At 48.9% G+C, this 138,543-nt stretch overlaps 6 protein-coding genes, 1 long non-coding RNA gene and 1 pseudogene across 31 annotated transcripts; 5 read left to right on the top strand and 3 right to left on the bottom strand.

Annotated features, from left to right (window-relative positions):
* The first annotated feature begins 899 nt into the window (after positions 1 to 899).
* SELENON (selenoprotein N) lies at positions 900 to 19,631 on the top strand. Of its 3 annotated transcripts, XM_071098285.1 has the most exons (13): positions 900 to 1,097; positions 1,727 to 1,844; positions 2,701 to 2,802; positions 6,569 to 6,702; positions 9,922 to 10,131; positions 10,367 to 10,491; positions 11,025 to 11,162; positions 12,760 to 12,841; positions 12,996 to 13,184; positions 13,978 to 14,083; positions 15,309 to 15,421; positions 15,506 to 15,607; positions 16,942 to 19,631. In XM_071098285.1, the coding sequence occupies exons 1-13, from the start codon at positions 915 to 917 to the stop codon at positions 17,110 to 17,112; spliced, it is 1,773 nt and encodes a 590-aa protein (XP_070954386.1). In that variant the 5' UTR covers positions 900 to 914; the 3' UTR covers positions 17,113 to 19,631. The 3 variants fall into 3 exon arrangements, with proteins under 3 accessions (XP_070954386.1, XP_070954382.1, XP_070954379.1); XM_071098281.1 differs by lacking the exon at positions 2,701 to 2,802; XM_071098278.1 differs by lacking the exon at positions 2,701 to 2,802 and having other exon boundaries at positions 16,930 to 19,631.
* A 1,683-nt stretch (positions 19,632 to 21,314) lies between these two features.
* LOC105494475 (mitochondrial fission regulator 1 like) lies at positions 21,315 to 34,913 on the top strand. Of its 7 annotated transcripts, none has more exons than XM_071098326.1 (7): positions 21,315 to 21,452; positions 23,982 to 24,091; positions 24,605 to 24,709; positions 27,593 to 27,702; positions 27,908 to 28,119; positions 31,267 to 31,479; positions 33,886 to 34,913. In XM_071098326.1, exons 2-6 carry the CDS (start codon positions 24,077 to 24,079, stop codon positions 31,431 to 31,433), a joined length of 609 nt encoding a protein of 202 aa, XP_070954427.1. In that variant the 5' UTR covers positions 21,315 to 21,452; positions 23,982 to 24,076; the 3' UTR covers positions 31,434 to 31,479; positions 33,886 to 34,913. The 7 variants fall into 7 exon arrangements, with proteins under 7 accessions (XP_070954427.1, XP_011761220.1, XP_011761212.1 ...); XM_011762918.2 differs by having other exon boundaries at positions 31,194 to 31,479; XM_011762910.2 differs by having other exon boundaries at positions 31,158 to 31,479.
* A 346-nt stretch (positions 34,914 to 35,259) lies between these two features.
* AUNI (aurora kinase A and ninein interacting protein) lies at positions 35,260 to 62,604 on the bottom strand. Of its 6 annotated transcripts, none has more exons than XM_024796781.2 (5): positions 62,421 to 62,567; positions 53,058 to 53,150; positions 39,695 to 39,836; positions 36,989 to 37,795; positions 35,260 to 36,576 (listed from the first exon to the last, which is right to left on the bottom strand). In XM_024796781.2, exons 3-5 carry the CDS (start codon positions 39,807 to 39,809, stop codon positions 36,494 to 36,496), a joined length of 1,005 nt encoding a protein of 334 aa, XP_024652549.2. In that variant the 5' UTR covers positions 39,810 to 39,836; positions 53,058 to 53,150; positions 62,421 to 62,567; the 3' UTR covers positions 35,260 to 36,493. The 6 variants fall into 6 exon arrangements, with proteins under 6 accessions (XP_024652549.2, XP_070954404.1, XP_070954397.1 ...); XM_071098303.1 differs by lacking the exon at positions 62,421 to 62,567 and adding an exon at positions 57,164 to 57,457; XM_071098296.1 differs by lacking the exon at positions 53,058 to 53,150 and having other exon boundaries at positions 62,421 to 62,604.
* Positions 62,605 to 64,688: 2,084 nt separating this feature from the next.
* Positions 64,689 to 79,233, bottom strand: LOC105494478 (progestin and adipoQ receptor family member 7). Of its 5 annotated transcripts, XM_071098265.1 has the most exons (4): positions 78,884 to 79,233; positions 75,192 to 75,281; positions 73,730 to 73,846; positions 64,689 to 67,062 (listed from the first exon to the last, which is right to left on the bottom strand). In XM_071098265.1, exon 4 carries the CDS (start codon positions 67,038 to 67,040, stop codon positions 66,000 to 66,002), a length of 1,041 nt encoding a protein of 346 aa, XP_070954366.1. In that variant the 5' UTR covers positions 67,041 to 67,062; positions 73,730 to 73,846; positions 75,192 to 75,281; positions 78,884 to 79,233; the 3' UTR covers positions 64,689 to 65,999. The 5 variants fall into 5 exon arrangements, with proteins under 5 accessions (XP_070954366.1, XP_011761223.2, XP_011761225.2 ...); XM_011762921.3 differs by lacking the exon at positions 75,192 to 75,281; XM_011762923.3 differs by lacking the exons at positions 75,192 to 75,281; positions 78,884 to 79,233 and adding an exon at positions 74,407 to 74,635.
* An 11,692-nt stretch (positions 79,234 to 90,925) lies between these two features.
* LOC105494481 (small nuclear ribonucleoprotein F pseudogene) lies at positions 90,926 to 91,294 on the top strand (annotated as a pseudogene).
* A 1,307-nt stretch (positions 91,295 to 92,601) lies between these two features.
* On the top strand, positions 92,602 to 92,757 carry LOC139363742 (large ribosomal subunit protein eL39-like). Its single transcript, XM_071098255.1, has one exon. The coding sequence runs from the start codon at positions 92,602 to 92,604 to the stop codon at positions 92,755 to 92,757; it is 156 nt and encodes a 51-aa protein (XP_070954356.1).
* A 10,129-nt stretch (positions 92,758 to 102,886) lies between these two features.
* On the bottom strand, positions 102,887 to 109,811 carry LOC105494483 (stathmin 1). Of its 6 annotated transcripts, none has more exons than XM_011762930.2 (5): positions 109,721 to 109,811; positions 107,602 to 107,676; positions 106,583 to 106,755; positions 103,792 to 103,983; positions 102,887 to 103,400 (listed from the first exon to the last, which is right to left on the bottom strand). In XM_011762930.2, the coding sequence occupies exons 2-5, from the start codon at positions 107,612 to 107,614 to the stop codon at positions 103,329 to 103,331; spliced, it is 450 nt and encodes a 149-aa protein (XP_011761232.1). In that variant the 5' UTR covers positions 107,615 to 107,676; positions 109,721 to 109,811; the 3' UTR covers positions 102,887 to 103,328. The 6 variants fall into 6 exon arrangements, with proteins under 6 accessions (XP_011761232.1, XP_011761230.1, XP_070954338.1 ...); XM_011762928.2 differs by lacking the exon at positions 109,721 to 109,811 and adding an exon at positions 109,324 to 109,437; XM_071098237.1 differs by lacking the exon at positions 109,721 to 109,811 and adding an exon at positions 108,671 to 108,695.
* LOC112428987 (uncharacterized) lies at positions 108,885 to 124,056 on the top strand. 3 transcript variants are annotated; one of them, XR_011624608.1, is made up of 7 exons: positions 108,885 to 109,024; positions 109,966 to 110,198; positions 115,418 to 115,535; positions 116,067 to 116,173; positions 117,443 to 117,599; positions 122,945 to 123,117; positions 123,919 to 124,056. It is a non-coding gene; the product is annotated as an uncharacterized lncRNA (long non-coding RNA). The 3 variants fall into 3 exon arrangements; XR_011624605.1 differs by having other exon boundaries at positions 122,940 to 123,117; XR_011624606.1 differs by lacking the exon at positions 116,067 to 116,173 and having other exon boundaries at positions 122,940 to 123,117.
* Positions 124,057 to 138,543: the final 14,487 nt, after the last annotated feature.

Raw genomic sequence — 138,543 nt, 5'->3', positions numbered from 1 at the left:
CCAAGGCTCCTGGGGATTGACAGGCATTAAAATATGTCCTCAACTCCACCCACCTCTATTTCCAAGGCTCTCCTCCAAGCATGCCACGTGCTGTTCTCCAGAAAAGCCAGGGCCTCTGGTAGCTCCAGCTGCTGAGGGGCTACAGCCTCGCCTTCCCCTCACCAGGCCAGAGCTCGGAGGGTGGCGGTCGGGGAGCTCTTTTACCTCCTTGCTGGAGATGAGGAAATTTGGGCCCAGGGAAGTGCAGGTTCAGAGCAGCACCTGCTATGCCTGGAACAAGGCCAATCCCCATAACCCATGCATCTGCGGAGGTGGCCCCCCAACTGCACATGAGGGGAACACGGGCTGGGCTTGCTTTTTAATTTGTCTTGCTGTAGATGACAGAGGAACTTTTAGAAAACTTGTAGGTAAGGATGGACGGATGCCCCTCAGCAGTCTCTGGCCTCGTACACGGCTGCCAGCAGAGGTGGACACGAGGCCTCAGTGGCCCTCGACGCCCCTTCTCCAGGAGAGCACAGGGTGTGTGACTTCTCCCCAGCCTCTGGCCCCAGTCCCTTCTTTGTCCCAGTCCCCAGCCTGCAATCGCTCTCCGGGTTGGGCCAGGCAAGTGGGCCGCAGAGGCCTGGCTTAGCTTTGGGAACGGAAGCATAGGAAGGGGCGTGGAGAGGCAGGAAGCGGCCTGGGGAGGCTGGGGTGGTCGCGACTACAGACCCTACCGCATAGACGCGCTCAGCCCCTCTGGGCGCTCCGGTGTAGCCAACCCCGCCCTGGGTGCGGACCGTGCCGCGAAGCCGGGACCCAGTGACCCCCGCACGGTCCCTGCCACCGCCCCGCCCCGCCCCGGCCGCCCCGCCCCCGGCCCCGCCCCGCTCCTTCGCGTCGGGGGCCGCCCGCAGCTGCCGCCAGCCGCAGCCATGGGCCGGGCCCGGCCGGGCCAACCCGGGTCGCCCAGCCCCGGCCCCGCCGCGCAGCCTCCCGCGCCACCGCGCCGCCGCGCCCGCTCCCTGGCGCTGCTCGGAGCCCTGCTGGCCGCCGCCGCCGCCGCCGCCGTCCGAGTCTGCGCCCGCCACGCCGAGGCCCAGGCGGCCGCGCGGCAGGTCCGGGCCCGAGCAGGCCGGGGCGGGGGCGCGGGAGCGGGGACTGAAGGGCCGAGCCTCGGCAGCAAGGGGAACATGGGCAGGGACGAGTCGGGGGAGGCGGGTGGCGGAGGGGGACCGGATGGGGGGAGCACGAGAAGGAGGGGACACGGGAGGCGGGTGGGGGAGCCTGGGGCCGGACTGATGGGGAGGAGGCGAACGGAGGTCACTGTAGAGCTGGGACAGACTGGAGGGGTCTGTCCAGAGGGGTGACCTGGACACAGTGAAGCTGGGACCCACAGAGTCTGCAAGGGGCACTGGGGAGCCCTGGGACAGTGAGGAGGGGACACAGGAGAGGACAGAAGGTGCAGGAGGAACAGGGCCAAGCAGCCAGGACCAGGCCTAAGGCGGGCTGGGGACAAATTGGGAGGGGCAGTCGGACCAAACAGTGGATAAGCAGGGATCAGGAGGGACTGGAGGCTCTGGGGGCAGTTCAGAGGCGACATTTGCACAGATGGACCGGGAGGCCCTGGGAGGACTCAGGAAGATGGTGGGAGGAGGGGCTCCCACCATCCGGAAGCAACTGCTTGTTGGGGACCAGGAGACGAGGCCACCAACTGGTGCCCAGCCCAGTCTCTCCTCCCAAGCAGGAATCAGCGCTGAAGACCCTGGGGACAGATGGCCTTTTTCTCTTTTCCTCCTTGGACACTGACGGGGATATGTACATCAGCCCTGAGGAGTTCAAACCCATTGCTGAGAAGCTAACAGGTACCAGGAGAGGCTGGCGGCTGGGGAGGAGGGCGCCTTGGCCACGGTGTCTTCACTGAGCAGGAGGGGCTGTCTGGAGTGGAGGGAAGCCCCTGGGGTCTCAGAGGTCCTGGACTCCTCACAGCTCTGACACTTTGTAGGTGGAGGCTTGGACTAGCTGCTCCGGCAACCCCTGAGCCTGTTTTTCTCAGACTTGTGAACAATAATACCAGTTAACATTCTTTGGTCTGCGAGGTGGCTTACACCTATAATCCCAACACTTTGGGAGACAGAAGGATTGCTTGAGCCCAGGAGTTCAAGACCAGCCTGGCCAACATGGCAAAACCCCATCCCTACAAAAATACAGAAATTAGCCGGGTGTGGTGGCGCATGCCTGTAGTCCCAGCTACTTGGGAGGCTGAGGTGGGAGGATCACTTGAGGCCATGAGGCAGAGGTTGCAGTGAGTTGACATCACACCACTACACTCCAGCTTGGGTGACAGAGTGAGACCCTGTCTCAAAACAAACAAAGCAAAACCAAAAAAACAAAAAAACATTCCTTGGCCACCTCCTCCGTGCCAGGCATTTAAGTGCTTCATGTGGGTTCTCTCTTTACACCTCACCGTAGCCCTGGGAGATGGACACTGTCATGATCCCCATGTTTAATAGTTTGAGAGACTAAGACACAGGCAGGCTCCCCAGTTTCCCAAGCTAGAAAGGTGGGGAGCCAGGGCTAGAACTGGGGCCATCTGGCTCCAGGGTCCTGTACCAGCTCACAGGTTTCAGGAGTAGAGAAAAGAAATGCACAGTGACGAATATGCAGATTTCCAATAGACGACAGCTACAACTTTTTTTTTTTTTTTTTTTTTTAAGACAGGGTCTTGTTCTATCACCCAGACTGGAGTGCAGTGGTGCAATCACGGCTCAGTGCAGCCTCAACTTCCCTGGCTCAGTTGATCCTCCTGCCTCAGTCTCCTGAGTAACGGACACAGGCATGTGCTGTCATGCTCAGCTGATTTTTCTATTTTTGTAGAGATATAGTCTCACTACGTTGCCTAGGCTGGTCTCAAACTCCTGGGCTCAAACGATCCTTCTACCTTGGCCTCCTAAAGTGCTGGAATTACAGGTGTGAACCACCGCGCCCAGCCAGGAGCTGTAACTATTATTACTAAATCTGAAACTCTGCTTAGGTGTTTTCAGATTCCTATTCCATTCTTTTTGTTGTTGTTGTTGAGCTGGAGTCTTGCTGTGTCTCCCAGGCTGGAATGCAGTGGCGCGATCTCAGCTCACTGCAACCTCTGCCTCCCTGGTTCAAGCAATTCTCCTGCCTCAGCCGCCCCAGGAGCTGGGATTACAGGCGCCTACCACCACACCGGGCTAATTTTGTATTTTCAGTAGAGATGGGGTTTTGCCATGTTAGCCAGGCTAGTCTCGAACTCCTGACCTCAAGTGATCTGCCTGTCTCAGCCTCCCAAAGTGCTGGGATTATAGGCATGAGCCACTATGTCCGGTCTCCTATTCCATTCTTGCTATCATTTTTGCCTAGTGCAGTCAGTGATTATTTATTTATTTATTTGGTTAAAGATGAGGGGCTGAAGGCTGAGGCAGGAGAATGGCATGAACCCAGGAGGCGGAGCTTGCAGTGAGCCAAGATCACGCCACTGCACTCCAGCCTGGGTGACAGAGCGAGACTACGTCTCAAAAAAAAAAAAAGATGAGGGGCTGAAACATTCTAATGAATTATAAAATGCTTTTCTCGCTGCCCCCACCATCACCTCAACCTCTGTGTCCATTTTCTTCCAACTTCTTTTTTTTTTTTTTTTTTTTTTTTTTGAGACGGAGTCTCGCTCTGTCACCCAGGCTGGAGTGCAGTGGCTGGATCTCAGCTCACTGCAAGCTCCGCCTCCTGGGTTCACGCCATTCTCCTGCCTCAGCCTCCCGAGTAGCTGGGACTACAGGCGCCTGCCACCTCGCCCGGCTAAGTTTTTGTATTTTTAGTAGAGACGGGGTTTCACTGTGTTAGCCAGGATGGTCTCGATCTCCTGACCTCGTGATCCGCCCGTCTCGGCCTCCCAAAGTGCTGGGATTACAGGCTTGAGCCACCGCGCCCGGCCTCTTCCAACTTCTTGTGACATTTCTTGAACTTAGGATCTTCGGCACCTACTTGTTACCCAGATTGCCTGGTGTAAATCAGTCATCGATGGGAAAGGCAAAAGAGACATGCTGGCTGTTTCAGGTGCATAAGCTCCAAAGCACTGTCACGGGCCTGCTGTTTTTCAGGGGTGTATTGGGTAGGTTGGCTCCGTGCTGGCCCGGTGACCTGTGATCGCTGCTAGAGGAGAAAGGTTGGATGGAAAATGCTAATGAGCTGGAGTGGATGTGTATCGATGTCTCGGTGGCAGGCAGTTCTGTCATGAAAGCAGATGGGCAGATAAGCAGGTCGTCTCCTTGTGGCCTTACCTGTACCTCTTATTTTGCATACACTTCTGAGCATTTGCACAGCCACCTCTTTGTCCTTTTATGTGGCCAGAGTGAGAGTTCTCTCATAATGACATGTTAGCAAAGCTTGCTGGGCTTGAGGCGCACTTTTAATTTTTTGCACAGAAATCTTTTTCTCCAGCAGGGTGAAAGAATTCCCCCCATTACCTCTAGGCTGTGAATGCAAAAACGGACCAAGTTTTGAGAAATCAAAAGGGGGAAATCAAATCCAAGCAGGAAATGGAGCCAACTAGTTCTATTTGGTAGAGTTATGAGTGTGTTTAATTTTCTGCCTTATCCCTTAAAATTTTTACAAATTGCCTATAATGGGCAAATGTTACTCTTAAGTCAGGAAATAAAAGTTTTCATTAAAAAGCCAAAGGGCTGTAAAATGCTGAGTATTATTATTATAACATTATTACCAACTCCATTTGACAAATGAGAAAGTAAAGGCTCAGAGAGGTGAAGTCCCTTCCCCAGATCATACAGCTAGGTGGTGGGGGAATCATTATTATTATTGTGTTGTTTTTGTTTTTTGTTTTTTTTCTGAGACGGAGTCTTATTCTGTCTCCCAGGCTGGAGTGCTCGGCTCACTCTCACTGCAACCTCTGCCTCCTGGGTTCAAGCGATTCTCCTGTCTCAGCCCCCAGAGTAAGCTGGGATGACAGGTGTGCACCACCATGCCCAGCTAATTTTGGTATTTTTAGTAGAGATGGGGTTTCTTTTTTTTTTTTTTTTTTGAGATGGAGTCTCGCTGTGTCGCCCAGGCTGGAGTGCAGTGGCACGATCTCGGCTCACTGCAAGCTCCGCCTCCCGGGTTCACACCATTCTCCCACCTCAGCCTCCGAGTAGCTGGGACTACAGGCGCCCGCCACCACGCCCGGCTAGTTTTTTGTATTTTTAGTAGAGACGGGGTTTCACCATGTTAGCCAGGATGGTCTTGATCTCCTGACCTCGTGATCCACCCGCCTCGGCCACCCAAAGTGCTGGGATTACAGGCGTGAGCCACTGCGCCCGGCCTGGGATGGGGTTTCATCATGTTGGTCATGAACTGGTCTTGAACTCCTAACCTCAGGTGATCCGCCAGCTTCGGCTTCCCAAAGTGCTGGGATTACAGGCATGAGCTGCCTTGGGAATCATTATTATTAATATTTATCTGTGATATCAGTAAAATAATTGAATAAGCAAGGCCGACTAATAACCCTGCATATTCCTGTTGCTCCTTTCTTCTTGGGTTTCTAGATTGTGTTTTGGAAAGTTTTATTGCATTGACTTACAAATATAGAAATAAGTGATGCTTCAGAATAGGGATTTGCATCAGGAGCAGCAGGGAGCGCTTGTTAAAAGGGCAGTTTCCAGACTCCCACCCCTGCAGATTCTGATTCAGTAGGTCTGAGGTGGGTTGTGAGCATCTGTAGTTTAAAGGCATCCTGGGTGATTTTGAGGACTTCTGGTTGAGAACGGCTTTAATGCATCGTTCAGCCTGCTAGCCATTCAGTCAGCAAATGCCAGGCATCATCTCTGTACCACTACCCTGCCCTGAGAGGGCAGACAGGACAAGACCCACCCCCAACTCCCACCGGCTTCATTTTGTTACTGGTGACTATTACTCACCCCTTTTGAAATAGGCGTCATTTCTCCCTTAGCCCTTCAAAATGAATCCTTCCACACTGGGAAGGTTACAGACTTGCCAGATCTCTGAGCCGGAAAAGATCCAAGAAATAAAATCTAGCCACTGCCAGTCCAGCCCCTCCTGCAGCCGGGGCAGTTCCCCTTCCTTCCAAAACAGTAGGGGAAAGTGGGTCTCCTCACTCCCAAACCAGTGCTCTCCCTATGACACCAAAGAGCCTGTTTCTGTTTCTTGCTTCATTCATTACTCTGGTTCCCTTGACTGAGTTCCTCTCAGTCCCAGAAGACCCAGAAAAGGGTCGTGGTTGGTCATGGGTTTCAAGTAAAACAAGCCTGGGTTTCAATCTCGATTCCTCCACCATCTAGCTATGTAACCTGGGAAAGTGACTTTACCTCTCTGAACCTTCACTTTCTTATTTGTCAAATGGAGTTGGTAATGTCATTATCTGCCTCCCTGGGCTATCCTGAAACTAAAATGTGATACACTGGTCGTTACTCTGGTGATTGTTAACTGTTAACACCCCAGCTACCCCCACCCCGTGCCTGGCTGAGTTAATCACCAGCTAGTGTGGATGACCAGGGAGAATTGAGCTCTGCAGCGTAAGGGCAGTACTCCTCCGATGATCTGTGTCTCATAGGGTCAACTCCTGGGGCCAGCTACGAGGAGGAGGAGTTGCCCCCTGACCCTAGCGAGGAGACACTCACCATAGAAGCCCGATTCCAGCCTCTGCTCCCGGAGACCATGACCAAAAGCAAAGATGGCTTCCTAGGGGTGAGTAGGGGACCACAGGCAGTGGGATCATCTGTGTGCATCCGTCTCCTGAGGATGAGTTTCTGCTCCATTCATCTTTCTTTCCTCTGCCCTCTGTGTGCCCACTGGAGCCAGGCCCCATGCCAGGCCCTGGAGGTCCATGTGGCTGTGATGTTGTCCCTGCTGTCCAGGCATATAGCCTGCTGGGGGAGCAGGAGAGAGAAGCATTAGTCTTCACCCCAGATGGGGGAATCTGGGATGACTTCCTAGAGGAAGTGACATCTGGTAGACTGCAGGAAGAGGATGAGGAGGGCTCAGCAGGGTGACTGAGCGCAGGTGGGGGGTCTCGGAGGAAGCAGCAGTGCAGTAGAGACCCTGTTAGTGCAGCTGTCCCACATACTATGGTGATTACTTCCCGCACATCCATCTCTTCCCCCTAGGGTATAGCCTGATGCCTGCCTCCTGATAGGTACTCTGTTGAACTCTGACGATCTAGACCTGAGGTTTGGTCCCCAGCAGAGGGCTATGGGGTGGGGAGGGCACCTGAGAAGGTGGAGGTAGGAGGTGGATAGATGTTCTCCTTGCCAGCCCCTCCCCAGCCCGAGGCCCTTTGGACAGGGTCCTGAGCGCATTGCAGGATGGAGCTGCCTCAGCCCCTGCCTGCCCTTTTGCACTGTCTCCCACTCCCCTCCCCTCTGTGGGCTTCCTCTGTTCCAACCACACCAGACTTCCTTCCTTCTAAATCCCCAGGCTTTCTTCCAACTAGGAGCCTTCTCACACGTGGTTCCCCGTGCCAGGAACACTGCCTCTCTGTGCCCAGCCCACACCGACCCAGCCTTTTCATCTCAGCCAACGCCCCTTCAGTACGAACAGAGTCCTGAAGGCAGGAGTGCCAGGCTGGTCACCGAGGCCAGGCGGCTGGTGTGGCTGGGCCCAGGAGGAATGCAGGACCCACGCAGGGGCATCCTGGTCAGTGTGGCCAGGAGAGAAGGTGCCAGACCCCACCAAGGGCCTTGTTGCCTGCCTTTGGCCTTCATTCTGTGGCGGCTGAACACCAAGCAGATTTTAAATAAGACAACCTCCTCATGAGACCTGGGCTTTCCAGGCCAGGGATGGGGCATGGGAAGAATGGGGAGAAATGGAGGCAAGAAGACCAGTTCTGGACGGGCGAGGGAGAGGAGATGGAGAGTAAGAGCAGCCTGGAGGATGCTGGGGAAGGAAGAAAGGGCAGGGAGCAGCTCCTCATGGACAATGGGTGGGCAGGAGTTGGATGACTCAAGCTTCTGGCCGGTGACCAGGGGCATGGTGGGCTGCTCGCCCAGATGGGAACTGTAGCGGGGGAGGGAGAAGGGGGCAGAGAATGAGGTCAGTCTGCACATGTTGAAGTTGAGTTCCCCAGGGGATGTTGGATGTCCGCCACCCAGCAGCAGCCCCTTGGCAGTGCCCAACTCTAGAGCCTGGCGGCCACATGGCAAAAGAAACTCGGGAATGACCGTGAGGCTGGTGCCTGTGGCGGAATTGCCACCTGGCCCAGCCCAGGCAAGCAGTGCTGGGGAGCCCCTTTCTTCCTTTCTTTTTTTTTTTGGAGACGGAGTGTCACTCTGTCGCCCAGGCTAGAGTGCAGTGGCACGATCTCAGCTTACTGCAAGCTCCACCTCCCGGGTTCAAGCAATTCTGCCTCAGCCTCCCAAGTAGCTGGGACTACAGGTGTCCGCCACCACGCCTGGCTAATTTCTTTGTATTTTTAGTAGAGACGGGATTTCACCATGTTGACCAGGATGGTCTCGATCTCCTGATTGATCCTCCCACCTCGGCCTCCCAAAGTGCTGGGATTATAGGCGTGAGCCACCGTGCCCTGCTGGGAGCCGCTTTCTTAACCTCATCGCTGGAGGTTCAGGCAGGGACGGGAATTCCAAGGAGGAGCTCACAGGGAAGGGCACTGCCCATTTTGGTTCCTGTTTACTTGCCATCTCCCACTATAAGTTCCAAGAAGACAGGCTGCACGGTGTACTCCGAGAGAAACTTCCTATACATTAGGTGCAGAAAACATTTTGTGGAATGAACAAATGAATAAACGTGTTCTTCTCAGCCAAGGAGAGAGAGTGCAGCAGATAGGCAGGAGTCCAGGAAGTGGTCGAAACGGCTTGACCTTCCACAGAAGGAGGTGGGGAACCCATCTCTACGGGTTTGGCAGTGATGGGCTGATCTGAGCAGATGAGTCCCCACAGACAGCAAGAACTGGGGTGAGGCAGGAACAGCACCCCCAGCCCTGGCCCCCGAGCAGAGCCCCACCGAGCCCAGCACCCATCTCTGGCAGGTCCCCTGCAGGGGGTGGCCAGCCTACAAGCAGGACCCAGCAGGGCGGGCTCGGCCTGGCCCCTCATAGCCAGCTCTGCCTTGAGAACTGCCTGTTCAATCTCTCTCCACGGGAGCTCCCTGCACTGCTTTCCTCCCACCTCCCACCAAGCCTGAGCTCCTGCTGCCAGGGAGGTGGGGACAGGAGAGGGAACCTGCTGTTCCTCAAATGCTGGTTGATGTGTAGACAGCTCTGTGGTCTCTGAGCGTCCTCTTCAAGCCATCAGCTTGTCAGAGGCGAGGCAGGTCACTGATGAGGACTCGGGCTTAGGGAAGGCCTTTTGCCCAAGGTGGGGCAGTCTGTACTTAAGGCAGGGCCCTTCTGGGGGAGGCCTTCCTTCCCACTCCCTGTGGTCTCATCCTGCTCTTGACCCTAGAGATCTCACCTCAAACATGATTGGCCACCACCCTCATCGGACTTAGCTCCAAACCGAAATCCTGAGCTGGCCAGTGGGACATTAGTCCCTGGGAGGAGACTTGGAGCAGAGACTGGGGAGGGAGAGCAGAGCTGCTGGAAGGCCGGGGAAGCCAGGCAGGGTGGTGGCTCCCAAGGCTGGCCCATGGGCTTATGCATAGGAGGGAGGCGGGATGGTGTGAGGCACGGACCCCCACCACCCCCATTCCAACCCTGCCTTTGAGCGAGCGGCTCTGGCCTGGGCTGCGCCTGGGTGAGCTACAGAGGCACTGGAGCGGGGAGAGGAGCCTCTCTCTGGTGGGATATTGCTAAGCTTGTGGCCATCACTGGGGCAGGAAACTGCCTGGGATCCATCTGCTCCCTTGGTGTGGGCTGGCTCAGGGCTTGAGGGAGACCTCCACCCATGTGGGACACGAGGCCCCGGAGTCATGGTTCTTAGATATCTGGAGCTTCGCTTTCCCCTGCCCCAGGTTTCCCGCCTCGCCCTGTCCGGCCTCCGAAACTGGACAGCCGCAGCCTCGCCAAGTGCAGTGTTTTCCGCCCGCCACTTCCAGCCCTTCCTTCCCCCGCCAGGCCAGGAGCTGGGCGAGCCCTGGTGGATCATCCCCAGTGAGCTGAGCATGTTCACTGGCTACCTATCCAACAACCGCTTCTATCCGCCGCCGCCCAAGGGCAAGGAGGTGAGGACAGCCGGGGTGCGACCTGAGGCCCTCTGCCCCAGCCCAGGAGTGGCCACCCCTCTGTTTGCGCCTGGACCCCAGTGCCAGGCCTGCCCCACCTGCTCTCCTGCCTCCCTCTGGACCTGCCTCCTCCCCATGGGGACCCTGGGCCTTTGGGTCTGGGCTGACCCCCACCCCAGTGGATCCAGGCTCAGCGGAACCCAGCAAGCCAACACATGCCTCCCACTGCCCCCAGGTCATCATCCACCGGCTCCTGAGCATGTTCCACCCTCGGCCCTTTGTGAAGACCCGCTTTGCCCCTCAGGGGGCCGTGGCCTGCCTGACTGCCATCAGTGACTTCTACTACACCGTGATGTTCCGGTGAGTGGGCCACACAGGCCAGCCTGGAGCTTCCGGGAGGCACAGCCGGTTTAGCGCCCAGAGGGGAGGGCCTGGCTTGAGCCCCCCAACTCTGTCTCTCCTCCCCCTGCCATCTCGGGGAAGCAGCTTTGGCTCTCTGAGCCTCAGTGTTCTCACCTGTGGATCGGGGTGCTGATGACTTCCTTGTAGGGCATGTAAGGGTTCCGAAAGAAAAAGCTGTGGAACTTGCTTGGCACGGGGCTAGTAGCCATGGCTGTGCCATCCACACAGAAGTGGGAAGGACATCCAGTCACACATGCCCTCCAGAAGCTGTGGGGGCTCAGGGAGGGGGTCCAGGCAGGGCTTCTGGAGGAGGGACATGTGACCTGGGCCTCGAAGGACAAGCAGCATTTGGAGGGCCTCGCTGCTGCCCCCTGGCCCATCCACCTCCAGCCACACACTCAGCCTCCTCTCCCTGATGAGTCTGGCTAAGGCTTCCTGGGCTCCTGGGGAGAAGGTGGGCAGCTCTGGTGCAGGAGATTCCCTTCACACAGGATCCACGCCGAGTTCCAGCTCAGCGAGCCGCCTGACTTCCCCTTCTGGTTCTCCCCGGGTCAGTTCACCGGCCACATCATCCTCTCCAAAGACGCCACCCACGTGCGCGACTTCCGGCTCTTCGTGCCCAACCACAGGTGGGAGCTTGACCTCGGCCCAGCCTTGGCTCCCTCCTACAGCTTGTCCTGCTCCCCAGCTCCAGGAGCCTAGGGGCCGCTTCTGCCTCTGCCCCTTCCTTTGCTCCCCAGAGCCCATCTCGTGGGGCTGGCTTGGAGGCGGCAGCATGAGGCAGGCAAGAGGATGAGCTGATCACCCACCAGCTCTTCCCAGGCACCCCGTGGCCTGGCCCTCCACCTCTGTGCCTGGGACCCAGTGCAGCAGCCCATAGACTCTTCCTGAAGCTGGGCCTCCCCGCCCTCACACTGCTGACAGGCCCTAGTCAGAGCTGTAATCGCAGCCTGTGCGTGCCACCAAGGGGAAGGCCGGCAGCTAGGCAGGGACCCAGCTGTGGGGTCCAGGAGGGCTTCTCAGAAGAAGAGGGTCATCTCAGTAGAGGCAAGGGGCTCTGAGGGTTTCGCTAGGCAGAGGAACAGCACATGCAAAAGCTGAGGGCAGCCTCCACTGCTGCAGAGCCCCGGAGAGGCTTCCGGACAGTGCTGCACCAGCTACCCGCCTGCCTCACCTCCTCAGGGCTGGCCACCCGTCAGCAGAGTAGAGGACCCAGGAGGCCCTGGCTTCAAGTCTGTCCAGATTCCTAACTGATAGCAAGTGGCCACCTAGTGGGCCTGAGTGACCGCTCTACAGGGATAAGGCCTGGCTGGGAGCCAGGAGGTCTGCAGTTACGTCTCAACTGTGGCACCCACTGGCCGTGTGGCTGTGGGCAAGGCCCTGGCCCTCTGTAAGCCTGTTTCCTCATCTGCCAGATGGGAGACTGACTCCTGGCCTATTTCACCCACAGGGCAGGCGTGAGAGGATGGTTGGGATGACATGGGAGGAGAAAATTGCCCCTAGGAGTGGGGATGGCTTCCCTCCCTCCCCAGGGTGGGCAGAGCAGGGGCTTCCCAGTCAAAGTACCAGCCCTCCGGCTGTGCACACCTGCCTCCAACCCGGGGTTATTGAGGAGGGGGCCTGGACTGTATGGGACAGAAGGAGAGAGGCAGTGACCAGCTCCAGGACCAGCTGCTCCTGGGCTCATGTCTGAGGACCAGGCATCAGGGACTGCTGACCCCCGGGGGGTACCTAGCTCTGCCCTCTGCACCACCTGCTGCGGAGGTGGTGGTTTGTCAGTGCTGGGGCTCCCCCGTGCGGCGGACCTGCAGATTGCACTGCTCGGCTCAGATTTCCTGCTGCCCACCAGAGGCCTGTGCAGGGACCACGGTGCTCACTTTCATTCCTGCCCCACCCTGTGACCCACCGTGAGGCACTGGCCATCTCTCTGCCTCGAAGGGTCCTGGAGAATACACGGGCCATGGCTGTGCAGGCCCTTTGTGGATTGTGAGGGGCAGGGCCGGCGGACAGTGAAGTGGCTCCAGTGCCTTAGGAAGGGGCAGCCTGGTGGAGAGAGGGCCAGGACTCTGCAGCCAGAATCCCAGTGGCTCTGAGAGCAGGTGTTCACCTTGAGAAGCCTGTGTCTTCATCTGGAAAATGGAGACAGTTGCAGGTATTATGTGAGATAAAGTGTGACACAGATAATGGCCTTTGATGATGGTGTCACTCTGCCCTGGCCATCCCCAGGTCTCTGAATGTGGACATGGAGTGGCTTTATGGGGCCAGTGAAAGCAGCAACATGGAGGTGGACATCGGCTACATACCCCAGGTGAGCGCACAGTAGGCTCCCATCCAGGTGGGCTCGCTGCAGGGCCCCGCCCTTCCTCTGCAATGAGTGGAGCATCTTGGAGGGTCTCTCAGGGAGCCCCTGAGGATTCTTGCCCATCTCTGAGCCTTCCCCCCACCACTGACCTCTGGCCCAGATGGAGCTGGAGGCCATGGGCCCCTCAGTGCCCTCGGTGATCCTGGATGAGGATGGCAGCGTGATCAACAGCCACCTGCCCTCGGGGGAGTCCCTGCAGTTTGTGTTTGAGGAGATCAAGTGGCAGCAGGAGCTGAGCTGGGAGGAGGCTGCCCGGCGCCTGGAGGTGGCCATGTACCCCTTCAAGAAGGTGAGGCTGGGCAGGGTGAAGGCCAGGGTCAGGCTGCACGGGCAGAGGCTGGGAGCTGTGGAGCAGCACCTGGGCACAGGTGCTGGTGTGTGTTCAGGGCTTGCTACTGAGGCTGTCTCACTGTTGTGCCCAGCGTGTGCCAGTGGGGCTTCCCTGCTGCCATTTGGAAGTTAGAGGAAGAGGCCAGGTGCAATGGCTCATGCCTATAATCCAAAACTTTGGGAGGCTGAGGTGGAGAATCACTTGTGGCCAGGAGTTCAAGAGCAGTCTGGGCAACATAGCGAGACCCCATATCTACAAAAAATTTTTTTAATTACCTAGGGGTGGTGTTAGCACGCACCTGTAGTACTAAACCTTTCGGGAGGCCGAGGCAGGAGGACTGCTTGAGCCCAGGAGTTCAAGGCTGCAATGAGCTATAATTGCGCCACTGCACTACAGCCTGGGCAACAGAGTGAGACTCCATCTCAAAGAAAAAATAAATGAAAATAATAATAATAAATAGAACTTGGAGGAGACATCCATCCCCTGGCTCAGCAGCACCCCCTTCACACACACATACAAACACACTAACATATATACACACACACATATACACACATATATACAAACATACACAAACATATACATACACATACAAATGTACATATACACAAACATGTACACACACAGATATGCCTACACACAAACTCACATGTATACACACACACATACTTGCACACACTACAGACTCACAGCCCGAGTGGGACCCTGGCCGCTTTGATGATGGCTTCTCTCTGTCTCGGCGTGGCCCCAGGTCTCCTACTTGCCGTTCACTGAGGCCTTCGACCGAGCCAAGGCTGAGAACAAGCTGGTGCACTCGATCCTGCTGTGGGGGGCCCTGGACGACCAGTCCTGCTGAGGTGAGGGGCCCGGCTGAATCTAAGGGGAGCAGGGGGGAAAGTCTACACCTTGTTGGGTACCGGAGACTCTGAAACCAATGGGACTCTCCTGTTGAGTCATGAGGGCCCTGGGGACTGCCCAGGGTAGGGGTGTGGGGTGGGGGACTGCCCAGGGTAGGGGTGTGGGGTGGGGGACTGCCCAGGGTAGGGGTGTGGGGTGGGGGACTGCCCAGGGTAGGGGTGTGGGGTGGGGGACTGCCCAGGGTAGGGGCGTGGGGTGAGGGCCTGGGAGTTTCTGTGCTGAGCCCAGTGGGAGCTACCAGATGCTGAAGAAAGGGCCCTGGCAGGCTGGGTTCAAACTCAGCCATTGTCAGCTCGGTAACCTTGACCAAGTGTCTTCCCCTCCCCGAGCCTCAGTTTTCTCAATAGTAAGAAGGGATAATACACTTACCTCTCAGAGCTGTGGACATGGGGGTGAAAGTGCTGCATACACTGTGAAGTCTAAGTGTATATACACTTATATACATGTAAGAGGGAAAATCAGGCCAGAGGCTGGTCTTGCGTTAATTTATTCAGAAAATTCACCAGAGACCTAGATGCAAAGTTCTTTGGATGGGCACAAAGATGAATGAAACAGTGCCCCGCCCTCACCCTGTCAGCCATCAGTGTAGCAGTGGACTGGGTGCTGGCGTCCCACAGTGAGGAAGTCAGAAAGGGTCCCTGCCCTCAAAGGGGGAGACACAGTGCAAAGGCAGACACCGAATGAGTCAGTACAAGCACGGTGAGTGTTCTACAGGGGACAGTCCAGAGTGGCACCAGAGTGTATAACGGGGGGTCAAGGAAGGCTTTGTGAAGACAGTGATATTTACGCTGAGACTATGAAGGATGAGTAGGAGTTTGTCACATGACCAGATGGAGTGTTCCAGGTAGAGGAACAGCCTGTGCAAAGGCCCTGGGACACAGAATGTTCACTGGATTTAAGAAGCTGTCACTGTCTGCAAGTCCCCGGGGCCAGGTAGAACCCCTAACCCTAATCTCAGCCCAGGATGCGGGTGTATTATGGATGTTAATTCCAACTACCATTTATTCAGTACCTACTCTGCCTCAGGCTCTTTGAATCTGTTATTTCACCTGGGTGCAGAGACTTCTGCAGCCCGTAAGGTCTCCCCAAAGCAAAACTGCACCCCAGCAAGATGTGGGGGTGCCTCACACTTCTGTCTTCCAGCTTTTTCCTCTTCCTGCACAGGTTCAGGGCGGACTCTCCGGGAGACTGTCCTGGAAAGTTCGCCCATCCTCACCCTGCTCAACGAGAGCTTCATCAGCACCTGGTCCCTGGTGAAGGAGCTGGAGGAGCTGCAGGTGAGCCGGCAGGTGGGCAGGAACAGGAGCCTCCCGAACAGTGGTGGGGGCCACGGCATCAGGAGTATGCAACTGTCCCCACAGAACAACCAGGAGAACCCGTCCCATCAGAAGCTGGCTGGCCTGCACCTGGAGAAGTACAGCTTCCCGGTGGAGATGATGATCTGCCTGCCCAATGGCACCGTGGTAGGCACCCTCACCCAGACCCCACGGGGCCCAGGGAGCAACCAGCAGGGGGCCTGGATGTGCAGGCTTCATCGGGTTTCGGGTCTGGCCCTGCCACTTCCTGGCTGCAAAGCCTCAAGCTGGTCTCTTACCCAGTCTAAGCCTCAGTTGTCCCCATGTAGAAACAGGAATCGTGATGCAGGTGTTGGTCATCGGGGGCTGTACGGCAGCGAGCATAGTCCCGAGGCAGAGTCAGCACCTGGCTAGAAACACGGCCTGGAAGGGAAGGCTTGCCTTGGACCATGGCAGCCAGTCCTGGGATGGAAGGAGAGGGAGTAGCCGGACCTTGTGACAGAGAAGACCAGGAGAGGGCCCTGAGCCAAGGTTCAAGACCCCACCTCTCCCTAAGGGCCCTTAGCACTCAGCAAGTCTTCTCACGGGGGCCTCACAGCAGCTTTGGGAGACGGATAATCATGAATGCCCATTTTATAAACAAGGAAAGAGGCCTAGAAAACTTCAGAGACTGGACAAATGTTGCAGTTAATTAACTGCAGCTGGCTTTGAACCAAGGCCTGCCCTCGAGCCTCAGATCTCCAGCTCTTCTGATCAAAGCGACCCCTTATCCTTTAAGTCCCAAGGCATGGTTAGTGTGGGACCCAGGGCCATAGGAGGAGGTCAGCTTCCTCAGGATCTTAGGACGGGAGCAGGTCAGGAGCAGGGGCTGGCACGGGCGAGGTGTCCAGTGAGGGCTCGGTGCAAAGGAAGGGGCACCAGGCAGAAGGCATCGGCTGTTCCAGGCACAGGGTGATGAGATGGTGTCGGGGAACTGCTTGGGAGAACCAGGCCTCCCACTCATATGAATGTTGGTTGAATGCTGATTCATTCGTCTGTTCATCTGCTGGGCACCTACTCTGTGCCAGGCACAAAGATAAAGACATGGCCCTGTGCTGAAAGAGCTCACTGTCTGGAGCGAGAAGCCAAAGGAGAGGCCCGTGGTGCGTGAGGCCCCAGTGAGAGAAGTGAGCACGGAGTTCAGGATGGAGTCCGGGGCCACAGGAACAGAGGAGAGAGGTCATTTCGGGGGGCGGAGGCAGAGGGCTAGTGAAGAGGTGATGTTGGAAAGTGTTGGGTTTTCACCTGGTAGGCAAGGCAGGGAGGTGCCCCTCGTCAGACACAGGGTGATGAGGTGGTGTCGGGTGCTGGCGAGGGCTTACGGCAGCACTGCCTGCCCACCATCACCTCAGACAAGGACAGTCAAGGCCTGATAGCGTCCCTGCTTCTCCCCACAGAGCAGAGGGCACGGGGAGCCTGGGGGCCCCCTCCATCCCACTCTCCTCACCCAGCCCTTCTCCCAGGTCCACCACATCAATGCCAACTACTTCTTGGACATCACCTCCATGAAGCCCGAGGAAGTCGAGAGCCATCTCTTCAGCTTCTCATCCACCTTTGAAGACCCATCCACGGCCACCTACATGCAGTTCCTGAAGGAGGGACTCCGGCGTGGCCTGCCCCTCCTCCAGCCCTAGAGTGCCTGCGGGGCCAGGCGGGATCTGATGCACAGGCCCCCGCGCCCCAGAGCCAGAGTGTTCCTCAGCCTGTTTCAGACTGCAGATGCCGCCCACTCCCACCCCACTCCTAGGCTGCCTTGGGGGGTACAAGCTCCACTGAGGGTGGCCATCACAGCCTTGGCTCCATGGTGGCGGGTAGACAAGGGGTGCCTGGGCTGGCTGGGCAGAGGAACCTCTAGCTCTGACTGTCACTCTCCGCTCTCCCTACCCATTTGGCTCTGGAAAGCTGCTTGGCACCCCCAGATCAGGGCCTGGGTGAACTCTCTGGACCTCTTCCAGTGAGCCGCACAGTCTAGGCCCTTGTTGGGTGAAGAATGGAAGGAGGAGCAGGCTAGGAAGACAGGGCCACCACCCTCTCCTTGCTTTCAGCCCTTCCCACAGGAAACATCCAGAAGCCCCAGCCAGGAGGGGCCAGGCTTCCAAGGTGGCTCTCCTGTTTATCTAGAGCCTTCGTTCCTGGCCACACCCTGGGCTGCCCTCCTGTGCCTGATGTCCCCAGCTGGGGTCGGTCTCAGCAGGAGCCAGTCTTCTGGAGCCTCTGGGCAGAACCCTCCATTGAAGCGGAAATCAGACTGGACCCCCTGCGGCTTCCCTGACCACGCCACTGACCAGATGTCTGGGGAAGTTTACTGTGAAGGGGCTCCTGCCTTTAGCAATGGGGCGCACTAAGGGGGTTCCTGAGGCCTAGAGCCAAAGCACTCCCACCACCTACCTTAGCACAGGGTCTCCGCAGGACTGCGGGAGCCAGCGCTTCTGCCGCCCCTCCTGCCCCTCAGACCTCGCATCCACAGAAGCACAGCCCGGCCAAAGACCACAGCCTTCTCCAGAGCCGGCGCTGTCCGGCAACCAGGGGTGCCCCAGGCTAGCTCTTCTACCACTGGGGCACCACGGACTCCCCTTGGCCACTCTTGGGACTTTGGTCCACGTCCTGAGCCACTGACCACGGCCAGTCTTTCTTTTTATATGTGCAGAAAAGTGTTTTTATACAAACTTTCTCGTGGTTTGTAGGTATTTTTTTATAACCCCAGTGCTGAGGAGAAAGGAGGGGCAGTGGCTTCCCCAGCAGCAGCCCCATGATGGCTGAATCCGAAATCCTCGATGGGTCCAGCTTGATGTCTTTGCAGCTGCACCTATGGGAAGAAATAGTTCTCTCTTCCTTCTCCTCTTCAGCTTTTTAAAAACAGTCCTCAGAGGATCCACCACCCCCCAGCACTGTCCCATCCTCTCCACGCAGGCCCACAGGCGCACCTACACTCTTTCATTAAGGCCTTGAAGTCAGGCTGCCCCCTCCCCAGCCCCCAGTTCTCTCCCCACCCCCTCACCCCACCCGGGGCTCACTCTTAAACCTGGCAGCGGAGGAAGGAAGGCAGACATCTCTGCAGCCACTCCTGGGCCTTCTATTCACCGAGTTACCCCGCTTGCCTTGGGCGTGTTCACTGAGCCTTCCCCAGCCAGTCTTGTTCTGAGTTTTGTTTTGTATTGTTTTGAGATGCAGTCTTGTTCTGTCACTCAGGCTGGAGTGCTACAGCGTGATCTTGGCTCACTGCAACCCCCCCCAACCCTGGTTCAAGCAATTCTGCCTCAGCCTACCTAGTAGCTGGGATTACAGGTGCATGCCACCACACCCGGCTAATTTTTGTATTTTTAGTAGAGATGGGGTTTCACCATATTGGTCAGGCTGGTCTGGAACTCCTGAACTCAGGTGATCCACCCGCCTCAGCCTCCCAAATTGCTGGGATTACAGGCGTGAGCCACACGCCCAACCTTGTTCTTAATTTTGTATTATCCAATCGTTGCTAATATTACATGCACTTTCTCACTTAATCCTCATGACAAGCTTGTGAGGCAGATGCTCCTTGTTCCCATCTTGATGAAACTTGAGTCTCAGGGAGGTGAAGTGACTTGCCCAGGGTCACTCAGCCAGGTAGAGTTCAGATTCAAACCCACATGTGGCTCCAAAGCCTGCGTCTGGATTTGGGGGTGTTTTTTGGCACAGCACCATCACCTCTCTCCCTGCCTGTTTTCCCCAAAATGGAAAGGAAGGCCTTTTAAACTAGAGTGTCTCACTCCCCTCTGACCTCCAGGCCAGGCATGAGCCAGCCAGCTCAGCCAGGCTCCCTGTGTCCTGAGAGGAAGTGCCCCCATCCCCCATGCCCTTTACGGGGAGGGAGGGCACCTGATGTTCTCTGCGCCTCCCCCATCCTGTCAGGGACTGGTGGGAGGGCAGGGGAGCCCACGCGAACCCTTCTCCCGCTGCTCTGGGAGAGTCAGTTCCGCATGGAGCCAGCCTGGTCCCATGGAAAATGCTGGTGGCCTGCGCTTTCTGAGGCCTCATCTGATGCCTCTGTAGTTCCTGTCCCCCACGAGGCCTTGAGGCTCAGGGTAGGAGAGGGCCCCTGGCTGCCCTCCTGTCACTCCTCTGCCACTTCCCTCCCCTGTCCTCAACCTGCCCTGTAATAAAATCAGAGAAGACTGACTAGAGTGGTTCTAAGTGCTTTTCCTTTGAGTGGCATGTTCAGCTCTGTCCTTCCATGCGGCGGCTCCCTCCTGGGGTGGACTTGGCTGGAATGCTTTCAGGGACTATCTTACCTATCGAGGGCTTGAGTGACTTGCCCAAAATAAGTTTGTGATAGAACAAGTGGTAGGACTTACTGTTTTGAGAATCTGGTGCTCTCTGTTGAGAAAGATCTGGAAGTTGTCTTAGAAGCGGAACCTGAGACAGGCATGAAGTGATTTTTTTTTTTTTTTTTTTGGTGGGGTGGGGAGTGTACTTCCAGAAAAACCTGTAAAAGAAGGAGGGAAGCAGAAGAGGAAAAGGAAAAATGCTGAGCAGGAACAGTCTCAGCCCAGCCTTGGCCTGACCCACAGTGGAAGAGCTGTGAGGCATAAACCACACTGCAGAGTTGAACTGGCCTTTTGGGCCTTGCATCAGTCATTGGCTTGGGAGGTGAAGGAAATTCCCAGGTAGGGGGCTCCATTCTTCCTGCAAGGGGATCTGAGTGGGACAGCAAATCAGCATCTACACCCAGGACAGACAGCCAGCGTGAACTTGCATGATCCGCCATCGCACAAGAGGGGAAAGTAATGATTAAAACACAATGTGCCATCCTGGAAAGAGGGCTGGACCTGGGAGTCAGTCTTCAGCATTTGAGATATGGTGGAGATAGGGTGGATGACCTCTGAGGTCTCTTGCCAGGACCAGTTACATAATTTTGCAGAGCCCAGTGCAAAATGAAAACACAAGACCCCCTGTTAGAAAATTAATCATTTCAAGATGGCAACAGCAGAGTACTAAACCAGGTACAGCAGAGTACTAAACCAGGTACAGGGTTCTGAGCATGGGGCCCTTTGTGACTGCATGGGCTGGTCACCCATGAAACCAACTCTGTCTCTGGCAGAGGGGATTGCAGGCTTTGGGACCAAGGAACTCCAGCCTGGGAGCCAGGCACAGCCTGAGGCTGTGCTGAAAGCAGAGGAGGAAAATGTCACCCAGGAACTGCATGCCACAGACCCGGACAGTGAGGGCTGGAGCACAAAGAGGGAATGGGTTAGTGAGCCTGGAAGGAATGTGGCTCTTCCCACAGTGCCTCTGGGGTCTTGTGCATCAAGTACCCATCTAATGAGCAAACTCACTGAATATACCGTGTGTGTGTGTGTGTGAGAGAGAGAGAGGAGAGAGAGGAGAGAGAGAGAGTGAGAGAGAGAGACAGAGACAGAGAGACAGAGACTAAAATAGAAGAAAGCTGCAAAGTGCTGGAGGGCAGGAGTCAGAGGAGAAAGAGGCCCATTCTGCCCATTCTTGCTGGAAAGAGGCTTTGCAGAGGGGCTTGCCTGGGAACCATGAACTGCAAAGGGGGCCAGGGTGAGGATTCTGAAGTTTGCCCTAGGGGTAGGAGCATACTTTAGGGGATGAGCGACACATCCCTCGGCTTCCAGAAGTCGTATGGGGCTAAACGTGGAGAGTAACAAGCAGGGAGACGCGACGAATATCAGGCTCAGGGATCTCCAAACGCAGCCAACTCCTCCCGGGGACACAGACCCCGCGGGGACACAGTCTCGACAGAGGGGGAGTGTGCTCCGCGGGATCTGAGCGAGCCCCCGCCAGCGCCCCGCCCACTCGGGGGCCGCCCTCCTCTTGCCACCCGGCTGGACCCGCCTCCCGACGGTGCGCGGAGGTGCGGCTCGGTGCGCAGCTGCGGAGGATCGCTTCCGGGGGGCGGGTCAGCGGAAGTGAGGGCGGTAGCCCACGGTGGAAGGAGGGGCCGTGAGGTGAGAGAGTCCCGGAGCCCGAGACTGAGGTGAGAAAGGTTCTAGGGCGGCGTGGAGACGGGACCGCGGCCTTCCAGCCCGTTAGTAGACTGGGTCTAGGTGCCAGGCGCTGTGCGGAGCTCGCGGCTCCTGTTCCCGCGCGAGTTCTCGCGGGAGCCGCTGGTGTCCGTTTCACTTGGCCCGGGGGAAACTGAGTCCCCGAAGGGTAGTTGCTCGTCGGAGTCCCCCAGCAAACAGTGACCAAGCCAGACCTGAGACTTCTAGTTTCGGCTTCGCTGCTTGACGGGCCGGGCTGCCCCGCCGCGCATTCTGAGACCTGGCCGTGGCTCGGAGGCTTCCGCGCACTCTGGTCCAGGCCTGTGGGTCCAAGGGCCGCTGGGCAGGCGGCGAGGACTTGGCCGACCTTGGCCCAGGTCGGGGCGGCTGCCGCGGGGGAGGGGCGGCGCGCCCTGACCGGTCCCCGCAGGGAGAGGGTCCACGCGGGTCTCCGGGCGCTGCTGCGAGCGGCGAAGTTTCACTGAGCGCGGCGGCCTCCGTGGGGTCCCCCGGGACCAGGGGTGCTGAGCGGGGCCCTGCGCTGGAGGAGCTCCCGGTCTCCTGAGGGGGACGCCTGTCAATAGACAGCAACGGCAGCCTCAGTGACAAGACCCACCGGTGCTGCCAGAGAACGGGGGAAGATCTTCTAGCCAGTGACACTTGGGGGCGGGGGTGACAGCTGAGTTGGTGTTCTCCTTCATTCGGTTAGTTAGTTCGGCGCGTTGAAGCGCTTACTGTGTCCTAGGCAGACACCGTGCTGTGCGCGGGGATCACAGTTATCTAGTTCCTCTCGCGAGGACTCCGAGGGACAGGCAGGGTGCTGCGGAGCGCACAGGAAAGGACCTGACCCTGTCGCAGGGAAGGAAGGTGATGCTTGAGCTGAGCTCTGAGGAATGAAGAAGAATGAGCTCGGCGAAGGGGGTGCTGGTGTTTGATGCAGGGCTCAGAGGTGGGCCCAGTGTTGGGGGTTGAGGGCCAGTGTGACTGGAGGGCAAGGGGGAGAGCAGGAGGGCTGGCTGCGAAATGTGCAGGCCTTGGTACTCGGTGTGGTCTAGAGAGGGCAGAGAAAGATGGGTTTGGGACTGATTGTGGATTTTATCCTGTGTTGGCTTTAGTAAGCCAGTTTTAAACGGAAGAGCGATGTGATTAACAGTGTGTTTGGGAAGGATTCCTCTGGCTGTGTGTGAGGGTTAGGCCCAGCTGGGTCTTTGGAGGTAAGGTCGGAGAGAAAGTGGCAGTAAGCACTGTTAGTGCAATTCGTGGCCGACACGGACATTCAGCACAGAGCCTGGCACACAGAGGGACTCTGATAATAAAGGCTTGAACTGAGCCGAGAAGATGGAGCCCAGGCAGGAGGTGGCAGGACCTGGACCAGGCTTTGGGTGCTTTCCACTGGCATGACCATTGAGTGACCTTAGACAAGTGCCTTCCCCTCTCCAACTTCCTTTCCCCATGTGTATCGTAAAGTGAGTGACACCTCCTCTCCTATGGGTAGAAGAGGGGACCCTCCATGGGAGGTCTCCAGAAAGAGCTGCTTTGTCAGTCTAGTCTGTCCCCCGTTCAGAGCCTGTCCAGGGCTCCCCCAGTGACCTCTCACCCGGACCTCATGACTTGACCCCTACTTTAGTAGCTTTATCATGCTCTGCTCCTCTTTCCACATCCTTCACCCTCCTGTGCTGGACCTGTGCTCTTGCTGTTTTGTCTTCATTTCCTACTCCCTTGAAACTCACTACAGGGCACTAGGGCCAGAGCTCTGACCTCATCTGGCCACCTGCCTAGTGATTTTCGGCCTTTGCTAGAAGTACGTATTCATGTCCTATCACTCTGCTGGACAGCGAGTTCCTCGAGAGCATGACTGTGTCTTACTCCCCCCATAGCCCCTACAGTGCCCAGCACAAGGCCTGGCACAAGTGGGTACTGTTGGTGTTTGATGAACAAGTGAATGAACGAGCACACTGCATCTGCTCACCATGCAAGAACTGCTATGAAGAGCAGTCAGATGTCACCTCACCCATCTGTGTCATGTTTTAATAGTTCATTAAGCACTCAACCCCATTTCACTCATTGACCCTTAAGGTAGCCTCCAGTGGCAGCTTTTCCTGTCCCCTTTTCCCAGATGGAAAAACCAATGTTCAGCAAAGTTAAATAACTTGCCTGTAGCTACACAGCCAGGAGGTGGCTGAGCCAGGATAAACTTTTTTGGCTCTTTTCCTCTATAGCTCGGGAGACTGAGATTGGCAAGAGCTGGTGTTTGTTCTCCTATTTTCTCTGATCTCTCTCCTTGCAAGGGCCCAGGAGTGCTTTTACATCTCATCTTCAAGAATGAATCCTGGGCTTGGATAGTACCTATAACTTGGCTCGATGAGCTTTCTAGCTACCAAAGGGTTCTATTTGCATCTTCAGAGAAGTCTTGGTGTTAGTCATGGCTCTGCAGGGCCTGGTTTTGTGGGGCTTGTGTGGTGACCATTGAATCCCCACTGTGGGGGGTTGTTTCACAAGAGGGAAATCTGGTGCTCCTCCAGATGGCCTGATATGAAGGAGTCACGCCTCCCACCTCCCGGAGCTGCCCTGTGGCTGCCTTGTCCTTCAAGTGCAGGAGCTGGTTCACGTGTCGGGAATGGAAGCCAGTGTGGTAAGGGGCATTCCTACGGCAGGGGTATGGTGGGGGAAGGTTGGGTGCTGGGCCTGCTGAGGTACAGTATAAGGTTCTGAGACTCTCCAATTGAGCACTCCTTTCTCCAGAGGCCTGGAATTGGAGCAAGGCCACCATTTCACTCCCCCGCCCTAAGAAGAACCAACTATGATCCTGGGGCACTTCAGAAGTCAGTGTATGTCTGCCTTTCTGTACAGAGGGCTGGAAGGAAAGCCTGGATAATCTCTACACTTAGCTACTTCCTCTTCCCTTCACTGACCCTCCCAACATTGACTGCCTTAGCAGCAGCAGGTATTCCCTTGGGTGGCTGGCCAGGGTGTAGGCTGGCAACTGGGGAACCTGCCCTCACTATAATTGAGAGTTGACTTGCCCCTAGAGTGTGCCCTGTCCCTAGGTTTGTGGAATTCAGTCTCCCTGCTAGAGAGGAGAGGACAGGGACGGTAGTTGGATTCAGTCTCTGAGGTTGTGACTGTCTCTCTTTCTTTGCTCCAGACCATACCAATCTGGCAAAACAAGCCGCATGGGGCTGCTCGAAGTGTAGTAAGAAGAATTGGGACCAACCTACCCTTGAAGCCGTGTCCCCGGGCATCCTTCGAGGTGAGTATGTTGGAAGGGCAGGAGGGTAGAGGCTCAGAGTGCTGCTTCTGTGCCCCAAACCCCTTGGTACTGCCCAAGTAGGTTGTTTCCTGGTCACTTTTCATTCTGTTATGAAATATTTGTTAAATGCTTATAATAGATCCTGGTCACTGTGCCTTCCTGAGTGCATACAAACCTGTGACCACAAGGAACCTGATAGGTCTCCACATGGGACAGTGAGTGTTGTGATTTTTGAGTTGAACTCTGCTTTTCTTCACCAGCCCTAAGAATTGGCCATGTCGCCAGTCTTTTTATTTATTTTATTAATTTTTTAGATGAGGTCTCCCTATGTTGCCCAGGCTAAGTCTTAAACTCCTGGGCTCAAGCAGTCCTCCTGCCTCAGCTTCCCATGTAGCTGGGATTACAGGCACAAGCCAAGCTCCACTATTTTTTTTTTTTTTTTTGAGACGGAGCCTCGCTCTGCCGCCCAGGCTGGAGTGCAGTGGCCGGATCTCAGCTCACTGCAAGCTCCGCCTCCTGGGTTCACGCCATTCTCCGGCCTCAGCCTCCCGAGTAGCTGGGACTACAGGTGCTGCCACCTCGCCCGGCTATTTTTTGTATTTCTTAGTAGAGACGGGGTTTCACCGTGTCAGCCAGGATGGTCTCGATCTCCTGACCTCGTGATCCGCCCGTCTCGGCCTCCCAAAGTGCTGGGATTACAGGCTTGAGCCACCGCGCCTGGCCACCAAGCTCCACTATTTTTAGTGTTTCTCTGAGGCCATAATTCCTCAGCCTGCTCTTTTTGGCCAATCTGGGCCTCCTTTACTGGGGTGCTTCGGTCTTACCTCTGTGTCTAGGGATCCTTTAGCACCCACTCTGCAGCAGAGATTCCTGCCTGGCCCAGGTTTCTTGAGACCCCTTCTGTGGTAGAAAGCTAAGTAGCATTTATTAGTCCCAGCTGCCTCCCTCTGGGAACTAATGGTTAAGCACCAGCCCCAAACTATGTGGTTCAGATGTGTGCATTTGGGGAGCTGGGACACAAAATAAATACTTCTGCTTTCTACCCACACAGAGGAGATAGAAATATGTGCATAAAAGGATGTGGCCCAGGTAGAAACAGAAAGGAGGGAGCCAAATCTGTATAAAAGATGCTAAGCAGCAGTCTGTAGGAACTGGATCTGGAATTAGATGAGGTGTCAGGGTTGATATTAGGTCAGGAATGGTGTTGGAAGTATACATGTTGCAGGGGTGGGCGGCAGGAAAAGCTGTCCCAATATTCAGATTGCCAGCTATCCAGAATTGCCTAAAGGTCCTGGGCAGGAACTGGTCCTAACTGCCTCAGAAGCATCAGGAAAAAAAAAAGGGAGACAGCTAGGGAGTGTGGCTCACTCCATGGAGGCTGCCCCCACACTTGGCTGTACCCTTTGGCCAGATGCTGGCAGAGACGGTCAAGGGCACAGGCTCTCACAGAGCAGGAATATATGTGAGTAGTATTAGTAATACTAGATAACATTTACTGAGCACATACTATGTGTCAGGCACTGTGCTGAGTACTTTGTGTTTACTCATTTAATTGCCAAGAGCAAAGGAGCATTCAGCGCTAATCAGGAAAACAAATGGAGGCTTCCCCAAATGGCCTGTTTTAGCACTAGTTCCTGGGTCAGTGGAAGTTCTCTGTGTGACCTTGGAGTATCACTTCACTCCTGGGAGTCCCAGGTTTCCTATCTGAATGCAGGAGCTATCAATCCTGGATCCATCCACCATACCAAATAATTTGTAGCAGAAACAGCTGAATTTTACTTGTATGTAGATATGCATTTATTACTATTATTAAATTACCTTAAATATTAAGGGACTCTTACCAATTTATTTTGAAAATTTAAGCACATGAAATTTAAGCACATGAAAATATTAAAATTTTGAAGAGTAAAAGGAAAATAAATTACCTATAATTACACAGTAATAATACAGTAACTATTAATGTCTTAGTGTAGTCCTCTCTTTTTCTAGATAGATGTTTTTTACTTTGTTGTAATCATAGTCAACATGATTGAATCCTAATTTTTCACTTTACTCATCTCTAGGTTGTTGCTCATTTGGGTTGAGGAGCTATTTTAAGAAATCCTATTATGGTTCCTTTTGTATAATTAATTTCTTTTTATTTAAATCTAAATATATTCAAATTATCAGGTTTGTTTAAAACACCATTGCTGTGACATTGTCAATCTCAATTAGCTATACAGGATTATAAAGAGCTAGTCAGGAAAAATTTCCTATTGCTGTAACAGGTTGTTGATGACCTTGTACTTGTATTTTCACCAGAGGGCACAGTGGTTTTAGACAGTAGCCATCTCTATTAAAAAGTGACTCAGGCCTGTCCCACTGAAGACACAGAACTGTTTGTAATCACATGGACTCTCATGCATCTGGCCTCTTTTTGTTTTTATTTTAAGACAGAGTCTGGCTCTGTTGTCCAGACTAGAGTGCAGTGGCGCAATCTCGGCTCACTGCAACCTCTGCCTCCCAGGTTCAAGCCATCCTCCCACCTCAGCCTCCTGAATAGCTGGGACTACAGGCATATACCACCATACCCAGATAATTTTTGTATTTTTCTTTTTGGTAGAGCAGGGTTTTGCCATGTTGCCCAGACTGATCTCAAACTCTTGGTCTCAAGCATTCTGCCTGCCTTGGCCTCCCAAATGCTGAGATTACAGGTGTGAGCCACCATGCCTGACTATCATCTGGCCTCTGTTCAATGTTTTCGACCAGGAACCTTCTTCTGCCCCCTCTAGGAAGCCTTCCTGACTCCCAGTGCCAGATTAGGTACCCCTCCTGTGTATTCTGCAGTTTCTGATTGGCTTATCATGGCGCCTGTAAATGTTGATGAATTTTGCTTCTCCATAGACCCTGCCCAACATCTCTGACCTGTGTTTGAGAGACGTGCCCCCAGTCCCTACCCTGGCTGACATCGCCTGGATTGCTGCAGATGAAGAGGAGACATACGCCCGGGTCAGGTAGTTGAGGCAGTAGCTGGTCTGCTGAGGAATGGAGAACTTCCCAGAAGAGGTGGCAGGCAGCAAGGAGAGAGGAATGAGAACTGTGGGGGCTCAGAGAGGAGCAGAACCTTACTGTGCTACTCTTACAGGAGTGGGGGAAGGAACTTAGGGAGCACAGTGGCCTGCCATTCCTAACTGACCTACTTGGTTTTCCCTGGTCCAGGAGTGATACGCGCCCCCTGAGGCACACCTGGAAACCCAGCCCTCTGATTGTCATGCAGCGCAATGCCTCCGTTCCCAACCTGCGTGGGTCCGAGGAGAGGCTTCTGGCCCTGAAGAAGCCAGCCCTGCCAGCCCTAAGCCGCACCACTGAGCTGCAGGATGAGCTGAGCCACTTGCGCAGCCAGATTGCAAAGATAGTGGCAGCTGATGCAGGTAGGAGCCCCTGTGCCAGGGCCAGAACATAACAGGCTGTTCCTTTCCCCTGGCTCTTGGGCAGGATGGGGGTAAAGAAAATGGTAGTCCTTGGTTTGGAGGTACTTAGGTTCCGGGCCCTGGAGTTGTCTTGAAACCTGGCTAGCCTATAGTGCCTCTTAGATGGTTTCTACCAGCCATTTTGGGCTGAATGGTTTGGTTAGGAACAAAATCTTCACTTAACCTGTGACCCCAGGCAGAGTTCCTCCCTTAGCCCCAAAACTGACACCCTCTTCCAAGTGTCTTTAAGATCACATCTTACATAAGCCCACAGTAGCTTTTTTTTTTTCTCCCTCAGTCTTGCTCTGTCGCCCAGGCTGGAGTGCAGTGACACGATCTCGGCTCACTGCAACCTCTGTCTCCCAGGGTGCAAGCGATTCTCCTGCCTCAGCCTCCTGAGTAGCTGGGACTACAGGGATGGGCCACCAGGCCTGGCTTTTTTTTTTTTTTTTGAGGCGGAGTCTCGCTCTGTTGCCCAGGCTGGAGTGCAGTGGCACGATCTCGGCTCATGGCAACCTCTGCCCCCCGGGTTCAAGCGACTTTCCTGCCTCAGCCTCCCCAGTAGCTGGGACTACAGGCGCCTGCCACCACGCCCGGCTAATTTTTTTGTATTTTTAGTAGAGACGGGGTTTCACCATGTTAGCCAGGATGGTCTCGATCTCCTGACCTCGTGATCCGCCCGCCTTGGCCTCCCAAAGTGCTGGGATTAGAGGCATGAGCCACCGCACCGGCCATAATTTTTATATTTTTAGTAGAGACAGAGTTTCACCATGTTGGCCAGGCTGGTCTTGTATTCCTGACCTCAGATGACACCCGCCTCAGTCTCTCAAAGTGCTGGGATTATAGGCGTGAGCCACCAAGCCTGGCCAGCTTTCCTTTTTTTGGAGACAGGATCCTGGGACTTGGTCTGTTGCCCAGGCTGGAGTGCAGTGGCACAATCTTGGCTCACTGCAACCTCTGCCTCCCAGGCTCAAGCGATTCTGATGCCTCAGCCTCCTGAATAGCTGGAATTACAGGTGTGCACCACCACGCCTGGCTAATTTTTGTATTTTTAGTAGAGACGGGGTTTTGCCATATTAATTAGGCTGGTCTCGAACTCCTGACCTCAAGTAATCCACCCAGCTCGGCCTTCTGAAGTGCTAAGATTACGGGCATGAGCCACCATGCCCGCTGGCTTTCCTTTTCTTTTTGTTTTTGAAACAGTCTCACTCTGTCACCCAGGTTGGAGTGCGGTGGCATAGTCTTGGCTCACTGCAACCTCCACCTCCCGGGTTCAAGCAATTCTCGTGCCTCTGCCTCCTGAGTAGCTGGGATTATAGGTGCACACTACCATGCTCAGCTAATTTTTTGTATTTTTAGTAGAGATAGGGTTTCGCCATTGCCCAGGCTGGTCTCAAACTCCTGAGCTCAAGCAATCTGCCTGCCTCAGCCTCCCAAAACGCTAGGATTACAGCCATGAGCCACCGCACCCTGCTTTCCTTTTCAATACAAGTAAACATATCCCCCACCACTGCTGAGACTTACCCTTTTTAAGCACCTATCTTCCCTCGCCTTGTCGTTTCTACCAGGGATCACAAGTGGCTTCACCACTTCAGTTCTCATACTGCTAGTGACATTGTCCCCATGCCCCACCCTTCAAAGTGGGGAGTTGCATGACATTATGTTACGTTTTCTTATCTCAAATTAGTGGACTTTTTTGGTGGAAGGAGAATTTCATAAAGTTGGAGATTTTGGCCTTAAAAATACAGTGGCCGGGCACTGTGGCTCACGCTTGTAATCCCAACACTTTGGAAGGCTGAGGCGGGTGGATCACCTGAGGTCAGGAGTTCGAGACCAGCCTGGCCAACATGGTGAAACCCTGTCTCTACAAAAAATACAAAAATTAGCCGGGCGTGGCAGTGTGTGCCTGTAATCCCAGCTACTTGGGAGGCTGAGGCACAAGACTCACTTGAACCTGGGAGGCGGAGGCAGAGGCAGAGGTGGAGCTTGCAGTGAGCTTAAGTTGCACCACTGCACTCCAGCATGGGCAACAGAGTGAGACTTTGTCTCAAAAAAAAAAAAAAAAAAAAAAAAAAAAGGTCCATTATGCAAACAAGCCTTGTAACCCATCCCTCCAGCTTTCTGTCTACAGTTAAGGCAGAACCACTGGAAATGGATGGGAAGTCTGCCTTGACCAGAGGCATGGGCAACCAACAGGTGGATCTCTCCCAAGATGCTCAGGGCTTATCTTCATATTCCTCCCATCCTCATTTTTTCACTCTGCATTGACTCAGAGTCATAGCTCCTAAATTTATCAGTTGGTAGGATGCATGAAAATCATGGTATTCTTTGAAATCTTCATGTATTTAATTTCTTCACATGGAAGTTTTATGAAGAATTGCACTGAAACTCCATTTATATTTCTTGGCTACTTTTTTGTCATCCAAGAGACAAACTGAAGTAACACGTTTTTTAGAAACATAGTTTTTAGTGTATTTAGTGTTTTCAAAGTATTTTTAGAAATGTAGAAATTAAGGAAATTCTCTCCACTGAAATTTGGGAAGGTTGGGAGGTCTGTCACCATTCTCGTTTTGCTCGGAACATGTCTTTTAGTTCACAGATAGCAAGATACAAAGGAGCACAGTCAAAAGCACTAGCCTAGTTAGAGAAAAGGACAAATTCAGGCCTTAGCTGTCACTGCTGCTTTGGCCTATGACAAGGCTATCACTCCACAGCCTATTGTGGAATGGCAGTTTTAAATGCCAAGGCCTTTATGGGCTGGGTTTTCCTGCCCTCCTGGAACACTGGAAAAGCCCAGTGCTTCTACAGCTTTCTGAGCCCCTGAGTGAGAAGCATAGTGGAATGACCCTCCAGTGGCTACAGATACCATCCTGGCTCTCCCAGACTGTCATGGCGTCAGCCCAGGAAATGAATGTTCAGTAGGCAGGGCTGTGGGGAGAAGATATTCCTACTGTGTTCTAGCCCCAATGTCCATCCATGCCTATTGTTTTCTCTTTCAGCTTCGGCTTCATTAACGCCAGATTTCTTATCTCCAGGAAGTTCAAATGTCTCTTCTCCCTTACCTTGTTTTGGATCCTCATTCCACTCTACAACTTCCTTTGTCATTAGTGACATCACCGAGGAGACAGAGGTGGAGGTCCCTGAGCTTCCATCAGTCCCCCTGCTTTGTTCTGCCAGCCCTGAATGTTGCAAACCAGAACACAAAGCTACCTGCAGTTCGTCTGAAGAGGATGACTGCATCTCTTTGTCCAAGGCCAGCAGCTTTGCAGATATGATGGGTATCCTGAAGGACTTTCACCGAATGAAACAGAGCCAAGATCTGTAAGTATCTGATGAGGAGCTCTAGTATCTGTTTACTCTGAGTTGCCCATGGCCAATGATCTAATGCAACATAGTAAGTTCTTAGTAGTACCATATGTTATGTCATTCATAAAGCTTGCTGACTACCTGCTTGCCAGTGCCTGGGGCCCCAATTTGAGGAAAGAGCAACACTTTACATTTATTGGGTTAGGTCACCCCAACCAAATATGAGGCTAGTAGGACTTTTATAAGGCAGCTCATCTAATCCAACTTCTGTCCTCAGGTGGCTTTATCACTTCAGTTCTCATACTGCTAGTGACAGTGTCTTCATGCCCCACCCTTCAAAGTGAGGGGTTGCATGACATTATGTTTTGTTATGTTTTCTTATCTCAAATTGGTAGGCTTTTTTGGTGGGAGGAGAATTTCATAAAGTTGGAGATTTCTACTTTAAAATACAGTGGTCCATTGTGCAAACCAACCCTGCATATTCAGTGATTTGAAAACAAGGCTTTTGAGACTCGCCAGTAGTTCCGAAACCTAGCTGCCCATCAGAATTGCTCAGATTTGTTAAAAATACACCTTTAACTTAATAAAGTAGAACCCCAAGGAGTGGAGCTCTAGGTTTTTCCGATGGAGTATGAGGGACTTTGGGGAATACCTACCTTGAAAAACTTTATCTGGCAAAGAAGCCTCAGGAAGTCACCCCATTGCATAGTGTTTCTCCAGTTGTGGGTTGTGATTTCAACAGCTGCACAGGACTCACCAGAGGAGCTTGGTTTGAATGTAGGTTCCTGGGCATTGGAGAGCCAGACCTTGATGGCCAGCGCCCAGCTTGTGCAGCTCTGTTTGTTAATGCAGATGAAAAACTGTTTTGCGGACGGGGAAGTGAGGTCTCCTGAGTTGATGTTAAGTTCCTGTTAAAGGGAAAGTTACTTGCCCTGGATCCCTTTTTGTCTCCTGGGATCCATTTCCCTCTGAAAAGTAGACCAAGCTAAGTGACTCCCTCATTGCTTCCTGGCAGTTGACCCATTTAGGGAAGTCACTCTTAACCTTCCTTCACTGGCCCTAGTCAGGTTGGTCATACTCACCCATATCTCTTTGGTCTTCCACGTTCCCAAATTCAGTTGCTGCTGCTTTTGGTCTTCTCTGAGCTGTTTTCTTCTGAACACAATGTTTTTTAGGTTGACTCTCAAACTTTCTCTTACTTGCCTTTTGGACCAAATTAGATTCAAGACCCTTATTGCCAGCCCCCTCCTCCCACTTGTGTCTTTGGATCAGAAGAAGCTGGGTCAGTGAATAAGACTGGGAAAGTACCCCAGTCAGCAAAGGTTCAGATACGTCACCAACCAAACGCAGTCCCTCTTGTTGTTGCTTTGAAGGTTGAATAATCAGTCTTGGCTCTTATATTTAGCTTACTCCCCAGTAAAACACCTTCTTGAGGATGAATGTATATAAGTTCACTAGGATTTCTTTTTTTTTTTTTTTTTTGAGATGGAGTCTCTGCCGCCCGGGCTGGAGTGCAGTGGCTGGATCTCAGCTCACTGCAAGCTCCGCCTCCTGGGTTCACGCCATTCTCCTGCCTCAGCCTCCCAAGTAGTTGGGACTACAGGCGCCCGCCACCTCGCCCGGCTAGTTTTTTGTATTTTTTAGTAGAGACGGGGTTTCACTGTGTTAGCCAGGATGGTCTCGATCTCCTGACCTCGTGATCCGCCCGTCTCGGCCTCCCAAAGTGCTGGGATTACAGGCTTGAGCCACCGCGCCCGGCCAAGTTCACTAGGATTTCAAGCAACTATTTTCCGGGTATCTAGGACCCTCTTATATGATGTATCAGATAATTTGGGCCTACTTCAGTCTGGAGTTGGTTTTGTTCCAATGCGTTTCTTGTGTGAATGTTTTGCTCTAATTCTGGCTCTCGTAAAAAATCATCTACCCTGAAGGGGAGACCGGGAAGTAGGAAATCCCAAGCACACCTTTTCCCTAGAACTATTAAGGGTTAGAATAGCCAAGAGTCATCAGTCATTTCCCCTGCTGACCCTCTGGGGAAATGCTACTAAGAAAACATAGGGCCAGAAGGCAGAAGCAGAAGCTTAGCCACCAGAGGGCAACTCTAACCGATTGATGGTCCTTTACTTTGCCCACACTTCATAGCTATTTCAGGAAATAGTAAAGCATTCTAGTTAATAGAAGAGATCTGGAACCAGCTAGTTTGGTTTTGAACTCTGGATTCACCGCTTACTTGCTGAGTGACTAGTGACCTTGGGCAACTTGTATAACCTTTCTGTGCTTCAATTTCCTTATCTGTGAAAGGGAATTGTAATAGCACCTACCTAGTAAGATTGTTGTGAGGATTCCATGAGATAATGTATTCAAATATATACAACACTACCCAGGAAAGAGTAAGTACTCAAGCTATTATTGTGTCTCTAGGAACCGGAGTTCATTGAAGGAGGAGGACCCTGCTGTGCTTATCTCTGAGGTCTTACGAAGGAAGTTTGCTCTAAAGGAAGAAGATATCAGTAGAAAAGGAAACTGACAACCCTCAGCTCTGCAAACTCAGTCTCATGCTCCTGGAATACCTTCAATAGCTGCCTTCCTCACCACAGATGTTTCTGCCTCTAAAGGAGAAATCTTCTGCAACAGTCTTGCTAACAAGCTAGAGCTTGGACTGAAAGAGAAGAGCTGGATTATATGTTTCCCAGACTTCAAACCCTGGCAGAAGCTAAGGCTTGTGATTTGACCTGAGACATTTGTTTCAGGTAATCGTATAGAATGAAGTATCTCAGTTTAAAGGGTAAGAGAGAAGTTGTTTCTGGTTTTTCCTTGCCCCTGTGTGAAAACAGGTCCGAAATGACAGACTGACTTCACTGCATTAGACCCTATAACTGGTCTCACAAGACACTTTGTGCCCAGCTGTCACTCACTCTCAGCAGCTTCCTTGCAGCAGAGCAGGGCTGAGGGGAAGGGGCTATAAATGTTTGTATACACGTTCACAGGGCATGGAAAATCTTATGCTGCTCCATCATAAACCTACACCAATGCCCAGCAATCACCCTCCTCACTTCCTTGTCTACATGTAGAGGTCAGGCTGCTGAACCAGCCAACACATGGGCTACTGCTGGGAAGCCTGGGCTGTTTTTTTTCTTAAACACATTTTATATTACTGAACAACCAAATCTACCCTCCATGGCCCTGAGGCCTTATCAGTTCCACTGATTAAAAACTTTCTCTTTCACGGACTTTAAGCCCGGTAGGAAAGAGAAAGGAGGAGGGGGAAAGAGCATACCATCTTTCTTCCAGGCCCTTGACTGCTCCTTTGGGTTGGGCCAAGGTTTGTACCTACCACACCATGCATGACTCAGATGCCCTCAGGTCCCTTTCTCTATGGTATGTATACTGTGTGTGTTTCGGTTGAAGCACTACCTGACATTAAAGGAAGGACTTGGAGAGAGAATGCATTTGCTGTGTCCATCTCTTGAGTTGTGATTACCCAGTATCCTTCAGGGGATAGGATTATTGTTCATTTTAAAGTGTATGAACTTAAACAGGCTACTGGCTTCTCCTCTTTCCTTATAAGGTCCTGCCCTTCTAGGGGTTTTCTTCCCCCTTTCTGTAGAGATTTTGCCCTATACTCTCTTTTTTTAGAAACAGTATCTAGCTCTGTAATGCCCAGGCCAGAGTGCAGTGGTGGGATCATTAGCTAACTGCAGCCTCGAAACTCCTGGGCTCAAGCGAGCTTCCCACCTTAACCTCCTGAGTAGCTGGGACTACAGGTATGCACCACCACACCCGGGAAATGTTTTAATTTTTGTGTAGAGATGGGGTCTTGTATGTTGCCCAGGCTGGTCTTGAACTCCTGGTCTCAAGCAAACCTCCCACCTCAGCCTCCCAGAGCATTGAGATTACAGACATGAGCCACCGCACTAAGCCCCATACATTCTTAAAAAAGCAGGTCTTCCAGGAAAATGACCGGAGAGATGACATAGAACACAAAAGTAGAATTTAACATTTAAATTAGGCCAGGCACAGTGGCTCACACCTCTAATCACAGCACTTTGGGAGTTCAAGATCAGCCTGGGCAACAAAGCAAGACCTCATCTCTACAAAATATTTTAAAAATTAGCTGGGCATGGTGGCATGTGCCTGTAGTCTCAGCTACTCAGGAGGCTGAGGTGGGAAAATCACTTGTGCCCAGGAGGTCCAGGCTGCAGTGAACTGTGTTCATGCCACTGCACTCCAGCCTGGGCAACAGAGCGAGACAATGTCTCAAAAAACTAAAATTTAAGTTAAAGAAAAAAAGCAGTTCTATGTTATAACCTGCAAGTTTGTCCCCTAGAGATTGTTTAAGCCTCTTAGGTACCATATCAACAACAAAGGATAATGCCTTGGGTAGAAGACAGGTCAAACTAGACTCTGGCTCACATCAGACTCAGGGCAATGACAACATACACTATTACAGTTGCATTTTCAAAAATAAAATTGATAATCGTTTAATTACCAGTTACCACAAGAGCCACTTTGTAAACATTTATTTGGATTCATAGTTTTACAAAGGGGATTCCCTCCTATCTTGTGGGAAAAGGGTAACACAGTCACATCCAGATTGTTATATAGCTCAGGCTTTTTAAGGGGTATATTTAAACATAGAGTATATAACTTTAAAGTGCTGTACAGTTACCGCAAAAATAAAATATGAAACTAGCACCATTCTACCTCTCTTCTGCGCACACCTGGGTTGTGGGGAGATGTGCTAATCACTCAAAATAAGGGTCAAGAGTAATCATCCCAAGCTTAGGTCGAAGTGGGTTAAGATCAGCCAGAGATTAAAAGCTCACACATCTGGCCCGGCACGGTGGTTTACACCTGTAATCCCAGCACTTTGGGAGGCCGAGGCGGGCAGATCATGAGGTCAGGAGATGGAGACTATCCTGGCTAACACGGTGAAACCTCGTCTCTACTAAAAATAGCCAAAAAAAATTAGCTGGGCTTGGTGGCATGCACCTGTAGTCCCACTACTCGGGAGGCTGAGGCAGGAGAATCACTTGAATCCAGGAGGCAGAGGTTGCAGTGAGCTGAGATCGCACCACTGCACTTCAGCCTGGCAACAGAGTGAGACTCCATCTGAGGAAAAAAGAGAAAAGAAAAAAAAAAAAAACCCACACATCCATAAGCAAGGTCCCAGTCAGACATCTGGAAGGCTCTGTGCAGGCTAAGTAAAAGGCGCTTTCATGGAGAGATAAATACCCACCGTGCTGCCTCAGTGTTCATCATAGACTTGTTCAGGGAATTTATCAGCCACCATCTTCCTGAGGGAAAGCCATGATGGTAAACCCAGTGTCTTAACAATGGTACTGCCCTTTACATAGGGAAGATGCTCAGTAATGATAACTTCATCCCATGCCACCTTCCCACCTAAACAAACTCACTCGCCTCTCCACCCACAACTATATTTTCCTACATCTCTGTCATTTCAAGGTACTTTTAGGAACAAAGCTTCAAAACATTTAGAATTGGTGCCTGATAACTTGATTACCTTCAGAGTCCTGGGTAAAGAGCAAATCAGGCTTCAGATTTTGAGTTGGCCCATCCTCCTGGCACTGAGTCCAAGAACTGTCAGGAAACGGCCCTAAGTCCCAATTCCAGTTATTCGTTACATCTTGAAAAGGAGCTCTAGTGTTGTGGGCAATGACCCGCTGACCTTGAGAATCTTCAGTGAAAAGCTGACTCCAGGAGTCCTTGTCATTGTTTTCATTGTCCCAGGAAAACACAGAAACCGGACAAGAGCTTTGTTTCACTGATTCTACGTTTTCTCCATTCCAGGATTCCCTGTATGTTTGAAGGAGGACAGGGGCCTGCCTGTTTTCTTTGGCAGACACCTTTCTTTCCAATTTAGTCTTGCCTAAAGGCTGACAGCATTTGTCCCCAGGTAGTTTGGTATATTTCTTCATACTCTGACAGTTCTTCTTAGACCCATGAAGCCATTCCCATTTCCTGGCAGAATCCCCTTTTTCTTCCTTTTGGTCTAGCAAACAAGAACTTTCCAAGTCCTCAGTGAAGGAAAAAGCCAATGGGGTATTACTCTCTCCAGCACAGTCTAGAGTATCAGGCTGGAGCAAAGATAGCTCAGTTCTGTGGTGGCCAGAAGTCTGGAGGGACTGAGGAGAGAGTCCAGCTTCCTGGATGTCTGCAGTGGTTGAAGTGGCTAAAGGGGATATCATGCAATCATGTGCTAAGCCTGGGATCAAATGGTCTAGCTGGGTCACATTTTTCTTGGACTCTTTGTTGAGCTGACTTTCTGTATGAGATGAAACACTCTTCTGGTCACTACCATTTGTCTTTCCTAATAAAACAGGAATGAACAAATATTATTCTGCAGAAAAACTGCCCTAAGCAGGATTCAGTTGGCTTTTTCTGAAATCAGTATCAGCTACTATTACTACCTAGTGCAGGAGTCTTAGCCTCTTCACATAATTTTGTAGCCAATCTTCCTGTTTTCAATCTTGCCAGTCTCTCATGAATGAACTCTAAAACATCAGATCTTATATTCCCTACTCAAATACATGGATACTTCCCATCACCTACCTAATAATGTCAAACATCACATACAATCAGACCACAGCCTACTTTACCAGCTGAGTTTTCATTTGTAGGTTTGTTTAACATAGGGCACATCAGTTTTGCTTTTGTTTTTTATTTAATGTGGTTTTTACTAAATGATGATCCTCTGGCCAAATATACATTCCTGGACATTATCCTTAAAGAAACATGCTAAACACATACAAGTTTTGTAAGGTCTTAAAGATGACATTAACCATCCAACTCTGAGAAACCTTCTGGTGACAGTATGAAAAACGTGGGTCCTCCACTCCCCAGGCATTTCATTGGAAAGGGAGTGAAGACACAATTAGGATGCTAAGTCAGTCAGTACGTAGAATAGTGAAACAACTACTAGTGTCCAGCCTGTTAATTTTATCAGGCATAGAGTGGATTCTCTTCTGCCTTAAGATAAGGATGGAGGACATGGAATTCCCAACTTGGCTCAAATTACACCAAGATCTAATTATAAAAACAAAGAAGAATAACTCCAATAAGAATTATACTGCAGAAACTAGGTTTTGTGAGAATTCTCAACTTTTCCTTAGAATTCAATATAGATTATAAAATACACCAGAATTTATAAGTGGAAGAAGTTTTTTTGTTAATTTTTTTTTTTTTTTAATTTAAATCTGCCCTTACATAAAAGAGTATAAGTTTTTGTTTGGAGGAGGGAGAGGGCATTTTGAAGGTTTAGGCAAAGCAATCCTGAGAATCACTCCCAGCATTAGAGCACTCTTCCCAACACCCTCCAAGTGGCAGGAACCCTGCTGCTTAAGGCCCAGCCTGCTGAGTCAGCTGCTCCCCTGAACAGGGACCTGGAAGCAAAGAACTGCCAAAGGATGAGACATAAACCAACTTTATGTGAGGCTTTCTAAGAACAAGCATCTTTGAACCTTGCACTAATTTGAGAAACTTCACACAAAAATACCAATTACCAATTAACCTTAGACAGAGTACCCATTGTGGCCAACCCAAGATATATACCTCCTAACTAATGGCAGGGCAACTCCCCAGTGCACCTCCAACTCCCAAGTGCACCTCCAACGCCCAAGTACACCTTTCCTGACTGCTCTGTCAGCAAATACAAATATTTAAGTTGAGCAAAACAGAACCAGAAAAGTATGTTCGTAAAAGCACACATATATTGCTTTTCAAAAGGCAATGATTTTTTATGTTTTTTTGTTTGTTTGTTTGTTTGTTTGTTTGTTTTGAGACAGAGTCTGGCTCTGTCGCCCAGGCTGGAGTGCAGTGGCGGGATCTCAGCTCACTGCAAGCTCCGCCTCCCGGGTTCCCGCCATTCTCCTGCCTCAGCCTCCCGAGTAGCTGGGACTACAGGCGCCCGCCACCTCACCCGGCTAGCTTTTTGTATTTTTTAGTAGAGACGGGGTTTCACCCTGTTAGCCAGGATGGTCTCGATCTCCTGACGTCGTGATCCGCCCGTCTCGGCCTCCCAAAGTGCTGGGATTACAGGCTTGAGCCACTGCGCCCGGCCGATTTTTTATGTTTTATAACCTCTTCTAATAGGCTAAGTTTAACATAATGCACTGGTTTCACCATTTCTCATAAATGTTCTAACATGGACAAATGAACACACTCCTTTTTTGCTCTGGATAATGAAGTATTCCCACATGGGCCACCATACCTGGCTGCAAGGTGAAGAAGGAAGCAATGCTTCTCTGGTGAATGCCTGTAGATGGAGCTCTTCTTTGAGTAAAATAAATACTAGCCTTTCTTTCTCCAGGAAGGAGTGTTAGCATTTTGGTGCCTGGTTTGATTAAATGTGTCTGAGAAAGGAGAGAAAAAAGAATAATGAGCCTATTAATATTAAAAGACAGACAGTAGAGATTCAGTACACACCAGTGACCCTCTGAGAACCACACTAGACCCTCTGTACTCCACTTACAGCCTATTCTCAAGGTAGTTGGTACTGGACATCATCTTCCATTTCCAGCCATCCCTAACGGTGTTTTTCTCAGGAATCACATATTCCAATGATAGCCCAATCTTTCTGCTTCCCCATGGAAATCAGTCATGCTGACTAAACAAACAGGATTTAACAGGATGGCAGAGATTATGCTCTTTTATATTTAAGTATAATTAATGATTCTATATCAGCAGCAGTTGATGCATTTTCAGTAGTTTTTAGGTAGTCACATAGTGGTGGTGAAGAACATGGCTCAAGAATCAGTCCTAAGGCCGGGCGCGGTGGCTCAAGCCTGTAATCCCAGCACTTTGGGAGGCCGAGATGGGCGGATCACGAGGTCAGGAGATCGAGAGACGATCCCGGCTAACACGGTGAAACCCCGTCTCTACTAAAAAATACAAAAAACTAGCCGGGCGAGGTGGCGGGCGCCTGTAGTCCCAGCTACTCGGGAGGCTGAGGCAGGAGAATGGCGTAAACCCGGGAGGCGGAGCTTGCAGTGAGCTGAGATCCGGCCACTGCACTCCAGCCTGGGTGACAGAGCAAGACTCCATCTCAAAAAAAAAAAAAAAAAAGAATCAGTCCTAGTTCTGCCTCTGCCACTTTGCTATGTGACCTTCTCCAAGTTGCTTAATCTCATTCTCAGGTGTCAAGTGGGGACAATAATAGTACCTATCCCTATGGCAGTTATGAAAATTTAGTAAGGCCGGGCGCGGTGGCTCATGCCTGTAATCCCAACACTTTGGGAGGCTGAGGCAGGCGGATCACAACGTCAGGAGTTTAAGACCAGCCTGACCAATATGATGACACCATGTCTCTACTAAAAATACAAAAATTAGCCAGGCGTGGTGGCAAACGCCTGTAGTCTCAGCTCCTTGGGAGGCTGAGGCAGAAGGATCGCTTGAACTCGGGAGGCAGAGGTTGCAGTGAGCCGAGATTGCGCCACTGCACTCCAGCCTGGGTGACAGAGTGAGACTCCATCTCAAAAAAAAAAAGAAAATTTAGTAAATTTATTCACATAAAAGGCTTACACAGTTCCTGGCACATAGAAAACATTCAGTAGCAGTTGGCTAATATTAAGAGGAGAAGCTGTGAAACAACACCAGTCTCACTACACTTTTAACTCAGGCACTTTTATTCTTTAGAGAATGGAACTGGAAGATAGGCAAGAGAGGTTTGAGAAGTGAGTTGTCAACTAACTATAAATATAACTTCATCCTTATTTAATGTGATTTGTTTTTATTTCTATTTGCTTGTTACAGAATGCCTGAGAAATAGGGCGAATAGGATTATATTCAATTCAATTTTGCTGTGTCTGCCAAAAAACAAATAAGATTTGCCAATATTCATGCAGCAAGTTAGAGGTAGGCCTGAAACTTGAAGCCAAGTTATTTATTCTAACTCAAAGTTGACTTCATTTTTACATTTGGAAACTAAGTTGTACTTTAAGTGGTTAAAAGAAGAAAGAAATCCTGGAGGTAAAACTCATACTTCAACATGTATTACTGGTACAGAATCTTCTCTTCCACCACATACAACCAGAAAACTGGATCAAAGATACATGAAAAAATTCATATAAACAGCAGACAATAGGCAGTAAAGAATTGTGATCCTTGAGAAAAGGGAAACAAGTAAGGTGAGCCCGAAGATCATTCCAGCTTTCTGCCTGGAAGTGCTTTGCAGACCACAGTATATCCTTTTTTGATGAATTGAGTAGACTGAGATTGGAATTTGTAGAAACTGAGGTGGCTGAGATTTGCAGCGCAGAGAAAGACCTCCAGAAGGGAGACCTCCGCATGGGGATCCCTTTAGTTCCATTACTGAATACTAACCTACACATGTGTTAGGTGAAACCCCACAAAGCCAGGCAATGAAACTGCAAACTGGAATTGCAAGCCGAGCAATTCCCAGAGCTCACACAGGCTGGGGGACATCTGTGTTCCCCCTATCCGGATAGGACGACCTTGAATACCAGGGACATTCATTAGAGCTCTAAGGAGAATCATCCTTTAGTAGTAGAACTAAACTAGCCCTAGAGCAAAAACTATTCCACTTACCTTAACAAAGCTTAAAAGCAAGCTTTGAAAGTATCAAGCTGACTAGCAAGTAACTACCTGCCAAAACAATTTTCAATTTTTTTTTTGAGACAAAGTCTCATTGTTGTCGCCTAGGCTGGAGTGCAATGGTACAATCTCGGCTCGCTGCAACCTCCGCCTCCCGGGTTCAAGCGATTCTCCTGCCTCAGAGGCCTCCTGAGTAGCTGGGATTACAACAGGTGCCTGCCACCACACCTGGCTAATTTTTGTATTTTTAGTAGAGACAGGGTTTCACCATGTTGGCCAGGCTCAAACTCCTGACCGCAGGCAATATGCCCACCTGGCCTCCCAAAGTGTTGGGATTACAGGCGTGAGCCACCACGCCTGGCCAATATTCTTTAAAGACAACAATATCCAGATACTTAATGTAGCACTTGTAATGTCTAGCATGCAATAAAAAATTACTAGATATGTGAAGCAGAAAAATACTGTAATTGGGATAGGAGTGATCTGTTAATAGAAACAGACCCAGAAATGTGATAGATAAAGAGAATTAGCTGACAAGTAATAGTTAACTTAAAATAGAATAAATATGCACAAAGATTTGAAGGAAAATATGAACATAATAAGGCGAGAAAATAGAAGATATAAAAAAATTCAACAGATGAGCTTAACAACAGACTGGAGACTACAGAAGAAAATAACAGTAAACCTGAAGACAATAGTAATACAAACTACACAAAATGAAGCAGAGAGAAAAAAATAACTGAAAAGGAAGAAGCAAAGTCTTAATCAGTGAGATATAAAGCATACATTTAATTAGTCTCAAAAAAAAACAATGTGGAGGGGGACAGAAAATATGTTTGAAGAAAGAAGGGCCAAAAAGTTTTCCAAATATGGTGAAAACTGTAACATTCTTTTTCAAAGACAGCCAATACGAGATCTCCCATTTCACATATTCTTCTTATGTAACTATGACACTCTTCCCATCAAGTGATGAAGTCCTTATTCCCTGACCTTGAACTTGGAAAGTACTTTGTGACTACTTTGACCAATAAGGTATGACAGAAGTAACAAACACTATACATGATTTCCAAAACTAAGTCATAAAAATGCCATGCACTTCTGCCTTGCTCTCTTGAGGTGCTCACTCTTGGGACCCACCCAACACATTATGAGGATGCACAAGCTGCCACTTGGCTCTCTAAATTTTATAGGAGCCACATCCTAGATATGTGAGATAATGCGGTTAGTATGCCAACAAATATTTGAGTACCTGTATGCTAGGACTGGGAAGATAGTGATGAACAAAATAGACTTTCTGCTTCAGTAAAGTTTATAGCTTAAGAGAGAATAACAGACTAAAAAATAGTTACTTAAATTACTACAAGTGTGCTAAGTCCTATAAAGAAGCTTTACAGAAAACTACAGATTATCAGAAAACACTAAGACCTCAATTAGCAAAACATCTGGGAATAAAGCTTTTTGCCAAGTTGGCAGGAGCCGAAGGATGTACCTTCCTTAGGCCAGAGTGAGGTCAGAAGTGATACTGTCCCAGTTATAGCTCTCTTAGAAGACCTATGGCTTCAAGGATCTATGTCTATCTCAGTGGACTGTTAAGACTGTGTGAGAAAAGGTTATTTGGAACTGAGAAAGACCCCAGGTAAAAAGTCCTTCAGCTGATTATCCCTACCTCAAAATAAAGGCAGCTGTTTGTACTTTATACAGTATAGGCATACCTTACTTTATTGCACCTTGCTTTACTGCACTTTGAAGATGTGTTTTGTTTTGTTTTTTACAAATTGAAGGTTTGTGGCAAGCCTGTGTTCAGCAAGTCTTTCAGTGCCATTTTCCAACATCATGTGCTCACTTCATGTCTCTGTGTTCCATTTTGGTACTTCTTGCAGTATTCCAAACTTTTTCATTACTATATCTGTGATCAGTGATCTTTAATGTTACTATTGTAATTGTTTTGGGGCACCATGAACCACATCTGTTTATGATGGCAAACTTAATCGATAAATGTTGTGCATGTTTTGACTGTTCCACTGACTGGCCACTGCCTCAACTCTCTCCCTCTCCTTGGGCTGCCCTATTTAATACTGAAATTAGGCCAATGAAGAATTCTATAATGGCCTCTAAGTGTTCAAGTGAAAGGAGGAGTCATGGGTCTCTCACTTTAAATCAAAAGCTAGAAATGATCATGCTTAGTGAGGAAGACATGTCCCAAGAGGCCAAAAGCTGAGCCTCTTGCACCAAACAGCCAAGTTGTAAATGCAAAGGAAAAGTTCTTGAAGGAAATTAAAAGTGCCACTCCAGTGAACACACAAATAAGAAAGCAAAACAGCCTTATTGCTGATACGGAGAAAGTTTGAGTGGTCTGGATAAATGATCAAAAGCCGCTACAACATTCCCTTAAGTCAAAGCCTTATCCAGAGAGCAAGGCTCTAACTCGAATTCAATTCTATGAAAGCTGAGAGAGGTGAGGAACGCCACAGAAGAAAAGTCTGAAGCTAGCAGAGGCTGGTTCATGAGGTTGAAGGAAAGAAACTGTCTCTATAACATAAAAGTACGGGTGAAGCAGCAAGTGCTGATGTGGAAGCTGCAGCAAGTTATGCAGAAGATCTAGGTAAGATCACTGATAAAGGTGGCTACACAAAACAACAGATTGTCCCTGTAGATGAAACAGTCTTATATAGGAAGAAGATGCCATCTCGGACTTTCATAGCTACAGAGAAGTCAATGCCTGGCTCCAAAGCTTCAAAGGACAGGCTGACTCTCTTGTTAGGGACTAATACAGCTACTGATTTAAAGCCAATGCTCACCTAATATTCTGAAAATCCTTAGGCCTTAAGAATTATGCTACATCTACTCTGCCTATGGTCTATAAATGGAACAACAAAGCCTGGATGACAGCACATCTATTTATAGCATGGTTTACTGAATATTTTAAGCCCACTCTTGACCTACTGCTTAGAAAGTAGATTATTTTCAAAATATTACCGTTCATTGGCTGGGCACAGTGGCTCACACCTGTAATCCCAGTATTTTGGGAGGCTGAGGCAGGCAGATTGCTTGAGCCTAGGAGTTTGAGACCAGCCTGGGCAACATGGTGAGACTCTGTGTCTACAAAAAATTTAAAAATTAGCCAGGCGTGGTGACATGCACCTGCAGTCCCAACTGCTTGGGAGGTCAAAGTGGGAGGATGTCTTGAGCCCAGGCTGGAATGTAGTGAGCCATGATCACTACATGAGCCACAGCACTCCAGCCAGGGTGACAGAGACCCCATCTCAAAAAAAAAAAAAAAAAAAAAAAAAAATATATATATATATATATATATATAAATGCTCATTGACAATGTTCCTAGCCACTCAAGAGCATGATGGAGATGTACAAGAAGATTAATGTTTTCATGCCTGCTAACACAATATTCATTCTGTAGCCCATGGATCAAGGAGTAATTTCGACTTCTATGTCTTATTATTTAAGAAATACATTTCATAAGGCCACAGGTGCCATAGATAATTCCTGTGATGGATCTGGGCAAAGTAAATTGAAAATCTTCTGAAAAGGATTCACCATTCTAGAGGCCACTAAGAACATTCGTGATTATCTGGCCATGGTGGTGCTGCCTTATAATCTCAGTTACTCGGGAGACTGAGGCTAAAGGATCACTTGAGTTCAGGAGTTTGAGATCAGCCTAGGCAAAATAGCGAGATCCTGTTTTAAAAAAAAAAAAAAAAGGATTCATGATTCATGGGAGGAGGTCAAAATAACATGAATAGGAATTTAGAAGAAATTGATTCCAACTCTCATGGATGACTTTGCAGCATTTAAGAGTTCAGTGAAGGAAGTAACCATAAATGTGATGTAAATAGCAAGAGAACTAGAATTAAAAGTAGACCACGAAGATGTGACTGAATTGATACAATCTCCCAATAAAAACTTTAATGGATGAGAAATTGCTTCTAATAGATGAGCAAAAAAAAAGTGGTTTCTTGCAATAGAGTCCACTCCTGGCGAGGATGCTGTGAACATTGTTGAAATGACAACAAAAAATTTAGAATATTACATAAACTTAACTGAGAAAGCAGAGACAGGGTTTGAGAGGATTGACTCCAATTTTGAAAGGAGTTTTGTGAGTAAAATGCTATCAAACAGCAACATATGCCACAGAGAAATCTTTTTTTTTTCTTTTTTTTGAGACGGAGTCTCGGTCTGTCGCCCAGGCTGGAGTGCAGTGGCCGGATCTCAGCTCACTGCAAGCTCCGCCTCCTGGGTTCACGCCATTCTCCTGCCTCAGCCTCCCGAGTAGCTGGGACTACAGGCGCCCGCCGCCTCGCCCGGCTAGTTTTTTGTATTTTTTAGTAGAGACGGGGTTTCACTGGGTTAGCCAGGATGGTCTCGATCTCCTGACCTCGTGATCCGCCGGTCTCGGCCTCCCAAAGTGCTGGGATTACAGGCTTGAGCCACCGCGCCCGGCCGAGAAATCTTCCATGAAAGGAAGAGTCATCAAGGCAGCAAGTGTCATTGTTTTATTTATTTATTTATTTATTTATTTATGAGACAGAGTCTCGCTCTGTCGCCCAGGCTGGAGTGCAGTGGTGCAATCTCGGCTCACTGCAACCTCTGCCTCCCGGGTTCAAGTGATTGTCCTGCCTCAGCCTCCTGAGTAGCTGGGATTACAGGTGTGCGCCACTATGCCCGGCTAATTTTAGTGTTTTTAGTAGAGACAAAGTTTCACCATGTTGGCCAGAATGGTCTCGATCTCTTGACCTCATGATCCACCTGCCTTGGCCTCCCAAAGTCCTGGGATTACAGGTGTGAGCCACTGCGCCCAGCCAAGTGTGACCCTTTCTTATGCTCAACAACTCTATTATCAAAAAAGAGCTGGGATCATATACATAACTCCTCTCACTATTAGAAAATGTTCTCATGGTTCCACAGCACTTAAATTCAGTTTAGCTCTTATTTTATCTTTTATCTCTTCTGATAATTTATCTATGAGTTTATCTTAAAGTTTTGCTTCAAACAAATATAATTCCTTTTTTTTTTTTTTCATGATTCACTATGACCTTCAACTCCAGTAGATAATTTGATCTAATTCCTTTTTTCATAATGGTCATTCTGGTCTTAAATTTGTATATGAACTCTCATGTTCCACACATTGACACACATGAAAGTATTATTCCTTTTTGCCATGCTCCTTCTTCCTTTATGCTTCCCAGGGCCTACTCATTCTCCTCCCACTTTTGGAGTCACTGAGAGCATCATCACCAAGTCCCTCTTTCTTTTTAGTCTTTCCCAGCATTAATTTGATGACATTTAGGATGAAAACCTTTCTAGTCAGCACTGTCATGCCCCACTGAGTCACGGTGAAAGGATGACTCTACCTCATAAGCACGCCCTAAGGAGGACTGTTTAAGAAGTGTTACCAAGAAAAGCTATCAGGGGTCTCATCATTATACATCTCCAACAACTTAAGTTAGCTCTGTTGAATTAGTAACAAAGTATTCATTCAAAACTTGCTTCAAAGCTCTCTTAGTTCTCTGCAGAACTAAAAACACACTACCTTAGTTTAGGATCTCATAAACTCTTGCCTAGCCCTAAACTATGACAATAGTCTCTTAGCTAGTCAGGCCTTCATTCACCACCTATTTCAATTCATCCCCCACATAACCTCTAGATTAATCTTAAAGGAAAGCTGTGATCACGTCATCTTGCTCAAAATCTGTCAATAGTTTCTCTACTACCTGTAATATAAAGTGTAGACTCACACTGCACACATTGATGATTCCAGTTTACCTTTTTCTCTACTACCAAAAGCCCTCCACGCATCCCGTAACATAATACCCAACTACATGCCAGTACCTGTTGATGGCCTCCAACCTCCTCATTTGTATGCCTCACGGAGAAAGGCATTTTTCACGCCCAGCTCGGAAACATACTCTTCAGCTTATCACCAAGCATTCCTGATTCCCCCAGCCATGTGTGGTCTCTTCCTCTTCTGAACTGGCCATTTATCACTTGGTGTCTCAAAACTTATCATCCTACAAAATCCCGGCATCAGCATGTGATCCACATACCCTTTTCCTATCCTGCACAGAATTTAATATAGCTTAATACACATAATAGGTATTCGATTCAATAAATAGGTAGATATGCAGGAAGGATTTCCCATTTTCGTTTTATTTACAGCTACTTATTACATATTCAGCACAACAGCAATAGAGCTGACAGAAAACACTAAGGCTTTTCTAGTGCTGTGATCCAAGCTAAGATGAACTCCTGTCACTATAATTGATGTCACATATAAGGTCCAGAACACAGATAGGATGGAAGTGTACACCCACTGAGAACTATGAAGTTTTCTATCCCAAAGTAATCTAACAACACAAAATTATTGCAGGAATCTTCAAGAACCACCCTGTATTGGTTTTTCATCTAAACCTCATGAAAACTCAACAGGGAAAAGAGAAAAGCAAATTTCTTCTATCACAATTCCTAACTGGAGACCTGATATGTCTACATCCACTGGCATTACTAAGTCTCATAAAAGGGTGCTCCCAGGCCAGGCGCGGTGGCTCATGCCTGTAATCCCAGCACTTTGGGGGTCAAGGCAGGCAGATCACTTAAGGTCAGGAGTTCGAGACCAGCCTGGCCAACATAGTGACACCTCATCTCAACTAAAAATACAAAAAAATTAGCCAGGCATGGTGGCATGCACCTGTAGTCCCAGCTACTTGGGAGGCTGAGGCAGGAGAATCACTTGAACCCAGGAGGTGGAGGCTTCAGTGAGCAGAGATTGCGCCACTGCACTCCAGCAGGCAACAGAGCGAGACACCATTTCAAAAAAAAAAAAAAAGCCGGGTGAGGTGGTTCACACCTGTAATCCTAGCACTTTGGGAGGCCAAGGTGGATGGATCACCTGAGGTCAGGAGTTCAAGACCAGCCTAGCCAACATGGTGAAACCCTGTCTCTACTAAAATACAAAAATTAGCCAGGCATGATGGCGGGTGCCTGTAATCCCAGCTACTCAGGGGACTAAGACGGGAGAATCTCTTGAACCTGGGAGACAGTGGTTGCAGTGAGATCGCGCCACTGCACTCCAGCCTGGGCAGCTGAGCAAGATTCCATCTCAAAAAAGGGTACTCCCTGCTAATGAGATTTTTTTCACTTAAAGGACATAATGCATGCATGTCAGAGGTCACTGTACATTTACTCTCAGTTTTGCTCTAATAAGGACTACTTATTGAAGATCTGTTTAAACCTTCTCTCATTTTAACTACTTCCATTATAGCAGTGGCTGCATGTGGCTCTCTCAGTCACACAGACGACAGTCCTATAAAAGAAAGACGACCATTTTGCCTCAACTGAAATGCAGAGGAGGAGGAATCCTCACTCTGGAGCAAATCCTGAATCCCCCTGGAAAGTGTTAACTTCAACAGAAGTATTGTAGTATATGTATACAATCAGCAGCTATATACCTGTTCTCCCAATTTCCAAATACTACTTCAAGTCATATTTTCTATTTTTATTTTTCTCTATCCTTTACCTACTCAGGTACCAATTTCTGGCTGCTAAATGTAATCATATGTGAAGATGCAAAAGGGCTTTAAAAGACACTGAGAGCTGGTCCAAATAACTGGACCAAATTATAGTTTAAAAAATAGTTTTGGGTTTTTTTTTTTTTTTTTTGAGACGGAGTCTCGCTCTGCCGCCCAGGCTGGCTGGATCTCAGCTCACTGCAAGCTCCACCTCCCAGGTTTACACCATTCTCCTGCCTCAGCCTCCCAAGTAGCTGGGACTACAAGCGCCCACCACCTCGCCCGGCTAGTTTTTTGTATTTTTCCGTAGAGACAGGGTTTCCCGTGTTAGCCAGGATGGTCTCGATCTCCTGACCTCGTGATCCGCTCGTCTTGGCCTCCCAAAGTGCTGGGATTACAGGCTTCAGCCACTGTGCCCGGCCGGTTTTTTTTTTTTTTTTGAGATGGAGTCTCACTCTGTCACCCAGGCTAGAGTACAGTAGTGCGATATTGGCTCACCACAACCTCTGCTTCCTAGGTTCAAGCGATTCTGCTGCCTTAGTCTCCCGAATAACTGGGATTACAGACGTGTGCCACGATACTAGCTAAATTTTTTTTGTATTTTTAGTAGAGATAGGGTTTTACCATGTTGGCCAGGCTGGTCTCAAACTCCTGACCTCAAGTGATCTGCCCACCTCGGCCTCCCAAAGTGCTGGGATTACAGGCATAAGCCACCATGCCCGGCCTTAAAAAACATTTAAGCAATCCCCTACTAAGCCTATTTACGTCCTTCTTGAGTGTATATATACTTTTATATATATAATTATAGAGACGAATAAACCAAAATAAAAATAAACTGGCCAGATACAGTGGCTCACACCTGTAATCCCAGCAGTTTGGGAGGCACATCACTTGAGCTCAGGAGTTCAAAACCAGCCTGGCAACATGGTGAAACCCGGTCTCTACCAAAAAGCCAGGTACAGTGGCGCACGCCTGTGGTCCCAACTACTTGGGAGACTGAGGTGAGAGGATCCATTGAGCCTGGGAGGCAGAGGTTGCAGTGAGCCAAGATCATGCCACTGCACTCTAGCCTGGGTGACAGAGTGAGACCCTGTCTCAAAAATAAAATAAAATAAAATAAACAACTAAAAATAAACAACTTTCAACTTCTACCATCCTGGACTAAGTCCTTGTTACTTCTTATCCAAACTTCAGCAGTATCCTCCAAATTCCTCTAGCCTGTCAGGATACTATACACTCTCAAATAACCACTAATGGGTTAATCTTCTTAAGAGATACCTCCCATGACAACAAATTCCAACAACATAGCACTAGTTTACCCTCCTAAACTCACCTTCAACTCCGGGGAATAGTCTACACGTTAGCCAAATTGAATTACTCCCTATGTGGTAAAGGATCTTGGCCAGGTACGGTGGTTCGTGCCTGTAATCCCAACACGGTAAAACCCTGTCTCTACTAAAACTACAAAAAAAATTAGCCGGGGTTGGTGGCACACACCTGCAATCCAGCTACTTGAAAGGCTGAGGTAGGAGAATCGCTTGAACCCAGGAGGCAGAGGTCGCAGTGAGCCAAGATCACGCCATTGCACTCCAGCCCAGGCAAAGTCTTTTTGAAACTCCATCTCAAAAAAAAAAAAAAAAAAAAAAAAATTCTTACCCAAGGAGAGGCCTTGAAGCTCCTGAGAGATAATCTCTAAATCCTTGGAATGTCCCACCTGGTAGCAGTGTTGTTTTGTTTTGTTTTTTAACCTGGGAGCCTTGGGCCACACCAAATAATCTATGCTAACAATGTGATTTATAGAGGGGTCTTTAGGCCATGCATTATCAGCATGACCTCTATAAGGGCTGAAAACTAAGGTCAGCCAGGAAGGTAAGTCAACCGCATGCATGTGACCGAGCCCCCAAAACAACTCTGGACATCAAGGCTCAGGTGAGCTTCCATGATTGGCAGTACTCTGTGTATACTGTTATATATCACTGCTGAGAGCAGTTGGCATTGTCTAATCCTTCACTGGGAGAGGACACTGGAAGATTCAGGCTTGGGATTCTCCTAGACTTGGCTCTCTATGCCCCTGCCATTGGCTGATTTTCATTTGTATCTCCTCACTGCAATAAACTGTAACCATAACAGCTTTCGGTGACTTCTGTGAGTACTTCTAGCAAATTATGAAACCTGAGAATGGTTTTGGGGACCTCCAAACTTGCAGTTGGTGTCAAAAATTATGGTGGTCTTCGAGACTCCTTAACTTTTATTTCGTGTTTCACAAACATCCCTTATACTTCCTGCTTCTGTGGCACTATTCATATTGTCCCACTGCACTCCCATTGCTTTCCAACAAAATCTGGCCCTTCGTTTAAGGTCTAACTCTTCCACAAAGAGTCTTTCTTTTCATTTTAACAGCTTTATTAAGATACAATTCACATACCATAAAATTTGCCCATTTAAGTATATAGTTAAGTTTTAGTATACTTATGAAGTGGTGTAATTATCACCAAATCTAATTTTAGAACAGTTCTCATTTCCCCCAAAAGAAACCCTCTAGCCTTAGCAGTCATTCCTCACTCCCATCCCACCCCAGGCCCAGGAAATCACTGACTTTCTTTTCTACGGATTTGCCTATTCTGGACCTTTTATGTATCATACAATATCTGGTCTTTTGTGACTGGCTTCTTTTACTCAGCCTGATGTTTGGAGGTCTATCCATGTTGTAGCATGTATCAATACTTCATTCCTTTATATTGCCAAATAATATTCCATTGTATAGATATATCATTTTGTGTTATTTTGTTTGTTTGTTTGTTTGTTTGAGACATGGTCTCACTCTGTCACCCAGGCTGGAGTGCAGTTACACGATCTTGGCTCCCTGCAACCTCCGCCTCCTGGGTTCAAGCGATTCTTCTGCCTCAGCCTCCTAAGTAGCTGGGATTACAGGTGCTTGTCACCATGCCTGGCTAAGTTTTGTATTTTTTTGTAGTAGAGACGGGGTTTCACTATGTTGGCCAGGCTGGTCTCGAACTCCTGACCTCAAGTGATTCGCTCACCTCAGCCTCCCAAAGTGCTGGGATTACAGGTGTGAGCCACTGCACTCGGCCCTAGATACACCATTTTGGTTACCAATTGATGTTCATCAGTTGATGACTACTTGGATTGTTGCCACTTTTTGGCTATTATGAGAAATGCTAAGAACATTTGTGTGCAAGTTTTCATGCAGACATATGTTTTCCTATCTCTTGGGGGTACATACTTAAATGGGCAAATTTTATGGTATATAAATCATATCTCAATAAAGCAAATTTTATGGTATATGAATCATATCTCACTTCAGTCTGGGTGACAAATTGAGACCCTGACTCAAAAAAAAAAAAAAAAAAATTAACTGACCATAAATGTAAGGGTTTAATTCTGGACTTTCAATTCCTTTGGTCTATAATATGTCTATCTTTATGACAGTATCAAACCATCTTAAGTACTGTAACTGTATAGTAATTTTGAAATCAGTACATGTGATTCCTCCAACTTTGTTACTCTTCAAGCTTGTTTTGGCTTTTCTGGATCCCTCGGATGTCATGAATTTCTGGATCAGACTGTCAGTATCTGCAAAAAGGACAAGTGAGATGTTGATAGGGATTGCACTGATTCTGTAGATCAATTGGGGAGTATTCCTATCTTAAGATTAAGTCTTCTGATCAATGAACATGTAATGTCTTTCCATTATTTACATTTTTAATTTATTTCAATGAGTTTTATAGTTTCCGGTGTATGTCTTGCAATGTTTTGTTAAATTTATGTCTAAGTATTTTATTCTATTTGATTCTACTGTAAATGAAATTATTTCCTTAGTTTCATTTTTTGGATAAAATCCTACCATATAGAAGCATAATTGATTTTTGTATCCTGTCACGTTGCTGAACTCATTTTTTCTAATTTTTTAAATGGATTCCTTGGGATTTTCTATATAAAAGATCATATTTTCTCCAAACAGATAATTTTACTTCTTCCTTTTCAATCTGGGTATCTTTTATTTCTTTTTCTTGCTAAATTTCCCTAGATAAAATCTCTAGTGCAATGGTAAACAGAGTGGCAAGATCTTTGTCTTGTTGCTGATCTTAGGAGTGGAAACATTCTGTCTTCTTAAGTATGATGTTAACTGGGTTTTCATAGATGCCCTTTGTAAGGCTGAGAAAATTCCCTTTTATTCCTGGTTTGTTGAGTGTTTTAATCACAAAATGATGCAGTCAAAATGCTTTTTCTGTGTTTATTGAGAAGATTATGTGTTTTTTGTATTTTATGCTATTACTATGGTATATTAATTGGTTTTCAAATTTAAACCAGCCTTGCAGTCCTAAGATAAATTCTTCTTGGTCATGATTTATAATCCTTTTTATGTGTTGCTAGATTTGGTTTGCTTGCATTTTGTTGAGTATTTTTGTAACTGTATTCATAAAGGATACTGGCCCATAATTTTCTTTTCTTGTGATATCTTGGGTCTAATTTTAGTATCAGAGTAATACTGGCCTCAAAATGAGTTGGAAAGTGTTCTCTCCTCTTCTATTTTACTTTTTTGGGACAGTCTGAAGGATTGGTATAATTCTTTAAATGTTTGGTAGAATTCACCAGTGAAACTATCTGGACCTGGACTTTCCTTTGCAGGAAGTTTTAAAATTACTAATTCAATCTCTTTGTTATAGGTCTATAGACCAAAGGGATTGAACTGAAAGTCCAGAAGTAAACCCTTACATTTACAGTCAGTTTATTTTTATCTATTTCTTCTTGAGACAAGTTTGGTAGTCTGTGACTTCCTAGGAATTTGTCCATTTCTTCTAAGTTATCTAAATGTGTTAGCATACAGTTGTTTATAGTATTATCTTATAATTATTTTTATCTCTTTTTATTTTCTTTTTTGAGATGTAGTCTCACTCTGTCACCCAGGCTGGAGTGTAATGGCACAATCTCGGCTCACCTCAACCTCTGTCTCCCGGATTCAAGTGATTCTCCTGCCTCAGCCTCCCGAGTAGCTGTGACTATAGGTGCATGGCACCATGCCCGGCTAAGTTTTGTATTTTTAGTAGAGATGGGGTTTTTTGAGCCACCTCACCTGGCCTCTTGGTGACTGATTGAGACAAGGTCTCACTGTGTTACCCAGGCTGAAGTGCAGTGGCTCAATCACCACTCAATGCAGCCTCAACCTCCCTGGGTTCAGTGATCCTTACACCTCAGCCTCCTGAGTAGCTGGAACTACAGGCATGCCCCACCACACCAGGCTAATTTTTCTAATTTTTGGTAGAGACAGGGTCTCCCTGTGTTGCCCAGGCTGGTCTTGAACTCTTGGGCTCAAGGGATCCTCCCACCTCAGCCTCCTAAAATGCTGGGATTATAGGTGTGAGCCACTGCATTCTCTTTTATTCTTGATCAGTCTAGCTAAAGTTGTGTGGAGTTTGTTGATCTTTGCAAAGAACCAACTTTTGATCTTCATTTTTTTTCTTTACTATTTATTTTCACTCCAAATTGTATTATTTCCTTCCTTCTGGTTACTATGGGTTTAGATTTTTCTAGTTTCTTAAGGTAGAAGATTAGGTTATTTGAAATTCTTTTTTTTTTTTTTTGAGACAGGAGTTTCATTCTTGTTGCCCAGGCTGGAGTACAATGGCATGATCTTGGCTCACTGCAACCTCTGCCTCCTGGGTTCAAGCAGTTCTCCTGCCTCGGCCTCCTGAGTAGCAGGGATTACAGACGCCCGCCACCACGCCCAGCTAATTTTGGTATTTTTAGTAGAGATAGGGTTTCACCATGTTGGCCAGTTTGGTCTCAAACTCCTGACCTCAGGTGATCCACCCACCTCAGCCTCCCAAAGTGTTGGGATTACAGGTGTAAGCCACTGTGCCTGGCCGAGATTCTTTTTAATAAAAATATTTAAAGCTATAAATATCCCTCTTAGCATAGTGTTAGTTGCATCCCATAAATCTTGGTGCATTGTGTTTTTCTTTTCATTTATCTCAAAGTACTTTCTATTATAATTTTCCTTTTGATTTCTTCTTTGACCCTTGGTTATTTAGAAATGTGCTGTTTAATTTCATCCTATTTGTACTTTTTCTTCTGTTACTGATTTCTACTTTCATTCCATTATGGAGAATATACTCTGTATGATTTCCATCTTTCTAAATTTATTGAGATTTGTTTTGTGACCTAGTATTTGTGAAGAATGCTCCATGTGTCATGGAGAAACCTATGTATTCTGCTGTTGTTGAGTAGACTGTTCTATATTTTTATCTGTTAGGTCTACCTGGTTTACAGTATTGTTGAAGTCTTTTTTTCTTGTTGATATGCATAATTGAAAGCGGGTATTAAAGTCTCCAAATATTGTTCACAAAATCGTTCTTAACATTAGCTGTATTGGCCGGGCGCGGTGGCTCAAGCCTGTAATCCCAGCACTTTGGGAGGCCGAGACGGGCGGATCATGAGGTCAGGAAATGGAGACCATCCTGGCTAACACGGTGAAACCCCGTCTCTACTAAAAAAAAAATACAAAAAAACTAGCTGGGCGAGGTGGCGGGCGCCTGTAGTCCCAGCTACTCGGGAGGCTAAGGCAGGAGAATGGCGTGAACCCGGGAGGCGGAGCTTGCAGTGAGCTGATATCCGGCCACTGCACTCCAGCCTGGGCGACAGAGCGAGACTCTGTCTCAAAAAAAAAAAAAAAAAAAAAAAAATACAAAAAAAAAACTAGACGGGCGAGGTGGCGGACGCCTGTAGTCCCAGCTATTCGGGAGGCTGAGGCAGGAGAATGGCGTAAACCCGGGAGGTGGAGCTTGCAGTGAGCTGAGATCCGGCCACTGCACTCCAGCCTGGGCGACAGAGCGAGACTCCGTCTCAAAAAAAAAAAAAAAAAAAAAAAAAAAAATTAGCTGTATTAGTGTTGTATTGCTGTGTAATAAATTACCACAAAACTTAGAAGCTTAAAACAATAAACATTCGGCCAGCGTGGTGCCTCATGCCTGTAATCCCATCAACTTTGGGTGGCTGAGGCAGGCGGATCACCTGAGGTCAGGAGGAGTTTGAGAACAGCCTGACCAACATGGTGAAACCTCGTCTCTACTAAAAATACCAAAATTAGCCAGGTGTGGTGGTGGGCGCCTGTAATCCCAGCTACTCAGGAGGCTGAGGCAGGAGAATCGTTTGAACCCATGAGTCGAAGGTTGCAGTGAGCTGAGATCGTGCCATTGCACCCCAGCCTGGGTGACAGAGCAAGGCTCTGTCTCAAAAAACAAACAAAGGCCGGGCGCGGTGGCTCAAGCCTGTAATCCCAGCACTTTGGGAGGCCGAGACGGGCGGATCATGAGGTCAGGAGATCGAGACCATCCTGGCTAACATGGTGAAACCCCGTCTCTACTAAAAAATACAAAAACTAGCCGGACGAGGTGGCGGACGCCTGTAGTCCCAGCTACTCGGGAGGCTGAGGCAGCAGAATGGTGTGAACCCGGGAGGCGGAGCTTGCAGTGAGCTGAGATCCGGCCACTGCACTCCAGCCTGGGTGACAGAGCGAGACTCCATCTCAAAACAAACAAACAAACAAAAACAAAAACAAAACAAAAAAATAAACATTAATCTCACACAGTTTCTCATGGTGGTTAGCTTGGTGGTTATGGCTCAGGGTCTCTCATGACGTTGCATTCATGATGTTGGCTCAGGCTACAATCATCTGAAGCCTTAACTGGGGCTGAAGGATCCACTTCCAAGATGGCTCACTAACATGGCTGTGAGCAGGCTTCATGTAGCAACATGGAAGCTAGCTTTTCCCAGAGTGAGCAATCAAAAGAGGTCATAATGCCATTTATGACCCAATCTGAAAAAATCACACACCATCAGTTCCCGCAATATTCTGTTCATTAGAGGCAAGTTACAGCCGGGCGCAGTGGCTCACACCTGTAATCCCTCTGGGAGGCCAAGGCCGGTGGATCACCTGAGGTCAGGAGTTTGAGACCAGCCTCACCAACATGGTGAAACCCCGCCTCTACTAAAAATACAAAAATTAGCCAGGCGTAGTGATGCACGCCTATAATCCCAGTTACTCGTAAGGTGAGGCAGGAGAACTGCTTGAACCTGGGAGGTAGAGGTTGCAGTGAGCCGAGATCACGCCACTGCACTCCAGTCTGGGCAATACAGTGAGACTCCATCTCAAAAAATAATAATAAATAAATCAATATATAGCAAGTTACCAAGTCCAATCCAAACATAAAGGCAGGAGAATGAAGCTCCACCTCTTGAAGGGAAGAGTGTGGACATATTTTAAAACCATCACAGTCCACCTTCTGGCCCCAAATTACTTACATTCTTCCCATATGCAAAATATACTCCCTCCCAAAACTCTACAAAAATCTCATCTCTTTACAGCATTAGCTTAATATCAAAGATACTAGCATCTAAAACAGGTAAATGTGAAGTCCAAAAGTGTAGTTTAAGTACAGTTCCTTTAGATCTGCAGGCCTGTGAACTAAAGACAAATTATCTTCCCTCATACATCTAACATAAAATTTGGAACAAGCATAACTGTTACAGACATTCTGTTCAAAAAGGGGGAAATAAGAGGTACAAGTGGGTCACCAGTCAATGGCAATTCTGAAATCCAGCCAGGCATTTATTATCTCACAACTTCTGTGCATGAAGAATTTGGGTTAAGCCTAGATGGATGGGTCTGTCTCACAGTCTAGTGAGGTTGCATTCAAAATATCAACCAGAGGTGCAGTATCCAGTTTCAAGATGACTCCCTCACTCACACAACTGTTGACAAAAGGCCTCAGCTCCTCACTGCATGAACCTCTCCACAGAGCTGCTTGAGTGTCCTCACAACATGACAGCTGGCTTCTCCCAAAGAGACAATGAAGCTAAAGCTGCAATGTCATTTATGACCTAGATTCAGAATTTTTTTTTTTTAGATGGGGTCTTGCTCTATCACCCTGTCTGGAGTGCAGTGGTGCAACCTTGGCTCACTGAAACCTCCATCTTCCGGCTTCAAGCAATTCTCCTGCCTCAGCCTCCTGAGTAGCTGGGATTATAGGCACCCGTCACCAAGCCTGGCTAATTTTTTTATTTTTAGCAGAGATGGGGTTTCACCATGTTGGCCAGGCTTAGACTCAGAATTCTAACACTATAACCTACCACATTCTAGTCATCGGAGTCACTAAATACTGTCTGTGCTCAAGGAAAGGGGAATTAAGTTCTATCTTTTAGAAGGAAAAGTACTGAAGAATTTGTGGACATATATTAAAACTGCCACACTCCTACACCCATGATAAACTTTTTTTATTTTTTGTGGAGTTGGGGTTTCATTATGTTGCCCAGGCTGGTCCCAAATTCCTGGCCTCAAGTGATCCTCCAGCCTCAGCTTCCCAAAGTACTGAGATTACAGGAACGAGCCACAGCCCTATTTATTATTTTTTAAACAAACATATATTACTTTCATAATATAAAAACAAAATGACTAGTATACATACAAGGCCTAAGTAACAAGGCCAAATGGGTAGTTCAAATTAGGAGAGAAGCAAACTCACTCCAAACATAGACCACTATTGTCTACTGGCCAGACTACAAACTACTTATTCTCTCATAAATAGCAAACAATTCTGTGTAGAGATCAAGTGGGAAGAGGCATGTTTTCAAAAACACCGCCACTAGCTACTGCCCATCCATCCCTGACATTAAATCTCAAAGGACTGTATGCCTATCTGATAGCCACTCTAGGAAGAGGCACCTTGTAAAAGGGAATCTTTAGTACTCTTCTCTGGGTTGGAAGTCAGAGTAATAGATAATAGTCAGGAACCAAAGATTTTAATGAGTATCTTTGGGAATCAAGTAACAAGAAGGAGAAATGGTGTTAGTGAGTATGGTCATAAGGTCCAGGCCTCCAGAAATCAGAGTAAGGTAAGGGCCTAGAGATGTTGGAGGATTCCATACCTGCCATGCACTACATCAACAAGACAAATGTTTTCACCATAACACTGCCAGGGAAAAAGGTAGGATTTGGGGGTATAAGAATTATAAACAGACCAAGCACGGTGGCTCATGCCTGTAATCCCAGCACTTTGGGTGGCTGAGGCAGGCGGATAACTTGAGGCCAGGAGTTCGAGAACAGCTGGTCAACATGGTGAAACCCTGTCTCTACTTAAAATACAAAAATTAGCCAGGTGTGGTGGCACATGCCTGTTATCCCAGCTACTCGGGAGGCTGAGGCAGAGGCTGCAGTGACCCGAGATCACGCCACTACACTCCAGCGTGGGTGACACAGCAAGACTCCAAACAAAAAAACAGAATTAGGCCGGGCATGGTGGCTCACACCTGTAATCCCAGGACACTAAGGCAGGTTGGGAGTACAATCACCTGAGGTTGGGAGTTCAAGACTAACCTGACCAACATGGAGAAACCCCATCTCTACTAAAAATACAAAATTACCAGGGCCAGGTGGTGCATGCCTGTAATCCCAGCTACTCGGAAGGTTGAGGCAGGGGAATTGCTTAAACCTGGGAGGTGGAGGTTGCAGTGAGCCAAGATCGCACCATTGCACTCCAGCCTGGGCAACAAGAGCGAGACTCCTTTTCAAAAAACAAAACAGAATTATAGACAGAGAGACAAATATTGGCTCTCCTATTCCCTGTGGAATATTCCCTTTCTCTCTCTCCTGAACTCTTCCTAATTCTATTTTTGTCTTCTTTCTAAATTAAACTGGTGGCTGGGTGCAGTGGCTCACACCTGTAATCCCAGCACTTTGAGAAGCCACAATGGGCAGATCACTTGAGCTCAGGAGTTCAAGACCAGTCTAGGCAACACAGCGAAACCCCATCTCTACAAACAAAAAACACAAAAAATGAGCTGGGCTTTGTGGTACTATGCCTGTAGTCCTAGCTATTTGGGTGGCTGAGGCAGGAGGATCACCTGGAGCCCGGGGACAGGACTGAGGCTGTAGTTAGTCGTGATTATACCACCACATTCCAGCCTGAGTGACAGAGATCCTGTCTCCAAAATCAACAAATCAAAGTAGTATACAAGTTTCTCACCCATCCCATATCATTCAAGAATGTATTCTAAGGGTACAAACGGCATATTCCTAATTCAAGGAGTAATAAATAGCTACTGTACATTTTGATCTTTTTTTTTTTTTGAGACGGAGTCTTGCTCTGTCACCCAGGTTGGAGTGCCTTGGCACGATCTCGGCTCACTGCAACCTCCACCTCTCGGGTTCCAGCAATTCTCCTGTCTCAGTCTCCCGAGTAGCTGGGATTACAGGCGCCTGCCACCACGCCCGGCAAATTTTTGTATTTTTTTTTTACTAGAGATGGGGTTTCGCCATGTTGGCCAGGTCGGTCTCCAGCTCCTGACCTCAGGTGATCTGCCCGCCTCGGCCTCCCAAAGCACTGGGATTACAGGTGTGAACCACCGCACCCGGACACATTTTGATAATTTTTTAAAAAATAAAACGAACGGCCAGGCACGATGGCTCACACCTGTAATCTCAGCACTTTGGGAGGCCGAGATGGGCGAATCATTTGAGGTCAAGAGAGCGAGAGCATCCTGGCTAACACGGTGAAACCCCATCTCTACTAAAAATACAAAAAATTAGCCGGGCATGGGGGCGGGCGCCTGCAGTCCCAGCTACTCGGGAGGCTGAGGCAGCAGAATGGCGTGAACCCGGGAGGCGGAGCTTGCAGGCAGCCGAGATCGCGCCATTGCGATCCGCCTGGGCAACAGAGCGAGACTCCGTCTAAAAATAATAATAATAATAATAAATAATAATAATAAAACGATCAAATTTTTCATCTATAAAACCAGGATAATGACAAAATCTACTTTATTGAATTTTGGTGAGTACCTGCCATTGATGAGTCCCGGCAAAGTGCCTGATACATAGAAAGCACTCAATAAAGGTCAGGTATTGTTGTTATTATTTATACACCTCTTTTTTTCCCTGTAAGACTGTGAGCAACTTGAGAGCAAGAATCTTGCCCCTAGTGTCTGTTTTGAGCCTGTTTCCGTATGTAAAATGGGTATCATTACACTATCTACCATATATAACTGTACCAAACAAGATAACATACCTAAAATACTTAGCACCAGCATAAGATGCTCAATAAACATGAACGATTATTATCTCACACTTTTGTTTCTTTATAGAAACTGAAGAGCATCTTGCCTAGGTGACAGACCTGAGTGTGATTTCCAGCTCCTTCTAGTTAGGCGGGCCTAGGTTAGTTCCTGAACCTGTTTCCTCATTTCCAGTAAGAATGACGACACATATAACGCATATTCAGCATCGAACGCAGTATCCGGCACCCAGTGACTGCTCAGTAGATAGAAGGCCAGCTCCCCTTCCCATAGCTTCTACTCTTCCCCTCAGAGTTACCGGTTCTTGGCAGGTAGAAGGCCTAAAACTTGGCAAATTGGGTGGAAACAGACCCTGGGGTGAGAATTTCCCAAATTTGCATTCGCATGCATCTCCCAATGCTCCAGCATCTACTAGGACGTCTCGCGGGGACTCCGGCCTCCTTGGGAGCCTGCTCAGTTAAACTGCTCCGGGCGAACTTTCCCTCCGCCTCTCCCACACCTGAACCCTCGCCGCCCGTCCCTGCGCACCGCTCCTCCATACCCCTCAACAGCACGCTCCTTTCTTCCGTCCCTCCCACCCTCTCCAAGCCCCATTTTTCAACCTTCTTCAGACCCCAATCCCTCTTGCCTGTGAATCCCCAATGCTGTTCCCTCTGTCCCCGACTTCGCTTCCAGCACCTCCGGGTGTCCCCCAAACTCCTCCCGTCTTACTCCTCCCGTCTTACGCCTCCAGGCCCTACCTTGTCCCCAACCCCCTCTCATCCCCCAGCGTCCCACCTGCACTTTCCGCCTCTTCAGCGCCGCCGCGTCCAGCCACACGCCGCAGGCCTCCTCCTCGGGGCCTGTCCGCCTCATGGTCGCTGAGGAGACCAAGCCGGCAGGACGCCGACTCACGCTCCAGACACCTCAGCAAACGCCACTGCCGCCGACGTTCGGATCTCGCGCCAACGCTGGGGGCGGGGCTACGTCGCGACTGCCCCGAGCGTCAGCTCCGCCCCCGCAAGGCCCCCGCCCCCGGCAAGGCCCCCGCCCCCGGCAAGGCCCCCGCCCCCGGCAAGGCCCCCGCCCCCGGCAAGGCCCCCGCCCCCGGCAAGGCCCCCGCCCCCGGCAAGGCCCGCTCCCTTTGCTGTGCCCCGCCCACTCACTAACCTTCGCCGCCCGTCCTTGAGTGCTTGCGGCGCCTTTCCCTGCGCCGAGGAGTGCGTTTTCTTTCTGATCTGTTCATTCAAGAGCGGATTTCGGAAACTGCTGTGTGAACGGTTCTCCACAGCCTCAGAAACGTACATTTTCTTTTTGCTGCATTGAAAACTTCTTACAGTAAATACAATAACTACCCCGGGCTTAGGAATTTGTTCGTGTCATCGCTGAATCTTCGCGATCACCCCAAGAAGGAAGCGGCTGATACGAGATCAGGCCCGTAGACTCCAGACCAGGGGTCCTCGCCCTAAGTGGTTACTAGACACTCGAGTGTGCGAACAACTTTGGTAATTTTTTTTTTTTTTTTAATGTAAGCGTAACTACGAAGCCACATGGAAGAGGATTTTGAAAAGGTTAAAATTTGGGGTCCAAAACTAGCTTTCAGTCCTGCTTTCACTGTTTACTGTGCCTTGGATTTTAAAAGAGGATCAAATGAAGTTTGTGAAAGCACTTTGTGAATTCAGAAAACCCCTTGGAAATGCAAAAATTCTGGCACCCCACCCATCCTTCTGTCCCTAACCACAATCTACATAGATGGAATATATGTATATTATATGTAATTTTTACATATTGTATATATATAAAAAAAATTTTTTTTGAGACAGAGTCTCTCTGTCGCCCAGGCTGGAGTGCAGTGGCACGATCTCAGCTCACTGCAGCCCCGCCTCCTGGGTTCAAGCGATTCTTCCGCCTCAGCCTCCCTAGTAACTGGAAGTACAGGCACACGCCACCACACCCAGCTAATTTTTGTATTTTTAGTAGAGATGGGGTTCCACCATATTGGCTGGGCTGGTCTCGAACTCCTGACCTCGTGATCCGCCCGCCTTGGCCTCCCAAAGTGCTGGGATTACAGGCGTGAGCCACCGTGCCCGGTCAAAAATTTTTAAATTTTTTTTTGTCGGGGGGAGGATCAGAAGCTCAGCCACCTCTTGCCCAGTCTGTAGCAGGTCAGCCAGGAGCCTCACCCATCTCTGCAGCCAGAGCCTGTCTTCACTGTGGACAGAGCTATCTCGCTTTGTCCCCCAGGCACAGTCTTGGCTCACTGCAACCTCAACCTCCTGGGGTCACGTGATCCTCCCACCTCAGCCTTCCAAGTAGCTGGGACTATAGGTGTCCGCCACCACGCCTGGCTAATTTTTGTGTTTTTAGTAGAGATGGATTTTCGCCATATTGGCCAGACTGGTCTCAAACTCCTGCCCTCAGCTGATCTGCCTGCCTCAGCCTCCCAAAGTGCTGGGATTACAGGCGTGAGCCACTGCACCTGGCCTATATCAAAATATTGATATACACATATTTTACGTGTGTTTGTATTTCGTAAGGTCCCCCACGATATTTTAGCAGTGAAGTGAAATTTCTAATTAATTTGGGTTTTCTTATCTTCCCAATTTTCCTTCATTGTATATATATTGCTGTGCACTATGGAAAAAGCAATATTATAAAAGTTAACATAACATACTCCTTTGGTGCGCATGCGAGGGGGCTCAATATGCATGGTGGAGTGTGCACGCCTCTGCCCCCTTCAGTAAAAACAAAAAAACCTTCCTTAATTGAAGAACAAACAAAAGTCTTTGTCAGATTATAAAGTGGGAATATATATATTTTAAACACATTTTAACTACTTCTAAAACTTTAGTAATAAAACTGCCCCCTACTCCCTTACCAAACAAATTTTGTATATATAGATATGGTATATAAGGCTCCAACCCCATCCCCCAGCAAAGATAAAACAAGAACTGCTCCCTCCACCCTATGTCCACTCCCAGGGGCCCCAACTTCCTCCGAAAACCACCTCCAGTAATGCGAGCAGGGGCCCCTCCCTGAACAGGAGACAAAAAACAAAGAGGCGGCTACTGTCACAGTCACTTTATTGCATCCAGGCCATAATCCAGACCACCCCAGCCCCAGCCCCACTTTTCCTTCCGCACCTCTGGGTCTCTGCACAAGTTTCCCTCTGCCTGGAATGCCCTTCCTATTCTCCATCTGCAAACTCCTATCTATTCACACTCCCCAACCCAAGACCCCGAGGGTCCCAGGCAGCACAGGTTAATCCCTCCTCAGCACTTCCCTTGACAGTTCATTCTGGTATCAAAGCCTTTGTCGGCCAGGCACGGTGGCTCACGCCTGTAATCCCAGCACTTTGGGAGGCCAAGGCGGGCGGATCACCTGATGTCAGGAGTTCGAGACCAGCCTGACCAACATGGAGAAACCCCATCTCTACTAAAAATACAGAAAATTAGCCAGGCATGGTGGTACATGCCTGTAATTCCAGCTACTCGGGAGGCTGAGGCAGGAAAATCACTTGAACCCAGGAGGCAGAGGTTGCAGTGAGCCAATATTGCACCATTGCACTCCAGCCTAGCCAACAACAGCAAAACTCCTTCTCAAAAAAAAAAGTCTTTATCATCTTGCATTGATCCTCAGGGCCCAGCGGTGACCTGCCTCTGAGCAGAGGCCCAGGCCATTTATCCATTCAACACTGAATAGATAAATGAATCCTTAACAAGGGAACCAGGAAAGAAGCTGGGAACAGGCTGTGTGGGACACAGAAGCCAGAACTAGAAGATCTGGGACTCACTGTCTGGGATGGTGACTGAAGGGGTATGAAGCACTGGATGGGACCCATTTCTCTCTGGCACAATCTACTACCTTTGGGGTCTCTCTGCAGCACCAACACTTGTGGCTGGGCTTCAAGGGACAGTAAGATCCTGCATATATTTTGGGCCTGCCCCTTCCGCATCCAGCAATGAAATCTGAGTAGAAGTGGGTTGCCAAGGCCTATCCTGGCTCAGCTCAAATCTGACTCTGGCCTAAGTTTCACCTCCTGCCTAGACAATCTAGAAGCCCCAATCCTCACCAAGCTGATCCCCAGCCTCACCCCAGTGAGTGGCAGTGGAGGGGCAAGCTGGAGTGGCCCACATCTTTAACTCTTTCCCTCTCCCTGGACAAGGAGCTGGGGCAGGCCCAGAAGTGGACCCCAGCAACTCCCAGCCAATCCGTAAATCCAAGAATTGGCCAGTGACGCCCTTGAGTTGAGTGGTGCACAAAGAGTCACTGTGGGCCAGACACAAACAATTTTACCAGGACTTGTTCCCACCTGGAGCCAAGCCCAGACCCCTGTCCCCCCACAATACCTCCCTCCCTACTAGATGCCAGCCCCCTTCACTTGGTCTTCTGATCAAGTCTGCGCTGTACCAGCTGGCTCAGGAGGAACGCGGTGAGGACGCTGCTGCCCACCGTGAGCAGGAAGAGACCGGAAAAGTTGTGAGGCCAGTGCGTGTGCAGAGGCTCATAGATGGGCCGTCGGGCCTCATAGTCCAGTGCCACAGCCTCCAGCTGAGCCAGCGTGCACAGCACCAAGAAGATGTGGAAAAGTTGGTGGCCCTGCCCGAAGACATGGCAGCTGCCAGGGAACCAGCGCTCAGGCATGAAGGTAGAGAAGAAGGCAGCAGCCAGCAGAAAGAAGACCACCTGGCACTTGTGGTAGAGAAGAGCTGGGTCATCTATGGCAGGGTCGGAGGACACGAAGATACGATGCACCACAGGACTGATGTCCAGTGCATAGGCCAGGGCGGAGGGCACTTCCTGGCATGTGCGGCCCAGCAGGCCTGGTTTCTGGATGTATTTGTTATAGCAGGAGCCAGTGCAGGAAAGCCAGGCGAGAAAGGCAGCCATGGGCAGAAAAACGGCCTGCACCCGGGCATGCCAGGAGGGCTCGATAGCATAGTAGAAGTGTGCCAAGGCACTGCCAAACTGGTACACGGCCACCCCCACGTAGTCCAGGAAGAAGAAGCTGTAATGCCAGAACTCGGACTTGGCCTGCAGGAGATGAGCCAAGGCACTGAAGGAGAGATAGGTGAAAGAGGCAAGGACAATGATGAAGAGGGGCAGGGCGTGTGGGTCTCCCCAGAAGTCCACAGTCTCCACAAAGAGGGCCAGTCGCAGCAGCAGCACCAGGGCCGCCAGCAGGTGGGTCCAGACATTCACGGCCTCGTTGTGCTGCTGGAACAGTGTGCGGAAGTAGAAGCGCCAGGTCTGATGCAGCGGCCGGTAGCCCGCATAGATGTACGGCTTCCAGAAGAGCGGTGGCACCTCAGCTCGGTCCACCGTGAAGACAGGCTCTGGCTGCAGAGATAGCTGAGGCTCCTGGATGACCTGCCGCAGACTTGGCAGGAGGTGGCTGAGCTTCTGGGCCATGGCCATGGCTGTGGGCCTTGGCAGGGAGCTGGGAGAGAGACCAGAGCAAAGTCAGGGGCCTGGTGTCCTGACCCCCATGAGCAGCAGCTGGGGGGCTCTGATGCCCAAATCCTACTCCCTCCTTCCCAGTGGCCTTATCCTTACACTGGGTTTAAGAATAGAAGACTCGTCCTATGGAATTCCTCATTTCTGACCTCATGAGAGCAAGGATCCCAGGTACCTAGAACAGTGCCTGACACATAGTAGGTGCTCAATAAATGTCTAAGGAATGTATTAATAAGGCTCCCTGCCTCGTTAATTTCCTTTCCGGTCCAGGCTCTACACAGCAGCACCAGCTGTTTTCTCTCCTAAAGAACAGATCTGGCCATGTGAAACACATGACAGGGGTCAGGCTCTCTCAGCCCCTGTGTTCGCGCCACCATTAGTGTTCATCTGGTGGCAGTAATGACCTTGCTAACAGACCCACTGCCTCTACCTATCTAGCTCCTCGAGAGTGGCCAGGGTCCCCTACTGACCCTCCACTACCCTGCATGACCTGGTCCCTGCTACCTTCTCCAGTCTTGTTGTGTAACCACAGTGCACATCAAATCCAGTCACAGTGCCACCAACCCCTGGACTGCGCTTTCACATGTCTGTAGCTTTATACAAGTCGCTCCCTCCGCCTGAGACATTTTCCTCATCTCGCCTACCAGGCAAACCCCTATTCATTCCTCAAAAACCTATTTCTTGGCTAGGCATGAGGCCTCACTCCTGTAATCCAAGTGCTTCGAGAGGCCAAAGCAGGAGGATTCCTGAGGCCAGGAGTTCAACACCAGCCTGGGCAACATAGTGAGATCCTATCCCTACAAAAAAAGTTAGCCAGGCGTGATGGCATGTGCCTATAGTCCCAGCTACTGGGGAGGCTGGGGCAGGAAGATCCCTGAGCCCAGGAATTCGACATACAGTGAGCTATGATCACACTACTACACTCAAGCTTGATCAAGTTTGCTCTTAAGTGAGATCCTGTCTCTTAAAAAAACAAAAAAACCCCCATTTCTTCTAGGTTGCTTTCCCTGGCCTCCTGAACCTCCTACGATGACCCCTCCACTTGAGTGCTTATCATCAGACCATCCTTTGACCATTATCACACTTCTCATGATTGTTCATGTGAGCTCATCAAGGGGAGGCAGTTTGTCTCATTATTTTGTGAATCCCTGGTGCTTAGCAAGTCGCTGGCACTCAGTGCTGCTGAATGAAAGAACAACATGGCCAGGCGCGGTGGCTCACATCTGTAATCCCAGCACTTCGGGAGGCTGAAGCGGGAGGATCACCTGAGGTCAGGAGGTCGAGACCAGCCTAACCAACATGGAGAAATCCCGTCTCTACTAAAAATACAAAACTAGCCGGGTGTGGTGGCACATGCCTGTAAGCCCAGCTATTTGGGAGGCTAAGGCAGGAGAATTACTTGAACCTGGGAGGCGGAGGTTGCAGTGAGCTGAGATCACACCATCGCACTCCAGCCTGGGAAACAAGAGGGAAACTCCATCTCAAAAAAAAAAAAAAAAAAAAAAAGAACAACATGACACCATTCTGATAATACTTCATATCCTTCCAGGCCCAACTCAAAAGACCACTTTTTTCCTGAAAGTACCCAGTTAACAACTGATGAACCATACCCCTACTCTCAAAATCCCCTCTCCAGACCCTCCCCCAACTGCCCATGGTTGCTAGTTCCAAATAAATCCAATATAACCCCTTACCCTGGCATTCAAGGCCCACATGACCTGCTCCTACTACCCTTATTCCCCACCTAACCCCAATGTCACACCCTGTGCCACCTTCCTTTCCCTGCACTGAAATCCTTTAAGGCCAGTACAAGCTGCCACCTCTGGGGCCTACTTACTGCTCCCCCAACCCCACTTTCCCCTCACCTATAATGGGTTACACAGTTTAACCTTGATTCATTCATTTAGCAAACACTTACTGAGCCCTTCTTTGCCTCAGACCCTGTGCTGGATGGGACAAGGAACAGAATGGAAGATTTGATCCCTGCCCTTATGAATGTCATGATCTGGCAAAAGATATAGAAACAAAAACAAATCACAGCAAATGCTCACACAGCACCTGCTAGAAGCTTCCCAGCAACGCTGCAAGGCAGACACTATCATTATTCCCATTTTCCATGTAAGGAAACTGAGGTACAGAGAAGTTAAGTGCCTTGCCCAGCCACCTAGCCAGGAAGTAGCAGATGGCACAGGCATGCTCTGAACTCAAGTCTCTTTTTTTGTTTGTTTGTTTTTGTTTGTTTGAGACAGAGTCTTGCTCTGTCAGCCAGGCTGGAGTGCAATCTCGGCTCACTGCAGCCTCCACCTCCTGGGTTCAAGCAATTTTCCTGCCTCAGCCTCCCAACTAGGATTATAGGTGCCTGCCACCACACCCAGCTAATTTTTGTGTTTTTAGTAGAGACGGGGTTTCACCACATTGGCCAGGCTGGTCTCAAACTCCTGACCTCAGGTGATCCGCCCGCCTTGGCCTCCCAAAGTGCTGGGATTACAGGTGTGAGTCAGAGCACCCGGCCTTGTTTTATTTTTAGATTATGTCTTGCTCTGTCCCCCAGGTTGGAGCACAGTGGTATAATCACAGCTCACTGCAGCCTTGACCTCATGGACTCAAGCAATCCTCCTATCAGCCTCCCAAGTGGCTGGGGCCACAGGCGCATGTTCCCATGCCCAGCTGATTTTTTAAATTTATTTTTACTTTATTGTAGAGTCAGGGTCTCACTTTGTTGCCCAGGCTGGTCTCAAACTCCTGGCTTCAAGCGATCCTCCCACCTGGCCTCCCAAAGTGCTGGGATTACAAGTGTGAGCCAATGTGCTCTTAACCACTACCCTAAACTGCACTTTGCAACACAAGGTGGCAAGGGCTATTCATCATTTCCTAATTATATACTGTTTTACCTGGCTTCAATTACCGTCATTCACTGTGTCACTCATTAACTCAAACATTTATTGAAAAATCTGCCAGACACTCTCTCCCTGCCCACCAAATAAATTCCCTCCAAGCTTACTTATTGGACCCAGTGTTCAGGTTCATCAGATATTTATTGTGACTACCTTTGCACCAGTCACCAGACAAGGAAAAGAGATTCAGGCAGGATAAAGCATTCATGTTCTCTGCCCCCAGAGGCACTGTGATCACCCCCAAAACCCCCAGAGGCACTGTGATCACCCCCAAAACCAATCAAATAAGTCACACGCAGTCCAAGTAAATGCAGGGTGCTTGCTATATGCAAGGCAGCATCAAGACGACCCCAACCCCCCAAACCCACATCTCCGGAGCCTGATTTGCATTCCTAAGCTTCTCCTGCATTAGGATTCTGGCATCAGCCCTGCTCCCCAGCCTTTCCTAGTCCAGTGGGGAAGCAGGAGTTGTTACACTGCTGCACAAGGGCTGCTGCTTAGGACAACAGGCATGTGCAGGACTCTTCCATTCCCCAGCAAGCCTGGCACAGGGCAGATTTGGGAAGCAGACATTACTGCTGCACTAATTAATGGGGCCACTTCCATCCAGAGCACAAGACCCCCATTGGCCAGCCTTGCTGGTTGGGGAGCCAGTACTGGATTTCTCCATCTCCCCAAGAGATGGCTTCAACCTCAACAATCTGGCCCCTTACTCTTGTCCACAACTTTGTCTTCCCAACTGAGAACCTTGGAGGGCCAGAAAAGACCTCTGAAAGCATCTTGTGCAGCTCTCTTGTTTTACACTTAGGAAAGCAGAACCCAGAAACTGGAAGGCCTTCCCCAGAGTCCTCCCACCCAGCAAGGTTTCTATTCTACTATTGCATCAAAGACCAGCGAATGATGGTGATGGTTGTGCCCTGTGGACACCTAGCTCCTGTGTGCTTGTGATCTGATAAGTCCAGTCCTGTGCTCCACATCCCACTCTTGGAACTTCCCAAGATATAACAGCACATTAAAGACTCTTAGAAGGGCTGGACACGATGGCTCATGCCTGTAATCCCAGCACTTTGGGAGGCCAAGGCAGGCAGATCACTTGCAATCAGGAGTTCGAAACCAGCTTGGGCAACATGGTAAAACCCCGTCTCTATGAAAAAATAGAAAAATTAGCCAGGTGTGGTGGTGTGCACCTGTAGTCCCAGATACTTGGGAAGCTGAGGCAGGAAGATCCCTTGAGCCTCAGAGGCGGAGGTTGCTGGGAGCCAAGATCATGCCACTGCACTCCAGCAACTCTTGTCTCAAAAAAAAAAAAAAAAAAAAAAGCTCCAAGAAGTCCTGCAGTGAAGAAGTCAGCTTAGCTTTGTTGAATCAACATTTGCCAAGCTTATGTGACCATGGATTCCTTCCCTAGTAATAATTATAAAGCCAGCTGAGGCTGGGAGTGATGGTTTATGTCTGTAATCCCAGCACTTTGGGAGGCTGAGGCAGGTGGATCACGAGGTCAAGAGATTGAGACCATTCTGGCCAACATGGTGAAACCCCGTCTCTACTAAAAATACAAAAATTTGCTGGGCGTGGTGGCGGCCAGCTGTAGTCCCAGCTACTTGGGAAGCTGAGGCAGGAGAATGGCTTGAACCTGGGAGGCAGAGGTTGCAGTGAGCCAAGATTGCAGCACTGCACTCAAGCCTGGGCAACAAAGTGAGACTCCACCTCAAGAAAAAAAAAAAAGCCAGTTGCAATGTAGAAAGTGTTTACTATATGCCCACTCTTCACAGTCCTGTTGCAATTAACTCTCATAACTTGCCTGTGAGGTAGGTACTATTCTGCCCATTTTGTTGTTGTGAATAATGAAATTCAGAGAAGTTAAAAGCTCCCAGCTGGGCACAGTGGCTCACACCTATGATCCCAGCACAATAGGAGGCTGAGGTGGGCGGATCACCTGGGGTCAGGAGTTCGAGACCAGCCTGGCCAACAAAAATTAGCCGGGCATGGTGGTGCATGCTTGTAATTCCAGCTACTCAGGAGGCTGAGGCAGGAGAATCACTTGAGCCTGGGGAGCTGAGATTGCAGTGAGCCGAGATCATGCCACTGCACTCCAGCCTGGGCGACAGAGTGAGGCTCTCTCAAAAAAAAAAAAAGGCCGGGCGCGGTGGCTCAAGCCTGTAATCCCAGCACTTTGGGAGGCCGAGACGGGCGGATCACGAGGTCAGGAGATCAAGACCATCCGGGCTAACACGGTGAAACCCCGTCTCTACTAAAAATACAAAAAATTAGCCGGGCATGGTGGCGGGCGCCTGTAGTCCCAGCTACTCGGGAGGCTGAGGCAGGAGAATGGCGTAAACCCGGGAGGCGGAGCTTGCAGTGAGCTGAGATCCGGCCACTGTACTCCAGCCTGGGTGACAGAGCGAGACTCCGTCTCAAAAAAAAAAAAAAAAAAAAAGCCAAAAAAAAGCTCCTTACCCACGGTAGGAGGATGGGGGAGGGAGGAGGGAGAGCCAGGACTGGTCTGTAGATGCTTGCAGACACGGCTGTTGCCCTGCTCCAGGCACCCTTGTCTGCATCCTACAGAACAACTGTGCAAAATGCTGGTCTAAAGCAGGCAACCAGGCCCTTTCTTATAAATTACTTTCTTAGGCTTCTAGCAATTCAGTCTCCCTAAGTTGCTAGCTACCCGCTTGCTCCCAATATTCTCCAGGGAGGCCCTGGCTCACAGCCACCTCCTTAGCTTAGTGACAGCGCTCCCTTACACCTCTCTCCCCCAGACATAATGGGCCCTATGGACAAAACCTGGAGGCAACATGCTAGGATGACAGAGGCCCCTCCACCCTATTTTCTTTTTTTTTTTTTTTTTTGAGACGGAGTCTCGCTCTGTCGCCCAGGCTGGAGTGCAGTGGCGCGATCTCGGCTCACTGCAAGCTCCGCCTCCCGGGTTCACGCCATTCTCCTGCCTCAGCCTCCCGAGTAGCTGGGACTACAGGCGCCCACAACCGCGCCCGGCTAATTTTTTGTATTTTTAGTAGAGACGGGGTTTCACCGTGGTCTCGATCTCCTGACCTTGTGATCCGCCCGCCTCGGCCTCCCAAAGTGCTGGGATTACAGGCGTGAGCCACCGCGCCCGGCCTCCACCCTATTTTCTTTAGACCTCAGCTAGAGGCCTCACTCCATCTAAATAGTTCTGTTTTCAGAATTAGTTTCCACCTCCTGACTCCATGGAAAGGGACTCTGATCTAGGGGAAAGGAAAAAGCAGGGGCAGGGGTCAAGCCTGAGCCAGCAGGATGAGGATGGGTATCCAGAGGGCACCATCAGGGCATCCTCTGAGTGGTCAGCCTCTGAGTCATGTGCCCACCAGGCTGCTGGGCCCTGTCTATTCAGGCAGCTCAGCCCAACTCACCTCCATAGGCCCCTCCAAGTCTGGCAAATTGCACTGGGTACCTGGGGGTTTCTCTCGAGCCTGGCAGCTGGTGACCTCTACTGTGGGACTGGGCAAATTCACCAGATGCTGAGCACTTCCACAGATGAGGGGCACTAGGGGCGGGGCTTCCAGGGACTAGGGGTATCTTGTGTGATGTCACCAGAGGGTGGGGCTAAAGACAACCTCCCACACCTCTCCTCCCCCGCTTCACCACTCCCATAGTGGGGAAATCCATGCTAAACTGTGTGTCTTCCTAGCCAGGCCTCCGCTGCAGCAAGCAGCTCACCATTCACCTCTGCATGAGACTTATGGGGAAACCGAGGGCCAGCTGAAAAGTTTGACTTACCTGAGATCACACAGCAAGGCAAAGGCAAAGCCAGGTGACTAGGGCCTGGTTGATGGTAGGGCCTGCTTGATGGTGTCAGGCAAACTTCGGTGGCTCCGGTCCACTACTCAGTGGGAACTAGAATGGAAGGAGGTTAGGAATAAAGGAAAAAGAAGACACTATAAAAGCGCACAGAGATGGACTTCAGATTCAGACAAACCAGGTTTGACTCCTGTTTCCATAACATGCTAGCTGTGTGACCTTAGACAAGTGACTCACTTTCTCTGATTCTTAGCTCTCTCATGGGAATGACAACATTATCTACCTCATAGGTTGCTGCAAAGATTAAATTTAATAGAACAAAGTTTTGGCTTCATTTAGGGACTCAACAAATTATTGCAATTATTATTAATAATAGTAGTAGTCTTTGAAATATCCCCAGCCTGAGAGATTTGGAGTTTTCTAAAAAACTCTCTTCTTTTAGCCCTCAACAGCTAGTTCCATTGGATTTGGGGGCCTCAGGAATTTCACTGTGTTCTTAAACATTTACCTTATCCCTGGGGGTGTAGACCAGGGAAATTTGGCTAGAGTTTGGACTTCCAAGGACACTGACCTTACTTAATCATTAAACTGCTCTTAGCAAAGACCATTCAGAGTAACTGTTCTGAATTCACACAGCCCTGAAAATTGGTGCTTACCCACAGGCCCAAGAGACGTAGCTAAGAAGTGACAGCCCCAGGGGAAGGGGCCTCAACTCCAGCAGCTCAGCCCTGGAGAGCAGGAGGGCACAAGAGGGTGAACCGAATTAGCAGGTGATCCAAATGGCATGCGGTCTGGCCTGGACATGTCTTACAGAAGGTTTGGGAGGCTTCTGGGTTGGCTAAACCTCAGAAGTGCGATCTCCAGGGCTCCAGTGGGAATGCCTCTGTCAGCCTGAGCCGCTCCTTCCTCCCTTCCCCTCCCCTCCACTTCCCCACCCCTCCCAATTCATATTCCTCAACTCAGGGTCAACCCTGCTCACCTCCCTCCTTAACCAAGGCTTGCCAGCCCCAGCCTGCTCTCCAAGGATACACACTGTCAAAGGTTCCCATAACACCCCTGGGGCAAAACAGACCAGGCTGCAGGGATGTGCTGGAAAATGGGCTTATGGAGAGGGAGAGCCCTGGGTTACCCCCATCTCACAGATTTCACTCAGTGCTTACTATATGCCAGCCTCAATGCGACCCAGGCATTCTATGTGTTGGGGCACACAGAAAATGAAGCAGACAGGCTCCCTGCCCCGACGGGCTCACCCACACAAATGCCCATGGGGCCTAGGAAGATCCAGCCTGGAGGGAAGCCAGCCAGGTGGTGAGCCTGGAGAACTGGAGAAGGCTGCTGCCCTGGGGGGTGGACATCCTCCACTAATCTCCAGCAGGCTGTTTCAAGAGAAGCCAGAAGCCTCATTTTTATGTGAGGATGAAATTTCGGGTCTGGAATTCACCTGCTGTGTGATTCTGCAAGAGTCCCTCAACCTCTCTGAGCTTGTTTCCTCTCTGGAATCAGAGGATTAAAATAGCTGCCTCTTGGGCTCCTGTGGAAGCAAAACAAAGCCATGGATGCCAGGTGTTGGCTCTGGCACAGTGCTGGCTCTGCCATTTCTGTGGGGTTCTCATCCTGACTCAGCCACTCAATCCCTGTGTGACCTTGGACAAGTCCCTTCCCCTCGTGGCCCTGTTTTTCCAAATGTCAAAGGAAAGAGTATATTCACCAGTGACTTCCAAGGGCCCTTAGGCCCTGGGACAGTCCAAGAATATTTACTTTAGGCCTCCTCTGTGCCAGGCACTGGAGCTTCCTCAGTGACAGAGCCACTTAAACCACTGCCCTCATAGAACTAACAGCCCAGGGAATTCATACCAATGCTAACACCACAGGATTTTTTTTTTTTTTTTTTTTTTTTTGAGACAGGGTCATGCTCTGTCGCCCAGGCTGGAGCGTAGTGGTACGAACACAGCTCACTGCAGCCTTGACCTCCCAAGCTCCGGTGATCCTTCTTCAGCCTCTTGAGTAGTTGGGATCACAGGTGCATGCTACCATGCCTATTTTTCAAAATTATGTGCAGAGACAAGGTCTTGCTACGTTGCCCAGGCTGGTCTTGAACTCTTGGTCTCAAGTCATCCTCCCACCTCAGCCTCCCAAAGTGTTGGGATTGTAGGCGTGAGCAACAGTGCCCAGCCAACATCTCAATATATTAATACCCTGTCCTCCTTGAGCTTATAGCTCAGCTAAATAACACCTATTATAAGCATTACTTGGTTACAATTCCACTTCCTCTTTAGTTTCCTTCTTGGCATGCAAAATATTCATTGTTGCCTCTCTGGGCCCTGATTGTTCCAGCACATTCTCTTAAAGATAACTTTTTCTCAGCATGGAAGGCAAAGTCTAACCCCATTAGATACAAATAATAAGGCCAGACCAATGTTAACACTGGGGCTGTCAGAAGAAAATCCTCTTGAAGGGTCTTTAGTGAGGATGACCCAATATGGCACCTGAAATATCATAAATGAGATTAGGTGCTACCATTCATAATATATAGTGGCTGGCTGTTGACAAAGAACTTTCACACACATTTTACCTCTCCCTCACAACTCTCTGGATCCACAGCCAACCTGGAGGCCCAGCTCCGGAGGCGGGAGGGCACAGCACATCTATCTGACTCCAAAACCAGTGCTCTTGCCCTTTGTCCAGCACAGGCAACTCCCAGGCACCCAGTGGTCACCACAGATTATACAGAAAGTTTTCATCCCTGGCTGGCCTCCCAGTCTCTTAGCAACTGGGTCACCTCCCTCAATGCAAGCTAACTCCCCAACTTGGTCCAAAGTGTTTAAAGAAAAAGTCCCTACATGTCTTCCAAAACTGAACAGAAACTGGTTTCTTTTTGGAACTTTAGCACTTGGGGCTTCCATGTATTTGTACTGGAAAATGTGATCAGAATGAAATAAGTAATTCTTTCTTTTCTTGAGATAGGGTCTCACTCTGTCACCAGGCTGAAGTGCAGTGCAGCGATCACTGCAGCCTCAACTGCCCAGGCTCAAGCGATCCTCCCACCTCAGCCTCCTGAGTAGCCCTAACCACAGGCACACAATACCATGCCTGGCTAATTTTTTTATTACGTGTAGAGACAAGGTCTCACTATGTTGCCCAGGCTGGTCTTGAATTCCTGGGCTTGAGCAATCCTCCTGCCTTGGCCTCTCAAAGTGCTGGGCTTACAATCATGAGCCACTGTACCCAGCCTCATTCATTGCTTTTTTTTTTTTTTTTTTTTTTGAGACAAAGTTTCGCTCTTGTTGCCCAGGCTGAAGTACAATAGCATGATCTTGGCTCACTGCAACCTCTGCCTCCCAGGTTCAAGCAATTCTCCTGCCTCAGCCTCCTGAGTAGCTGGGATTACAGGCATGCCCCACCACGCCCAGCTAATTTTGAACTTTTAGTAGAGACGGGGTTTCTCCATGTTGGTCAGGCTGGTCTCAAACTCGCGACTTCAGGTGATCTGCCTGTCTCGGCCTCCCAAAGTGCTGGGATTACAGGTGTGAGCCACCGCGCCCGGCCTTTTTCTTTTTTTTTTTTGAACAGGGTCTATGCTCTGTCCCCCAGGCTGGAGTACGGTGGCACCATCTTGGCTCACTGCAACCTTGAACTCGTGGCTTAAGCCATCCTCTCACCTCAGCCTCCCAAAGCACTGGGATTACAAGTGTGAGCTCCCACAGCTGGCCTGAAAAAACAATTCTTTTTTTTTTTTTTTTTTTTTTGAGACGGAGTCTCCCTCTGTAGCCCAGGCTGGAGTGCAGTGGCCGGATCTCAGCTCACTGCAAGCTCCGCCTCCCGGGTTCACGCCATTCTCCGGCCTCAGCCTCCCGAGTAGCTGGGACTACAGGCGCTGCCACCTCGCCCGGCTATTTTTTGTATTTCTTAGTAGAGACGGGGTTTCACCGTGTTAGCCAGGATGGTCTCGATCTCCTGACCTCGTGATCCGCCCATCTCGGCCTCCCAAAGTGCTGGGATTACAGGCTTGAGCCACCGCGCCCGGCCAGAAAAAACAATTCTTAAAGAAATTATTCTGTGGAGCTGAGACTCACAACTGCTCTGAGGAGGGGGAATCTCTCAGGCCCAGAGAGGTTGGGTGAGCTAACTACAGTCACTCAGCATGGGGCACAGAAAAAGGACCTGAGCTTCACTGCTGACCAGCAAGGAACCCTCTGGGCAGAGAAACTAAGGCAGGAGAGGGGCAGTCTCTCAACAAGAGGACCCAGAGGTACCACAGGCCTCATGACCAGAGGCTGGGTCCCTCTCTCCGATAGGAGCTCAGACTTGGGGTCCTGGGCTGTCCACCCAGGAGCAGCCAGACTCAGAATCCATCAAACTCTTCAGACTCGGAGGCCTTACCTTGGCCTAGCCCCACAGGCTTCCTCCAGGGGCTGCCACAGGGAAATTTCCGGGGATCTTCAAAGCCTGCAGCCTTGAGGCAAGTGCTGTGGGTTTTTCCCTTCCCACACTGTGTGTGGGGAACCCCAGGCTCTCCTGACACCGGGGAGGCTCCCTCATCCCCCAAGGTGTCTAGGCTGCTTGGGACCATGGAGCAAGTGCCCCTCTTGGCCCCCAGCAGTGCTATTCCCACTGTTTCTGGATCCCTAAGTGGGAATCCTTCACATCAGCCGGTTCTGGGCACCCACACCCCTTCCTGTCCCGGTCTCACCTAGATTCCCCCTCCAGAAAGCAGTGAGCTCCCTGACTGTCCTCCTTCAGGAAGGCAGCGGCCTTGCCCGGACCAGACGCCACTGCCCACTCCCTGCCCTCCATCCTTCACTCTACCCAAGCAGCCCTCCCCTTCCCTGCTCACTAGGCAAACAGGCTCTCAGGCCCCCCATCCGCATCCTCCTCAGTCGTGCTCCTTCTGTTCCTCCCACCCTTCCCAAGACACCCCCATCCAGTGAGCTCCTCCCTCCTGCGCCCTCCGCTGGCTGCTTCCCCGGGCGGGCGTCCTCTCATTTAGCCCGGGTGCTCCCCTCCGGCTCCGCGTCCTCCCCTGCCCCGAGAAGCCCTGCCCTTCCCACGTCCAGCCCCGCAACCCCGCCGCGCCCCGTGGGGAGCCCCCTCGTCTGCGGCCAGCCAGGCCTCCCCGTCTTGGCAGCCCCGTACCTGAGCCGGAGCCGAGCTGGGAAGGCCGCGGTGGCCGGGTCGGCGGAGCCGGCAGATAAAGGGGCGGCCGGGCAGCGGCTCCGCCCCAAGCCGGGGGAGGGCGGGCGGCCTCGGGCGCTCCGGCTGCAGCCGCCTCCCCGGGCCCGGGCTATGCCGAGCGTCCCGCACTCAGCCCGCTGCGCACAAGCAGCTCTGCCCCCCCAGGCCCACGTGTTGCACGCGCGGGAGAGGGGTCGGCCGCGTCGAGGCGGCGTCTCAGGACTTCTTGTGGCGTCACATAGATGGGGAGACTGAGGCCCAGGAGTGGACTCCCGGGGCTCCTCGGCGCGGGGCTGCGTCCGCGCTTCTCGCACTTCGGGACGACGGGAAGCGCAGCTTCCGGCTTCTGCGCCCGGCTGACCCTGGGAGGGTTGGGGAGGGCGGCCGCAGGAGAGTGGCTGAGTTGGGGAGGGCGGCCGCAGGAGAGTGGCTGAGTTTCCCAGCTAGAGCCCCCACGCTCACTCAGCGCACCCCGCTCCACCGCTCCCGAGGCCACTCTGCTCGAGATACGCCCCAGCGTTCGCACCTTCATTTCTCTGCTGGGGCAGCTCCAACCCCTCCTTGGGCACCCCTGGCTTCTTAAAGTTCCCACCCGAAACCCGCCCCTCGGGCAGCTTCCCCAGCTCTGTCCAGCCGAGTGCACCCAGCCTGGACCTGTATTCAAACACCCACTCTCTATCCTCTGGTGTTACACCTTCCCAGCTCTAGGAGCACCTGAAGGGTGAGGAATCCCTCCACATAGCAGGCCCCCCGTAAATACTGGATCAACAATGCCACAGATTGCCCGTTCCTCTAGTATGCAAAGACCTGGAACAGGCAGAATGGGGAGACCCCCACTCTCACGGCTCTTGGGAGCACACAGTCTGCCGGATGGGAGGCCAAGAGGAGACAGTCTAGGAGAAGACGCCGCTCTGCCCTTAGGGAGTTCTGAGACCGCTGGGAGAGGCGGTTGTGCCTAAACACGATGCCAAGATCCCAGTCCTCGAGCTCCCGTAACTCACCATGGAACCTTGGGACAGTCTTCTTGTTCTCTCTGGGCCACAGGTTTATTAACTGTAATAAACTGTAAAACAGAAATAATACCACCAATCTGCCAGCACTGTTAGAAGAATTAAATAAAGCAATGGGCATGAAGGGTCTTTGTCCACTGCAAAGTCCTAGAGGAAGATATATTTCTCTATTATATTTGAAATTAATATAGTCAGGCCAGGCAAGGTGGCCCATGCCTGTAATCCCAGCACTTTGGAAGGCCAAGGTGGGAGAATTGGTTGAGCCCAGGAGTTCTAGGTTACAGAGAGACATGATTGTAGCACTGCACTCCAGCCTGGTTGACAGTGAGACCCCGTGGAAAGGAAAGGAAAGGGAAAGGGAAAGGAAAGAAGGAAAGGAAGGGAGGGAGGTGGGAGGGAGGGAGGCTAGTTATGTAATCTTAATAGCATGAAACCGGTCTCTCCTTCAACAGGTTCAGACAAGCCCATAAGAATTAGTTAAATCTGTTACATGCATGAATAGGAAGAATAGCGTAGAACATCTTCATTTAGAGCTGATAGAGAACAGACAACGAAAACAATTAAGGACATTATGGAGAAGATATTCTGCATAATAGAATATATTCTGTTATCGTGAATAAAAATTAAAAACTTGGAAGGTGACTTGGACTCAGCCTTCATTTTTGGAACACCTGCTCCATGCTGGGCTCCTTTCGAAAGCTACAGTTTGTTAATCTCTTGCCATGTGCCAATCGGTGCACTAAATGGTTACAGTGACTACCTCCTTTGATCCAGACAGCTCTATAAAGTACATACGATAATTAACCCATTTTACAAATTGGGAAGCTGAGGCTCAGAGAGGTGACAAGAGATTTTTCTGTTATCTCATTTAACCCTCATGCATTCCTTTGAGGTGAGTGTGATGATCCTGTAGGGGCTCAGAAAATAATACACCAAAGTCCCCAAAGTGAGGGCCTAAGAAGCAGCCTCAGTCTGGTCCAAAAGTAGTGAATTATCTCAGTTTGATTGTTTAGTCAGTTACAGACCAAACTCCTTGTTCGACTCTTCACCCCTTCTCACTACTGCACTTGATGGACGGATGGAAGGAAAGAAACAAAAAAAAAAAAAGGAAAAAGAAGAAAAGAAAAAGCAAACTCCTGTAATCCCAGCACTTCGGTAGGCTGAGGTGGGTGGATCACTTGAGGCCAGGTGTTTGAGACCAGCCTGGCCAACATGGTGAAACCCCATTTCTACTAAAAATACAAAAATTAGCTGGGCGTGGTGGCACACACCTGTAATCCCAGCTACTCAGGAGGCTGAGACAGGAGAATCGCTTGAACCTGGGAGGCAGAGTTTGCAGTGAGCTGAGATAGCACCACTGCACTCCAGCTTGGGCAAGAAAGTGAGACTCTGTCTCCAAAAAAAAAAAAAAAGAAAAAAGCAAACTCAAAAGTAGTCTCTGTCGGCCGGGCGCGGTGGCTCACGCTTGTAATCCCAGCACTTTGGGAGGCTGAGGCGGGCAGATCACGAGGTCAGGAGATCGAGACTACGGTGAAACCCCGTTTCTACTAAAAATACAAAAAGTTAGCCGGGCGCGGTGGCGGGCGCCTGTAGTCCCACCTACTCGGGAGGCTGAGGCAGGAGAATGGCGTAAACCCAGGAGGCAGAGCTTGCAGTGAGCTGAGGTCGCGCCACCGCACTCCAGCCTGGGGGACAGAGCGAGACTCCGTCTCAAAAAAATAAAAATAAAAAAGTAGTCTCTGTCCTGCCCTCCTGTCTCTGACCCCTAAGCCATAGAAACTAGAATATCTCTTCCCCAGTGCAGGTCATAGAAACTAAAACGCTTTTTCCCCAAAGCCAGGCATTACACCTAAAAATACTGCTCCAGGCCGGGCACAGTGGCTCATACCTGTAATCCCAGCACTTTGGGAGGCCAAGGCGAACGAACCACGAGGTCAAGAGATTGAGATCATCCTGGCCAACATGGTAAAACCCCGTCTCTACTAAAAATACAAAAATTAGCTGGGTATGGTGGCACACACCTGTAGTCCCAGCTACTCAGGAGGCTGAGGCAGGAGAATCGCTTGAACCCAGGAGGTGGAGGTTGCAGTGAGCCTAGATCGCAACACTGCACTCCAGCCTGGTGACAGTGAGACTCCATCTCTAATATATATAATATATATAATATATATATTTTTAGTAGAGATGTATTATTAATATATTATAAATATACTAAATTTACTCTACTAAATATACTCTACTAAAATATATACTATATATATTGCTCTAACTTTTCTGCCTCCCACCCCTACCCCGCCCCAGTCTTTTTGTGTAACAGGTGGCCATGAAGAAATTAAGACCCTTGGCTGGGGATGGTGGCTCACACTTGTAATCCCAGCACTTTGGGAGGCTGAGGTGGGTGAATCACAAGGTTAGGAGTTCGAGACCAGCCTGGCCAACATGATGAAACCCCGTCTCTACTAAAAATACAAACATTAGCTGGGCATGGTGGCAGGTGCCTGTAATCCCAGCTACTCAGGAAGCTAAGGCAGGAGAATTGCTTGAACCCAGGAGGTGGAAGTTGCTGTGAGCCGAGATTATACCACTGCACTCCAGCCTGAGCAACAGAGCTAGACTCCATCAGGAAGGAAGGAAGGAAGGGAGGGAGAGAGGGAGGGAGGGAGGGAGGGAGGGGAATTAAGACCCTTATTCCAGAAGGGTCCTGCCCCATACCCAGGAGGGAGGAATGCTGCACAGAAAGGCCAGGAAGAATCTGGACAGACAGGTCTTGCTGGGCTTCCTTACTCTGTCTCTTATTAACATTAGAACATGCCCTTTTTGTCCAGTCATATTTCTTCATAGCTGTCCATACTCCATTAAACCTAAGCATAAAAATGGACAGTTTCCCCCATGTCTTTGGGTCCTCGTTCTGAAGCCTCTGTGCCACATACAACTATAATCAAATAAATTTGTCATGCTTCTTTCTTGTTAACTTGTCTTTGTTACAGGCGTGTTAGCCATGACCCTTATGATAGAGAGGAAAGAGATTACCCTTTCTGCCCCTACAATCCCTATTTTATGATAGAAAAACTGAGGCCCAGAGAGGAGAAATTTCGTGTCCCAGGTCACACAGCTCCAGAGGTATTCAGGTTCTGGGACGTGGATCTGGAGGTGTGCTTGTGGGAGAGAATTCACTTTGCATGAAACTAGGCTGTGGCTATTTGAGAGCTGAAGGATAAAATAGTAGAAGTAAAGACAGTGGACAGTTATGGCCGGATGCAAAGCCCCTTTTATGTGCTGTAGGTCCATGAGGCTGTTCTGCCGATATGTTCATCTGTGGATGAGGAAACAGGCCTGGGAGAATGCTACTTGCCCAAGGCCACCCAGTTAGCTAGTGGTGGACCTGGATCCAAGCCTGCTCTTATCTGCTCCACAGTGCTGATATCAAGCAGGGAAGCTGCGGGCAGGGGCACTTCTTTCTCTGTCCTGCTCTGCTCAACTTCTTTCCCCAGTCCAGGTGCCTCCCTGCCCTGCCCTCCCCAGCCCAGTCTGGGCAGTCTGACAGCATTCTGGCCATCTAGGTAAGGCCTGATGATACATGGCTCCAGAAGCCTGGACCCCTATAACCCTGTGAGCTCTGCACCCTGAAAGGGAGCCTTGTGGGTAGCCTGTGCATCATCTGGCTGCCCTTCCAGCTACCAGGCTCAGCCCCAAGTAGATCAAACTCTCCAGCGAGCCTGGATTCCTGGGCAGACCTAAGTCCAGTAGCTGAAAGGACTCAAGAGGCTCTGAGCTGGGAGACCATCAGCTCAGAGACCAAAAGGAGTCAGGCTCTGAGCTGGGAGAGCATCAGTAAGGGTTTCAGTGGACCTAAAGCAAGAGAAACAATAAATGTGTGGGGCCTGAGCTGTCCCCAACACCTTCTTTTCTTTTCCCCCAAAACAAGGCCACCATTCACTAGAGGCAGCAAAGCAGTGAAGCACATGGGTGTATTCTGCCTGGGTTCACACTTGAACTCTACCATGTACCAGGTTTTTGTGATCTTGGTAAGTTTTGTAACCTCGCCCGACGCTAGTCTCCTCAACTCAAAAGCAGGGTCATGATATCTACCTCATAGAGTTGGCATGAGGAGCGAATGGAATCATAGAAGGAAAGGGCTTACAATGACTGGCGTATAGTAACTGCTCAAGAAATGCTAAGTATTACTCTATTTCAATTCTTTACTCCACAGCAGGAGTACAGGACATCAGGAGCACAGTGCAGCGGGAACACCCAGCAACGGGAGCACAGGGCAGCAGGAGCACAGGGCAATGGGAATACAGGGCAGTGGGAGCACAATGAAGTGGGAGCACAGGGCAATGGGAGCACAGCATAGTAGGAGCACAGGGCAGTGTGAACACGGTGCAGTGGGAGCACGGCGGAGCAGGACAGATTTCCAAAACAGATTCACTGCTTTATGGCCTCCTAGGATGAGTCTCACAGAATGAGGAGGAGTTCACCAAGTCTTGAGGAGGGGAAAGGACTTTCCAGGCAAAGGGAACAGCATGTCCAGGGCACAGTGGTGGGAGGGGAGGGGTAAGCTTAGGGAATGGGGCCTTGTCATGCTCTGGGGCTGGTGCACAGGGGACCTGGTGGTGGCAGATGACATTAGGAAAGCAGGGGTAGAAAGTTGGGTGGGAGGGGGTGGTTTCCCTCTCACTTCAAGCCCAGGGACAGGGCTTCCAGGAGACCAGTCAGAGAGGTGCCGGGTGTGCCCTGGGACCCTGTGACCTGGTGTCTGACTCTTGCCTGAGAAGCCAAAGAGAAAGGACTGCCTGAAGCCCCCTGAGGCGGTACAGTAGCGGGCTGCGGCCAGAGGGCACCGCACACACAGGTGGCCACAGGAGAGAGAGTCCGCCTGGGGCGGTCTCGGATCCAGATCCCAGGAAGATCTCCTCTGGTGGCGTGAGGCCTCAGCACGAAGAAGCTGGAGGCGTCTGGGATATCCTGGGATTGAGGGTCATCATGAGCACCTGGCTGGTGGAGACCTATCCACCTTCCACAAGGGTGCAGCCGGGAGACCCTGCAGCGACCACCCCCAGGGCCGCAGGCATAAGTGTGCCAGGTCACAGCTTCTCAGTCTAGCTCAGGTCAGCCTCTGCAATGGGGACTGTGCCACACATGCTGACACCAGCCCCACCCCACTTGCCCACCTGGCATTCCTCTGCTTTCTGCCTCGGGGCTCCCTCTGAAGTTGGGAGGGCTGCTCAGCCCACTAGCTTAGATGTAGACTAGAGGCGCACGCAGCTGACACCCAGTGGGATGTGGGAGCAGTTGAGGAAACCCCGGATTCTGGTCCAAAAGAAGAGAACTCGTTCTGTCTGCCCATTGGGTTTCCTGGAATCTGGACTCCATTACCTAAAGCAGCAACCTCCTTCCTGTTTCACTCGACATCCTGGGATCACCTCCCATACAAACTCTGCCACATAAGTCTCTGTCCCAGGCTTTGTGGTGGGAGCCAGACCAGAACTTCCATGAAAGTGCTTCTCCCACCCCCCAAACAAGAAGGAGCATCAGCTTTTTGTTTGTTTGAAACACAGTCTCACTTTGTTGCCCAGGCTGGAGTGCAGTGGTGCAATTTTGGCTATTCTCCCACCTCAGCCTCCCAAGTAGCTGGGATTACAGCTGCGCACCACCACATCCGGTTAATTTTTTGTACTTATAGTAGAGATGGGGTTTCACCATCTTGGTCAGGTTGGTCTCGAACTCCTGACCTCAGGTGATCCACCCACCTCAGCCTCCCAAATTGCTGGAATTACAGGCTTGAGCCACTGCACCGGGCCGAGCATCAGCTTTAAACCCCTGCCAAACCCAGAGAGCATCAACGCTTGCTCAAGATAGTACCCAGGAGTCAGACCCTTCTTGACTCCGGAATCTCTTCCCTCTCCCTCCTGCATCAGCCCTGGAGGTGCCAGAACCACAGTGGGCAGCTGGGGAGGAGATGAAAGGGCAAAGGGCAGAAAAAGAGGAGAAGCCAACTGTGGACTCCTTTCCTACTCCAGATGTCAACACCTGCCCACTCTGGGAGCTTTGCACTTGGTGTTCCTTCTGCCTGGAACTCATTTGGCCTCAGCAGGACTGGCCACATACCCTGTACACAGTGAAAATGCACACAAAAATTAAGAACTTCAGGCCGGGCACGGCGGCTCACGCCTGTAATCCCAGCACTTTGGGAGGCCGAGACAGGCGGATCACCTGAGGTCAGGAGTTCAAGATCAGCCTGATCAACATGGAGAAACCCCATTTCTAATAAAAATACAAAAATAGCCGGGCATGGTGGTGCATGCCTGTAATCCCAGCTACTCAGGAGGCTGAGGCAGGAGAATCACTTGAACTCAGGAGGTGGAGGTTGCCATGAGTCAAGATCGTGCCATTGCATTCCAGCCTGGGCAACAAGAGCGAAACTCTGTCAAAAATAAAATAAAATAAAATAAAATAAAATAAATAAAAATTAAGCACTTCAAGATAGGGACAGTAGAGCTGACATCCAGCATGGGGCCCTCCTAAGTGCAGGGCCCTGTGCCTGGCTCAGGTCACACAACTCCAAACAGCAGCAGCTCCTCACTTCCCTCAGGTCTATTTAAATGTCACCTTAATTAGCTGGGCATGGTAGTGCACGCCTGAGGTGGAGGACTTGAGGCAGGAGGACTGCTTGAGCCCGGGAGTTCAAGGCTGCAGTGAGCTATGATTGCACTACTGTGCTCCAGCCTGGGTGACAAAGCCATACTCTGTCTCTAAGAAAAAAAAAATAATAATAGGGCCAGGCGCAGTGGCTCACACCTGTAATTCCAGCACTTTGGGAGGCTGAGGCGAGTGGACCAACTGAGGTCAAGAGTTCGAGACGAGACTGGTCAACATGGCGAAACCCCATCTCTACTAAAAATACAAAAAAATTTTAGCTGGGCATGGTGGCAGGCGCCTGTAATCCCCGCTACTTCGGAGGCTGAAGTGGGAGAATCACTTGAACCCGGGAGGCAGAGGTTGCAGGGAGCCGAGATCATGCCATTGCACTCCAGCCTGGGCAACAAGAGTGAAACTCCATCTCAATAAATAAATAAATAAATAGATAAATAAATAAATTAAATTAGATTGAGGTAATGGTTGCAAAACCCTGTAAATTTGCTAAAAGTCATTGCAATGTATACTTTTTTTGTTGTTTCTTTTTATTTTGTTTTGTTTTGAGACAGAGTCTCGCTCTGTCGCCCAGGCTGGAGTGCAGTGGCGCAATCTCGGCTCACTGCAGGCTCTGCCTCCTGGGTTCATGCCATTCTCCAGCTTCAGCCTCCCAAGTAGCTGGGACTACAGGCGCGTGCCACCACACCAGCTAATTTTTTGTATTTTTAGTAGAGACGGAGTTTCACCACGTTAGCCAAGATGGTCTCGATCTCCTGACCTCATGATTAGCCCTCCTCGGCCTCCCAAAGTGCTGGGATTACAGGCGTGAGCCACCGTGCCTGGTGCAATGTACATTTTTAAAAGAGGTGAACTTTATGGTATGTAAGTTGTCCTCTAAAGAAGCTGTTTAAAAAAGAACATGGGAGGCTGAGGTCAAAGGATTGCTTAAGCCAGGAGTTGGAGAACAGCCAGGGCAACAAGGTGAGACACAGTCTCTACAAAACATTTAAATATTCGGTGGCTCAAGCCTGTAATCCCAGCACTTTGGGAGGCCAAGGCGGGTGGATCACGAGGTCAGGAGATCGAGACTATCCTGGCTAACATGGTGAAACCCCGTCTCTACTAAAAATACAAAAAACTAGCCGGGCGTGGTGGCGGGCGCCTGTAGTCTCAGCTACTTGGGAGGCTGAGGCGGGAGAATGGCGGGAACCCGGGAGGCGGAGCTTGCAGTGAGCCGAGATCACGCCACTGCACTCCAGCCTGGGAGACACAGCGAGACTCCGTCTCAAAAAAAAAAAAAAAAAACATTTAAATATTAGCTGGGCATGGTATTATGTGCCTTTAGTCCCAGCTGCTGAGGCTGAGGTGGGAGGTTCACTTGAGCCCAGGAATTTCAGACAGTGGTGAGCTTATAGTAGTGCCACTACACTGCAGCCTGGGTGACAAAGTGAGACCCTATCTCTAACAAATAAATAAATAAATAAAGATAACATAGCATGTCATTACCAGGAAATGGAAAAAATAGTAACATAAAAATTAACATAGCAACTGACATTTTCAAACTACAAATTTTGAAATTTGTATTTCCTCCCTATACAGAAGAGATCATTTTTTGGACTTCACTGCCTGACTTCCTGAGGCTGCCCAGAGTTTGTTGCAGGCTCTGGGCTCAGGATACGTTCAATTTTCCTGCTTGGAACTGAGAGGAGAACTCAGGTCTTCTTACAGACTGCCAAAGTCCAGCAGGGCTCTTTTAGAACAGTCATTTCACAGCTAGAGAAACGGAGACCCAGAGAAATAAAGGGCCTTGCCAAGGCCACACAGGCATTTGACAGCAATTTCACCGGCACCCAGCACACATGGGCTTCGTAATACAATTGCCAGGGGAGCCAGTTATTGAATGCAGACCCTTGATTTTTCTTGCCAGAGCCCCTTGAACTCCTCTGGAGACTCCTGCCCCCTGCTTGAGATGCTCCTGTAGCTTTTCTTGCTCAGGTGAGAAATAAAATGTGATCCTAAAATCCATTTGGTGTCTACAGGAGGAGGTTGTGAAGCCTATAAGTGGTTGTATTCCAGCTTCATTATTTCCCCACCATGCTGGTTCCCCAGGGCTGGTGCCATGAAGGAGGAAGAGATCAGAGAATCTATGCAGAGCGTGGTTGTAGTTGGCATTGCTGCCTCTGGGTACTGAAGGTACCCAAATGTTGATTCTGTCTTCATGGGGTGCTTCTCTGGCTTCCCAGGAAAACTCCCACCAGGGACCTTGCCCTGCATTCCCCAGGAAGGGTGGTGGCACTCTGTAGCTGATCCCTGTGACCCTTGCCCATAGGCTTCTGCCACCCTCTCCATTCACGTGTCCTGGGAGGAAACTCCCTTGTGTAGGGTCCTTCTCAGAAGCCTCACAGTTGCCTTCCTTCCTAAGGTCCCACTTGCCATGCACAAAAATAGTTCCCTACCATCAGCGCAAGAGCGGTCTGCTCCCAGAGCAACTGTGAGCTGCTGATCTCTCTTACATTGGCTGTGTCTGTCCTTACAACAAACCGCAAGGCAAGCATTTTCATTCCTGCTACCTCCTCTTCACAGATGAGAAACTGAGGCTCAGACACAGCAAGCACAACTGGCTGGTATTAGAATCCAAGTCTGCCTGACCCCAAAGGCTTTTTCTATCTTCCACATCAAGGATCCTCTTGGCCAGACCGTTCATCAGTCTCAAGGTCATTGCCATCATCAACAGCAAGTATTTATTAAGTACCTAGTGATGGTGAGATAGGTCAGACCAGGTAATCAATGCAGATTGGAGGCTCAGGGCTGGACAAAGGGCAGGAACAGAGCGGAGACAAGATTGCTCCGCAGAGACCTGTGCTGGGGCCCAGACCCCTGAGTCCAGAAGTCCATCTGGAAGAAAAAGAAACATCACCAGGTCATCTGCAACCCAGAGGCCAAGGGACAGGAAGTGGAGGGGCCCTTCATCAAGGCTAAAACAGTGGTTCTCAAATTTTGCTACAAATGGAATCATCCAGGGATCTTTAAAAATACTGACACCTGGCCCCCGCCCCCAGACATTCTGATCTTGTTGGTATGGGAAGCAACATAGGCATCTGGATTTTTTAATGTGTAGGAAAGGTCAGGCAGGAACAGGGTGTGGGGAGGAGGTTTGATAGGAGGAGGTGGTGATGACCTGTCAGGCAGGAACAGGGTGTGGGGAGGAGGTTTAATAGGAGGAGGTGGTGATGACCCAGGCTCCGGAAGCCTAAGGTTCTAGGGCAGGGAGCTCAGGGTACTGGGCTGGTGCAAAGTAGGCACATGAGAAATATGAATTGGAGGACCGTGGGAGGGAAGGGCAGGGGGAGGGAATCAAAGAAAAAAAAAAAGAAAATCCAAAACCCAGGCAGTGCAGTGAGTTTGAGTCTATTCTCCATCATTAGCTTTCTATGTGACCTTGGAAAAATGGCTTCCCCTCTCTGGGCCTCATTTGGAAAAGGAGGACGTTGGATTTGTTGATGATTAAAGATCCTTCTGGCCCCAGGGTTCTAGGATGCCCAGGCAGGACTCCTTAGTGGGAGATGAGTGTGCCTCCATCTCATGTGCTGCCATCTCGCCTCTCTCTACCCTCCATGTGCTTATCCCTTTGTCTGGAACACCCCCACTGCTTTTTTTTTTTTTTTTTTTTTTTTTGGTGAGGGACGGAGTCTCGCTCTGTTGCCCAGGCTGGAATGCAGTGGTGCGATCTCAGCTCACTGCAATCTCTGTCTCCTAGGTTCAAGAGATTCTCCTGCCTCAGCCTCCTGAGTAGCCGGGACTACAGACGTGCACCACCATGCCCAGCTAATAGTTTTGTATTTTGAGGAGAGGGGTTTCACCATGTTAGCCAGAATGGTTTCGATCTCTTGACCTCATGATCCACCTGCCTCGGCCTTCCAAAGTGCTGAGATTATAGACGTGAGCCACCGTGCCTGGCCCCACTGTTTTTATTTACCTGCTCAACTCCTGCTTCTCATCTGGGACTCAGCTCAGGTGTCAACTCCTCCAGGCAGCTCTCCTTGATTGGTCCCCACCACCCTGGTCTGACTTGGATGCCCTTTCCTGTACCAAGGAAGGTTGGTCCCTCTGATTATCCTACCAGACCCATTACACTGTGACACCTGTTAATTACCTGTTTCCCTCCCGGGCTGTGTGTCTTGTTCTGTGACTTGTCTATATTCCCAGCACTCAGCATAGAGAAAGCTTCTTAAAAAGTGGGATGGAGGAATGAAGGGTGCCAGGCCTTCACTCAGGTGTCTGGACCACAGGAATGAACAAGATACATTGTCCCTTTCCAAAGCAAGGAGAAAGGGGAAATCAGGAAATGGTTTGTTAAACAATGACAAAAAGGGGTACAGCAAAAGGGGCCAAGAGGTTGTCCAGGAGCCTGCAGCATTTGCCCATAGTTACAGTAAGTCTACCCCTCAATCCCAAAGCTTTCCTCAGTGGGTTAACAGGAAAGCCGGTGCTGCTGAAATGAAGTGGGGAATGGAGTACAAGGGCTATCTGGCATCTTAGATGGCTACATGAACATGCAGCTTGCAAATAAGAGGAATACATAGGTGGAGAGCCGTCTGGACATCTGGGTGAAGTTTTAATATAGTATAAAAATGTCCTTTATGGTAGAGGTATGGAAGAAAAGGAAGAAAATGGGGGAAATAAGAGAGCAGCATCTTTTGTGGGGAATTTTGAAAATATAGATTTCTAGACAATAAAGATGTGTTTTTTTTGTTCTGTTTTTTTGAGACGGAGTCTCGCTCTGTCGCCAGGCTGGAGTGCAGTGGTGCAATCTCGGCTCACTGCAACCTCCGCCTCCCGGGTTCAAGCAATTCTCCTGCCTCAGCCTCCCGAGTAGCTGGGACTACAGGTGCGTGACACCATGCCCGGATAATTTTTGTATTTTTAGTAGAGACGGCGTTTCACCATGTTGGACAGGCTGGTCTTGATCTCTTGACCTTGTGATCCACCCACCTCAGCCTCCCAAAGTGCTGGGATTACAGGTGTGAGCCACCACGCCTGGCCCTTGGTTTTTTTTTGTTTTGTGTGTTTTTTTTTTAAAGAGGTTGCCCGGGGGTGGAGGGGGTCAGTGCATTTCTGGAGTCAGAAAGCCCTGGGTTTAAATCTAGCACAACCGCTGGTTAGCTGTGTGACTAGAGCCGCTTTCTTAACCTTCCTAGAACATGGGGATAATCAGAACACCTACCCCTCAGAGGTAGAACACAGCACAGTGCCTGGCTCCTGGAAAACACTGGAGAAATATGTTGACCATTTTGATTTGCTAACATCACGAGTGGGTGAGGAGGGCTGTGGGAATAGACATGCCATGCCTGACCACCATCACTTGTTCATACCTCAAACCCCACCACCCATGGGATTAAATGAAATGAAATTGCCCAGAAGTCAGGCTGGCTTCTTGATTACAGCAGAATGCAAACTCCTCAAGGGCGGGGATCTTTGCTTTATTTGCTGCTAAATTCTCAGCACCTGGGATAGTTCCTGGTGCATAGTAGATCCTCAATAAATATTTCATGAATGAATAAATGACTGAACTCTGGGTTGGCTAGCTCAGTGTATAGGGGTAACTTCCTTCTCCTTCCCTAGTCCCACGTCCCTCCTCCAAAAATCTTGAACTCAACATGACTCCATCAGCTATGACTTCATTCAGCAGCAAGCAATGAAAAGCCACAAAGGGCCTGAGGTGGTGGCTCAAAAACAGTGGCTTAAACAAGTAAAATGACCAACTTGCCTAGACTGGTATGTCAGCTCAATGATATTATCAAGGACCCAGGATCTATCCATCTCCCTGTCCCAGCCATTATGTGACTTTTACCCTGACGATCACAAGATGGCTGCTGTACTTCTAGGTATCACATCTCTGTTCCAGAAAAAAGGAGGATGGGAAAAGGGCAGAAGGTACAAGAAGGAGCCAGACAAGTGAGTACTTAACAACAATAACAATGGCCCCTCTCTTCCTTTCTCTGCCATCATGGTGTGTGCTTGACTCCGCTTCTTGCCATGTCTTCTCACAAGACTTTCAGGATTAAGCGATTCCTGGCCAAGAAACAAAAGCAAAATCGTTCCATTCCCCAGTGGATTAGGATGAAAACTGGCAATAAAATCAGGTACAACTCCAAAAGGAGACATCGGAGAAGAACCAAGCTGGGTCTATAAGGAATTGCACGTGAGATGGCACACACATTTATGCTGTCTGAAGGTCACAATCACATTACCGTATCAAGCTGAAAACATCACCATTATCTGGAGAATTAGACATGTTTTACTGGGAATATATTTTTCCTTTCTGAATCTGTTATGAATGCGTTGGTTGGCTGGGTTCAGTAATAAATATGTGAGACCTTTCATTTCAAAAACAACAACAGCAACAAAATAAAACACTTTTAGATTTCTGTTATAAGGGAGGAGAGACTCAGTCCTGGGAGAGCAGCCAGCAAGGTCTGCCATCATGGCCAAATGAAACCATTGTTCCCCTCTACCCATCCTCCCACACCTACTCCTTCTCCAGGCTTCTTCATTTGAGTAGATAGCACCTCCCTTCACTCAACTCCCCAAGTGAAAAGTCCAAGAGTCAGCCCTCACTCCATGCCCACATCCAGTCCAACAGTTCCTGTTAGCTTCACCATGATCTGGATCCTGAATCTGACCATGACCCTCCACCTCACTGTCCAAGCCACTCTCATCTCTCTCCCTTGTGCACTCCGGCTCTCCTTACCATCCATTCTCCTCCTGGTGGCTGAAGAATTCGTTACACAAGTAATCTGATCACATCACTCCCACCTTAAAGCCCTTTGAAGCTTTGCATCATGCAGACTATAACCAAACCCTTACCCTGGCCCCAGGCTAAACAGCTGGACCCTGAGCACCTCCTTGCATGGGGTCCCCCTTGCCCACCTCATCCAGCCAAGAGGGCCTCACTTAGGCGCTTTCCTCATACCTGCTAGTTCCTGCCCTCAGGCCTTGGCACTAGCAGTTCCCTTTGCCAGGAACACACTGCCCCTGCCCACGGTCATTGTCTGTTATATTACCCTTTTCATCCTGACAGCACTCATCCGAATCTCTTTTATAGTCTGTCTCCTCCCCCAGGATGTATTCAATGAATACATGGATGGAGAGGTTTGTTTTGGGTGGTCTCTTAGGGAAACTTCTAGCTCTTGGAGGTCTAAAGAGAAGGGAGAGGAAGGAGCTTGGGATAGGGAATGCAACACATGAGGTATGTCAGAAACTGGAACCAACATCCCAACCCTCTTCCCTGATTGCTCAGTGTAGGAGACCAGTCAGAGTGGTGGGAGAAACTATAGGGAAAAGCAGGCCCTCTGAAAGATCAGAGGGCTCTGCAAAGCTCCAGGAGAGAACAGCTGAAGGCAGCTGTTCTATAACTCTGAGGCAGAGGGCAAGGAGTAGGTACAAGGGAGTGTGGGGGGATTTATCTTAAACAGGCTTGTTTACTTATGTTGACCAGAAACTGACCTTTGATTATCTGCACATGAAGTTCCCCTAAAGCGGAAGAATAAATGTTAATTACCTACAGGTTGTGTGGGCTCCAGGTTTTCGGCATTGTGCCTGCATGGAGTAAAAGCAAGCAGCTCCAGCTTCTGGGGGCTGCTCTCTGGCCACTAGAGCCAGGCAGTCATCCAGCTGCGGTTACACTGCATACGTGTCTGACTACTCATTTCATCGTCAGTCAGCCAGGGTCTGTGGGACAGACCCGGCAGCCCAGGAGATCCTGCTAGGTGAGCATATCCAGGGCCGAGTCACAGACCATTTGGAAAAAACTGGAAAGAGGTGAGCACAGGCACTGCCATATTGAGCCCCCTGAATTCAGGCCAGAATGGGACCGTGCCATCTGGAAAATGGCATTGAGAGAGCAAGCAGCCTGCTGGCTCTGCCTCTGATTAGCAGTGGATAAGTGACCTAACCCTCTCTGAATCTCAGTTTCCTCATCTATAAAATGGAATAAAAAAGAATAGTATTTACTTCCCAAGATTGTTTTAAGGATTCATTCAGGGCGGGGCCCACAAATTAGCTGGGCATGGTGGTGGGGCGCCTGCAATCCCAGCTACTCAGGAGGCTGAGGCAGGAGAATAGATTAAACCCCAGGAGGCAGAGGCTGCAGTGAGCCCGGTTTGCGCCACTGCATTCCAGCCTGGGAGACAGAGACTCTGTCTTTAAAAAAAAAAAAAAAAAAAAAATCTCTGCCCTGCTTCTGCCTAGGAACTAAAAGGCCTGTATTTGAGACCATCACTACATCACTAACTGGTTGCAACCTCAAACCAGTCCTTTCTCTCTTACCTCAGATTCCTTCTTTAAACAAGGAGGGTAGATGCCACCACAGCTGAGCCGCTGAGGGTTCTCCCAGCTAAAGCTGAGATTTTTGTGATTCTAAACAATCGCCTCCCTACACTGAGTTAGAAGGAAGGCCTGCTGGGCCTCTAAACCAAATGCCCCCGGGTCTCTCACCCAGCCTTCCTGGCCCAGGCACACAGGACAGCACTGCCCCAGGCTGTGCAGTGCCTGGCTGGCCTCCCTTCACGGGTGATGCCTGTCTGCCCAGTTTTCTAGCCCAGGAGGGAGCCTGGGCCTCAGCCCACGCCATTCTCTGGGACCTAACTCCACTCCGTGATTTGGGGAAAAAAGCCAAGCAATGGACTCAATTAGGAGCCTCCAAACCGTCAAGGCTTCCCCATGGGTTACCATTTAGACCAGAGCTTCTCAAGCTCAATTTAAGAAAAAAAGTTTAATCTGCTGCTAACTTATGCTTTTGTAAAATTTTAAAAATATATACTATGTAATACTAGTAGTTACACAATATAGTGAAAGCACTTCTAAATTGTATGCTCAAAAATGGCTAAAATGGTACATTTATGTTATCTATATTTTACTACAATAATTTGTTTAAATAGAAAAAAATGAAAAAGGTGAAATTCTAGCCTCAGCTTCATTTTAATAGCATTCGACAAGACCTTGTAAAATTGTCATAAAAGTTTCTAAATGCTTACTTTCAATTTCTGTACTTATCTCGCTGCAGACCAGTAAAAATTTGTGTGCTGGCAGCAATCCCCGAGCCACACTTTGATAGCTCGGATCCGACTTGCTAAGAGGGACTCTGGCTTTGCAGAGCCTCTCAGGAGATCTTCCAAGAGCACAAGGTTCCTGCACTGTGACTCCCTCCAGCAGGCATTTCTGGACACCAAGCTGGTCAACCCCAAGCAGCCCAGGGCAGGTACACTGGTCTGATGTATGGCTGACACCTCCTTATGCCCCAGCTGTCCCCTAGGGACTTCTTGATGTGCACTGGTTTTCATTTATTTTTTTTGAGACACAATCTCGTTCTTGTTGCCCAGGCTGGAGGGCAATGGTGTGAACTTGGCTCACTGCAACCTCTGCCTCCCGGATTCAAGCAATTCTCCTGCCTCAGCCTCCCAAGTAGCTGGGATTACAGGCACCCACCACCACGCCTGGCTAATTTTTGTATTTTTAGCTGAGATGGGGTTTCACCATGTTGGCCAAGCTGGTCTCAAACTCCTGACCTCAGGTGATCCACCCACCTCGGCCTCCCAAAGTGCTGGGATGACAGGTGTGAGCCACCGTGCCTGGCCAATGTGTACTGTTATTAAAGTGTCCCTGTCAGTGGCCAGGAGAATGGTGGTGCCCTTGATAACCACAGGGAGTCATGGGGTAGGGCGTGGGGTGGGGTAGCTTGGGTTTGGGAGGTAAATAGAGAGGCGCCTTCTTTGCTTCTACTCCCTAAATCAAACTTGGCCCAAGCATTATCTCCTACAGGAAGTCACCCTGGGCCTACATCCTGAGGAGCCCCTATCTGTGTCCCACAGCAGAGCACAGGTCTCCCTGTATTTGTATTGATTAGGTGACATGGTAAATTAGGAAGTGGTGCCTGCTCCTGGGAAGATGAGGGAATGTAATATGTGCCTTGGTTGTGGTGTATGACTGGATTTCAGGCCCCACATCTCCTCAGCGGGATCCCCTATGCAGGGTACGGTCTGCACACTATGAGCAGGGGCTGTGACGAGTGCAGCTGCAGGCTCATCTCCACCAGGCTGTCTGGTACTGGAGAGATGGCAATGGTGTTTAGATGTTGCATCCTGAGTAGAGAGGTCTCTGCCTAGGTGAGCAACAGAAACGTTGCTGGCTTAAAAAAAAATATATATATATCTAGGCCAGACACGGTGGCTCATGCCTGTAATCCCAGCAGTCTGGAAGGTTGACGCTGGTGGATTGCTTGAGCTCAGGAGTTGGAGACCAGCCTGGGCAACATGGTGAAATCTCATCTCTACAAAAATTACAAATATTAGCCAGCCATGGTGGCACACACCTATAGTCCAAGCTACTCTGGAAACAGGTTGGAGGATTGCTTGAGCCAAGGAGGCTGAGGCTGCAGTCAGCTGAGTTTGCACCACTGCACTCCGGCCTGGGTGACAGAGACCCTGTCTGAAAAAAAATTCTAGACACTGGGGCTCCAATTTTATTTTTTTATTTACTTTTAAATTATTTAGAGACAGTCTTGCTATGTCTCCTAATAAGGCTGGTCTCCAACTCCTGGGCTCAAGTGATCCTCCCACCTTGGCCTCCCAAAGTGCTGGGATTACAGGTGTGAGCCAACACACCCAGCCACAGGCTGGCTCCAATTTTAGAAATTCTGCCTCCAAAGGTCTGATGAGGGTCCTGAGTCTCATATTTTGAAAAAGTACCACGGGATCCTGATACCCAGCTGGTGTCTGGCCCATAGAGGTGCCAGCAAGTGTTTGGTGACTGGGCTTAGACGTGCAGCACATCTCTGACATGGGAGACAGCTAGGTGACCTGGGAAGGAGGGAGATTCACTTTTATTATACATCTTTTTTTTTTTTTTTTTTTTTGAGATGCAGTATCTCTCTGTTGCCCAGGCTGGAGTGTGGTGGCGTGATCTATGCTCACTGAAATCTCCGCCTCCCGGGTTCACACCATTCTCCTGCCTCAGCCTCCCGAGTAGCTGGGATTACAGGCGCCCGCCCCATGCCCGGCTAATTTTGTTTTTGTATTCTTAGTAGAGACGAAGTTTCACCGTGTTAGCCAGGATGGTCTCGATCTCCTGACCTCATGATCCGCCCGCGTTGGCCTCCCAAAGTGCTGGGATTACAGGCTATTATACATCCTTTTGTACTGATTGGACTTTTGATCTAAAAAAAAGTTTGGCTGACTTGGAGTGATGGAGTTGCTGTTCTGTGTCAGGGACTACAAACCCTGGGCCTCCAGCAGGCACAGGGCCCATCCAGCAAAAGACAGAAATGGGTGGGCCCAAGTGGGATGGAGAGCTGCAGAACACAAGTCCTACCTCGAGGAGGCAGCAACTGCCCAGAGTCTGCTGACGGCAGCTGGGAGGGACTGCGAGCCCAGGATTGCCAGATCTGTCGGCTTTTTTCAAGATAAGCTTGAAATCAGATTTTCACATGGAATTGTCAGCTAATTCAATTTAAAACACAGCATGCGCTGAATGCAACATGCCTATGGTTCAACATTGGCTGCAGGCCACCAGTTTGTGTGTTCGGATCCAGGAGGATTCCATTAAGGATTGTGCACCTCAGAGCCATCTGCAAAGGTGAAGACCCATCATTTGCTTCTAGAAAACAGGGTTGACTCCACATGGGGTCTGCAAAAGATGAGGACAAAGCCAGTGCCCCGAAGTAGACTGTGGGAGTCACCCACCCACTCATCATTATTTAATCCAGCACATTAACCTCCCACCACGAGCCAGGAGATCCAGTGGTGAATGTGACAGGCGGAACCCCTGCTCTCAGGGACCCTATGTTCTAGCTGGGGAGACACTTGAATTAATGAGTAACACTTGTGATACATGAGGAGCTGCCGTACAGCATGGGGGTTAATAGTCTGGGTTTGAGTCCTGAGTCCACTGCTTGCTAGTTGTGAATTTAGGCAAATCCTCTAATCTAGGTCCAGTTGCCTTACTTCTTGCCTGTGGAATGGCCATGATAACCTCCTAAGGTTGTTCTGGGGATTCACTGAGACAATGCAAATAATTATTAGTTGCTGCTATTAAGTAGAGAGCTGTGAGAGCAGGGAAGAGGGGAGCCTAGGCTTAGCATGGGGACCTCCCCATTCCAGTGAATACTGGGGCTTTTTGCCAGTGAGGGGAGCAGGAAGCCACAGGGGTTGAAAGCTCCAGGCCCAGCAGAGGCTCAGTCCTCTTCTGCTGAGATGGCTGCAATGAGGCAGCTGGCTCATTTCCTGTCTGTTTCTTCTTCCTGTGGATCCAATTTCAGCAGCCTACTTGTCTCAGTAGGATTTGGTGTCCAAGGACTGGGAAGGTACTGCTCTGCTCTTGGCCATGATGGAAGAAGGCCAGGCCTTTCCAGCTATGAACCAGAGCCCCTCCACGAAGCTGCTGCATTTTGGAGCTCATCAAACCCTACAACTAAGTTTTAAAAATCTAAGTGCATGTAAGAAACAAGTCAGAATCCCTTTCCTATGCCCTTAAGTACAGAATACCAGCTTCTGCTGGCAGAGGCCACAGCCACAGGGACATTTTGGACCTTTCTTTCACCTGGGCAAAAAGGGAAGAGGCAAGTATCAAGAGACTTGACTCACCAACAATGTGTCTGGGGACTTGGAGTTCGGCTCTGTTTATGACATGGTCTTTGATCTCAGGTGGTCTGCAATCCAACCCTGTAGAGAATCACAGTCTTGGATTTGGAACGGAACTTCTAGGGCATCTAGTCCAACTTTCACCCAAAGGGGGAAGCTTTTCTATAAGAAACTTGGCCTTGCTGGGTGCGGTGGCTCATGCCTATAATCTCAGCACTTTGGGAGGCCGAGGCAGGCAGATGATGAGGTCAAGAGTGCAAGACCAGCCTGGCCAACATGGTCTCTACTAAGAATACAAAAATTAGCCCGGCATGGTGGCGCATGCCTGTAATCTCAGCTACTCGGGAGGCTGAGGCAGGAGAATTGCCTGGGAGGATACAGGTTGCAGTGAGCCAAGATCGTGCCACTGCGCTCCAGCCTGGGCAACAGAGCAAGACTCTTGTCTCAGGGAAAAAAAAAAAAAAGAAACTTGGTCTTCATCTTCTGTATTCCTAAATGAACCACATTTAACAGTGATTCAAACAAATGAATTCACAGTAAGGTAGCCAAACTCATCTGGGTGCCCAGTTTTACTGGGAGAGCTAAAACATCGCTGAAAATCAGAATTCTCCACTGGGAGAGTGATACAGAGTAGACAGGAGCACCTTTATAAAAGTGCTGGGGGCGGGGGATGAGACCTCACTCCAAGGCATGCAAGGATAACAAGAGGCCCTGCCTTTTTAAGGAGGTGGGACCAGCTGAATATAGGACTTTCATTTGCTCACTGAATCTTGTGAACAGGTCTGAGGCAGAGGGGAATTGTTCCAGGCGATGAGGGGACGCTGAGCTGTCAGAGCAGCCCCCCTCCCTGTGCAGGGCCTAGAGCAGGACTGCCTGGGTAAGCTGCTCCTATTAGCTTAGGACCTTGGGTACGTTACATTGCCTGTTCACTTCTCTGTATGGTGGAGACAATGAACACGATGCCTGGATGTCAAGTGCTCAGTAAATAGTGGCACTGCCATTTTCCCAAGTGGAGTGGTTTGTTTCTCTTCCAGCTTCCCAAGTTTAGAGCACATGTCCCAGTTCTTCAGTGCAGTCAGTCACATGGATTGCTTCAGAGCCCAGCAGGCCCTCCCACCTCATCCCTGTGCTGCCCCAACAGCCACGATGACCACTGTAGCCTGTATGGCAGCCATTCTCCAGTCAACTCACCCTGCCTCCACTTTCTCTTCCTTAAAATGGCTTTGTTACTAACCACTGCAGTCCCCATGTTCAAAAGCCTTCAAAGAGCCTCCACTGCTTAGAATAAAGAAATGGGGAGGGGGCCTGCCTGGAGGGCCTACTACAGGCCATTAACTATGGCAGGTTCTCTGTGCATGCTGTAATCACAGGCTTACTAAGTGTTTAACAATTAAGTGCTTTATTGGGGTTTGGCTTGGAAGGTTCATCTGACTTCCCAAAGGACAAGCTCAAGTGCTTTCTCTTCTCAAAGCTTCCCAGACCACAAAGCCCTCTGTGATCACTCCTTTTACCAAAGCACTAGAGCACCCTGGTGAGTACAAGTATGTGGTCGAGAGCCTCACCCTCAGGTAAGTAAGCGTTCTACAGCTCTCCTTCCCCTCACATGGACACATGATGTGCTGGCCCCATCCCATTTTTTTCTCCATCCCTAGCACACAGGCCAGAGTGGAGCACAATCTAGGTGCTTGTCAAATGTTAACTTAAGGGCCTCCTTCACGTCCTTCAAACCTCTCCACTGAGCCCAGTCAATCATAAGGCTCAAGTACAAAATCCTCAGGAAGCGACAAGCCTCATCTTCCATTCAAGACAAAAGGAACGGAGTGGAGTGTGCACCTTGGTGACAGCCTCGACTGCTTGTCAAACCACTCTGGCCTTATTAGGCCAACCTATTGGAAGTGCTGCCGGGAGAGGCTGGCCCCACTGGGACAGATGCAGACTCCCATGATGGCACAGAGAATGCTGGGCCCGGGAAAGCATGCCAAGAGGCACTTCCCAGAAGCTCGTAGGTGCCACCGCTCCTTCGCTTCACTCCAAGCCAGATACAAAGAATGTGGGAGTAACAGTTACTTAACTGATGTCCCCCAACTGTCTCATTTTATCCAGGAGAAAATGGGGGTCCAGGACTAAATGCTTCTCCAAAGGTCAAGGTGAAATAGAAAAGCCAGAGCTTCTATTTCTGTGGTAAGATACATCCCCTTCAGTTTCCTGTGACTTAAGCCTGTCACAAGGCAGGGGCTCAGGATCACCCTCGGATAGAAGTCAGGGCCACTGTGGGATTGGTGGCAACTGACGGGGCATCCTTTCAGATCTATGTTGATCCTTCCCTTGCTTTCTCCTGAGGCCAGTTTCCCTCCCTAAATGTCCTAGATGAACAAAAGCTTACTGCCACTTGTAGGACACCTTGTATCATTATGCCAAGTTTCTACCCTCAGGCCCTCTTTGTATTCCCATCTACTCAGAACTGGCATTTTAAAGATCCCAGGGCACCTACTGTGTGCCAGAGACAGGAGCCAAGATGAACTGTGCTGCACCACTGCACACAAGCCTCATCCTGTCCTCTTGCTTTAGATATTGCTCAGAACCTATTGTTGTATTCAACTAGACTTGCACTTGTTCCTATTTGCCCTACATGGGCATAACTCTTAAAACCAAGCTTTGTTCAGAATTCCTCTGATTGATCATTTAAGTAAATTTAAAAGTCAATTCAAGGAATACAAAAACTGCATAATAATTTCCAACTCAAGAGTATAATAGTGATCACTCACTAGCCTCTGGTTGAAAACAGTAATCGTGATTTATATGGAATGCTAAATACCTATGTTCTAAGTGTGCTCTCTTGCCACAAACCCATTTAATCCTAACAATCTTAGGTAAGTTGAGGTAGGCTGTTGTTCTCATAAATAAGTGTGGTAAAAGCCCAATCTCAAGATACAGCCCAAGCCACAGAGGCACACGCGTTAGCAACACGTGGACCCCACCGCAGTATTAGCAATCATCTTTTGCTGTAAGTGCTTGGCTTCCAAGAGCTTTTATACAGATGTCTAAGAGCCACAAAATATATATAATTAGGCTATTTCCCAAATAGCACAGGAAAGCTGCCAAAGGCGTTCCCTGAATTGAGAGGCAATGCACTGACAATGGGGACTATTACAGCCTCTGGATACAAGATGACGTATCTGTCAAATGCTACTCTAGAAATAATTAAGGTTCCCTTTAGTCATTTCACAGGAGTTGCTACAGCAGCACATAAAGTTTTATTAATATTCTGATTCTCGTGTCGTCGTTTTTATGGCAGGAAAGGATGAGGACATGCCCCACCTGTAATGTAGAGCAAGCAAACCACCAAGTAGGACCTTGAGATTCTCTCTAAACTGTTCTCTAGTAACACGCTTGTGCCTTTAATCTGCCTTTTAAAAGGGACACAGAACAAAAAATGCTTGTTTGCAAATAAACATCTGAAAGAATATAGTAACAGCTGACCTGGGCTGAGGCATCCAAACAAAGCGGCCATTGTGGAGGGAGACAATGCAAACCACACTGGGGCAAGAAACTGAGGGCAGAGAACGTGCGGTCATTTGTGCCTTGGTATTTCTACCAGCCCCAAGGCCCCATCTGGAACAAGTATCAACCAGGAGGGTCTCTATGGCTTGATTTATTAACCTAACTCGAAAGAAGTCACTGCCACCAACAGCACTGTGCAGTTTTATTAACCATTCAAGTCCAGTAGCATCTGGTAAGATTGGGACAGAATTGGGATTGAAAAGTGAACAGATATTCAGCATCTAACAGTTCAAAAGAAGCCACTACATACTCTTTTCACAAATATGTTTTCACAGAGCCAATACAGTACTAGCCATTAACCCAGTACACCAAGTGTACTGAAGTAGAAAAGATGCAACAAGAAAAATAGCTACATTAGAAAGACCAACACTTTAGAAAAAGAGTAAAACACTTTTAGTTTCTCCCCTTTAGCCCCTAAAACAACATCTTACAGTCTGAATCTACCTATACAGTCCTACATTAGCTTCTAAAATATTTGTCAGGAGGGAAAAAATAAAATGACACTGGCCAGTACAGTCTTTGGATATTTAGGAAGGGGATGGGGAGAAAGTCAGTTGTCAGAGCAAATTAGTCAGCTTCAGTCTCGTCAGCAGGGTCTTTGGATTCTTTGTTCTTCCGCACTTCTTCAATGTGCTTATCCTGTAAAGGAAGGGTAAGGTGTCATCAGTCAAAAAAAAAAAAAAACCTGTCAAGTCACGACCCCCAGCCCCCACCTCAAAGAGGCCCAACACAACCTCGGTGCATATATTACAGCCTGTGGGAACCACAAAATTTGAGTTCTGAGACATCATCGAATCTCCTGGGTCCCTTGTAAAACCTAACAAGCTGCATACTGGTCTTCGAAGGACTATGCAATTATGCTGGGAATTACTGACTATTCCATCTTAAAATATACCTTTCATTTAACATGTTAAGCCCCAAATGGATGACAAAAAGACACCAAATACCTTTTATCAAAGCACTTAGTTCAAGCCAACTAATTGGTGCATCAAACTCCAGGCTCAACCCTTTTACAAGGTAAGAAACCAACCTTCTCTCGCAAACGCTCCAGTTTGGCAGCCATTTGTGCCTCTCGGTTCTCTTTGTTAGCTTCCATTTTGTGGGTCAGTTTCTCTTCTGCCATTTTACTGAAGTTGTTGTTCTCTTCTATTGCCTTCTGAAGCACTTCTTTCTCGTGCTCTCGTTTCTCAGCCAGCTGCTTTAAGACCTCAGCTTCATGCGACTGGAAATAAAAAGTTTAATAGGCTAGGCACTTTGAAATGTATTCAGGCTGGGGGTGGTGGCTCACGCCTGTAATCCCAGCACTTTGGGAGGCCAAGGTGGGTGGATCATTTGAGGTCAGGAGTTCAAGACCAGCTTGGCCAACATGGTGAAACCCTACCTATACTAAAAATACAAAAATTAGCCAGGTGTGGTGGCAGGCACCTGTAGTATCCAAGCTACTTGGGAGGCTAAGGCAGGAGAATTGCTTGAACCCAGGAGGTGGAGGTTGCAGTGAGCCGAGATCGCGCCACTGCACTCCACCCTGGGTGACAGACTCTGCCTCAAAAAATAAAATGTATTCAGCATTAGTTAAAATTACAATAAAAGTCAAAAGGGGCAGAAAATAAGGTCCGGTTTAAATAATACCGAGGTTAGGACCTGAATTATCCCTATCATACTGTAAAAATGGTATTTTTTCTAGTATTTGTATTTAACTTTGGAAAACTGCTTATCTGTTCAGAAATCTCTTACCCAATTAGTCCTTAAGGAAATCCTTGTAAGATTTACTGCTTAATGGTATCTGGATGACTTAAGGAATATGTACTTGGGAGTGGCACTTTTATTGTAAAGAATTTCTTTTTTTTTTTTTTTTTTTTGAGACGGAGTCTTGCGCTGTGGCCCAGGCTGGAGTGCAGTGACCGGATCTCGGCTCACTGCAAGCTCCGCCTCCCGGATTCACGCCATTCTCCTGCCTCAGCCTCCCGAGTAGCTGGGACTACAGGCGCCTGCCACCTCGCCCGGCTAGGTTTTTTTTGTATTTTTCAGTAGAGACGGGGTTTCACCGTGTTAGCCAGGATGGTCTCGATCTCCTGACCTCGTGATCCGCCCGTCTCGGCCTCCCAAAGTGCTGGGATTACAGGCTTGAGCCACCGCGCCCGGCCTAAGAATTTCACTATTTAACTTCAAAAGCTACCCAAAGAAAACTAGCTCATTGTAAAAATTTTAACCATAACTGGATAAAACAATGATAGGAAATGTAAGACTAAGCCTGCAGATTACTATTTAAGACAGAAAAATTTGTTTCAAGGAAAAGTCTTCTTAGCTTTTGTCTCAGGAAACTGCATTAATTACCAGACCATACCTTGGTATGACCCCTTCAACAGAACAGCTTGTTCTCAAAACACATTCAGATGTGTTTGGAACCACTGACTTGCAGGATAACCACAGAGCATCTGCCACTGGTTCTATTGATTCTCTTCTGCCAAATCCTAGTCATGATGGGAGTTTCACTATATTTAGCCAGTTACTATGTAAAGCACAGGCTAATGACTACAGGGCCAGGGTTGATGTCTAAAAAACTTTCCACTGTCCAACCTTTGGTTGTATTGCTTCCTCCTACTCCATGAACTCACACTATTACATAGAAGCATAGAAGACGACTCTTAGTGTAAGCACTGTGGCTCTTTGGGCGGGTGTGTATGTGTCCTACAAATCACACTATGCTGGTCTGGGGAAGGTTATTACCCTTACCTTTTGTGCCTTACTTGCCCCAACTTTAAAATCAATCCGGCCGGGCGCGGTGGCTCAAGCCTGTAATCCCAGCACTTTGGGAGGCCGAGACGGGCGGATCACAAGGTCAGGAGATCGAGACCATCCTGGCTAACACGGCGAAACCCCGTCTCTACTAAAAACACAAAAAATTAGCCGGGCGAGGTGGCGGCGCCTGTGGTCTCAGCTACTCGGGAGGCTGAGGCAGGAGAATGGCGTGAACCCGGGAGGCGGAGCTCGCAGTGAGCTGAGATCTGGCCACTGCACTCCAGCCTGGGCGACAGAGCGAGACTCCATCTCAAAAAAAAAAAAATAAATAAAAAATAAAAAAATAAAAATAAAAATAAAATCAATCCAATCAGGGTTGGGAAAGGGAGTTAAATGAAAAGTTATGTACAGTTGTTAATGAGTAACACCGAATGGAAAGAAACACACCAAAATGTTAACACTGGTTGCTTCTGGGAAGTGGGATAATTAATACTTTTAATTTCCATTTATAAATTTCTGTATTTTCCAAATTTTCTACAACTAGCATATTTATTGATTCTTCAAATTAGCTTTTAATGATAGTTACTTTATAATAGAATTGCTTAGATATAGATAAGAAAAGCTACCATGATACCAGCTGAGCAACACAATCACACTAGCAATTTAAAATGTTTTTATTGTACAACTCTCAAAAAACAAAACCAAAGTGCCAAAGAATCATCTGACAACATATCTTTTCAAAGAGGAAGCACAAGCTTCGATTTAAGACAGACCAGGGCTTAAATTCTGACCCCAACACTTACTAGTTGTATGACTGCAGAAAAACGACTTAACATTCCTGAAACTGTTTCTAATTTCCATTATTTGAGGCAACACCATGTATTAAAGGAGAAAAATATAAACAAAAGAGCTGGCACATAACAGGAGTTCAATAAGTGAGGACTGGTATTTCCTTCCAATCACTGGCATATGTAATAATCACAGTGTAGCTACAATTCTGTTTTCTTCTTGTTAATAGAAATAAAACTGATCTGCCCATTACATAAATTAATATCCTGCTTTCTGTGAATTGCTTCGTTTACCTTGCGTCTTTCTTCTGCAGCTTCTAATTTCTTCTGAATTTCCTCCAGAGAAAGATCCTTCTTCTTTGGAGGGGAAAGGGGGAATTCTGGAACAGATTCTTTTGACCGAGGGCTGAGAATCAGCTCAAAAGCCTGGCCTGAGGCACGCTTCTCCAGTTCTTTCACCTGGATATCTAGAATTGATTATATTTATAATTCAGAAAACCAGGATTCTCCTATTCTAATAAACAGTACTATAATTTTCTAAAACCCAAATCAATTTAATGTATTAAATTAGGGCTGATGAGGAAAGTTGTGGTTTTTTCCCCTTTTTATTCCTATCAGCCTACTGACACTAGGGGAAGATGTGTTTGCAGCAAGATATTATCTAAATACCATTTCCCAAGGCCAGGTACCATGACTAATGCCTATAATCCCAGCACTTTGAGAGGCCAACATAGGAAGATCCCCTGAGCCCTGAAGTTTGAGACCAGCCTTGGCAACAAAGGGAAAGCCCATCTCTACAAAAAAAAATTTTTTTTAATTAGGTGGGTGTGGTAGCCCATGCCGATAGTCCCAGATGCTCTGGAGGCTAAGGTGGGAGAATCGCTTGAGCCCACTTGAGCTCCAGAGGTCAAGGCTGCAGTGAGCTATAATTAAGCCACTGCACTCCAGCCTGGGCAACAGAGTGAGACCCTGTCTCAAAAAAAAATAAAAATAAAAACCATCTCCCAGAAAAACAAACCTCAACATTTTTGGATTAATAAATACTGTTTTGAGACATCAGTGTCTGACAATCGCTTTCATAAACAAAAGACTTGTGCAAACTCCACAATTTTGCTTCAGACTAAGCCAAACTGTCTAATAAACAACTATGAGCTCTTGGCACATTCAAGTGATAATCATTTTTTAATTCTCATATTCATAAAATAGGTTTTGGATAAGACCATAAGTGCCAAATCAAAGGTGAAGACCTGAGCCATCTCAATTTAAAATCATAAGCCCATCACAATTTCAGCTTTTCCAAATAGATTACCTACCAGAAGAAGCCATGGTGAATAGAAGACAAGCGACAGGCAGTGTATTCTGCACAATCAACTGGGATAAGGAAAGCCCTGAAAATGATTTTCAAAAACATGCAATCACTTTCTTTGCCTTTCTATATGTCATCAACCAAAAGAGATCTCACACCACATCTACATACATCGTCAGAAAAATCACTACGTAGAATAAAGACGTCATTAACCACGAAAAAAATTATCAAAATCTAAATGAACATATTGGGAAATATGACCTGAATATGATATTGGTTGCAGAAAATCAAGTTAACTGAGTTTGCTCGTTCATAAAACTCGGATTTTTAAAATCAGACGAAGTCACAAGGGTGAAGGATCTTTCTCCCCCATAAACTCTTTAACATTTCCCCGAAACTGTAAGAAGATATTCCAGATTCAACTCAACAGTGCCCCCGGAGCCATCTTAATACTGCCTACAACTCATTGTGTAAATGAAATACCCACCCCTGCTTTGTCTGTGTCTGACGTGGTGGATAAAAAAACGCCCAAGCTAATAGTAACCAATAATGTTGAACTCCTATTGTCCCTCAGGTTTAAGCTCCCTTGCCCAACAGCAAGCAAAATGTTATTGAACCTCTAGATTTTTACTTATAATATTTGCTGCCGTTATGTCATGAAAAATGCTGTATCTCTTGATCTTTTTAAGATTATGATTTTTGTAGACCCCAGCTAGTACCAAAAACGTAGGATGACAGGTTGCCAAAAGCTAGAAATTTAAACCAGAGACAGCGACAAGATTTAGGCAAAGCAGAAAATTAGACGCAGCACCGGACCCAGGATGGGCGTGGTCCTGGTCCAGACGAGAAGAGGACCAGTCGCCTCCGGCCAATCAGAGCACGCCCTGCGCTCCGGCCCCTGGCCCCGCCCCCTTCCTCCCCGCGCCTTTTCGAATCTCCCCGAACTCTCAACACCCCAGAGCCCGCGCGCGTGGGAAGGGGAGGGGTGGGCGGGGCTAACGGTCCAATCCGGGTAACTCCGCCCCTGCCTGACTCCCCCCGCGCAGACACCCCCCCCCAACTCCCGCCAAAATCACCTCCAGGCCGCCGCCACCACCCCCGTCACAGTTCACCGGGTGGGGCAGGCCCTGGGAACAGGCCCCCGGGTGGCCCCGCGGTGGGCTCGTCACCGCCTCCCGCCGTCCCTATGCCCAGCCTGCCGCCATCCAAGCTGTCCGCCCGTCCGGCCGCGAAGACAGAAGAACCCTCGCGGGGACCGGGAGCGCCGCCCCTCAGTCACCAGCTGCGGTCGCCAGGGGACGGTCGCGGGGAGGGTCGCGTCCCTGGCTGCCCGCAGTTTGGCCCTAAAGCCGCTGGTCCCGGGGGGCGCCGCCCCGTCCCTTCAGACAATGGGGACCCCGGCGGGGCCCGCAGGGAAGAGAGGGAGTGAGGTAAATGAGGGCCCACGCCCCCTATTGTCTCGTCGACGGCACCCCGGAGCGGACTCCGGGTGCTCGCCCAGCCCCCTGCCCACGAACAGCCGCGCCCCCAGACAGCGGGGACAAAGGCGAGGCTCCGCCCGAGCCACACACAAAGCGGAGCGACCCCCGCCCACCAGCCCCTCCGGGCCCCGCAGCCCCGCCCGCCGCCCTGCAGCAGGGGGTCGCTGCCACGGCCCAGCCCCTCCCGCCGACCGGATCCCTCTTGTTGGCCGCAGCCAGCCACCGCCTCCTCCGAGCCCCGCACCCACCTGCTCGGTCCGAGCCGCCTGACCACACTCTGAGCACCAACAGACCCGGGCGCGCACAAAAGCGCCAAACAGCGGCACGTGACCTCCCCGCGGGGCTCCGCATTGGCCGAGAGCGGCGGCACGTGCCGCCCCCGCCCCCAACAACCCGCGTGGAGCCCCGCCCCCCGGGACCCCGAAGCACCCCGGGAAGTGTAGTCCTGGCCGGCAGGGCAGGAGGACAATGCGGGGGGTTGCGGGACGCCTGGGGAGCATCCCCAGGTGTGGGTCTGGGGCTGCGGGGGTGGTCTCGCCGTGGAAGAGGGAGTGGCAGTGGACCCCGGACTAGGTCCGAACCAGCTCCCCCTTCTCGAGAACAAGGGCAGGGCGGAGCAGGCGTGGTGGTGGGGTCCTTCCCTACCTTTCCAGACCTTGGCCGCCTGGACCCCGCCTTGTAAGAGCCACGTGCCCGCCTCGCCCCAAGGGCAGCACTCAGAGCAGTGCCCCTTCTAGTGCCCCACCCACATGGGTACCTAAGACGCCCGAGCCCCTGTGACAACACAATGCCACTCCACGCCCTTGCGGGGCCCCCTGCCCCCGGCGCCCTACACCGAGACCGGCGTGTCACCCATATTGTGACATCATCGTAATTTCTAATCCACTCAGCCCACAGGTCGCGGGCGTGTCCCTTCCCTCGCTGTGTGCGTTCTTGCCAGCATCCTCAGGTTCCCGAGCCGGTGACCAGGGACCTGTGTGGGAAAGCGTGAGGCTCTGGAATTTGATCGCCTTTGGTCTAACAAAGCCACTCAGCTTAAATGCAGACTCCATCTGTTCTGCCAAGCCTTCCGCGGATGATAGAGGAGGAAGAGCAATAGTCGTTCTAGACTACACAGATTGCAGTTAAGTGTTGCTTTTGTTCTCAGAGCACGTGCTCCCCAGAGCAGCACTGGGTTCCTTTTAAAAATCAAAAAAGGAGCCACAAGGTCGCTGTTCCCCCTGACCTGGATAGCTCAGAACCTCAGCAGAGGCACAAAGGAAATTGGTCTGACTGAGGCTTAGAATAACTGGCCCTTTCTCCCACAAGAAGAGGGAAAAAAATAAATGAAATGTACATGGTCCCCGCCTCCTCCCATTCTCTGACCAAGACTGTGTCCTCCGTTGGTGGTCAATACACCAAGGCACCTGCTTTGAGATCTTGACTAAACAGAAGAGGTATATTTATTTTATTAATGGGCTGCATCTCCCCAAATCAAGAAATAAATATGACCAACCTTCCTGAAACAGCCGTTCTAATTTAGAAAGACTCTCATGCCTAGTTAGCCACTAGGCATGTGCCAGAGATAAAATACAACTAAGAGGTGCCCGAGACAATAAAAACTGGATCATACAAGCAGCAGCACACTACACAAAGCAAACAATTAGCAATGCGCTGTTGCCTGAAATATGCTTGTTGCGGCACTTTTTCCAACAATCGCCCTTGTGTGGGGTCGGCCTCCCCCCGAAGCCAATCTAAGTGGTTTTCACTTAGCCTGTGAGCAGGACCAGGAATAATTCAGATTCTGAGCATTGAAAGGCTTCTCAGACCAAATTTGGCTTCAAAATGGCTAGGTGCTTCCATCTGTCATTTTTCTGAACAGAGTCTCAGAAATCATTAGAAAAGTTGGAGAGGGATGGGGATGAGACCCCTCAGGAAAGCGACAGATAGGGAGGCAACACAAATGAGCAAGGAACCCAAGCCCAAGAGGTCCTTACCCACTAAACAGGCTTTTTATCTTGAAGTCTTTGTATTTGATCTGGAGGTTCACGGAGGAAAGTCCCACTCATTTAATGCATTTTTTTAAGTACAATAAATTGCCACACAAAAATCTCACATTCCTATTAATGTTGTGACAGAAAAAGGAAATCTTTCAAAATACTGATTATTTTAAAGCACTTACACTGCTTCCCCCCACCTTTTCTTTCTCCCTAGAGCAGATGTCTATTTCCATGGAAACCATAGCAAGGAACGTAGATGTTAGAACTCATGTCGATTTTTAATCTTTTTTAGCAATGCCACTTGGCTTCTGGGTTTGTTGGGAGATGCCTGGTTCGGCCAGTCTGTGACAATGTCCCGAGCTCCTCACAGCTGCTTGAGGACTGAGAGGGCTGGGTTAAAGTTTCCCCTAGAATGAGCCTATGAATAAAAAGGTGCTTTTGAGGTGGGATGATTCCTGTCCTTTTATTATTATTATTATTATTTTACTTTAAAAAATTGAGACAGGGTCTCACTATGTTGCCCAGGTTGACCTCGAACTCCTGGGATCAAGAGATCCTCTTGTCTCAGCCTCCCAAAGTGCTGGGATTACAGGCATGAGCCACCGCACCCGACCTGATCCCTGTCCTTTAGGGTGGGGCTGCCATTCCGAGAGCCAGATCACAGCTCATTGTCAGCTTTTGTGGGTATCCTATATAAGCCTTGGAATAGGAAGGGCTTTCAGCTGTAAGGAGAGACAACAGCTTTGCCACTTCACTTTGGAGAGGGGCAGAATCGCCCTTTTTGAAAGCTTCCTAAAACGAACTTCAAGATCCACTCTCTTCTGAAGTGGCAGCAAGGAGTTAATGTTCACATCTTGGAACTGTCTATCTTTACCCATGAGAATTATTTTTGCCTCTGCTCAGATGGTTTGGTTGGATTGTTATGGAGCTGGCTGTGACTATGGAGCCACACAACGAAGTGGAGATATGGCAGTCATCCAGCTTATTTGATCTGTGTAGACAGCTAAAGGAGAGCTCTTCAGGCTTCAAAGTCCAGAAGGAATGTCTACACTGATCGAACGGCGGGCCAGGCCGTTGTCAGATCTCCTCTCCTGCCAGACAGCCCGGCAGCCTTTGTTCATTGTTGGCCTTGAGGCTGCAGGGTTTGTCTCCCACATGGCGCCTCCAAGTTCCACAGCTGCTTGTGAGGCCTGTCCTTGGCCAAAGGGTGTCGTGGGAGAGAGAGGTTTGCTTGTTGTCCCCAGTCTCTCTGTTCCCTTTGTCCCCTAATCCTCAAGCACTATGCTCTAACACTCCCTTCTCTATCCGAAACCTGTCTATGAGTCTGCTATTTTACATGTCAGTCTCCTTCACTAGACCATTAGGTCCTAGAGGGCAGGGTGCTGTCTTTCTCTTGGTATCCCTAGTGCAGTGGCCATCCTCAGGCCTGGCCCAGGATGGTGGCGCCTGAATGTTTGCAGAGAACTTTGGGAAAGAACAACCTCTCAGCCAGGCATGGTGGCTCACACCGCTAATCCTAGCACTTTGGGAGGTTGAGGCGGGCGGATCACAAGGTCAGGAGATCAAGACCATCCTGGCTAACACGATGAAACCCCGTCTCTACTAAAAATACAAAAAATTAGCCAGGCGTGGTGATGGGTGCCTCTAGTCCTAGCTACGCAGGAGGCTGAGGCAGGAGAATGGCGTGAACCTGGGAGGCAGAGGTTGCGGTGAGCTGAGATAGCACCACTACACTTTTTTTTTTTTCTTTTTTTTTGAGAAGGAGTCTCGTTCTGTCGCCCAGGCTGGAGTGCAGTGGTGCGATCTCGGCTCACTGCAAGCTCCGCCTCCCAGGTTCATGCCATTCTCCTGGCTCAGCCTTCAGAGTAGCTGGGACTACAGGCGCCTGCCACCACACCCGGCTAATTTTTTGTATTTTTTTAGTAGAGACGGGGTTTCACCGTGTTAGCCAGGATGGTCTCGATCTCCTGACCCCATGATCCGCCCGTCTCGGCCTCCCAAAGTGCTGGGATTACAGGCTTGAGCCACCGCGCCCGGCCAGCACCTCTACACTTAAGCCTGGGTGACACAGCGAGACTCCGTCTCAAAAAAAAAAAAAAAAAAAGAACAACCTCTCTTATCCTTCTGTGAACTTCTGTCTCTTCTGTGATATTAGACACCTGAACTCTATGGGACAGGTGAAGGTTAAATGAAATAATGTAAATGAAAACACTTAGCACAACGCCTGGCACATTTAAAGTGCTGAGCACTTGTTAGGTATCATTGCTAGAGATGTTTCCTGATTGCTGTAGATTATTTTATTTTTATTTTTATTTTTTGAGATGGAGTTTTTCTCTTGTTGCCCAGGCTGCAGTTCTCCCGCGATTCTCCCGCCTCAGTGTCCTGAGTAGCTGGGATTACAGGCGTGTGCCATCACGCCCAGCTAATTTTTTGTATTTTTAGTAGACACGGGGTTTCATCATGCTGACCAGGCTGGTCTCGAACTCCTGACCTCAGGTGATCCACCTGCCTTGGCCTCCCAAAGTGCAGGGATTACAGGCGTGAGCCACTGTGCCTGGCCTGCTATAGGTTATTGAATGAGTGAATGACTATTAGACTTTCACCCTTTGATGGAAATTGTAGTTACTGGGTTAACTCTTCCCATGGGGTTAAATTCAATTCATTTAACACTTTAAATAGGTAACACATTCACATGGTTTAAAAATAAAGTATAAGAAGCCCTTCTTATCTTCCAAGTTCTCTACCAACCACTCCCCCACCATAATCTCTGCTAATCAGTTTCCTGTGTATCCAGGAGTTTCTTCATGTGTACACAAGCAAACTTGTAAGTATGCATTCATATCCCCTCTCTTTTTATACACATGATAGCCTCCTATAACTGTTCTTTGCTTAGCAGTTTTCACAACAGTACATGTCAGGGTCTGGGTGTGGTAGCTCACACCTGTAATCCCAGCACTTTGGGAGCTCAGGGCAGAAGAATCACCTGAGGCCAGGAGTTTGAGACCAGCCTGGGCTACATAGCAAGAACCTGTGTCTACAAATAAATGAAAAAATACAAATAAGTAAAGAAAATTAGCTGGCACGGTGGCATGGGCCTGTAGTCCTAGCTAAGGTGGAAAGACTGCCTGCAGTGAGCCAGGATCACCCACTGTTCTCCAGCCTGGGTGACAGAACGAGACCCTGTCTCTTTGTTTGTGGAGTCAGAGTCCTACTCTGTCACCCAAGCTGAAAGAGACAGGATCTCATTCTGTCACCCAGGCTGGAGTACAGAGGCACCATCTCGACTCATTACAACCTCCGCCTCCTGGGTTCAAGGGATTCTCCTGCCTCAGCCTCCTGAGTAACTGGGATTACAGGCACATGCCACCACGCCCGGCTAATTTTTTGTATTTTTAGTAGAGATGGGTTTTCACCATGTTGGCCAGACTGTCTTTGAACTACTGACCTCAAGTGATCCACCCACCTTGACTTCCCAAAGTGTGGGAATTACAGACGTGAGCCACCATGCCTGGCCAGAGACCCTGTCTCTTAAACAAACAAACAAAAACCATGTCAGGGGTCTTTTCCCTGTTCATACATCAAGCATTTCTTTGATCTGGTGTCCATGGTATGAATATTCCAAGATGCAGTTAACCAGTGCTCTATCTGTGGCTCTTAGGTTACTCCCAATTATTCAGAATAGCTCACCATGCTGTAATGAATGACCTCGTTCATATGGCATTTCCCATGGGTGTGAGTATATCTGCGAGACATATTCCTAGAAATGGTATTTCAGGGCTAAAAGGCAAGCACATTTGTAATTTGGATAGTGCCAAATTGCCTTCCACGTTGTACCAATTCAACACTCGCCATGTGGCACTTTAATTCATTATCTCAACTCATTCAAAAATGATTTGAAAGGCTTTGTCCCTAGAAATGTCAGGCATTAGAGAAAAGGAGGGGGAGGAACTGAAATCCCAAGAAAGACATGGCTGTCAATTCTGTCTATATTAATAACTCCTATAAATATTTGACAAGCAACAGGCTGATCTCAGAACAGCTCTGGTGCCTGCACTGTGGCACCCGTCTCAGTCCTGCTCGTGGCTGCAGTGAGATTTGAAGTGCACCTCCATTGGAAGAGATTGGACTGCGCTGAGATTGGAAGTGCACTGTGAGACTGGAAGCTTTCTGAAGGCAGGGTCTTTCTCATTGCCGTGTCTCACTCCCCTCCCAATGTGCCTGGCACAGATCTTATTTAAGTAATTCTAAGATGTATTTTTCCCCACATTTTTTGATCTTTGAAATCAGTTGGTCCTCATAAATAGCATGTCATAATTATTGACAGCTTTTTATCTTTTTTGTTGTTCTTGTTGTTTTGAGATAGGTTCTCACTTTGTCACCCTGGTTGGAGTGCAGTGGTATGAACATGGCTCACTGCAGCTTCAACCTCTCAGGCTCAAGTGATCCTCCTGCCTCAGCCTTCTGAGTAGCTGGGACAACAGGTATGTGTTGGTTAATTTTAAAAAATTTTTTAGAGATGGGGGTCTCACCACGTTGCCCAGTCTGGTCTTGAACTCCTGGTCTTAAATGATCCTCCTGCCTTGGCCTCCCAAGGTGTTGGGGTTACAGGCATGAGCTGGTCCAGGCACACCTGGCCTAGACTGGAATCTTTTAAATGTTAATAGCACACATAGAATGCTTACTACACAGCAGCCACTGGTCTAAACACTCCACATGTACTAACTCACTTAATTCTCATGACAGTCTTATGAGGTATTATTAGCCTAATTGAAAAGATGAGGCAATGAAGGTGACCAACTGTCCTGGTTTGCCAGGGACAGAAGGGTTTTTCCAGAACTTGAGACTTTCAGTGCTAAAACAGGGAAAGTTCCAGGCAAGCCCAGATGAGTTGGTCATTCTAAATAAAGGAACGGATTCAGAATGCCTTTTTTAGAGGGAAAAAAATAATAAAATAAAGAAAACTGAGGCATGGAGAGATAGTACCTTTTTAAAGGTTTTGTTTTTGTTTTTAGACAGAGTTTCGCTCTTGTTGCCGAGGCTGGAGTGCAATGGCGCAATCTCGGCTCGCCGCAACCTCCACCTCCCGGGTTCAAGCGATTCTTCTGCCTCAGCCTCCCAAGTAGGTGGGATTACAGGCATACACCACCATGCCCGGCTAATGTTGTATTTTTAATAGAGACATTTCTCCATGTTGGTTTCTTTACATTGGTCAGGCTGGTCTCAAACCCCCAACCTCAGGTGATCCACCTGTCTCGGCTTCCCAAAGTGCTGGGATTACAGGCGTGAGCCACCGTACCCAGTCTCCTTTTTTAGACATGTCAAATGGGGTCCTTGTCCTAGGCCCTACTCTTTAGAGGGCTGCACCCTAATCCTCCTCCAGTTGTGTCCCTCCTCACAGTTCCCTGGGGCCAAAGAGATGTATACATCTGGAGACTGTGCACCCCTTCTAGACCACCCTCTCAACACAGGACTCCAGAATTCCCCGCCCAAATCGCCCAAGTTCACTTTCAGCATCTGTGCCAGCCCCTTTCCTGGTTCCATCCCCCCAAAGGCAAACTTCCTGCCAGTGAGTGCACCCCTGTACTTAGAGCTGGCTATTTGAAAGGGGTGTGGACAGAGCCTGAGCATGTGGGCTGGGGAATGCACACAGGAATGAGAAGAGAAGGGAGCTGGCTCTGCTACATTCCCACATGGAACTCCGGGGAATCCAAGAATTCTCAACTCAAAACCTAGCTTTCTAGGTTGTTATGGAGGTATATTTGTCAAGGTGGGAGGATAGAACACGTATTTTTAAAAAATAGTTTGTTAGTTTGATTTATAACTCTTAACTACTTAGCCATATGGTATGTGGGCTTCCCTTCTATACTCCTGCCCTGGGTCTGGCAAGCATTAGCAGCAGGTTTGCAGCAAGATTAGATCACTTGTTCGACTAGGCCACACAGAAGTGGCAGAGCTTTTGTAGTCTGGCCCTGACTCTACGCTTTCAGCTATCACTCTAAACTGTTTTATCAGGCTACCCCTATGATTTTACGAATAGGGGAGAAAAGACCAGAGAACTCTAGACATTTGCCCAACGTCACATGGCTAGTTTGTGTCATGTCAGGGGGAATTTAAATCCTGTCCTTTATATGATGCAGCAGGTACTGCTCAGTTACTATTCGTATGAGTGTGGGCACGTGACTTCCCCTTTTGGGGCGTGTGTTCCATCATCTGTGAAATGGGAAGAATGCCCCTACCTCATAGAGCTGTCAGGACTAAATAAAACAATATATGTAAAGTCCCTAGCATTGTGCCTATACACAATAAACCCTCAGTAAATGACAGCTAAGGTATTAGCTATCAAGCACAGCTCTGATCATGCCATTTTCTGCTTGAAAACATTTGACAGATTCAACTTTGGGATACATGACATGAGAGAAGCAAAAATTTGTGAAACCTAAAAGAAAAGACACCCTTCCCTGGCTTAGAGTCCAAGGATTCCTGGCACAGCAGCTAAAACCGTCTGTGAAGTCACTGCAGGTCTTCATCTCCATGAGGACCTCCAGGTCAGTCTTCCTCAAGGACCTCCCCCTCCTTTTCCCTGAGATTCTTTTTTTTTTTTTTTTTTTTTTTTTGAGACGGAGTCTCGCTCTGTCGCCCAGGCTGGAGTGTAGTGGCCGGATCTCAGCTCACTGCAAGCTCCGCCTCCCGGGTCCTGTCTCAGCCTCCTGAGTGGCTGGGACTACAGGCGCCCGCCACCTCGCCTGGCTAGTTTTTTGTATTTTTTAGTAGAGACAGGGTTTCACCGTGTTAGCCAGGATGGTCTCGATCTCCTGACCTAGTGATCCACCCGTCTCGGCCTCCCAAAGTGCTGGGATTACAGGCTTGAGCCACCGCGCCCGGCCTTCCCTGAGATTCTATGATTCTTGATGCATTTGAAAAATCTGTCGTCTTGGGCCGGGCACGGTGGCTCACGCCTGTAATCCCAGCACTTTGGGAGGCCGAGGCGGGCGGATCACAAGGTCAGGAGATCGAGACCACTCCTGGCTAACATGGTGAAACCCCGCCTCTACTAAAAAAAATACAAAAAATTAGCCAGGCATGGTGTCAGGAGCCTGTAGTCCCAGCTACTCAGGAGGCTAAGGCAGGAGAATGGCATGAACCTGGGAGGCGGAGCTTGCAGTAAGCTGAGATCGCGCCACTGCACTCCAGCCTAGGTGACAGAGCAAGACTCTGTCTAAAAAATAATAATAATAATAACAAGGAAAATCTGTCTTCTCAAAGAGGGATGGTTATAGAGAAGCACAACTAAGACGAACAGAAGAGCTCTGTAATCACTGGACTTAGCCAACAATAGAATGGACTGGGACCTCTTCATGAATGAGATTCTTGCTATGAGACGTGTGCAGACAATCATCAGAAATGTTGAACTGGGATTCTTGCATTAGAAAAGAGGTGGACTAAATGACCTCTCTTCCTGCTTTAAGGTCCTTTTTTAATGAGATGGGGAGAGGCTCACTATATTGCACTAAATAGAACAAACAAAGCCTACCCAATTGCACAATATAAGTTCAACTAGGAACAAAATATAATGAAGAAAATGCACCAAAATATTAGTTCTGGAAAGAAAATAACAATTGAGTTTGCTTTCCTTCTTTATATTATCCTGGATTTTCCAAACTTCTTAAAATGAACATGTATTACTTTTATTAATGACAAAAATTGTATATATATATTTTTCTTTTTGAGACGGAGTTTTGCTCTTGTTGCCCAAGCTAGAGTGCAATGGCACGATCTCGGCTCACTGCAACCTCTGCCTCCCAGGTTCAAGGCATTCTTCTGCCTCAACCTCCCAAGTAGCTGGGATCACAGGTGCACACCACTACGCCTGGCTAATTTTTTGTATTTTTAGTAGAAACGGGGGTCTCACCATGTTGGCCAGCCTGGTCTCGAACTCCTGACCTCAGGTGATCTGCCCGAAAGTGCTGGGATTACACGCATGAGCCGCTGCGCCTGGTCCCAACAATTATATTTAAAAAATAAAAGAGACTTTTGTCTTCCTTACGCATCTTATGTCCTGTGTCTCTGAAACCTCTATAACTCACTCTCACTCCTCCCACTGCCTCACCAAGTTTCAGCTTTATTGGACTATTGGCAGCTCCCTGAAAGGTTACATGCCTATATGCCCCCCTGTTTTGCTGACACCAGCTGCCTTAGTTCAGGCTGTTGTAAAAGAACAACATTGACTGGGTAGCTTAACCAACATTTATATCTCACAGTCCTGGAGGCTGGGAAGTCCAAATTCAAGGCAGCAGCAGATCTGATGGCTGGTGAGGGCTCTTTTCCTGGTTTGCAGAAAGCCATCTTCTTGTTGAGATGGCTGAGAGCACAGAGAGATTCCATGTCTCCTCTTTTTATATGGGCACTAATCCCATTCATGAGGGCTCTAGCCTCATGACCTAATCACCTCCCAAAGGCTCTACTTCCAAATACCATTACAGTAGGCCATAGGCTTCAACATATGAATGTGGGAGAGACACAACATTCAGTCTACAGCACCAGCCCTCATAAGGCCTTGAGTACCTTCGCTTCAGTCTATATTGAAATTCTCTCCACCTTCAAGGTCTTGATTAACCTCTCTGTCCCTCACCACTATGCTGCTATTGCAGCTATCCATATACATGTCTGTCCCTCTCACTAGTGAGTAAACTCCTTCAGGGCAGGATCCTATGTGATTCTGTCTTGCCATCCCTGCAGTGCCACAAACAGACACTCTGTAAGTGTTAAATCATTCAGCCAATGTCTTTTTGGCCACTGAACAACACTTAGGGCTAAGGTCAGATGGCATATCTGAGTGTATATTCTGCAGTCTAGTCCCTTGCAAATTCAAAAAGACTATTCCAGTGACATCTCTTTCTTTCTTTTGTTCTTTCTCTCTCTTTCTCTACTTCCTTCCTTCCTTCCTTCTTCTTTCTTTTTTGACAGTCTCACTTTGTCGCCCAGGCTGGAGTGCAGTGGCACAATCTAAGCTCACTGCAACGTCTGCCTCCTGGGTTCAAGTGATTCTCCTGCCTCGGCCTCCTGAGTAGCTGGGATTACAGGTGCGTGCCACCACGCCTGGCTAATGCTTGTATTTTTAGTAGAGATGGAGTTTCACCATGTTGGTCGGGCTGGTCTTGAACTCTTGACCTTGTGATCCACCTGCCTCGGCCTCCCAAAGTGCTGGGATTACAGGTGTGAGCCACCGCGCCTGGTCTCTTTCTTTAAAAAAAAAAAGAAAATTTTTATTTGTTTTTAAATTTCAATTGAAATCAACCATTTTTGATTTCCAGAGAGTTGCAAAGATGGTACACGAAGTTCCCATATGCCCTTCAGCCAGCTTCATTTGATGTTAACATCTTACATAATCATGGTACATTTATCCAAACTAACAGATTAACATTGGTATAATACTATTAACTGAATGGCCGAATTTAATCGGATTCCCAAGGTTTCCACTGGGGTCCGTTTTTGTGTTACAGGATCTAATCCAGGATACCGCCTTGCACGTAGCATCTTGTCTCCTTAGCCAGTGACATTTATTTTAATGAGGAGGCCGGGGTTTGGCTCTTGTCCTCTGCTGGGTTTCCGGTGCTCCTTTTTTTCTTTTTTTGAGATGGAGTCTCGCTCTGTCGCCCAGGCTGGAGCGCAGTGGTGCGATCTCAGCTCACTGCAAGCTACCCCTCCTGGATTCATGCCATTCTCCTGCCTCAGCCTCCCGAGTAGCTGGGACCACAGGTGCCCACTAACACGCCCGGCTAATTTTTTCCATTTTTTAGTAGAGACAGGGTTTCACTGTGTTAGCCAGGATAGTCTCGATCTCCTGACCTTGTAATCCGCCCACCTCGGCCTCCCAAAGTGCTGGGATTACAGGCGTGAGCCACCGCGCCCGGCCAGCTTCCGTTGCTTCTGATGGGTAGATGATGGGTAGCTTGACGCTTCCTCCTACATGAGGCTAAAATGATCTTCATTTTAGATCTACTCTGTTTCTTCAATGGGCTCTTGTGGGCCTAGAAACGAGGGGGAATTACTAGTTTAATTCACTAAATTTCTGGGCCATTCCGTAGCCCATTTTTCTATGGCTTGGCACAGAGCTTGATCCTAGTCACTTAAAAAGCTTCCAAGCAGTTGGCATCTATCAGCAATCTTAGCAATTCAGTGAGAACAGAGGTTACAGCTGTCACAGGAAGTGGAAACGAAGGCTGCTGATAACACACCCATTCTGAGAGGGTGAAAGTCTACACGTTGTAGAATTCAAGCTGGGAAGCTGGGGGTGGCCGGGGTGTCAGGTGGCAAAGGGTGGGATGCTGTGCAAGAGAAAATACAGGAGGGGAAGAAAAGCAGATGTGTCATTCATTAGAACTCCACTGATTTTTTTTTTTTTTTTTTTTTTTTGAGATGGAGTCTCACTCTCTCGCCCAGGCTGGAATGCAGTGGTGCGATCTTGGTTCACTGCAACCTCCGCCTCCTGGGTTCAAGCGATTTCCCTGCCTCAGCCACCTAAGTGGCTGGGATTAAAGGCGCACACCACCACACCCAGCTAATTTTTCTATTTTTAGTAGAGACAGGGTTTCACCACGTTGGCTAGGGAGGTCTCAGACTCCTGACCTTAAGTGATTCGCCTACCTCAACTTCCCAAACTGCTGGGATTACAGGCGTGAACCACCGTGCGGGCCTGGAACTCCATTGATTTGTAGACCTTGGGGGCTTATTGCTCTTAGATACCAAGACCTCTTTCAGCTAAACCCTTGCATGAATGAGAAAGCAGTAATGCCCCAGGGTGGGTGCAGGCCCCATCCCTCTGCAGGATTACTAGGCAGCCTCCCAATTGGTCCTCAGTCTGACCCTCCCACCAGAGGAGGCGGCACCAGAGGGGACAGAGCAGGCAGTACACTGGAGAGTGCAGGCCCCAGCCCAGCGGGAGGAGGAGCATGTTCTGTTGATACCTTTAAAAAATAATAATAATTTCCGGCTGGGCACGGTGGCTCACGTGTCTAATCCCAACACTTTGGGAGGCCAAGATGGGAAGATCACTTGAGCCCAGGAGTTCGAGACTAGCCTGGCCAATATGGTGAAACCCCATCTCTACTAAAAATACGCCATGGTGGCGCACACCTGCAGTCCCAGCTACTCGGGAGGCTGAGGCAGGAGAATGCTTGAACCCGGGAGGCGGAGGCTGCAGTGATCCGAGATTGCACCACTGCACTCTAGCCTGGGCAACAGAGAGAGATTCTGTTTAAAAAAAAAAAAATCCTACTTTTATTTCAGGAGGTACATGTTCGGATTTCTTTTTCTTTTTTTTTTTGAGACGGAGTCTCGCTGTGTCACCCAGGCTGGAGTGCAGTGGCCGGATCTCAGCTCACTGCAAGCTCCACCTCCCGGGTTTACGCCATTCTCCTGCCTCAGCCTCCCAAGTAGCTGGGACTACAGGCGCCCACCACCTCGCCCGGCTAGTTTTTTGTATTTTCTAGTAGAGACAGGATTTCACTGTGTTAGCCAGGATAGTCTCGATCTCCTGACCTCATGATCCGCCCGCCTCGGCCTCCCAAAGTGCTGGGATTACAGGCTTGAGCCACCGCGCCCAGCCCATGTTCGGATTTCTTAAATGGGTATATTGTGTGATGCTGAGGTTTGGAATATGAATGATCCTGCCACTCAGATGGTGAGCACAGTACCCAACGGTTAGTTTTTCAAGTCTGTTTTCTTCATTACCATAGAATAGCGCCTGACAAATAGTAGGCTCTCAATACGTATTTGGTATATGAACCAGCCAAGTGCATTAGGGGCTCAGAGCACAGTGGTTGAGAGTGTGGGCTCTGGAGTCAGGGTCTCTGAGTTCAAATCTTGATTCTGCCTCTTATCTTCAGCACAGTTTTTAGGATAAGTACCAGAAAACTCAGCCCAGAGGAGAATTTGTTGCCTTTGATGCTGATTGTCCGTTCATTCAACAGAAGGTTACTGGTGAACCATGAGGTGTCATGTCTTGTACTAGGTCCTGGAAGTACAGGAAGAAAGAAGGCATGTCCCTGGCCTCAAGAGCACATAGTAAGTAGACAATCAGCTCAGAGCACTAAAGGGGCACAGGGGGACAGAGGCTAACCCAGGCAGCGGAAGGGAAACAGGGAAGGCCTCCTAGGGGAAGGGGCGGCTGAGTTGATGAGGCCTGAAGGAAGCTTGCAGGCAAAGAGGAAGGGGGAGAGGGTGCCAGGAAGAGGAAATGGTACAGCCAAATGCATAGAAGAAACCAGCCTAGAGCAGTAGGTGAACTGCAAATAGTTTGCCCTGTCCCTCCAGCAGGTTTAAAGTTGAGGGATGTTAAACCTGGATTTGAGACAGGGGAGGGGATCTGGGGCAGCAGCACCAAGGCCCTTCCTTGTGAGGTAGGAGGCAGGACTCGACACTGAACCAGATTCAAGACTAGCTGACATGCCCACCAGTGCCATGACAGTTTACCCATTCTCTAGCAACAACCTGGAAGTTACCACCTTTTTTCTAGAAATTTCTGAATAACTGGCTGGGTGCAGTGACTCACACCTGTAATCCTAGCACTTTGGGAGGCTGAGGCGGGCAGATCACAAGGTCAGGAGTTTGAATCCAGCCTAGCCAGCATGATGAAACCCTATCTGTACTAAATGTACAAAAATTAGCCAGACATGATGGCACACGCCTGTATTCCCAGCTACTTTGGAGGCTGAGGCAAGAGAATCACTTAAACCCGGGAGGTGGAGGTTTCAGTGAGCCAAGATCATGCCACTGTACTCCAGCCTGGGCAACAGAGTGAGACTCTGTCTCAAATAAAAAGAAATTTCTGAATAACCTGCCCCTTCATTTGCATGTAATTAAAAGTGGATATAAATGAAACTGCAGAACTGTCCCTGAGCTGCTAGACTCCACTCTCTTCTCAGTGGGAACCGTCACGGAGCTGTAACACTGCTGCCTCAATAAAGCTGTTTTCTTCTGCCACTAGCTCACCCTTGAATTCTTTCCTGGCGGAAGCCAAGAACTTTCCCCAGTGGAGCGCCAATGTTGAGGCTCCCCTGCCCTGCAAAGCTTGCAAGCCCTTCGGGGTAGAGTGGGGAGCTAGGACTTTAAGGATGACCATCTAGAATCACAACATTGCAGGTTCTTTGAGCTGAGGGACCTGATGGGTCACACGGTCACTCTTGAATCCCTTCCCTGCATGTTGAAAAACTAAAACCCGAAAAAGTACAAAGAAGAAAATAACAATTATTCATATTTCCTATCACCTGGAATTAACCACTGTTTACATTTTGACATATTTGTCTCCAGTATTTCATGAACATGCAGCTTAAAATTCCTTAAGTAATATATGAATGTACTGTCATTTTTATTTTATTTATTTATTTATTTTTTGAGACACAGTCTTGCTGTGTCTCCCAGGCTGGTGTGCAGTGGTATGATCTCAGCTTACTGCAACCCCCGTCTCCCGGGTTCAAGTGATTATCCTGCCTCAGCCTCCTGAGTGGCTGGGACTACAGACACCCACCACCACGCCCGGCTAAATTTTGTATTTTTAGTAGAGACGGGGGTTTCACTGTGTTGTCCAGGCTGGTCTTGAACGCCTGACCTCGTGATCTGCCCGCCTTGGCCGCTCAAAGTGCTCGGATTACAGGCGTGAGCCACTGCACTCGGCTGTCATTTTTAAAAATAAAATTAGAATATTACAAAGAAAGCTGAAGTTGCCTCTCAGCTCCACTTGCTATCCCAACTCCCTCTCCAGAGACAGCCACTTGGATGAATTAGGAGTGAACTGAAAAGAACTGAACTGAAAAGAACTGAATTGAAAAGAACTTTTCAGTTTTTTTTAAATGCTTTTATGTATGTTTGAATGTAATCACAGAATATCCACAGTTCTGCTTAACATGTTACAAAAATTGTATTATATTGTATGCATTATTCTGCAACTTTCTACTTTCTTTTTTTTTTTTTTTTTTTTTTGAGACGGAGTCTCATGCTGTTGCCCAGGCTGGAGTGCAGTGGCGCGATCTCGGCTCACTGCAAGCTCCGCCTCCCGGGTTCCCGCCATTCTCCTGCCTCAGCCTCCCGAGTAGCTGGGACTACAGGCGCCCGCCACCGCGCCCGGCCAATTTTTTGTATTTTTAGTAGAGACGGGGTTTCACTGTGGTCTCGATCTTCTGACCTTGTGATCCGCCCGCCTCGGCCTCCCAAAGTGCTGGGATTACAGGCTTGAGCCACCGCGCCCGGCCTCTACTTTCACTTAACATATTTTAGAGCCCTATCCATTTCTCTGCATATATAGGCATATATAGATCTGGCTGATTCCTTCTGTGATGCCGTGACCCATTATGTAGATAGACCCCATTGTATTCATTCATTCCCTACGGATAGCCCTTGAGCTCTTTACAGTGGTTTGTTATTAGATATGGTCCCGCAAGAGACAGCCTTCCTGGGTACATGTGCAAATATTTTTCTAGGGTAGAGACCAAGACATAGGATTATCTGGCACAGGTCATAAATATTTCCAGTTTAAAGACAAATCCGGAGAATACATTTCCCCCTAAACTCACCAATATTTGCCATTCTCCAATTTTATTCCTTCCTTGCATTTTTGTAGCTTAAAAGACTGAGGCCTGAGGCTGGGTCACAGAGCGGGTTAGGTTCAGGGTCAAGACTAGACCCCACATCGCTTGGGGAAAGGAAAGGCCACGGTGTGAGGGGAGTTGGTGGAGAGGGAATGGCTGAAATTAAACATGGTGATTATACCATCTGTGGAAGTTACACACCAGCAGTGGAAATGACTGCGAATCCTCCCAGAAAATGGCTTCGCTGCGTTCCACGGATCTGCTCTCCCACCCCACCTGCGGCTTGCACAGCGACACACAAGCGTTGTGATTGGTTCTTCCTTGGCTGAGACAAGGGTGGGGACCGAAATGGCGTCTCTAGTAGCTGATTTTTCAGGGCAGCACCTCTGTGCTAGGAGAAGGGAAGGCTGGGGCTCACTGGCGGTGCGGTGCCCGCTCGGGCCATTTCGCATCCGGGCGGAGGTGCAAGCCCGACTGCAACACTGACGCGTGCCGCTACGTCCCCTCCCGGCCGCTCGCGGGGCCCTGGGAGCGGGTGGGGTCTCTGGGTGGCGGGGAGCCAGTGCTGCGGGAAACCGCACGAGGTCGCGTTCGCGAGTGGCGGAGAAGCCCGGATCCCCTGGCGCACGCGGCCGCGCCCACCCAGGTCGCTGGGAGGGGCCCGTCAGGGAGGCGCCTGCGGCCAGTGCCTGCCGTTAGCTTCAGGAAGAACAGGGGTTGAGTAAGAAACGAGTAGGGATGGAAGAACTTGGCATTCCGGGTCTCGGAGCAGGCTGGGGACGCCCGCGGCAGAAACCCGGTTCTCCACTCGGGGCGCGGACCAAAGTCTCCTTGGGCTTCACCGAGGTGGATTCAGTGACCCGGGAGAGGGCCCAGCCCCTAGGCCCCAGCCCCGGTTAAGGGCCAGTCTTGGTCTGGGTGTTTCTCTCCGGGAGCTGGTGGCAGGTTTCCGTTTTCCTCTCCAAGGGAGGAAAGACCAGCAAGAGATTTCGGGGGAAAGAACAAAGCCGCCGGCACCGCCCAGCTCACTTTTTGGAGCCTGGGAGACTCCCTTCCTCTGACCGCTGGGATGACTCGGAGGGCTGGCGCTTTTTCCTTCACCACCGTTTCTTCCCAGCGACCACCTTTTGAGCCCTTGCTGTGTGCCAAGCACTTCACTGAGTGTCATATCTCACTTCCTCCCCACGACAATTGTAAGACATGACAGGCTTGGAAAGGAGAAGTCATTTGCCAAGGTCACGCGTGAAAAAAACGAGGGCTAGGAAATTCTCTCAGATCCTGGGTTTTAAATATTTTTTTATTAGAAAGGGTCTAAAAGTTAAATATTTGCAAACCTTTGCTAATCTTTCAGATCCTTTTGAAATAATGACTATTGAGACTAAACCCTGCAGACATCTCCATACCGTTGTGTGTGTGTAGTGTGTGTGTGCGCGCGCGCGTGCGTGTGTGTTTTAACTTGTCAGCCAGGCAGGTCCGTGGGAGGAGGGAGCAGCGCGCGGGTGAGAGTGTGAACAGGTAACGAACGCTTTTCTGGAAAGCAGTCGTGCCATTTCTATCGAGAGCTTTAAAAACTCTGCATATCCTCTACTCAGGAAATGGCCACCCTCTGTGGAGATAGCAATAGTTATCCACATGTAAAATCCCTGGGACCCAGCAATTCCATTTAAGGGAATCCATTGTAGAGATGGGTGTGCTTGCACATGTACAAAATGGCATACACACGTAAGGACGTTCATGACGGCACTGTTCCAGTAGCAAAGGATGAAAAACAACCCAAAAATGCATCAATAGGATTGATTAATTTAATCTGGCACTTCCATTTAAAGGAATTCTATGCAATATTTTAAGAAAATGAGGCAGTTCTCTATTTTATGTATAGAGCAATCATCAAGAAATATTAAGCAAGAAGAGGAAAGTGCAAAGGTATCTGATGTGCTACTGTTTCTATATGAAAAAGGAATCTATTTTAAAATATATGTATTTAAATATATAGATTCCCCCATAATATACCCATGAAGAAAACAGGCAACCACATTGCCTTTAAGAAGAAAAACCTTACTATCACGCTAGCCTTTAAGTGAAAAAAAAAAAAAAAGAAAGAAAGAAAAAAGGAAAAAAAGAAGGAACCACTGCTAAACGACCAAGTAGGAGAATTACTATTCTTATTGTGTAACCTTTAGTACCTTTGGAATTGTGTGCCATGTGTACATAACAACAATTCAAAATTCAACTTAAAAAAATAAATTCTCTGCCTCTAGACCCAGTACTTCTACTTTTTGGAATCTAGCTTAAGGAAATCAATGGATTTCAGACAAAGACTTATGCAAGAAGATATTCACTGAGGTGTTATCGTACAGGAAAAAGATGTAGGCAACTTAAAAGCCCAACAACAGAGGAACAGATAAGAAAATTATGGTATGTACATGTACTGCCTACCATGAAATCATAAAAAGAATGTTTATAAAAAAATTTATTGACATGGGAAAATGCTTATAACATTAAGTAATGAAATCCTAGATAGAAAATTGTGTATGTAAGCTGGGCCTGGTGGCTCATGCCTACAGTCTCAGTACTTGGGAGGCTGAGGCAGAGGAATCACTTGAGGCCAGGAGTTTGAGACCAGCCTGGGTGACATAGGGAGACCCAGTCTCTGACCACTGTAACAGTAGCAGGCATAAAAAAATAATGGGAGAAAGCATGCCAAAAAGTAAACAATTGTGGTTGCTGGACAGAGACACTGTGAGTGATTTTTTCCTCCCTCTGTAGCTTTCTTTTTTTTCTTCTTCTTCTTTTTTGAGACAGAGTCTTGCTCTGTTGCCAGACTGGAGTGCAGTGGCACGATCTTGGCTCAGTGCAACCTCCATCTCCCGGGTTCAAGCGATTCTCCTACCTCAGCCTCCTGAGTAGCTGGGATTACGGGGCACGCCACCGTGCCCAGCTAATTTTTGTATTTTTAGTAGAGACGGGGTTTCACCATGTTGGCCAGGATGGTCTTGATCTCTTGATCTTGTGATCTGCCCACCCTGGCCTCCCAAAATGCTGGGATTGGCGTGAGCCGCTGCACCTGGCCCCTCTGTAGCTTTCTGTAGTTTTCAATTTTTTTTTTTTTTGTAATGGGTATCTGTGGCTAAGATTTTTTTTTAACTTAAAAATAAATCCCCACAGTATTTAGGAAAATTAAAGATAATTTTCCTCATTAATTAAATATGGAGTTTCACCATGTTGCCCAGACTGGTGTACAGCTTTTTATGCAGGGCTTATTTCTAGAAGTAGAATTGATGGGTTAACATCAATTCTACAAAAAATACAAAAATTACAACCCTATCTCTACAAAAAATACAAAAATTACCCTGACATGGTGGCGCGTGCCTGTAGTCCCAGCTATTCAGGGGGCTAAGGCAGGAAATCGCTTGAGCCCAGGAGGTTGAGGCTGCAGTTAGCCGAGATTGCACCACTGCACTCCAGCCTGGGTGACAGAGCCAAACCCTGCCTCTTAAGAAAAAAAGAAAAAAACGCTGTAAAATGTTCAAAGTGTTACTATTAACAAAAGATTGTAAAAAACTTGTGTCTATTGGAGATTACTTAAGTAAGTTACAGAATATCCAAAATGTAGAATATTAAGCAGCAGTTAGAGAGAATGGGGTAGGTCTATTACTGTGGAAAAATCTAAGAATTACTATGGTAGGAAAAGCAACTTGCAGAGCCATATGGATGTTATGATTGCATTTATGCTAAAGAAAGAAAACCTGAAAGTGTGTGTTTGTGTTTGTACATAAACGTATGAAGGACATTAAACTGTTAATAATAGCTGTCCAGGCTGGGTGCAGTGGCTCACACCTGTAATTCCAGCACTTTGGGAGGCTGAGGTGGGTGGATCACTTGAGCCAGGAGTTCAAGACCGGCCTGGGTAACACGGTGAAACCCCATCTCTAAAAAATATATATATACAAAAAATTAGCCGGGTGTGGTGCCTCATGCCTATAGTCCCAGCTACTTGGGAGGTTGAGGTGGGAGAATCACTTGAACCCAGGAGGTCAAGGCTGCAGTGAGCCATGATCGCCCCACTGCACTCCAGCCTGGGTAACACAGGGAGACCCCGTCTCAAAAACAAACAAACAAACAAACAAACAAAATAGCTGTGGTGAAGGGAATAGACTAAAAGGAGATTTTTAATATTTGCTGTATATTTATCTGTGGTGTTTGCATCTTTGTAGAAATGTGTTCATATCATTTGTATAATTTTAAAGTAATAGTAATGTAGTGGGGAAAGTGTGAGAATAGAGAAAGATCTGAAAAGATACACAACAAAATTATGAGTGGTTTCCACCAGGGGAGAGGGATTGGGGCTTGACGTGATGGGTCATTTTCTCCATTTCCTTTATATTCTTTGGCATTGACTTTTTTCTTTCATAACGCCCACACATGAACTACCTTCATAATTAAAACAGCAACATCAAAAGCCCAGGCTGGTCAGTAGCAGCCTCTGCTTTTCTCCAGTCCTCTCCTGTCTCTCCACACTAGCTCTCTGTTCTCTTATGTAAGGATCCTACTCACATCCAAAGCCCAGAAACTCAAAGCCCTAGATAATACCAGCCTCGTTTCTCCTTTTACCAAAGAGGATGAAACTGAGATGCTGAGACCCAAACTCCGGGCTGTGAAAGTGGACTCAGGTGACCTGGATCCTAAGCCCCTCCTCTCCCACCTTCAATTTCCAGAGATAATCCCTAGGAGAGGGAGAGCCAAGGGCTGTTTCCACCAGTCTAGGGAGGTCAGGACTTGGAGGGCGGCCACCCAGGCAGCATGGCCGGTGAAGCTGCAAATTAATGTTATCAGCGTAGCATCAAATGAAGGAACAATGAACCGCATCATTTGCTGAGTTCCCTCTGGGCTCCGCTTCAAGCTCCCTTCCTAGACAATGGCTGGTCACAGACCCATGAAGACACTGCCAGGTTTTCCAGAGAGACAGCGATAGAGCGCTGGGCCAAATTGGCCTCTGGTGGCCAACACACTGGGATTCACCTCTAACGACTTATCCCCTCCAAGGAGGCAGCTTGGGAGCCCTCTCAGGGCCCGGAAGCGCAGTGCGCTGGAAGATCTTTTGCTCTGAAGCAGGAGGCAACTGTGGTGTAGTAGGGGTGGGGCACTGGCTTGGAAGCAGGAAACTGGGGTTTCAGGATCCAGTACTGCTACTGTCTTGTGTTCAGACCCTGGCAACTCACCAGAGCCTGTGAGTCTGGGAATCAGGGGGTCCGGGGGGTGGAGGGCAAACAGGGACCTCAGTATCTGGGGGAGAAAGGGTGGTGTCAAGCCCCCTCCCCCATCATGGCTGTCTCAGAATCCTAGATGTCGGTGGAGCTGCTGTTTCCTCTTCCCCAGCAGCTGCTGCCTGCCTGTCTCCATGGCAACCAGGCCAAAAGACTAATTTGCCAGGGTCCAGGCTCTGGAGCTTACCTTGTAGCTGGATTTTCAACTAGTCTTTTCTGGAAGTCAGGCCATTCCCACTCCCTAGAGCCTCTGACAGCATCCCCTAGCCATTGCATGGGAACAGCAGGTCCTGGGCCAGCCAGTAAGAACACTCCATTTATCCCTTAGAAACCTTATCCACTCGGGAAGAGAACAAACAGCCTCATACCCAGTGGCCTTGTCATCACTGGTGATTTGTGTTTCAAAGACCCCTGTCCCTCTCTGTAACTGCTCTGGGCTGCTAAGTAGGGATTTGTAAGAGCAGATGGCTTAGGGAATCGGTCACATGCAACCAAGTCGCCAGTCTTATCCCCTTTCCATTTCCGCAGGCTTCTCTCTGCTCTCCGCTGGCCTATGGCTGGGTCCAGAAGTCCTGCTGTGGCTTCTTTGGTTCTAACCAGGCTAAAACAAAAAATCTTAGCTGAGTTCAGAGGCAAATACATGTAGTCCCAGCGATTCAGGAAGCTGAGTCGGGAGGATGGCGAGAGCCCAGGAGTTCGAGGCTGTCATTCATCACGATCGCACCAGTGAATAGCAACTGCACTCCAGCCTAGGCAACATAGGCTAAAAAAAAAAAAAAAAAATCACGAAAATCACCTTTCTTAGAAGGTCATCAAGGATCTGGCAGGCAGAGCCTCACAGATTTTTTTCCTTGGACTTGGTATAATTTGCCTAACTGTATTGGCTTCCCCCAGGGCCACTGCAAATTGAACAGCTATCTTTTTCTATGTGTGCTCTGATACCCCCATTATAACCTTCTGGAGGACAGGGATCATGTGGCCTGTCCATTCTCAGGACATGGCCCGCTGCCTTGTACACAGTACGTGGGTTCATGAACATGTCAACAACACAGAAGCACATTTATGCACCAACCAAAAAATCTAGGAGACCTGTTCTATGCCTGACCCTGCAGTGAACTTGCTGCACAGGTTTGAGCAAGGCTACTGCCTTTTCTGGGCCTTCCTTTCCCACTCTGTGAATGAGTAAATGGGACTGTGATCTCTAAAGGGTTCTACTCAGCCATCTCTCCAAGAGAGAAATCTACAAAGCTCTCTATAGGAGAAACCAGCTCAAGATCCAGAGTTCTCTTCATATAAGGTTGTAGTGCATTATGATTAAAACTAGTCCTGCTTGGACCTGGGACAGGTGGCCTGGTATATGCTGGACCCAGTGGAAACCAACCCCTGCCATGGTGGCTAGGCTGAAGCCCTGCCTGATGGGGAGAGTTACACCAGTCAGCGCAAACCAATGCAAATAGACCCTTCTGCTCTCAGGAACCACCAACAACCAACACCAGGTGCTCACAGAGAAGGTGGGACCCTGGAACTCAGGTCAAAACCTGGATAGCACTGCACTGAGTTGGAGGCCTAAGGTCCCAGCACACGTCCAGCTATCAGCTGAGATCATTTCCTAAAAATCTTGCTTCCCATGGGGCCTCACAGCAAAGCTCCATCACTGAGTTCATTTACGTGGGCTTCTTCCTTGCAACCCGGAGAGGCAAACCAGTACACACTGATGTACACACCTAAACATGTCCCAAAAAGAACTCCAGGGTGACCAGCAGGCTCCGTTCCCATAATAAGAAATAGCCATCATGGCCGGGCACAGTGGCTCACGCTTGTAATTCCAGCACTTTGGGAGGCCGAGGCGGGCCGATCACTTGAGGTCAGGAGTTTGAGACCAGCCTGGCCAACTAAAAATACAAAGATTAGCCAGGCATGGTGGCAGGCGCCTGTAATCGCAGCTACTCGGAAGGTTGAGGCAGGATAATTGCTTGAACCTGGGAGGCAGAGGTTGCAGTGAGCTAAGATTGCGCCACTGCACCCCATCCTGGGTGACAGACAGAGACTCTGTCTCAAAAAATAAAAAAGAAATAGCCATCAAAACTTCCTTCAAGTAACCCGTGCCCCAGCTGTGAACTTCCTTCAAGTAACCCGTGCCTCAGCTGCACTAAATGACTCACATGCTCTTCAAGGCCATTGTGCCTGATGTTTCCTCTGCCCTTTCCCTCCTCCCTCTCTCTTCCATCAGCCCCCTACTCATCCTCCTCTTGTGGGGTCTTCTCTGGCTCCAACTGTTGCTCACTGCCCCCCAACCCCACATTCCACAGCATCTGTGGACACCTCAATGCAGGGCTCCCTGACTGTGGTCATCTCTTTAAAAGGCCTCATATCAGCTAGGTGCAGTGGCTTATGCCTGAAATCCCAGCACTTTGGGAGGCCAAGGTGGGAAGATCGCTGAAGCCAGGAGTTCAGGACAAGCCTGGGCAACAGAGCGAGACCCTGTTTCTATAAGATATTTTAAAATTAGCTGGGTGCAGTGGTGCAAGCCTGCATTTCTAGCTACTCAGAGGCTGAGGTGGGAGGATTGCTTGAGCCCTGAGCCCAGGAGTTTGAGACCAATCTGAGCAACACAGGGAGACCCCATCTCTACAAAAAAATTTAAAAAAAAAATAATTAGCCAAGCGTGGTGGTAGGCACCCATGGTCCCAGCTGCTCAGGAGGCTGAAGTGGAAGGATCACTTAAGCCTGGAAGGTCAAGGCTGCGGTGAGTTATGATAGCACCACTGCAATCCAGCCTGGGTGACAGATGGAGACCCTGTCTCAAAACAAAACAGAATAAAACAAAAATAAAAGGCCTCCCATCTATGTGTCATAATTATTGGTCTGAATCTGTCTCTCCTCCCTTCGAATTCCTCAAAGCCTGGGGACTTCCTTGCATCACCAGTACCTAATGCAGAGTCTGGTGCAGCGAATGTATTCCACATTTTTCTAGCATTGCGTGAATGAATGAAAGAAATGAAAGAAGCAACCTGAGGGCCACCAGCTCTCAGTTTTGTATGAAGATGTTCAGAATCATGCCTTGGGTTTGTACTGTACTTTCGACATTCTCAAGCTGTTTCTGATATTGCTTGTTTCATTTGATTCGCATCACGCCCAGAAGGTAGGCAGGGAAGGGAACGTGACTCCCTATAGCTGACAAGGACCCCAGACACAGATAGGTACAGTGACCTGCTCAAGGTCACAGGAGAGATGGCAGCAGTTGGTGGAGGATTCCTGCCTCTTTATCTGAGGCTGAGGCCCCCTCCACTGCTCATACGGTTGGCTGTGTCCCCACCCAAATCTCATCGTGAATTGTAGTTCCCATAATTCTCACATGTTTTGGGAGGGACTGGGTGGGAGATAATTGAACCATGGGGGCAGTTTCCCCATACTGTTCTCATGGTAGTGAATAAGTCTCACGAGATCTGATGGTTTTATAAGGGGAGACCCCTTTCGCTTGACTCTCATTTTCTCTCTTGTTCTCCGCCATGTAAGACGTGTCTTTCACTTTCCACCATGATTGTGAGGCCTCCCAAGCCACATGGAACTATGAGTCCATTAAACCTCTTTTACTTTATAAATTACCCAGTCTCGGGTATGTCTTTATCAGCAGCTTGAGAATGGACTAATTAACTGCCTTCATGATGTTCCTGTAAACCTCCCATACAGAAGTTGTATCAGGAAAAGGAAAGAAGCTTTGTCTCCAAGGATCCTTTGACCCACTTGGGGGAACCACTCCTTCTTAGCAAAAGGCCAAATCCACACCCCCAAGGAAGGAAGGAAGCATCTATAACAGTGGATGCCCTGGTCTCACAGCCAGCAAACTGAGCTCTGGTCTTAAGATTTCTACTTTCTAATCATTTGATCTTGGATAGTTTGCTTACTTTCTCTGAGCCTCAGTTTCCTAGAAGTGACAAGTGCCTGCTTCACAGGGCTGATGGGACTTTATGCCCCGTAAAGTATCATATGCATGTGAGGGGAAAGACAAAAATGACCTGGCACACACAAAGCAAGGTATCCGATCCAGGCTTGGATGTGCCCTAGATGGAGCCCAGTGTGCAGAGATCACTGGCACAGCCACAGGGCAGGTAGCCCTCTGTCACACTCTTCCACCTCGCCTTCCACCGCACTATTTCCAACTAAGGGAGAGCAGAGTAGAAAGTTTCGCATCCACCTAAACCTGCAAGAAGGCATTTTCCTAAATTCTTTGACATCATAAATGATCTGGGCCGGGCACCAGCCTGGTCAACATGGTGAAACCCCATCCCTACTAAAAATACAAAAATTAGCTGGGCGTGGTGGCGGGCACCTGTAATCCCAGCTATTTGGGAGGCTGAGGCAGAATTGCTTGAATATGGGAGGTGGAGGTTGCAGTGAGCCAAGATCATGCCACTGCACTCCAGCCTGGGCAACAGAGCAAGACTTCGTCTCTGGGGGGAAAAAAAAAGATCTTCTTACTGGTAGCTTATAGATCCACCAGGCTCTGACCAGCCCGCCCACATTACCCTGTGGCCATTTTGCTACTTAGTTTCCCTCCATGGGATGGGTAGGGGGCACATAACCCATAGCACTGACCCTGTGGATCTTTATCTTTATCCCTCAGGGCCTGAGGCACAATTACTTGTCTGAAGGCCCTAGAAAAAGTCAGACTCCCCTCTTCAGTTACTCATCATCAAATCTTGTGAGGCTTTGAGGAGGATAAAATGAAATCACTGGCTGCCGTGACAATTGACATCCTCTGTCTGCTGGTGTCAGCTGCTATACCACAATTATTTTTTATTATATTCCCATTATTTAAGGTCATGAGTTCAGTCTCTGTTCTTACACAGTTAACTTTATCCAGAGGTGGGAAGATCTATTCCATAACTGTAGACAGACGGCACCACTCCTTCCAGCCAGCACCACTCCCAAAGTACTGTGTAGTAAATGTTTGCTCGCCTGTCCTATCCACAAGCCAATAAACTCCTCGAAGGCGAGGAATCTGCCTTATTCATACAAGCATTTCCTGTAACTGGCGTAATGCTGGCATACTGTGGACATTTAATAATTAGAGCTACTGTGTACTGCACAGTGTGCTAAGCATGTTTTATATATCATCTTGTTTATATATCACCCTTGCAATAATGCTGCCAAGTGGAAATACTATTATTCCTATTTTACAGATGAGGAAACTGAGACTCAGAAAGTCGAAGTAACTTGTCCAGGGTAACACGGCTAGGAAGTAGCAGAATCAGGATTGGATAGAGACTGACTAGCTTCAGAATCTCTTTTCTTACCATTTCTTATAGCTGGCTCAATGCCATCCACCTCCACTGCTGGAAACCAAAAATCCTTTGCTTCAGCTGGGCAGGGGTGGCTCACGCCTGTAATCCCAGCACTTTGGGAGGCCAAGGTGGGCAGCTTGCCTGAGGTCAGGAGTTCAAGACCAGCATGGCCAACATGGTGAAACCCCGTTTCTACTAAAAAATACAAAAATTAGCCAGGCATGGTGGTGGGCACCTGTAATCCCAGCTACTTTGGAGGCTGAGGCAGGAGAATCGCTTGAATCCGGGAGGCGGAGGTTGCAGTGAGCTGAGATCGTGCTACTGCATTGCAGCCTGGGCAACGGAGTGAGAGTTTTTCTCAAAAAAGAAAAAAAAAATCCTTTGCTTCACAGTGCCATTTCCGAATGGCTCCAGCTGAGAGGCAGAGGCCAGCTCTGATTCTCTATCCTGTATTCCTGACCCTCTCTGAGGCTCTCACCCTTTCTGTTTTCCTAGTTAACCTCAGTTATTCTCCTGTTTTCCCAACAGCAGAATATAGCATTTTTTTCCCTAGTGCCTTTCCTTACACTTGATGCCTGCAACAGTGGGTGGCAAGGATTTCTTATCACGTGCACAGAGACTAACTGAAAAGGAAAAATTCATAATGATTAAAATAATGAAGCAGATGAGGGACACCTCAGGCTCCAGCCTGTCCTCAGGGGAGCCTCACATCCTAATCTGGACTGTGCCACTGGCTCCCTCCCCAGCGGGGCTCATTTGACTGTCTGTAAAATGATGATAATAATGCTGACCTTTCTCATGGGAAGAAGAAGGAGAGGAGATATGTGGGAGGAGTTAAGGCTTTGGATGGGAGAAGATTAGAGATGAAAAGCACGAGTTTCAGGCTGGTTTCTGAGCATGACATCATTCCTTTCAGGAGTCGAGTCTCTTTTAATTCATGTTTGTGAAGCTGCTTTTTGGAGTTCCTTGAATTCCCCATTTTGCTAATTTTCCACATCCTATAATAAGAGTCAAAGAAGGGGAGACTGAAGTCCAGAGGTTGCTGAGATTCAAGGATTCAAGCCTTTGCCAGGAGATATGAGGGACCCAAAGGCTCACAAAGCTTCCCTAGCCCTCACCAAGCAATGAAGAGTGGGGAAAACAAAAGCAGAAATTGTGGTGGCAGCCTGGAAGGTGGCTTCGGCTGGCTAGCTCGTGGGTAGGAGAACGCCCTGTTGGAAGACAAACAGGTCACAGGGAGGGAGGCTCACTGGGAGCTCGGGAGGGGTCTTTTGTCACCTGACTATCCCTCCAAGTCCAGGCATGGACTGCTAAAGCAAACACTGTCGACCGAGGACGTGTGGGCTCGGCGAAGATAAAAATGGTATTTAGCAGAAGAGAGAAAAATGTATTCAACTCTCAGTTATGATTTAGACGCAGCCGTGGGCAGCATAGCAATGAGCTCCTTATTTTAAGCAAGCGGCAGAGAGATGAAAATAGATCAAGTGTGTTGAATCAAGCCAGGTTTTTGCAATCAGTGAACTAGATTTAAGACCACACCTTCACCGGGCAGGGAGTAGAGAGAACTATGAGGAGTCTTTCTTAAAAACGAAAACCCTCTGTTTTCAGAGAGGGGTGTTCACACTGCTGCAGAGTGAATTTCATCTAAATCATGGCGAGAGAAGTTCAGACTTCATCTTGGGGCTGGACTCAGGAAGGGAAGGAGAGCTCCAGTCCCTCCCCTTGGGCCTGTGGATCCAACTAAGACCCTTCAAGAACACAGGAACCCTGGCCTGGATGGGCCTTCATGATTATCTAGCAAAAGCTATGACAATGCTTCCCATTTGTATATTTGATACACACACACACACACACACACACACACACACACACACACACACATATGTAAAATTTCATTCGGACCTTACAATACCTTTTTTTTTTTTTGATACAAAGTTGCTCTGTTGCCCAGGCTGGAGTGCAATGGCATGATCTCTGCTCACTGCAACCTCTGCCTCCCGGGTTCAAGCGATCCTCCTGTCTCAGCCTCCCGAGTAGCTGGGATTACAGGCGCATGCCACCAAGCCCAGCTAATCTTTGTATTTTTAGTAGAGATGGGGTTTCGCCATGGCCAGGCTGGTGTCAAACTCCTGACCTTGTGATCCACCCACCTCGGCCTCCCAAAGTGCTAGGATTACAGGCATGAGCCACCATGCCTGGCAGAATCTGCGGATTTTCTAAGGGATCACTGCATTGCTTTTTGTCAAAGGCGGCATGTATTTCTGTCAGCTTTCCAGCAGAAAATCAGGAGAGAGGTTCTTCAACATTCACTTATTCACTGAATATTCATTTATTCATTTATTTGCTTATTGTCTGTTT

Source organism: Macaca nemestrina, chromosome 1 (assembly GCF_043159975.1).
Source record: "Macaca nemestrina isolate mMacNem1 chromosome 1, mMacNem.hap1, whole genome shotgun sequence".
NCBI classification, from domain to species: Eukaryota; Metazoa; Chordata; class Mammalia; order Primates; family Cercopithecidae; genus Macaca; species Macaca nemestrina.
The sequence above is the reverse complement of the archived record's forward strand: the minus strand, read 5'-3'. Positions and strand labels throughout refer to the sequence as shown.

What these genes read in the sequence shown, in the direction of transcription:
- LOC105494478 (XM_071098265.1), bottom strand. Translation starts at nt 67,040, where the DNA reads ATGGCCATGGCCCAGAAGCTCAGCCACCTCCTGCCAAGTCTGCGGCAG.
- AUNI (XM_071098296.1), bottom strand. Translation starts at nt 62,498, where the DNA reads ATGAGGCGGACAGGCCCCGAGGAGGAGGCCTGCGGCGTGTGGCTGGAC. An exon ending in TGAAGAGGCGGAAAGTGCAG is followed by an intron (nt 39,837 to 62,420) that starts GTGGGACGCTGG and finishes CTCCTTTCTCAG; the next exon opens with ACACATTTAATCAAACCAGG. An exon ending in CTTCTTCACCTTGCAGCCAG is followed by an intron (nt 37,796 to 39,694) that starts GTATGGTGGCCC and finishes CTGTTTTATTAG; the next exon opens with GAAAGACAAATGGTAGTGAC.
- LOC105494483 (XM_011762928.2), bottom strand. Translation starts at nt 109,426, where the DNA reads ATGCGGAGCCCCGCGGGGAGGTCACGTGCCGCTGTTTGGCGCTTTTGT. An exon ending in ATTCACCATGGCTTCTTCTG is followed by an intron (nt 106,756 to 107,601) that starts GTAGGTAATCTA and finishes AATCAATTCTAG; the next exon opens with ATATCCAGGTGAAAGAACTG. An exon ending in TGGAGCGTTTGCGAGAGAAG is followed by an intron (nt 103,401 to 103,791) that starts GTTGGTTTCTTA and finishes CTTCCTTTACAG; the next exon opens with GATAAGCACATTGAAGAAGT.
- LOC105494475 (XM_011762910.2), top strand. An exon ending in GTCCCCGGGCATCCTTCGAG is followed by an intron (nt 24,710 to 27,592) that starts GTGAGTATGTTG and finishes GCTTCTCCATAG; the next exon opens with ACCCTGCCCAACATCTCTGA. An exon ending in GAGACATACGCCCGGGTCAG is followed by an intron (nt 27,703 to 27,907) that starts GTAGTTGAGGCA and finishes TCCCTGGTCCAG; the next exon opens with GAGTGATACGCGCCCCCTGA.
- LOC139363742 (XM_071098255.1), top strand. Translation starts at nt 92,602, where the DNA reads ATGTCTTCTCACAAGACTTTCAGGATTAAGCGATTCCTGGCCAAGAAA.